This window comes from Copadichromis virginalis, linkage group LG22 (genome assembly GCF_057382275.1).
Source record: "Copadichromis virginalis isolate Kocher_CV1m ecotype Utaka linkage group LG22, C_Virginalis_male_GT1.1, whole genome shotgun sequence".
Classification (NCBI taxonomy): domain Eukaryota; kingdom Metazoa; phylum Chordata; class Actinopteri; order Cichliformes; family Cichlidae; genus Copadichromis; species Copadichromis virginalis.
The window spans coordinates 16212916-16326740 of NC_140638.1; the positions used below are offsets into that span (position 1 = coordinate 16212916).

Consider the following 113825-nt stretch of genomic DNA (forward strand, 5'->3'; position numbering starts at 1 on the left):
TCTGAGGCATCAGTGAAATCAAAAACAACAAACACCGCACTTATGCTCCTGTTTAGTTACTCAAATGTTGTTTCTTCTGCTAAACTGGAGTTGTGCTACAGCAGGAGAGAGAACAAACCATCAAGAAAGTTTCAAAGTTCAAACACACGTATGCTCACTGTATCAGTTTTTGTCTTTCTTATCTCAGCATGTTCACCGCAGACACGAGCAGACTGTGTTTTTCTTTTCTTTTTTCCCTTTTTTTTGTGACAAAGGGTTGGCAAATTGTGACAAATTGCTTTTACCTCTTCTTTGGTGGTTGGCACCATCGTGACTGAGTTTGAATTACGATCTGAGCTATTTGCATAGTTTAGTTAAAGTGAGATTAAAGGGAGTTATTATTATAACTGCATTTAAAAGGACAGAATTTTAAGGTAATATTACAAAAAAGCTCATTTCCACAAACTAGACAGACTCCTGCTGAATGAGCTTTTGTAAAATGTTGTTTTCTCACACGCGTTGTTACAAATGCGAATGTTGGTTGTCGACGGGAGAGGTTTTTTTGTGCGTTTCCGAAGATGCCTACACGTGAGCGAGAGAGGCAAACTGAAAGAGATGCGTGGAGCTCTTGCCCTATATACATGGTCCCCAAGGGAAGGGTGGAAAATCTTTGATAGTCTTTGAGTAGGCATTTTGTCATGTTTTATATCATTCAACTAATAAAACACAAGTCCTTGACTAAAGACTCGGGCTCCCTCTGGACGTCTGCTCTACATGGGGAGCAATTGTTTGCCTTGACTCACTCCTCCATCTCTTCCCACATCTGCAATTACCTAATGCATTGTTTACTGCTTAAACATGTTCGTTTACCATACATTAGAGATTCTTGCCTGGATGATTTTTCTTTTTTTAATCCTACCATAAGAGAACTGTAGCGATACTTATTTAAAGCTCCACTTGGCACAGTATCAGGGTCCATTACTTCCTCTTTTTTTCTGAATATTTATAACAAGGAGGCAACTGTAAGCTCAGACAAAACATGCTAGATGGTGCTAAATAAAGAGTTAATGCTGTTTGGAAAATGAAATGTCTGCTTTTGAACCCATGACCATCATCACCTTGGTTTGTTGGAGGTAGAGTATTAGTAGTTTTCACAAAGTAAAGGGGATGCACAAATTCCTCGAACAGGTTGTCAATGCAATCTTGAGTTACTTTGTTGCATTACGCTCCAAAAGGCACCAGCACCTCATAAAACGGTCCAGTTAGGTCAGTCAAATTAACCAAAGGGAGGCATAGAAGACAGCTAGCAGCTAAACCTCTATTAATGCAGAATGTTAAGCTTTAATAAAATTTAAAGAGTGAATATTAGCATTGTCAAAAAACTAAAATTGATGACAAGAGTCTAAAATCTGATGAGAGACCTACTTGCAATAATAAAACAGTGTGCTATTTTGCCTCCTCTTGGCACAAAACTTCAGTGTCACTGCAGACATTCGACCCCTCCCCTCACTAGCAGCTGAACGCATAAATGGTAGCACAACAGACCTAGAAGAGCATCTTAACGACTGTCACCGTGGTCTGTAGGGCTCTGTCGTATCATATTGTCCACAATATAAATTTTTTATGTGATATAAAAGTGCAATATCACATTGCTATAGCAACGCCATGTGTTTATGTTTTTTTTGTTTGTTTGTTTGTTTTTCCTTCCCCCCTGTGAACAACAACAAGACAAGCCTGGGCATGTTTCAGAGCCACGTGTCAGATTTAGTATTTAAAAAGGGAGCTATCGCCAACAAAGCACAGTGCTGTGCAAAAATGTGGACTTCTGGAGTCAGTCTCAAGTAACCAAATGAAGAAATCAAGAAATTTAAATTAGGTGTCAGAGAGTCAGTAAAGGCATTAAGATATATAGTTTTCAGTCTAATGTTCAGTCTGGATTAAAGTGGATGAGCAACCAACCATTTCACGACCTGACATTGTCAATCCACTGTTGTGCTGCCTATTTGCCTTTCAGTTCTGAGTACTATGGTCAGCGTCTTAACTGTTTGATTGACACATCAGCTCTATTCCTTGATCTGTATCATGCAGATTAATTTAAAAATAAAAATAAAAAGGAGGTTTTTCTGCATCTAATCCAACAGTTCTGCCCCCCAGATGTTTCTCTGCCTTTGAGGAATTTTAAAAGGAGAAGGGGAATTTCATTGTTAAGTGGGCTTGGACACAGTAAAGAGCCGAGAGCTGGTGTTTAACAGGACTATTAACAGCAAGATGGGAGATCGATACAGCAAGGTAGTGAGGAGGCGCATCTCTGTCATCGTGATGTGTTATTAGTGCCCGACAGTGGAGGGGTCTGGCTTCTTTCCAGTTCCTGGGCCTTGTCATGTACTCCGCTCCACAGCAATTAAACCAAAACCCCTCTTTTCACTCTGCTCTACAGATTCAAAGCCTGTAAATAACCATTTCATAAATTACAAAGCATTAACAAGTGTCGCCGCACGGCGAGCTCTTTGACATAACAAATAATACCTTTAGCTCAGAGATTTATTTTGGCACCGTGGAGATAATATCCTCTCGGTCTTTTTAACAACTGCAGTATATGGCTGTGATATCTTCAAGGTCTTGCATAATGCAGCTCTCATATTCATAACACAGTCAGGTTACTCTTTATTTGGCGACAGATGCTATTGCTCCTCCTACTGTTCCTTTAAGGGGCCAAATGATGCACAGCCAATGCAGCACTGTTCCAGGATTTCTTGAGGTGACAGAGATGGCAGAGCAGCTTTACTAGGCATTTTCAAAAAAAACCCTCAGATGTAGTAAATAGTATCCATAAAAGAGAAAAACCAAAGAAAGCCTGACAATATCTTCACATCCAAGTTGTATGAGAAATCCATAGTCTGCTGTTCTGAAACATTAAAGGATGTGACCAGTGAAAGTTTGTGTGCGCGCTCTGAATCATGACCTTTTTAATTTTCTGGTATTTCTGCTAATGCTGTGCAATACTGCAAAGCATTTTGGGTCTGCTTCTGTTGTTTAAATGTGCTGTATGCTATAAATAAAGTGGATGTGACAGTCAACACACAAAAAAAAAATCCAGACATTTTTTATGTGTACTATGTTGTGCATGTTCGGGTGGATGCTATCGAGTGGGGATTGAATCGATACCAATACCAGCATTGTTATTGATACTGTCGATAATTTGGATCGATATGCCCACCACTAAGTCCTGCTATTAAACCTAGCTCTTTATGCAAAATATGAAAAGAAGCTTACAGACATTTTCCCCTAAAATAACAACATATTGTCACAAACCTAAAGTCCTATTTATTTATTTGTATCTCTGGTATGTGTGGGCAAAGATGTGAAATCTTCCTTTCTTTCAGTATCTCACATAACACTCAACTCTGCCTTAATTTTCTTTTGGCCCTGACTTTAAAGTGCATCTTACCCTCATACTTTTGCACTTACTGCTGAAGAAAGCACATTCATAAATGTACTGCGAGATGCTGGATTACATGGCACTGCGGTTCAAGAACACGATGGAATTAATTTCCAAAGCAGTTTCACGGCACACGAATGCACCACTTACATTTACGACATGGTTGTGGACAGGGTGAAGAGAAAAATGCATATTTGTTTCCTTTTCTCAGATTCTTTTTCGTTCCCGTCTTTAGAATAAATACATTGCCGGGTTTCATCTTTAGCCGCGCTTTCTCTGCAGCTAAATGCGTGCAGACGAATGACTGTAGCTCTGATGGGTAAAACCCAAAAGCGCTGCCACAGGTTAGCTAATGTTTCTCTTTATTTTTCCCGTGTTGACACAGAGAAATAAAAATGAAAAGAGAAGCTGGAGGGCAAAAACCAGAAACTCAGGGATGTTTTTCGTTTAAGAGAATCGTTTAAAGATCTGCAAAACAACAGATGACGTACCTGCTTACAAATGATTCCCCATCACACAACACGAAAATGTGTATTAATGTATATGTACAGAGAGTTAAACACTAAACTCCCTGACAAAGGCTTGTACACCGGACCACATAAGAATTAGGTTTATTTTTTCAAAGTAAAACAGGACCATGTAAGGAGGTACTGCTCTGTGTTGGGGGTCTGGAACTGACAGCCTTATGCCAGTGGTCTACTTTCTCCAGTGGCAAATATGCGAGGGTCCGAGACATTTGTGTACACTCTGAGGCGTTGTGCGTGCATGCATAGGGGGTGCCCTTATAGTGGGCACCTCCTATGCATGCGTGTACCCTCCAAACAGTTCTAGAATAGCTATTTATATTTTGTGTCTGTAGATGTTTGGGTCTTTCTTTATTTTCTTTTTTTTTTTTTTATGAAATTAGGTGACAATGTGAAAAAGTGTTTTTCCAGTAATCGTAAGTTAAAGGTGCTGGGATGCTCTTTACCCTCTGAGATGGTAACTGCAGTGCTCACTTTGTATTCCAGATGCAAATCGAACCTGATTAGTGGAAACAAGCAGAAACAATTTTAAGCAATTAATGAGGTTAGTGAAACAGTGGTCTTAAAGATGTGACGTCCTTGTGTCAGAGTGACTGAAAGGATTAAGCTGATTCATTTTATGCATCTTTGTTACCAAATTGCATCATATTGACTTTTGCCAGCACACCCCCATTTGCCAGGAGTGATGGATGTAGGAGGTCCGAGATGATTGTGTTGGTTTGATTTCAGTATTTTTAATGGATGGTTCAGACTGCAGCTTGTGGGTGTATGTGTGGGGATGAGGCGGGGATCTGTTTGATGAAATGTAAGGTGGTGACTCTGTTTTAACCTTGCGGTAGCATTTTGCAACAAATCATTGGATTTTTCCCTGTTTGTTGTTAGTGTTTTACTACATTAAAGGCACATACATTCATTTTTTTTCACCCCCTACCCTTTGGAAGTGTGTCATAACTAAGTGTGCAGTTACTGCTCGAGTTTGTCCTCCAGATGTCTCTGTGAACTCCAGATGCTCTCAAACGCCATCTCCTGCAATCATCCTTCTTCATTCCCACTAACAATTAGATAATGAAATATTGATTTTTAGTTAGATTCATATTGATGCTATTAGCTTTGCATTGATAAATCACTGATGCTGGGAGCCAGACCAGGAAGACATTACTGTGTGTTAATCTGATGGATATGCCTTCTTCTGTCCTGTGTGTCTCTACCTGGCCTGTCACACGCTGTCTTTACTACATATAGAATAGCTTCATATCATGGCCCAAATAACTTGTATTTCACTGTATTTGAGGTCTTGTGTTTGCAGACAGTTGAGGATTTCCTTGTTGATTAAGAACACTGTAAACTTAAAGTTCATACTCCTGTAAAAACCTCCTGATGTAAACAAACCACTTAAAATCACCAGGATTCCTGCATGAAACAGTCATAACATATGACCTAATCTTTGTCAGTGTCATGAAGAAAGAAACACAACAGAATTAAGCTAATAACAAGCCAAAAATTATAGTAATATGTATTTATTTAAAAGCTTATGTGGCAAAAAAAAACCAACCCTCCGATTTAGACCCTCCTTTACCAAACTGCTCGAGCTTAGCCATAATTTTAGGACTTCCAGGGGAAACGGCTACATCTTGAGGTCACTGCACAGCATCATTATTGGGTTAAAGTGCTTAGCTCTGACTGGGCCACACTGAAAGGCAGATTTTCTTTGTTTGAAGTCATTCTGTAGTGGATTTACCTCCAATACCAGGGTCATTACTGAGTCTCCTCTGTATTATCCTGTAAGATACCAACTTGGGAGGCACAAAGAAAGCAGCCAGCCTCAACACAGCTTTCTTCTTGGTGTGTCCTGCCATCCTTTGCATTGATGCATCACAACTTTCTTATGCTAGGCTGAGATATTAACTGCTTCATTGATTTCTTTTGGTTTAGCTATTACGCTTCACTTTAAAAAAAATAAAAAAATAATATTTTTTATATATATATATAGAGGAGGTGGCTGATATCCAGAAATCCTACCAGTGGCTGGACAAAGCTGGACTGAAAGACAGCACAGAGGCACTAATCATGGCAGCACAAGAACAAGCTCTGAGCACAAGATCCATAGAGGCTGGGGTCTATCACACCAGGCAAGACCCCAGGTGCAGGCTGTGTAAAGATGCCCCAGAGACAATCCAGCACATAACAGCAGGGTGCAAGATGCTAGCAGGCTGGAACGCCATAACCAAGTGGCCGGCATAGTGTACAGGAACATCTGTGCCGAGTATAACCTGGAAGTCCCGAGGTCAAAATGGGAGATGCCCCCAAGGGTGGTGGAGAATGACCGAGCTAAGATCCTGTGGGACTTCCAGATACAGACGGACAAAATGGTGGTGGCTAACCAACCGGACATAGTGGTGGTAGACAAACAGAAGAAGACGGCCGTAGTGATCGATGTAGCGGTTCCGAATGACAGCAATATCAGGAAGAAGGAACACGAGAAGCTGGAGAAATACCAAGGGCTCAGAGAAGAGCTCGAGAGGATGTGGAGGGTGAAGGTAACGGTGGTCCCCGTGGTAATCGGAGCACTAGGTGCGGTGACTCCCAAGCTAGGCGAGTGGCTCCAGCAGATCCCGGGAACAACATCGGAGATCTCTGTCCAGAAGAGCGCAGTCCTGGGAACAGCTAAGATACTGCGCAGGACCCTCAAGCTCCCAGGCCTCTGGTAGAGGACCCGAGCTTGAAGGATAAACCGCCCGCAGGGGCGTGCTGGGTGTTTTTATATATATATATATATATATATATATATATATATATATATATATATATATATATATATATATAAACTGAGCAGCTTCTACACTCCTCACTTCAAGCTTACATCTTATAAGCAGTTTTTCTCATATGCATATCTGCAAATCTAAACTCATAAAGGTGTAGATTACCTTAAAACACTTTCCAGCTTAATGGAAATTGATGCACCTTTTTTTTCCCTATTTACATTTTTTTTTTTCATTGACTGACTGGATTCTCTCTGAATATTTGGGACATGTTTAATATGTGAAAGAAGTTTACAAAGAACTGTGTTATTAATTTCTTTTTTTCTTATTACAATTTAGTGGATGCTTCTCGTCAACCGAGTCGGACTGCACGCATTCAGGTAGGAATCACATATCTGACCCGGGTCACATGATCTAACAATCAGGGTGTACAGAACATTTACAACCACCTGCTGAGGCTGCTGGGAAATCTCCTTATCGGTAGTGTCCACCTGTCTGAGGCAGCGCTCAGTATTTTAGCCCGCTGCCTAGTCATTACTGTCACAGTGGGGTCTCAGTATGTAAAACTGAGGCACAGCAATGCACTGTAAGGCCAAATTAAAACCTGCTTTTATATGGAAATATGGCAACATCCACAACCAGAAAGCCAACGCAGAGCTTCATGAAGCGCATGCAAAGGTTTCAAAATCAAATAGATGGCAGATGTGACAAAAACGGTGTAAAATGCGTTGAAATATTAATGCAACATGTCTGTCGTTTGCGACATAAGGCCGAGATCAGCGGTTGTAAATATTATTTATTTCTTTGCTCATTCATTTATTTATTTTCCGTGGCATGAATAGAAAACTGTGGCTGTTTAATTTTAGTGATTTAAGAGGCTTGAACAGGTAAAACTGTGGTTTGGTTTTGTTAAATACAAAATAAAGTGGAAATAACAGTTTTAAAAATGCTTGCTAAATTTCTGTGTAACACTTTATACTTACTACTGTTAAAGGAAAAGGTGGATCTTCTCTGTGATCTTCCTCCTGCCTCACAGCTCCATCTTCAACGTCCACTATCCCTCCTCTTGCGCATCACACCACACCATCTTAGCTTTACATCTCTAACTTTCTTTCCTAATTTTCTCTTTCAGGAGATTTTGGGACCAAGGATTAGTCCTAAAGTCCTACATTATCTTGTGACCCCCTTAGATTACGTTTGTAATTTCTGTTTAGCGACCTAAAGTCCAATCACTGAAAATAGCCGGTTATGGCTTTGTGTGTATAGGGTTGAGATTTTCTAACCAAAAAAAGCAGCATGTTTAAGAAACATCTTGCTTCTGTGCTTACACTGATTGCACTTAATTTAAACCCTAAAATCAAACTTTGATTGTTTAAATAATCACACCCAGCTGTCACCTTTCACACACTAATTAAATCTTACCTTTTATTATCCTTAAGCAGAGCATTTGCCAGCGGAGTTCACGACAGTATTTATTATCTGCTTACCAATTTTACAATTTTATAGAAGAGGAATCTTTTCTCTAATCTCCCAGTGGCTTATCATTGTTTTAATTATTTTCATGTATTATAATGTGTGAGACTTTTCTTCATGAAATCAGAGAACTCAAAGCCTCATAACTTTCGTATGATATCAAGATTGTGATGTTTTTCTACAGAGCTGACGTCAAGTCTGATTTCAAGCTTTAATTTCAAACTAACCAAATTCAAGTGAGCAAATTCTGACCTTTAATCCACCCAGAAGAGCATTTTTAGGCACTTCCTATAATGAAAACACTCAGTTAGAAGGACTAAAGCTCTTAGGTTCTCTAAGCAGTAGCTCTCACACACACAGAAAGCACTTCCTGACAGCTGTCACTCCCATTGGCCACCAAACCGTCTCCCCCTCTCTGCCCGACAACATCCAGGCGTTTCCCTGTCAGACAACATATGCCACTGCATTTCTCCTGCTCCGAGCTGCCTGACATTATCTACTCCCAGTCCCTGTGGCCGGCACCAGCTCTCAGCCCCCTTGCTGGTGGCTCTGCGAACATGATCTCTGATGTCTCTCAGGCAGCAAACTGATGCTGTCACTGCACCAAGATTCAACACGACCCGCTGACAAACACATTGTGACAAGGACACACAGGCACACACAGTGTACACGCAGACGCACAGTTGTGCTCATGTCTCGTCAATATGCTGCACAAGAGTCAGTGCAAGTAATGCCTTTATTCAGTTGTTATTTTCTCCTCTGTCAGACCAGGTCAGCGGCACACACGCCCCGACTTAAAAATTATGCTTTGATGTACGTTTGTGAATTTTTATATAATTGACACACAAAAAAGGAAGAGCTGCTGAAAGTTGCACGAGGAGTTTGAGTTTAAATCTAAAAGATCTGCTGTAACTGTGTTTTTATAAGACCACAAAGGTGGATGATGGGGAGAAAGGTTTAATTCATCAGCGGTCGTCGTGATTTCTTTGCTGTGAGTTGTACACACAGACAGCATATAAAGGAAGTCTCACTGCAAATAGGAGAAAGAGTTACTTGTTAAACAGTGTAGAAGAAATAAGGTATAAAGCCACTTATCCAAGAGCCATGAGTAAACAAAAGCGGCTTTCAACTCCTTCATTTGTTGACATTGTCTGCCACCTGCTGGTAGAAGTGATACACTGCAGCAAGAATGACCCCAATTTTTATTTAGTTTTGTCATTTTGTTTATTAGAGCAGAAGAAATGCTTTGTACTTTATTCGAATATATATTGTGCAAACTAGAAGAAGAGAGCTGAGTCTGTTAAACTGCTGAGAAGGAACGTGACACAGTGACGTGAGGCTTCTGAATGAAGATGATGTGTGATGGAGAAAAAAAATCCAACGCCATCGCAGATCGGCATCAACCAACTTTATTTGAATTTTACAGTCAGACAAAAATTGTTGATCTGTCGAAAATATAAATTCTGAACCAACATAATAACTATGAAACATGTTTACATAGTCACAAAAATGAACCCAGCGAGAGCTCAACTGTAAGCTGGAGGTTTGCATAAGAGTTCAGACTTGCGTAAATATCCCTCTCTCAGTGCTTCCTGCCTCTTTATGCCAAACAGGAGTTACAGTTACAGGGTCGTTGCAAAACACAGGCTCAGTGATACCTGCTGTGGGAGCATCACACCCCGCTGACCCTGACCTCAAAGGTGACGAAAATTCAACATGTTTTTAACATGTTCTGCTACTACAAATATCAAATACTTTTAATTGTTGAAATCCGACTCATAGCAAACAAACAAAGACCATTAAATAAAACTATCATTTACAATATTATCAAAAAGAAGAAAAATCTCTCCACACAGTCAGTGCTTTCATAATTATGGATTCTTAAGATCGCCCAAGAATCCATAAGTTGATGGCTTTTAGTTAAATGCATAGACTACGTCTCTATGGGATATGAATACACTGAGAAGGAGGAATTGAAATGTAAACATACTAAAATCTGCAAACAATGAAACACATGAAAACAACTGGAGACTGAGGTGAGTTTTGGATCAGTAGAAATGCTCATTGCTAAAAGTTCTACTTCTAAAAGAAATAAATCACAGCATTAAATGGCTACATCACTAGAATAATGCCAAAAGAAGTGCAGATGTCTGCGCTCTAATTGAAAACATAAGAGCAAATTGTTGCATTTAAATTTTAAACTTGGATTTAAAATAAAAATAAAAACATGGCAGCACTTTTCATTGTTCACTGGTTGTTCTGAGACCCTTTTTGAAGACTGGCTTCAATGACGAGCGCGAGTGCTCATTTTTCACATCAATCCTGGACCTAAAGTTTGGAAAATGGCCAACGACTTTTCATTAACAAAATACAAGATAAACACTAGGGCACCGTTTCTGGTTGTGCTGTTTCACTGGTCTGCTGAAGTTACTGTAAACTACAACGGAGCAGTTTGTTAACCTGAAGCAGAGCTAGAGGACTCGATGGCATTGCTGTGCCTGAAGCAACTGAATTACATATCTGACCTTAGGAGAAATACTGATTCCAAACTGACAGGAAAAAAAAGCACTATTTCTGTCTTAGGCCCTGGTCACACAGGGATAGCGACCGTTTGGCAACCACCTTTCAACCATCAGTTGCTAGGGAAAAATGGGTTGCTTGTTGTTCTGTGAAAACATCTGCTAAAACCTTAGAGCAGGGATGTCAAAGTCTTTTTACACTGTGGGCCACATACAGCCCACTTTGATGTTAAGTGGACTGGACTGGTGAAACTACATGAGGAATGTGTAAAACTGGAGAAAAGGTTTGGGTAGGGTTCAAAATATAAAGTTTTGAACACTGAAAAAAAAAAAATCATATATATTAAAATAGCAGAGCCTTAAAGACCAGGCAGTGATTAACCCTGTCAGAGATTTTTAGTAGAGACACCTGTGTGTTATTAATTTGAAGCTCCTACGTCTCCTCATTCTCGAGGTATCGCATTTACTGGCGTCCACATCACCAGGCGGGTGGCTGCTTGTTGATATTGGTCATCAAAAAGGTGCCGCAACAAAAACCTTGTTATTGCTTTGGTCTCTCGATTGCTGTGATCCCCTGCAGTTTATACAGAAGATGTTGCAAACAGTCGCCAACTACTTGTGTCGAGTGTCAGTCAAACAATGAAAAGTGGGAGTAGTGAGGTGCCCATATGCCGCATGGCTGAGAGCAGCCAGCCTGGGTTTGAATCTGACCTGTGGCCTGTGCCTTCCCTGCTCTCGCTCCTCTGCTTTCCTGTCATTCTTCACTGTACCCTTTCAAAGAAAGCTGTAAAAAGGCCAAAAAATATTTAAAAAAGAGAAGTGGAAAAAGTGCAAACTGGACAATGTAGAACATTTACCTTTAAAGTAAGAGTTGTGCCTTCTGAAATGTCTTGGTTAAAGTGACAAGTTGACAAGTGCTAGCATACAAATCAACATTTCCAGTGTAAACAATGAGTGATAGCATTAATATGCTAATGACCAAAGCAATGACAAGAAGATTTTTGGTGCAGCACCCTCCTCGCGACACATCTCACTCAGCAACCTCCAGGAACGACTCACCAGCTGTTAGGGTACCAAAAGTCTGCCAGGGGTTTGCAAAGGGGTCTCTAGGCCTGTGTGACTAAGGCCTTGGGTCAACACTTGCATTTTAAAGGAGAGTCCTTTGAATTTGCCCAGACTACTCTTGAGATGGTGCATAGTGACAAATAACTTTTGACCAAATGAAAACTGGCAAACTCAAAACGTTGACTCAAAAGCTGTTTGCGGTTTTTAAATTATTATTATTATTATTATTATTATTATTATTTAAATTGTGGGCTGAAAACACAAGTGACACCATGTTATCTGCAACAAAAATCACATACTCAACCAAGAAAATTAAAAACTTAAAAAAGAAGACATTTGTACATGAAACAAAACAACAAACTTAAACTCGACACTGATATACAGCAGTTAAAAACATGTATTTGCATCACAGCTGTTTTAGTGGAATTATGAGTTGTAAGATTTGGTATGTTGTATTGCTCTGCAAGGATCTACTTTTTGTAACCAAAAACAAGCAGATATCTGGGCCTAAAGCCAAGAGAACATCTGTTTAGCCACATAGTTGTGGCTCTACATTTAATTTCCACCTGGCTGTGGTACTTCTACAATGCTTTCCTGTTGTTTTGTACAATAATCCTGAACATTTGCCTCATTTTCACCAAATAAAATAATCAAAAACACATCATATGTGTTTATTTAACTATCATATCTACACTCGTAACATGCTTAACACTTCAAATCAAACAGTCATAATACAAAATCAAACAAGTCCACCGCATTGCTTTGCATATATTGTGCAGATTCCAGAGCCTCTGTGCTCTCCAGGAGTTATGGCTAGTTCCTTTGAAGAACAGCAGGCCTCTCTTTTTTCAGCAGTTAGAACTTTGCAGCCAAGAGAAGCACAATGTTTCGTTACGTTCCTTTATGCAGAGACCCTGAGGATGAAGTGGAGTGGCTGTTCATCTGCAGAAGACAAGTGTGAGTAACACTAGTTAGCACTGGCACAGGTTTTCAACTGGTTTGTTTTTGAGGGTGGCTGTAGCTCAGGAGGTAGAGCAGGTCAACTACTGATCAGAAGGTTGGTGGTGCGACTGGTCCAAGTTACTCTGATGCCTCCAATGGAGTATGAATGTGTGTGAATGTTAGTAAAAAAGCACTTAAGCATGGAAAAAAGTGCCTGAATGAATGAAGCAAGTTGTATAAAGCACTTTAAATGCTCAGGTAGAGTAGAAAAGCTTTATATAGGAACCAGTCCATAGTCCCTGCAATAAATCATTCATTATCTCAACTTCATTTTCATTAAATTCTGCCCACACCCCTCACCCCTGCAGTAGCTTTACCCACAGTTTGAGAACCGGTGGGTCGGCTTTAGCCCTTTAGTTAAGACAAAGGTCTATGAGTGTCCTCACAAAGATGGAAATGAGCGATGCACAAACGCTGTATAAGATATGGAGAAATAGAAATTTTTAAAAATCTTTCACAAAGTCATGTTTCTCCAGTATTGTTTTACACCTCACATACAACTGTTGTCTGGCTTAGAAATCCTCAACCCTGAAGACAGACAGTGCCCATCACTCGTGTTCAAAAAGTTGCCCACACATTACTCTAGGGGGAATAGGAGAAAGCAAGAACAGTTGTAGGTAGCATCAGGGTAGGCCTGACTGACAGGCTGATGACACACCATATGGAGATGCTGTGCGAATTTTACCCTGAGGGGGACAACAATGTTTTTTTATTATTTGTTTGCCTCATCCCTGTCAGCTTCTGTTACGGAAACGAGAAGGAAGAGACAGCCAGGTTGTGGGAGCTGACAGCCACGCACGTAGATACAAGACAATACGCAGACGCACGTGTGCGCAGAAATGACAGACTGTGCTCAGACACAGACGAAGTACAGACACAGAGCAGGAACACGCAGTTGGTAAAGACATACTGTACACGGGGTGAGCAGGGACTTTATGCTGTACTTCACTCTGGAAAGTGAGATAACTGATCTACGGTTAACTGGCTTGAGTTACCTTTAAGATGAAACTGTAGTTAAGCTTTGAACTGTGATACAAATATAAAGAGAAACACTGCCCTGCAGCAGATAACTGACAGGATTTTAAAAACATAAACACAAAGTTAATCAATAATGATGTAAAGGTAGGCTTATGTTTTCAGATATAATTGGTTTGGAGCACAAAATGCTATTTTTTCCATTTTTAAACCATATTTATATACTTTATAAGTATATATCCACCAACCTAGTTGTATAACCGATTATGATCATCAATGATTCGAAAAGTCTTAAAGATTTTAAAATGAAAGATGCAAAGATTATTTTAATTCACAATTCTTTTTGCCTGAAATACAAATCTAGAAATTATCAGTAAAATCAAAAACATACCTGTTTGGAAGCTTCAGACGAGGAATGGACTTCATTTCCAAAGTTTCCATTTAACTGCATCGTTGCTGTGAAAGTAGAAAGTAGTGAAAGAGCATTGAAACATCTGTTTCTCATTCTGAAAGCAGTAGATTTTTATAATAGAAATCCTATTTCCTAAAACGTTAGGCCTCCATCTAAACCAGGGGTGGGGGAACTCCAGGCCTCAAGGGCCAGTGTCCTGCAGGTTTTAGATATCATTAGTTCATTACCAGGCCTCTGGAGAACATGAAGACATACTGAGGAGGTAATTTAACCATTTAAATTATCTCTGTTGCATCAAGGACACATCTAAAACCTGCAGGACACCGGCCCTTGAGGCCTGGAGCTCCCCACCCCTGATCTAAACAGTACTCAGTTCTTTGATCATTTACAGCAAATAAAGCAGAAAGCAAAGCTTCCTCCTTACCCTGTGAAACAAGCCTGGGATCAACAAAGCCCCAGTGCTGATAGAGAGCTGCCAGATCATGTGGACTGTAGTTTTTCAGGATACTTAAAATATCGATGTCCGTTGGCGTTTCTCCTGTTGATTCACTCTTTCCCTGAGATATTCGGAGTGTATCTAAATATGCTTTGCTTCCGTGTAGCCCCCACATATTCATGGCAGCCCAGAGATCAGAACCTTTGGGACCTGAAGAAAAGTCACTTGAATGCCTGCGAGAGTGGAGCTTATCTGTGTTAGAGGAAGAAGAAGAATTCCCACTGCGATTTCTTGCCAGCATAAAACCCAAACCCTCCTGTGGGAAGTTCCCCTCCACAGTGGCTCTGTTGCCTCTTTGTTTTGGGCTGCTGGTAGGCTGCAAGCTCTGGAGACTCTTGCTGTTCACAATGCTGTTCACAATGCTGTTTGACGAAGTAGCTTGGGTGCTGGAGCCTTTAGATCCACCCCCCACTGTTCGGTTATGCTCCTTCTTTTGATTTTGGAGTCCAACCTTGCCACTAGACTGTGTCGCATCTGAAGGTCGTGAGTCCTTTGACTGATGCTTGGACTTCAGGGTGCTTGATTGATTCTTGTGGGACGACTGCTTATTGCTGCTGCTGCTGCTGCCATGGTTTGTGACCCCGGGAGGCTGTGTGCGCTGCGTTCTTGGAGTAGGCAAAGCTGGACAGTCCTTGCCTTCGAGGAAGGGTGGCGGCCCTGTGCGTCTCCACTGAGAAGCACCTGCCTTTAAACTCTTGAGACTATTAATGCTAGGTGCCCACTTGGGTGCCATGGTACTGCTGCCATCCACCCTGTGGGCAACACGCTGATGGATCCACAGTACTTCTGGGTAGTTGGTGGTGTGGGAGCAGTATGGGCACTGATGTCTCACCAGGCCCTGTGTTTTTACTGAAAAACTAACATCAGTTATGGGTAAAGAAGAAAGATTGAGGAGGCTGCTAGCATCGCCAGTAGCATGTCCCTGCTCTTTCACCTCTGAGCCATTTGTCTTTTCCATTTTAATGTTTGACTCTACTAACTCCTGGCTTGGAGAACATGAATATGGATTCCAATATGGCTGACTGAGCAGGATGCTCCTGCTTCTGAGGTAGTCCATGTATCTTGAGGCTTTGGAACCACTTCTGCTTATGTCCAAATTGGTGCTCTGTTTGCTGTAGGAACTCAGGAAGTCCTGGTGCTGCGTGTGCAGGTGAGACCTGAGTAGCGCGGTGTCAACAGTGTGGAAATCACAGTGCTCGCAGAAATATTTCTTTTTATCTGCAGGTAAAAACAGAAGGGGACATTCATAACAGATGAGGTCAGTTTTTTTTACATATACAAAAAGACTGTATAATAAAGACAGAAGGATCACACATCTAGCTAAGGAAGGAAAAAACACCCCTAATTAGACAAAAAGATAGAATTATGTATTGTGCTATTATTAAATGTAAATTGTGTTTATTTATTGGTCATTATAAATGCAGATGCCAAAATATTAGCAAACAGCTAATATTGGCCCTATTAGCTTTATTTCATGATTACTGGTGCTGCCATGATGAGTATTGACAGTCATTGTGGTAAGTCAGACTGGTAGAACATAGCATCAGCACGTTTTAATAGTAATAAAGAAATTTGTCATTAGTCTAAAGATATTGTACACAAATAGAAGCTGTTACATAAAATTTTCCATATTGATATTTTGTCCCACCCCTGACACACAATTAATAAATCTAAATCTGAATCTACAAATCCAACCAAAACAGTTTTTTAAAGATTTGTTAAGACAATAAAACAATTATTAATGCTGAGATTTATATATTAAGAGTCCCTTAAAAATATTAGGTAAGGTAACCTTACTGCGTTTGTATGTTTACAGACATTCTTGTGTAAAAAAGGGCAATTACTGCTGCTGTAATCCATTTAGAAATTCGCTAGTGATCTCTCCTTTACACAATATATTGCCAATTTAACTCATTTTTGTACTAGAGTTGTAGTTTCATTTACCTTTCAGAAATCAATTTGTATAAAATACAGCCCTTAATTGATGCTTTGATGCTTATAAATGGTAAAAGTACAAAACTGTTCTAAGTCTGATCAACGAATATAAACTCTTGTCTAAGCTCTGTCGTGGATAATGTATTATGGTGTGTTGTGGTGTATTCGGCTCACCTTCCTGGTCTAGGCTCTTGATGTTCTTCGTCTGTTTAGATGAGGAGTGAACATCTTTAACGTTTTTAGTCTGTAGTGCTTCATAAAATGCTTGACCAAGTCCATTCAGCAGAATAGAGTCCTTCTGGCTAATCTTTTTGTCACCACCTTTGTGATCAAGGCCTGCATCACCCTTCCTCTTCTTAAGATTGGAGCCGGCTGTGTCATTTGGCTTTCTCTTCTTCTCTTGCTTCAAGGGGACGTACTCGCCTTTTTCTATGTCATATGCCACTTCCGCATCAGCTAATCTCTCCTCCCATCCCAGACATTTTTCTGTAGCCTCCACTAGCCGTCCTCTTGTAGCTAACTGCCATGACTGGTAACTACAAATTGGATCCAGCTCAGGAATTCGACTGCCCGGCTTCACTTCTGCAGGGCTTTCCCTGGGTCCAGCAGAAATGAGGTTCAGGCTTTCCAAAAACTGCCTCTTAGCATCTTGCACCTCGGAGGACTCCACATTTCCTTGTGTTGGATTCTGCATCTGAGTGCGGGTGTGGTTCAGTTTATGCAACTTTTCATGTATCTGCAGTGTCCTGCGGTCATTGAAGAAGTTACCGCAGCCTGCACAGAGCTCATAGAGGCACTCTTCATTCGTCAGTAATGCTGGGTCCTGAGGAACCCCGTTGATGGTGGCAGGCGGTTCGTTGCTTTTGCTGCCCCTTAGCTGGGCTTTCACTCGATGAATGCGCATGTGACTTTGGAGGAACCACGCTTGGCGAAAGCGTCGTCCACATATCCGGCAACCGTGATCCTGAGAGCCACAGTGCCTTTTCATGTGGGACTTGAGGAGTAATACCTGAGGGAAAACCTGGCCACAAATGGTGCAGGAAAAAGGTCCGTCATCACCTCCATCGCTAACCTCGACACTATCTTTAACCTTTTTCTTGGTTGTTTTCTTCTTGACCTTTCCATTAATGTTATGAGCTTTATCAGGTGGGCTGCTGAGCTCAGGAGGGTCAGTTATATCAGCATCCTCTTTTTGCCCTTCATCTCCATCCCCCTCCCTGTCACTGAGGTTTTGGCTCAAAAGGCCCAATTTATGGCTTCTAATATGGGCCTTTAGGCTGCCCTTCTGAGCTGTCCTGTGCTCACAGTAGGGACACTTGTAAGGCTTCTCCCGAGTGTGTCTTCTCATGTGCTGAGATAGAGAGCTTAGAAGTGGAAAACTGCGACCACACACCCCGCAGGTGTGGCATGGGGTTACCTCATCCTCTGCCTCCACTTTAGCTGTGTGTTTTTGTGAAACATCCTCCCTTTCTTCTGTCTCCATCACTTTTCCAAGACCACCGGTCACCAAGAATCACCACAGCTGTTTAATAAATCCTCTTTGAAACTCTAGAAAAGTTATTCTTCCAAAACTTATTGAGTTCTCAGCACAGGTAACAAAAACTTGCCAAACATCACAGCTTTAGTATCCAATCCCGATCTCTGAAGAGAAGTTCCTTCATCAAATGGCATGCTGTTTTTATGATACCTGGAAAAAAAGAAACTGAAATGAGTCCCATGATAATTAAATTAACTACCAAAATTCAGAAAAAAGCCAGTTAAAAAAAGTCTGTCCAAATGGCTTTAAAATATGAAAACATAAATGAAAATACAGTATTTAAGGAAAAAACAGAGATTGCACAAAGACAACGAGCTTGAAAGTTAATCCTTGGTATGACCACCTTAATTCTTTAGTATTCTTCTGCTGTAGATAGTTTTCGAGGTCTGCACTGCACAGCATGCTGAGACATGCCAGGTTTTCGGGTAATAGCCGTTCCAAAATCACCAAAATGGTGCAAAAATAGCGTTTTATGTATTTTTTTCATAAATTCAACTAAAGAAGTAGGAACACTTCATATGATTCCATGACAGGCTGCTGGTAACAAAGTGTCTAAAGATACAATTTAATGCAATAGTTGCTTTTTTGTCCAAGTTGACACAACATTGGTTTTTATGTGAGCTCAGTGTTAAGTGGCCTAACAGATGAATAAACATGGTCAGGTACAAGGACTGAAAATGAGTGAAAAAGCAGCTGATGTCCAAAAAGAAAAAAAGGAAAACTTTAATTCTTCAGAACTGAGAAGCCACACAGAAAAACTATTAAAGCTTAAAAGTGAATGTGTTTTGAGTTTTAGTTCATTTTGATGTTTTAGTTTATGTAAGCCCTTCAGGTTCCTAAGTTCATTTGTTATCATGCTTAAGTGTTTCTAGTTCTTATTATTTCCCCCTCGTGTTTCCAACTATGGTAAATCTCCCCTGCTTTTCATGTGTTTCATGTCTGTGTCTTACATTGTGAAGTTTGGGTTGTCATGTCTACGTCTCATTATGTTTCCTGTTTTATTGTGAAGAGGTCTGGTGTTTCTGTGTTCATCGTGTTCAGTTTTACTCTTCCCCTGTGGCGTTGTTATGTTCATGTTGATCTACTGTGCCTTTCTGTTCCATGTTTCAGATCCCTATGTTCTGTCTCCCCCAGTCTGTTAAGTCCACATGTCTTGAGTTCCATCAGTGTGTTTCCTGTTTTACTTTCACAGTCTGTTCTATGTTAATGTTTCTAGTTTTGCTTCCCTTGCCTCGTCCTGCTTAATTACTCTCAGCTGTGCTCTCCTCCTGTGGCTCATTCCCCCTCGTTATCCCTCAGTGTATTTAAGCCCCATGTTTCTCTTTGTCAGTGTTGCGTCCTCCATCATAGCTGTGTGATTTTTCCCTGTGGCTCCTTGTGCTTTAGTTTTTCCCAGTTTAGGTTTGTGTTAATTTTGCTTCAGTTTGCCTTGCCCTTTGTTTGTACCTTTTTTTCCAGCCATATTAAACGGCTCGCTTTTTGTTAACATTCAAGTTTTGTTCCCTGTTCCTTGGAGTCTGCATTTTGGGTCCTTTTTCAATTCATACAGTCTGCCCTCGCCAGACTGTGACACCAGATTGTATAACAATCTATACCAACAAGAGATTTGCAACATATAAAAAAGCACTGCAGTGAGAGTAAAATGGTAATGGTAAATGGCCTGTATTTGTATAGCGCTTTTCTAGTCCCTAAGGACCCCAAAGCGCTTTACACAACCTGTCATCCACCCATTCACACACACATTCACACACTGGTGATGGCAAGCTACAATGTAGCCACAGCCACCCTGGGGCGCACTGACAGAGGCGAGGCTGCCGGACACTGGCGCCACCGGGCCCTCTGACCACCACCAGTAGGCAACGGGTGAAGTGTCTTGCCCAAGGACACAACGACCGAGACTGTCCAAGCCGGGGCTCGAACCGGCAACCTTCCGATTACAAGGCGAACTCCCAACTCTTGAGCCACGAGTAGACACCCCTGGTTTAATTTCATATCTTTAAATAGAATAAACTGATGACTGAATAACTGAATAATATTTTGGTTTAAAAACAGTTTAAGATCAAGCAGTTGTTGATTCACATTAAGGTTGTTTTACTCTGTGCTAAGAGAGGGTGAGAGCTCACTGAGGCAATTTGCATCACGGAGATTTTGGAATAACCTTTGTCCTTTACTGGATGAACGACGGCTGTCTGTACCTATTAGACCACGGGTCAGTGTCTCAACATGCGTGTGTCTGTCAGACCTTTGGTTGCTTATGCCGAAATTGAGTGTGTGAGGTGAAGCATGAAGAGATGTATTCATTCCTGGCCGGCCAGGATGAGCCCCCAGGGGCCATCCACTCTAATTCACGATCAATAATCCATTATCAACAAACTTCATTTTAGAAACTCACTTACTCGCACATACAGAGCACGGATTCTGGGCTGAGTGCTGATGCAAGATTGTAAGTAAAAAGGTAAGAATGTATATTTGTAACTTTTAGTATCAAAATAATCTAAATCTTTAAGGTTTTACACACAAATCATTGTTGAGACTGCAGGTATAGTGATGTAGCATTTGTCCAGATCCCTGACCTGGTTTATACCTATATTTTTGGCTTTTTTTTTTTTTTTTTTCAAGGATGATGATTTATTTATTTTTTATCTTAAAATAGCTTGCCTCGGACAGTAATGTTTTATCAAAACTCCAAAAAACTTTGGCAACACAAACACAAGGCTAATCAGCACATACTGGGTCATTTTTGCATGGCCTGCGATGCTGATTCATAATCATATATTTAGTGGTGAATCAAACAAGATTCAGTAGCAGATAGAAATGTTGGTGACCGTGAAGTTATAGGAAATGGTATTTAAAAGGGTTAATTTAACACATTAGCTAAATATTATCATATAATACATAAAATAACCATAAAATTGAACTTTTTATGTTTGCAGCACATTTTTTTGGAACAGCCTAGGGCTGGGCGATATGACCCAAATTTCATATCTCGATATTTTTTAGCTGGATGGCGATATAAGATATATATCTCGATTTTTTTTTTTTTAAAGCCATAAAGTAAGAACAAAAAGAGAGTTCTTAGTCAAAGCTGTGTCCCAGATGTCACACAGGCACTTTTATTAACATAGAGCAGATGTACATAAAATTTACTCAAAAATAAATTATGAGCATTTATTAAATAATAATGCTCCATAAATAAAAGAAAACAATGTTGTTTTTGTGCATAACAAAAAGCTCACAATTGTGCAGTCAGAATGTAAACTAAAAGACGCTGAGCATAATAACATAGACAGATTTCACAGCTGCTCTGTTCCCAACTTCTCCTGTGTGACTGACAGCCTGGAGTTTGAAATCCGCTTCGTAACCACGTCTCTTAACAGGTGCCATTTATGGTCCTTATACACACACAATACGGTAATATTACGCTGAAGCACAGTACGTATCACTCCGCGAGGCTCAGCCGTAATGCTCCGACAATCCATCAAGCGGTGCAGCTCCGTAGCTTACCAAAGTCGTACTAAAACATTTTGACAGATTGATGAGCGCCGTGTACCACATAAAATCGGTTCGCGGCCATCAAGCACAACCAGAATTCATACAAAAGGCGCGCTGTCAACTTTTGAGAGAATGAAAGGATTTTAGTCCGTGCAGCCCCTCTGGGCTGCATGGCGTTAGCGCGGTTAGCTCGTTAGCGTGGTTAGCTAGCTAACACGTTGACGCGGTCCAGCCCCACACACGGGGCGATGCGCAGTAACTCGTTAACGCAGATTTGCCGTGTCCATCTTGTCGCTTCCTGCAGGTGAAGCGATGGGGGAGGAGGGGGAGTTGTGTTGAGTGAAGGAGAGGCGAGGCCGAGTAACGTTGCGTAAAGACAAAAGTGGACGAAAGAGAGGCAAACTTGCGGCTCCACAAGTATAATTATAACGTAACATAGACTATATCGATATAAAGGATATTGTCACATCTTATATCTCGTATAAAAATATATCGATATTTTTTAAAAACTCGATATATCGCCCAGCTCTAGAACAGCCTGTCCAATATATGCTTTGAGACTCATCTTGAACAGGTCAGCTGCTCATGTTCGCAACATGTTTCTTTTTCTACTCATATAGGGAACTGTTTTTTTCTTTTTTATCTGAACGACCAACTCGTGAGATACAAGATTCTCCCCTTTTTTTAAAAAAAAACAAAACAAAACATGATCACTTCCAGGGAAACACTGGGGGGAAAAATAAGTTTGTTGTTCTATGAATTGACCTCATAAACTTTAGAACAACTTCAGTGTTTTTTTCCATAATGCACATGTAGGCGAATATATTTCATCATAGTCATCAAGTTCACCAAAGCAAGAATCAAAGTAGTTACCAGGAAAATTATGGAGATGGGTAAAAAAACAGGACATCTGCCCTTTTGTGTCATCTGGTGAAGTTATAAAGACACTGGGAAATGATGTACCTGATATTTGTTTTGTTGTATATACATCTGCTGCACCTGCTTTGGCTGGTGGGGTAAAACATGTCAGGTAAAGGTGCCTGTAAAGTCACTCATTCTCATTTAATTATTTGTATCTCTTTCTGTTGTTTATTGGAGAGGTTTGGGGATGCCCAAGTTCAAACCATCTCAACCTTTCCTCTCTAACTTTGCCTATAAAAGCAATTTGTGCATCTTTAACTCTGCTAGCTCCCTCTCAGCCTTATTCAGTCTTATTTTACTACAAAATATGATATTCTGCATTGAAGAAAACCAGGTTTTTGCTTGTATATGCTGACAGTTCTTAGAAAGAAACACCAAATTGACAAAAGTCTCTATCAGCAGGTCAAGCTTAGAGAAAAATCAGAATTGCTTAAAGAAAATTGGAATCTAGCGATAAATCTTTCATCATTTTAGAGATAAATGATCTTGTCTGCCAGGAAAATGAGTTTGATGTGAGAAGCTCCTTTAGAGACTTCTTATCAAGACCTCAAAAAATGACAAACATACAAGCAGCTGTGGTGCTCTACATAACGAACAGTGCATGGCAGAGGCAGCCTGATGTAGCTAAACATGTTCCTCAGGCAACGACGACCATTTGTTTGGCTGTTTTTAGTGAAAGAAGGTACTCTAGCTCAGCCAGGCAGTCAAAAGAAAAACCTGCTATTGTGTCAGCCGCACCAGAACTGTCACATCGCCTCATGTCTGGCCCTCCACCCCTCATTAGGGGGTCGAGAGAGTTATTGTTAAACCGAGGAGGCCTGGGCCTACCCATCACTGTCTTCAAATGGGCGAAGAGGCGAGACAAAAGACAACGTTTGTTTGTCTCGTCTTTCTTTGAATGCAAGGGGGAAAAATAGGTACACATACTCATAAAGGCTAAAGCAAAAACACTGACTCCAGCATGATTTCCAGGAGGTGAGGTTGTTCGTCTAATTATCTGCTGTATGTGCATCTGCATCTGTCTAAATGCGTGCCTGCCTGCTTGCTATCATGTGTGCTGATCCGCTCACGCTACAATGGGTGCTGAACCCAGAATCTGGAGGAGTTTAGGAGGGTTTTTTCTGGACATGGCAGGTGTTTGGTAGGCAGACGCTATCAGATTAACGCACGGGCAATGTGGCACACTGTCTCCAAGAGGGGGGAGGATATGGGAGAGAAACTGGAAGGTGGCAATTAAGGGGTTATGGTTAAGGCGAATGTAATGAGTTAACACAATGGGGATAAAGTCAGAGAGCTGAGGGCAACAGATGGGAATAAACGGGCCATCAGAAAGGAGGTAGCCGCCTCTACAGTATGAGCTTATGCCTTTGTCAAAGCAGCCTATCTGCTTAGTGAGTGCTAATATTTGCATCTGCAGTGTCCTACTACTGCATGTGTACACAACAAAAATAATCGTGAAAACTCCCCTTGTCTTACCCCCTCCTCTCCTTCCTGTACTCGGCTATCTTTTCCACCTCTTCAGCCTTTATCCCATACAACAGTCAAAGCCCATTGGAGGATCTGTAAAGTAATGCAGATAGCCAAACATGTTGCTCTGGGGCTTAACTCATTTCTTTTAGAATCCCTCGCTCCATTTTTCACTCTCTTTTCTCTGGCTGATGAATAGGCACGTCCAGTCAGCTGTCCGCACACTGATTCATCCTGACGTCCCAACCAGCTCAGCACAAACTCCCTATGGTCAGGGCACTGATGCTGAGAGCCTGCGTTCTGCGATGTGCGTGTGTACTCGCATGAAAATATCCACAGCGTTGCATGTTTGCACACTGACTGTGTGCCCGGTTGCTGCTGTGGACTGGAAGTCTCCCATCTAATCTTTAAAAACACCTAAAAAAGCCTCAAATACCAATTTTTCCTTTTGCAATAAAGAAGTGTCCACAACAGCTGACGTCTGCGCATTTCTGTATTTGCAAACTAGTGAGAGATGTGAAAAATCATTGCTGTGTGTATACCCCATGACTGTGTGCATGCATATGTGCACACAGTGCAAGTGTGTGTGTGCATGTGCTGAAGTCATCCAAATATTCACATCCACAAACCTGTGCCAACATACCCCTGACTGGAGATGGCATGTGACTGTCCTTATGCTAGTGTTCAAAGCCACAGTGACTCGCTAAGCCTCACCTTGCATCTACCGTTTTGTGTCCAGTAATCCTGTCCACCAACTGCAAACACAAATGAAAATATTACACGTTATCTTTGCTGCAAATATAGTCTGAGTCTATATTCAGGATATTTTCTATCATATTGTTCCCATCTTTAACTTATCCAGATGGACAGTACAATAAATTTAAGAAAAACCTTTCTGCCCATCAGTCATTCCTGACAGTATGATTAATCTTGTGTCAGTTGTTAGCGGATTACAGGAAATACAGTGTTGCACAAGGGATATTTCACAACAAATTAAAAGCAAAGTCGAGCTTGCCACATCAAGTCCTAGTGGACCAGAGATATCCTCAGAACTGATAATTATCACATCTTTCATTACGAAAATTCTGAAAGTGTGGGGCGGTTTAAACCTACAAAATGTTCTATTCTTACATGCTGAAGAAGAAGGAGGACGCCCACAAGCATAGCAAACACTACATGTGGAAGATGGTGACTCGTGCAGCTGCTGCAATAGCTGCACCCCAACCCGATGATAAGAAAGGCAAAGAAAGGCAGCAAGAGTCAGATATGGAAATACTTTGCATTTGCAAGGAGGATGATCGGGGAGTGATTATTGATTCACAAAAGCCAATGTTCAATGATGCTACTGTGATTTTTAGAACAAGCAAGAAAATAGTTAAGAGAAGAACCTAAAAGCCCGACATCTAGACCAGTTCACAGAATGAAAGGCGACCGAGTTTCAGTTCAGCATTTAAATATGCAAAGTATCATGTTCTCCTGAAATACATATTACCATTTTGTTTTTAAAAGCAAGAACTGCTGTTGTGAAGTTAACTATAATGGCTAATGATTTAACTAATTTTACCTTTTAAAGTTAAGCTACTCACATTTCAGTCCATTTCCTGTTATCAAAGTAAAATCTTAACATTTCTTGTTCTGTACTGCTTTTATTTACAGATAATGTAATTTTGTAATGTTCAAGTGTTTTTTTTAATAAAGGAGTTGGGTATCGGGAATCATGTAATTCTACTGGTATTGCTACTGACTTCTACATCGCCAGTGTGTGAATGTGTGTGTGAATGGGTGGATGACTGAATGTAGTGTAAAGCGCTTTGGGGTCCTATGGACTAGAAAAGCGCTATACAAATGCAGGCCATTTACCATTTACCATTTACATTTCTGGCATAGATATATCTATAGTAGGCACAACTGAAACTCAATGATCTGTAAAGATTAATTACTTTACTCACTTTACTTTTAATTAATGGCCTTCAATCCCATAGAAATCTACGTGAAAGGGGATTTCTTACTTGACCTCTGTAGACAATTTCCTGCCCTTTTTATGCACTCAAGTCATTCACTGTCGGATATACTGAATAATCAAATTCACAAAATTTGTAGATCTTGATCATACGATGGTTCAAAATGGAAGTATGAAACCACACACTCGCACACTCGCAGCTGTCAATCACAAGTCATTGAGCGTGTGGTCTCACAGTCAGACCCGCCCCTTCTCGAGCCATCTTAGTTTCTGCAACCAAGAAAGCGACAGCAGAAACGCTCAAGGCTTTAGATCAGGTGATGTCACAGCAGCTACGCCCATCTTTTATCGATCTTTTATGATTACCTACTCTTCAAAGCAAAAAGGGCCAGCTTCTGGTTAATTGATATAATAATTTTTTACTTTGAATGTCAATGTTAAAAAACAATAAATAGTTGAGTAGACATTTAAATATTGCTGCCCTTCCAAGTTAATGCCAGAAATACTAGTGGATTAAATGTATTATTTATTTTATTAATGTTCAACAGCAGGTCCCAGTTCACTACCCGTTTCTCTCTCTCTCTCGCTCTCTGAGAAGGGGAACAAGTAAACAGATGATAGCCATGCTAACCGGCGCTGTTGTGCAGTACTCTGATGTATGAAACAAGCAGGTGTATGTCAGTTTTGTGTCAGGGTGTCTTCTGTCTTTTAGACTCGTCAATTCACCATTTTTTTCTCTGGTTAGTTTAAGATAATTTCTTACAGGTTTTGTGGGCTCAACACAAACTCCAGGTGCAAGCATGACTTCATGTGTAGCAACTATACAATACAAGTCAGCAACTGGACATCAGATATATTGCCTTGAATACAAACTCGTCCAGTTAACAAAAGAAATATCAGTGTGTTTTAAAAAAAAGCCTTCCTTCTATCCTTCAGTCAAATACCTTCTATAAAAATATAAAGAAATATGTGTCATCATAAAAATTTTAAATGTCAAGCTATTTTTCCACTTGCGTGGTGTGACTGCAGAGCTAACAATGACTTTCTCAGAGTAATACAGGCATGCTTCTTCCCATCCTGCCAGCGTGGCCTGAATGCAGCAGTAGAGGTCTTAGAATAACCTAGTGACCACAGAACAACCTCATTAGAGTGAAGTCTTGAAAAAACTGGCAAAACAAGATCAACACACATTGATAAAAGTACACAGCTCAGTCCTTCCAGACAACTCTCCATCCCACCACAGCTGGATTATCCTTTTACAGCTCACAAGCAACTCCTGTTATTATTCAGGGCCTATGGCGTTCCTAGAATGACTTAATTGCACAAAAACAGTGAGGCCGCAAGGCGCTGTGGGCGACCAGCCTAATGTACCTAAAAGATTAGACAGCCATGAGCTCAACAGTCACAAGCACGGACAAACTTGCGCACATTCGTGCCCATCCCCCTCCTTGGGCAACTCTCCACTTGGTTACACAACATATACAGGGATTACTCTTCATTGCATGAGATGAGCTGCTCAATGAGTGGCTTTTATCATGGATGCCCCTTTGTGCACAAAAGGGGGCATCCGTGGCATGACAGAGAAAAGACGGCAGCGGTTTTACCTGCTGCAGAAATACACAGTGGTCTCATGCAGACATCAGAAACTACCTGAGCAGCTCCACTAAAGAGCAGAAAAGCAAAGATGAAGAGTTGTCATTTTTAGGGCTATTTTCAATTACTATAGGTTATTATTACTGTTGATTTATCCTCCATGGTAGGCCTGAGGATCCACTGTGTACCCACTCTCTTTTCGGTTCGGATTGGCTAGTGTGGGAGACACTGGAGTATAATCTGCTGGCATTAACTTGCTCTCTAAAAAAAGCACTCTCGACAGGGATTAGATTATCATGGCAAGGTCAACTCAAACTCACTCCGACTGTCTCCCTTTATGTCTCTATCACTCTGGTTTTACTTTATCGGCCTTCCTCTCATCGTTCGGCCTCCTGTCCATAGGTGTAAATTCGAAGACACTGATTTCATTGTCACCTAAATGCGAGTCAAGCCACTAAGTAAAAGAAATGACAGCAGATTAAAGGAGATTAAGCCTACAGAATAAGGCCAAGAGAAGCAGTAAATCAGAACACTTATTAGAAAATGTTTTGTTGATTTAAATTATGTAAAAGTATTATTGTTTTGTTAAGCCTATTTATGATTATCATCATTTTCTAGTTATTTTTCTGGTGACTGACTAATAGGTTCATCAAAAAGGAGGCTGTCACTGTAATCTTATGCATCTTAAATTGGAGATAAACTTTAGCTTGAGTTGATCCTCAGACTAATGAAGATTGAGCCCAAATAATGGACACAGCCACTTTAACTGTACAGTAAATATTATTTTTATGACAGGTTTGCAGTCAGAATTAATGTCTGCATGCAAAAAGTGCATCAGAGGCTGAGGAGGCTGAATCACTCCCCTGCAAATCAGAAAGAAATTTGACATAATTTTAACTAAAATAAATACAAAATGCTAAAGCTGATATTTCTAATCAAACGTACTTTAAGTTGCTTTGGTTTTGCTTTTTCCTGACATCTAATGTTGATCTCTATCTGCGTAAAAGATCATAATTCTCAAGTTACGTAGTAGATAATGATTTGTAACGACATGTGTGTGTAATTTCCCGTTTCCTGATGATTAAGGTAAGGATTGAAAAAGCGTAAGGGGATACCTGCTTAGCGATTTTACCCTGGAGCAAAAGAATGACAGCTGGCAGGAGGGTCTGGATTAGGTTTCCCATAGGGGTATTGCATCTTTTACACCACCACTTCTTTGGAATAGAATGAGCCGATAGTAACCTGATTCCTCCAGACCCATCCAATCTCGTCTCATTGGTCTCAATGGGACCAAACAGAAGGGATCTTTGAACGCCTTACTCATCCCTCCCATCTTCCATCTGCCAGTGTCTGCACTCCAGTTCCTCCACCGGAGACTTAAAGGCCATGTTCTTTTTTCTTTTCTTTATTGAGGAACCTATATGAATCATCAAAAACTATAAATGTTCTCCGCCCATTCAATTCTTAATTGTGCTAAAATAAAGAAACGCTGCTTTGTGGTTTTGTAAAAAATGACGCAGTAGCTAAATTAGTGTTGCCTAAAGAACTGATCACAATAAGCTCCTAAAGAAAATTCAATTTGTTTTACATTTACATTTTCAGAATTTTTTTAACATAAATATGAATATTTTTCATTTGTAATTAGAAGACAAATTTCCTGATTAATTAATTTGGTGTCGAAAAATTAGCAAACACGTTATAAAAGTTAAAACTTTGAACTTTAGAAAAGAAAAGAAAAAGCATGTTTAAATATTTTACATTTATAATTCTCTTTTTTTGTTTAGGAAAAAATAGCAATTTGAGTAGATTTACTTGCTTAAATTTTAAATGCTTAAGCTTGTCCCTAAAGATTTTCTGTAGGATGATGTTTCTCATCTGTTTACATAAGGCCCAGGTAATGTGACCACCACCACATGCTCTGAATGCAGCATGTGATCCATCTGTATGATGTGCTGTTAGGTAATCACGTCAAAAGAGAGGATGCACACTCAGCAAGAACGCGTACGCCTTTTAGCCACAGATTCACCCGCTGCAGACATTTGGCCCACTGAACAGTGCAGATGTTTTTACGTCTAAGTGTAAAGCTCAGTTTCCTGTGTTTAACCCACTCAGAACTTGTTTTCTTTTTTAGGGGTTTTTAGTTGTTTCATTCTGAAAAAACTAACTCCACTGTGATTTGCATGTATGTTAAACATAACTGAAAGATTGTTACACCTACTATAGATGTTACACTGAGAAATAAATTGACTAAAGCCACTTTTCCCTCAGGGACGAGGAAATCTTTCAAAGATGGTTTAAAGTTACATGACTGCATGATCTGGATTGCTTAAAACATTTGGGGCGGAGAGTGTCTGTATGAAAACAGTAAGTGATAACAGAGGTTGTGATCAACAGCAGCACTGCAGCTCATGTTTGGCCATTTGTGTTAATATGACTTTTTTTTAACAACGCTACAGGAAACTGGTTGAAGTGTTTGCCGCACGACCAAAAGTACTGAGACCAGGTGCAGTGAACTTGGAATTTTACTGCCTTTGAAATGGCTGTTTCAAAGACTGGGTTAGGTAGGCAGTTTGTGATCAATCTGAAAAATTACAATTATAACCTGAATACAACTAGTTGCGTCGGGTGCCCTATTGCAAAGACACGTGTTGAATGGGAGTTTCCCTCATCAGTGTTGGCAATTAGACGGCAAATTATTGGAGACGGGTTGCCTGTCTCCAGGAATAGCCTTATGATCGAAAGTGGCCACCCAGAGGTTGAGGATGTTGCACACTCAGCCTGTGGGCGACCAACTGGTAACGCAGCCACTTCAATCAGTCGCTGAATGCAAAAAAAAAACAATCAAACAAAAACTACAACTGAAGTTTGTTGTTTGTTTTTTTGTAGATTCGAGGAGGTTGTCATCTTATTTCTCTTTTGGTGTCACTGAGACACAAAGCAGAAACATGAAAACATGCTGAGTATTTACTGCTTCATGCTGGATTCACAGGGAACAACGGTTTAATGGTTTCAGGTAGGGCTGGGCCATATTATACCGTTCACGGTAATACCGGTATAATGTTAGGCAACGATAGGAAAATGACATATCGCGATAGAATGGGAGTAAAACGCGCATGCGCAGTGCCTTTGTTTTCATACGCACATGGCCGATTGTTGAGTGAAACAGATGAACCAGAATTGGTTTGTAAAAATGGTGCAACTTCCGTGATGTGGAACTGGTTTGGTGTTTGTCCGTCAGATACACAACAAAGCACATTTTTTTGCAGAACATGCAAGCGGCCGTTGTTATTGTCATATTTGTCGGACTAAGATGCTCTTAAATCTGGGAGTAATCTGGGTCCTAAACTCCGTATACATTCAGGTCAAACAACACTGCAGCATCACTTAGAGTTAAAAACTGTCTAAATTCTTTCATCTTTAATAAAACGATCAGCATTTCTGCTTTACCAGGTGTAACTATAAAGTTTAACTTCCAGGCATCCATGAAAACAAAAGTTATTACATTTAACGGAGTTAGAAGTTAGCAGGAAGCTAGCGGAAGTTAGCTCGCTAGTTTCGCTAGTTACCTAAGCATGATATTGCATGTTCTGACTGAGAGATTTCTGAAAAAAATCAAACGTACAGCTCTGCTATCACTTCCAACATAAATGAAGACAGGAAACTAAACAGCAGTGACGTTTGTAGGGTTGCGGAAGTTGGGCTAGCTGGTATATAATGATGTGCTACGTGATCGCTAGCGACACAGCTATGTTAGCATAACATAAACAGTGAAGCTGGAGGACGAACACTAACACTTTTCCACTTATAAAAGTTAACGTGAAGGTTCTTCATGGTTAGAGACAAATGCAATCGCATGGCAGGATGCTGTAAACGGACCAAACTTCAGTCAGGAGAACAACTGAGATAATCCATCCACAATACGAGGTTAGTCATTAATATACTGCAGCAACATGGGAATAGAGCAGCTGCCAGAGAATTCAACATTAAGGAATCAATGGTACAGAAATGGAGGAAGCAAGAAGAATGAGTTTAATAAAGTTTGATTTATCTGACTGCTTTGTTTCGCTTAATGTGCCTTATAATCCTGTGCACCTTATGGTCCGAAAAATGCGTACTGCACACTGCAGTTTAATGTTGCAAAGCACCTCTTTTTAACTTCAGTGGATATTATACATGGTTATGCTCAGGATATGTCAGCCCATTTCTACTGGAAATGCCTTTTGGTTAAACTTTCAGCAAGGAATTTGCATTTGCACTGTTACATTTTTATAAAGCTTTAATGTACATAAAAACCAGCTTCTTGTTTAAGTGAAAATAAATGGAAGGTTGTCTTTTTGCGCTAGTAATGTTGTGGAGTTGTATTTTGTCTCGCATCAATTATATCGTCGGTTATATCGTTATCGCAAATTTTCAAATATATATCGTGATAAATATTTTTGGCCATATCGCCCTGCTCTAGTTTCAGGGATTTTTTTTTATTGTAAACTGAGGTTTGTAAAAATAATTTAAAGACTAAGAAGCTTCATTTTCATTTGATGAGGTCATTGACATTCACCCCAGATTAAAGTGCTGCCCACTAAAAAGAAAGGAAATTGAAATGATTATTACCACCCATTTTAAAACTTGTGTTTGTGCTTATTTTCACTTACAATAACAATTGCCTTTGTTTTGCAACCACAAAACAGGTTATTACATAAAAACATTAGCATGGGCAGTGTCTTATTTTCAACACAATTTCCACACAGAATTTCCCAATCACTGCATCCCTACTTTCAGCCCACTATCACAATGGGTGCTGCCCAAAGTGGAGATGGCCTGACCCCTCACATCCTCCTGCCTGCGCTGTCTGCACCCCTCCCCCTTCCAGCAACAAGCCTCTGTCCAGACCCCCGGCCTCCTGACCTAATCTAGATGATTAAATCATTTTTTCTTTAGCACAAATTTTGTCCCCCCCACTAGTCTTGTCTGGTAGTTGTCGCACACCCTCCCCTATTGATCGCCATGCTGAGGAGATTACCCTAATAGCTGGGATTACCTCCCCACATGTTGGCTGGTTACTCTAGGGGAGGAGGGGAGGGCTGGAGATGGTGCATGATGTGCAAGTGCAAAGAGGGAGGGGGGGAGTAAAACATATTAAAAAATTAAAATTAAAATCTAGACCTGGATTTGTTTGTTGCCTGTGAGTACTATAAAAGACAAACCAATATTACTCTCTGTGGGATGTAAATAAGACTTTTAAGCACCCACATAACAATCTTTATCATTCAGTGCTATGCTGTGCATGATCAGTCATAAGACAAGAGCTTTTTGAGGCAGGGGTAGACAAACAACACCCTCCTAGCCCTTTCTGACAAAAATTGGGACCGCTCCTCCTGCTTAGCCCAGCTGAAATCCAGTTTGAGTGCTAAATCAGCCTCAATCTTTATAAAAGGTTAAAAGTTTCAATTATATTTTGTTATAGATTATTATGCGCTATTTTTTGTTTCTTTTGCTTTGTTTGGTACTAATGGTCAGACAAAAGAAGCAAAACACACACCATTTTTTTGACTTTTGGACCCTACTCATCAGTCCTCTCCTGATAACAATACAGTTTAAGTGGCCCATCCACATGTTTCACTGAGGCCTCTGTGGTGTGGAGGCTCGGTGGGTGTTTTAGCTCACTGTTTCTAACAAGTGCAAGGGGTGAGAGTGGTTAGAAATCAAGATGTTAGACCCACTGTGACACGAAGGCAGGCGGGCAGGCTGAGAGAGAGGCTGGAGGCCATTCAGACAGTGCAGAGCAGAGAAAAGGAATTCCGTTAATCCGCCGCTGATCCGGTACAATGGCAGCCTTGTTGTCTGTCCCGTTTGCGTTCACTTACTCACCACAAGTTTGCGTGCGTCGACCGCCTTCACAGCTGTGCCCGAACAGCACCGGAGATGATGGTAATGGTTAAAGAAGCGATAATGTGTGGAGCTGGCAGGGAGGGGGTGTCAAGTCGCTACATGTAGGAAACAGCCTCGCTTCACGGGACACACGACTTCTCCCGAGTGCGTTACAAATAACTGACATCCATATTTAGTTGCCAACTAACCGACGGGGATGTTGTAGTCAACTTTCGCCAGCACAAACTCAAAACGGAGCACTTCTCGTATAAGCTGCTCCCGTCCGACACCCCACCGGGTCTCTTTTGTTAGTTAACCGTCGTTTGGCTTCACTCCTTACCTCCAGAGGGGTTAACGATAGGCGGCAGGTCGCTCCTGAAGGAATCCCATCACGGACCGAGCTCTCGCCTCGCAGCGGATAAACACTTGTCCACAAACCGAAGGGAGGGGAGCGGAGGAGGAGGGAGGCGGAGGGGGGCTATCCTTTGAGCGGTGTGCTCATCTCCTTTCTGCTCGGTGGCGTCAAAACTTCCGCGTATTTCAATCACAGCGGTGCACCTGAACCGCGGTTCCCGTTCCGCTCCTCGGCTGCTGCGGCGGCCGTCGTCGTCGCCGGGGACATGAGTGACGCGAGAGATAACGTTATTAACGTTAATAACAAGCAAGGGCGAGTGATCTCTGCGTGCGCGCGCCTCGCTTCCATTCACTGCAGCTGAGCCTGACTGCTGAGAGGTGACCGGTGCGCGCGCGTGCGGAACATTGAGTGAGGTCGAGCTCGTGTTTGCGGCCCAAATGGAGGTAAAAGTGTGCCCACACCGCCACTTCACTAATGCCACCTTGAGTAGAAACGAGGAGTTTACGGTTTGGATTATTGTTTTGCGATGTTTTGCAACAATAGTTGCAATAATAATAATAATAATAAAATAAATAATATATAGACTTTTCATATAAGCAAAAAACTTTAAATCCTATTTTAATGGCTTATTAGTTCACACGTTATATGATTTAAAGCAGAGGCGATTCTAGGATTAGAGCTTTGGGGGGTGCTGAGCACCCAGAGAGCTGCCCAGCCAGGCAAGATAAATCATATAATTCTTAAATTCATCAAGTCTCCCTGTCCCTGGGTCCTCGTCTCAAAACATGACATCACTGTTTTGTACATTTTAACACAATTTAATCCCCACATTTGTGAAAGAAAAGCAAAACACTTTTTTTGAAAAGTCTGTAACAAAACCATCAAATCTGATAAAGGTTATTTAAATGCTGCAAAAGAAGAATGGATTGGAATAAAAAAAAATACATATCCTAACCTTAATTACTGGGGGAGAATAATGAATTATGCACATAGTGAGTAAAAAGCAAACAGAGTGCATTTTTTGGACAGAGATTCACTTTTAATGTGTATGTATAATATAATACAGATACATAAAAAAAACACTCCCAAAACAGAATAAATTATTACAAATAAAAATCTTTACTGCAGACACTAATTTTACTAATTTAATAATACTAATTTTGTGTCGTGAGATTTATGGGTTTCATTCTTTCATAGTGGTACTAGGGAGAGCTTGACATTTTTATCAGGTGGTACACGCTGTAAAAAGTTTAAGAAACACTGATAAGTGTATGTGTGCTTTTGGAAAACATTTAAAGTTGCGGTACAGAATCTTTGAAACAAGCTGGCTTGAAACATTTTTAGAATATAAACAGAGCACTCTGCTTCTCTTTACAGCTCCTCACACCACCAGGGCACCGTTTGGCACTTTCTGATAGTGTGCAAATGTGGCGCACGTACTGCGGCAGTCATACAGACAACTGGACGGTCCAAAAGTTGGTCTACCCATTACTGGCTGAGGTTTTAGTAGAGTTGTGTCTGAACCACATAAAAATATATTATTAATTTTAATCTCCCCGATCAATTATAATGTTATGTTGGAATGTTGTTAAAGAGGGTCAAAAATGTTTCAAACCAGTTTGTTTTGCAGATTCTGTATAGCAGCTTTAATATAGGGAGAACACAACTTCCAGACTGTATGAGTAAAATAAGGTTTTTTCTCTTTGTCAGTTTGCAATGGCAGATCGTGGCTCAAGAGTTGGGAGTTCGCCTTGTAATCGGAAGGTTGCCGGTTCGAGCCCCAGCTTGGACAGTCTCGGTCGCTGTGTCCTTGGGCAAGACACTTCACCAGTTGCCTACTGGTGGTGGCCAGTGTCCGGCAACCTCGCCTCTGTCAGTGCGCCCCAGGGTGGCTGTGGCTACAATGTAGCTTACCATCACCAGTGTGTGAATGGGTGGATGACTGAATATGTAAAGCGCTTTGGGGTCCTTAGGGACTACTAAAGCGCTATATAAATACAGGCCATTTTAATAGTTTCTGTTTTGCCTGTCACTGTTCCCTGTCTGTTTTCTTACCTGGTTCTTCCTGACCTTGTACTTTCTCCTCACATTCATCTCTTTCCTCTCTCCCTCTTTGGACTGAAAATCATACACAAATAGATTGTATTCAATTAGATGAAAAATTACATTAATATGAAAAAATACTATTAAGATCACTAACAAAAAGTCCTCTCTCAGTTTACTTTCAAGCAAAAGGAAAATAACCAAACCACGTGAACATCTAATAAAAGATATAAATACACATCCAGTCATCCACCCATTCACACACACATTCACACACAACAGGAGTTCTAAGGTTAATGGGCATTCGGTCAGTTAGCTAGTTAGTATCCATTTAAAACAGGACAGTGGTAAAAACAGTAGGCTACGGACAATTTTAAGTTTTAGGTTTTAAATAGCCTGCATACATTTCAATGGGAGCAACAGGACGGTCAAATGTCGCTGATTTTACTACAGTGTAGGACTTGTTGTAGGGTAGCAAACATCGCCTGAAAACAAGTTTTTTTACACCCAGGTTACCTGGGTGTAATGTTTTTCAGCTAAAAAGAAACATGTTCTGACTCCTACCTAACTATATAAAGAGTAACTGAAGGTTAAATGCAGCTAATATGTCCTGTTTTAAGCCAGGCACTAACACCTCCGCTCCGCAGGGTCTCAACCACCATCGCTCTGGCAGCAACGGTGCTAGAGCCAGAGTAGGGGAGAGGCGAGTTGGAACAAACCATTTTGGGAGGGGGGTTCTATACTTTTGTTGTTAAAATGTTATGTCTCAACCAAGTACTGTATGCTTTTTATATTTTTAGCAGTGTGTCACACAAACAACAAATATTGTCAAAAAAAGTAAGAAATCTTTGGGGTGCTTTGATTCATTTTGGGGATGCTGAAGCACCCCCAAAAATGGGCTAAAATCGCCCCTGATTTAAAGTATATTAGAAGCATATAAATTAAAAACTTCCTCAAATAAATGGTATAGATTTTAAATGCTAATATTTGCATATACAGTCGTTCTATTACATTTTATTTACATAGCACCAATTTAGAACACGAGCCACCTTAATGTACTTTATATTGTAAGGTAAAGACCCTACAACACCAGAAAGAAACCCCAACAATTACACGAACCCCTATGAGCAAGCACTTGGCAACTGTGGGAAGGAAAAACTCACTTTTAACAGGAACCAGGCTCAGAGAGGAGGAGCCATCTGTGAACAACTGGAGATTTTAGCAGCTAGCAGTCTTTTTGAGTTTGATTAAATACAGCAATGGTGTATAGACTCACAGAGTGAAAAGACGTGAAAGAAACATCAATCGGAAATCATCAATCTGTTTCTAATGATAGAGTTAATGCAAATGTCAGTGGGGAAGCAGAGAGAAGCACAACATAAAAGTAATTTGAACCTCTACTTTAGTGAAGGACTTGAGTAAACATACCACGTTACTTTCCTACTACTTATCCAGGTGTTTTGATCACTGTAAAATTAAGAGTACTAATTAATAGAGGCAGACAGTTGATGCAGGTGCTACTTTGGGGGCAAAAACTTTATTATTGCATGTTTTTCTTCTTTATTCTGCTAGAAGAATGTGACAAATCCATAAGCTGAACAGTAATGTGTTTATTTAGACATACTGTTTAGTGAAAGTCTGCTAAATTTTTACCATGCCTTGACTGTACAGCACAGCAGCTTGTTTAGAACATGTGGGCCAAATGTCAGAGATTTTCACAAATGAGTTACCTTTTGAAATCCTTTAAATAGATGATGTAAGAAACAAACTCTCTGTCATGCCAGTTCCAGCAGTATTGGGATCTATGGCAGTGAAGCATATTTTCAGAGGCCATATTCTGCAGCATATCTGTCATACTGAAAGTGAGGACATATTTCAGTAACTCCTTGATGTTTTCATCCCAACCTTATTTCATTTGGCCACTTGGGGGTGCAAAAAGACTGCTTTTATTTCCAGTCATCAAGTTGCTTAAAGTACTACTACTGCTACTTATTTCATATTGTGTAAATCTACTATGCAGTATATGTACATCTATATATGTTAACATAGGCATTGATTATTAATGGATGGCTCATATGAGTGACTGACAGACATGAAAAATGAAAACTTAAGCTATGGGAAGGTGTAAAATATTCAGTTTGTTTTTTATGCTATAATGTGTCTTTCCACGACTTTGTTCACACTATCAGAGGCATTTCTCATAGTCTAGGCTCCCCAGTGATAGGCTAGACTATCTGAGTTATAGTCACCACAACATACAACTGCAAACATTACTATAAAGGTGAATCGATTTCTCTTTTTCAAACAGTTTTAACAGAAACATAACTTTACAAGCAGTAGCGGTGCTTGATACGGGCGACACGGGCGGTTGCCCGGGGCGGCATCGTGGTGGGGGGCGGAATCACGTGCATCGGCAAAAAATAAAAATAAAAAAATTGCTCGGACCCATGCTGCCCCGATGTCCTGCCAGCGCATATTGGGAATGGTATAGGCACCAATCGGTTTTCTGCCGCCCATTTGCTGGGAGTAAGGGCGCCCTCCGTTTGCGAGGTGCGCCTGCTGCTTGCGGCACAGGGAGGAGAGGGCGGAGCGGCGGTGGATTCTCAGACCGGCTGGAGCAGCATCTTATAACCAACCAAAATAAAACTAAATAAAAACAAACTAACAAACACGAAAACACCAGACATTGTGATACAGACTTATAATTTGCACCGATGTTTTTTCGAAATTCTATACACGAAAAGTGAGCGCGAGAGCCCTCGGTGCGCCTGCTTGCTGCTGAAGTCAAAGTAAACTTTATTGTCATCTCCGCTACATACAGTCCAGTATATAGAGACAAGACGACGAGGCTCCAGTTACAGCAGTGCAAGTAAACAAACAATATATATAAGAAGTTTGATGATTTAAAGTCTCACACACAACCCGTGGAAAGGGGAGTGTTCGCCCAGGACGCCAAATAGGACCACCACTGTTTACAAGCAGTTATTTTGGGGCTGTTTTGTAGGTTTTAGCCACATGCACTGGTCCCAGTAGAACAGCAACAATTTAGTGAATACCGTGTGCATTTCATTTTAATTATGTAAGAATCTCCAAGCTGCCCATTGCTTTCATTTTCAAACGTATTGATTTAGTATCACTGAATTTGAATGTTAATAAACTGCACATGGTGCTTTTTATTCCTTTTTTTTATCCTACTATCTGATCACTAAAGCAACTTTTTATGGTCACTACAATACCTCAAGTTTCGTTTTTAATTTGATTTTTTTTTCTTGGTATACTTTGCATTTATTGCCATCAATAGGATTACTATATCTCATTAAATACTAAAGAAATAGAAAAACAACCTCAAGTAAAAGTAATAATCTGCAAAATCTGCAGGCTATTGAAGCCTCAAAGTAAATGTGGTCAGGCTGCATGTTGCTGGCTCAGGCATTTGACACTAGGGGACTCACTCAATCACGCTCTCATTTACATTTAGACTCAAGTTATCTGCTGTTTTCTCATTTTTACACAGGGTGGCGACAAAGCCATGTCTCATTCTGCCCACAGACCTTTGTGCTCCCTGAGGCAACTCAGCTGGCACGCTCAGAGATGGACACACCATTGTGGTGTAGGTGGGATCCATACACTTAAATAGTCCTAGATTTATGGCACCACTGTGGCAACTGTGGGAATTAATAAGTAAATCCCATTGAACTACATTTAAGTGTATTTATCACATCTGGGTATCTGTTTTGTTTGTTTGACACTGGGAAGAGTGATTTATTACCATGTTTAGTTACTGCTTTGGAGGCCCGCCTGAAACACTCAGTTAGATAAATATTTTCAGATTTGGAAATACTCACATTCTTCCGATGATACAAGATCTGCAGGAAATTATCCGGAAATTTCAGGGGATTGCTTAAGCTTAGCTTGGTGCAATGTCTGCAAACAGGATGAAACTTTTAGCCTGGCTCTGGTAAATGTTAACAAAGACCATCTAACAGCTAAAGCTCAAATGATAGCACAGCATATAATCTTTCACAAAACCATAACCCAATGTTTTCAACATTTGTGTTTAATGCAGTTTAATAAGAACACAGAACATAATAACTGCACAGCTTTGGAGATTATTATAGACAAGCCCTGGACAGTAACTAATCTGCTATTTCAGTTTTTTCAAAATATTGTTTGCAAAGTTCTCACACAGCTCAGAATCCTCTTCTTTTGTCGCACTATTAAGATAAAGACCGGTCACTGAGGAAAGTACACAGGCTGGAACTAGCATGCAGTTCCTGAAAACCTGTTGCTGGCAGTAAAAACAGGAACACTGAGAGCTGCTTGTTTTGTTCAGCCAGTTTATGGCGATGCCTCAGCTTAGACAGAGCAGCATAAATCAATTTCCCCACTCTTCCGCTTTTTCCCACCTAATCTCATTTCGTAGGTCACTGCTGATGTCCCTTCCACTATCAACAATTTGTAACAAAGAGTCATCTCGGCTGCTCAATCTAATCTCCAAGCAATGACTCGGATATAAATAGAAGAAAAAACAAGAATACAAATTAATGCTGTTGTACTTTTGTGTTCATAATCTTGTGCTCATAATCAATATGTCAAACACATTGTTACCTGTAGCCGCCTGGCAAAGATCCTTAGAGGAAGATTAATCATTCAAAGTTATAGGATTCTGTGGAAGAAATTTACAGGAAAACTGTAGCCTTTTGGAGCTAAATCAAGAACTACCGTATGGTCTATATACTGTTGCTTTAGAAAAGAATAGCAAGTAAGAAATGTCTAAATGCTAAAATGTAGTAAAGCAAGAACTGAATAATTGAAATGTTATTACTTTTTTTCTCAAGAAATCTAAATGTGGATTTTATGTTTTATAAAATCTGTTATTCAGAAGTTTTTGTAGTAAATTAATAAATCAATTTACAAATTAAAAGACAGTGTAAGAAAAAAATAATTCAAGTTTATAAGCATGTCTCAGTTCTTGCTTCTTTACTTTACAATCAATGTCTTTTGAAACCAGTCAAAGAACAATTACTCAATAAGTAAGTACTATAAATACTAAAGTGTAAGTGTATCTACTATGATACACTTGCATATATATGCAAGTTGGTGAAGACTCAGTGGTTTATCCTATCATCTTAAAGAATATTCCTTGCTCCACCTAGAATCAGGGTCATTTATGTCCATTTAGGTATATGTGGAGCTTCTGCAGTGTGACTTCGCGTGGAAGGGGCGTTTCTTAGTGTTTCGAACTTTTTAGCTGATTCTGAATATGCAAACTGAAAGACAGAATGGGGTGGAGCTGCATGCACTCAGAGTGGGTTGCATGGACATTCTTGCTGTTGTCTGACACGATGCAACAGAGGCTACAAAAACCTGCTGAAGACCTGCCACCTTTTGATAGTCGGGTAAGATATAATTATGTAAATTTTATTTCTATTTATGAAGTCGTGGGTAAAAAACTTTATAACAAGCTGAACTGGATAATTACCGTAATCAAAGACACAGTCTTTGTGTTTTATTATACCCTTTTCAGTTGCAAGGTGGGATATAAATGTAAGCTTGGCACTGTGCCAGTGTTTCTAACTTTTCTTTAAAAGTAAAGTCCTCACAAGAACAGGGAAACGCGTTACATCTGTCTGCTTCTCTCCTGCTTACTCACATCAGCCAGCTGATTACAAATCCCCGTTCACACACGTTAAAGGACGGCTGTGCTGTGGCTTCGGCTATGTTCACATGTAAAACCAACGCTCATGGAGAAAGACCGAAGCTACAGTCACACTGTTAAACGTTAGTTATCGGTAAGGTAACTAACTTTTCCTCGTTTTCGACTTGACAACCTTCCAGTGTTGTGCCAAAAAGTATTTCCCGGCATTTCCCCCCCAAAACTTAATGAATTTAAACGCTTGATTGAACGAAAATCTTTCAAACAAATCTCTTATGAATGATGTCGTGTCATTTTGAGCAAGAAGGACCATTCCTATCAAAAAGTGAAAGCTTTTTCTGGGCAAACTGGCTGTTAGATATTATTTATGTATCCATCAAAAGTCTCACTGACATTAAAAGTTTATTTTTAAAGACAGATTTAGCCAAGAGGGCGACAGAAACTGTAGCAACTAAAACTCACAGTTCAATGATCATATTTTAATCGACAAAAAGCAAATCCAAGTTGATTATAATGTAGGTAAAATAATTTTTTGTATATATATATATATATATATATATATATATATATATATATATATATATATATATATATATATATAGCGAACACTTTCATTAATTCTTCACACTATTTACCAATATGATTATCTACCCTGATATAACATATTAGATCGAATGAAACACATAGAAAGATTGGAAATCAGGTGTTGGCAGACAAAAAATGGAAAGAGGAGAATGAAGAGATGTCGTGTAGCAATACACACATTACAAAAAAAGGATAATGTTTTAAAAAGCATAGAAACACGTTGTGTTCGCCCCGCAGCTTGTAAATGGGACCGTTTAAAAGATGGTAGATGTTTTTGTTTTTAAAGTCCCCTGTGGTGAAAAATGTTCTGGTTATCAAGAAAACTTAAAAAAAAAAATAAACTTACGTTTTTAAAATGTTTAGATGCAAATGTGAAAATATTTATTTTACCCCGTATAACACTGATAGCGATGCTCTGTAATGTTTGCCAACACAGATCACATGCTACAGCCTGTAGATTAGTGTGAAATCAAGCTACACAGAACATACGTTTCTGAACTTGGAAAAAACCCCTGTGCATGCGAGACAGTTTACCTCTGCAGGTTGATGCCATGATTTTTCAAGTGAAAATGTTTTTAGATGATAATGTACTCGTATATATGTCTATGTAATTAAAGTACTCGAACAATTAATTCCTCTAAAGCGATAAGAAATTCACTCTAAAACTAAACAACAACAAAAAATTAAATCCAGGAGTGTATTTTAATGTAAAAAAACATTTCGATTCTTATGTTTTCCTTTTCGCTCACAAATAACAGGTCTCCAGGAGATCTGTTGATCTGTTACATAATGAAATGAAAAAAAATTACTGCGCTTGAAAAAAATAAGAACTTATTTTTGTTTAAAAAGAAATCCTTGTTCATCCGAGGGGCTTTTCCGGCTTTGACCGTCTCAGGGTCCCAGTATATTCGCATATTGAGGTCATCTCATGCTGCAGCTTAAAACTTGTAAAATTCAAAAGGAATATTTCTTCATCAAGCAACACTTGCAACACATCTGTTATCTCCAAGATAACTGATAAGTGATTTACTAATAAATCGAGCACTTATCGGGAATATAAGCAATGTGAATCTATTTGGCTGTTGTCAAAAAGAACTTTTATTTCATACAAGAATAACTGCGCCATTACAAACTAATTCTGGGGCTTTTCTGAACTCTGTGGCTAACACTTTAGTGTAATTTGTTTATCTGACAGAGCTAATCTACTTATTTGCTCATAAACTCCAGCGCCTATTATGCAGTAATAACTTCCTCTTTCCTTGCAGGGACCGATGATTGTCATCTAATAAACAGACTGCCAAGACTTACATTTTTAATTTATTGTAGTTAAAAAGAGGACAAGCGGACACATCTCGCCATCTTCAGGACAAACTTCACCTTCACTTTGACAAAATGTCAAACATTGACTTGCACAGACTTGAGCTCTACAAAAGCATCATGAGCAGTTGCGGTTCAGGCACATTCTGTAACAACTCTGAGCTGATTTTTCAAAATATGAGTATTTACAACTGGCTGGAGTTTCCTAATCCTCCCCACTGGCTAAGGATTGTCATCTCTGTGGTCTACTTTATTGTGGCTACAGCTGGAATACTGGGGAACTTGTTAGTAATGTTCCTCCTCTACTCTACTCACACCATCACCACAGGCAATATCAATTTCTTTGTTTTTAACTTAGCTGTGGCTCAGCTAATGTTTTCGCTGGCGTTACCATTTTGGGCTGTTGATACTGCGCTGGACTATAGCTGGCCCTTTGGCTTGGGCACATGTAAGGCCGTGTCCTTATTCACTGGGCTGAATGTGTTTGCTAGTTGCTTTTTCCTCACAGCTATGAGTTTGACTCGTTACTGCTATGTGGCAACTGCTCTCAAACCAGGCGCTTCCTTCTGCAGCAGATCCTGGACTTTCCCGCTGGCCACAGCTTTTATTTGGGCCGGAGCGCTCATTTTGGCCGTACCCCGAGCTGTGTTTGCAGAACTGAAAAATGTGGGCCTTGGCAACGACACAATATGCCTGCTCCGTTTCCCTGTTACAACATGGCTCGAAGTAAACCACCTCCTGCGAGTTGTGCTGGGATTTCTGCTGCCCTACACCATTATCATCCTCTCCTACCTGCTTCTGATGCGCTTCCTCTGTCGGCATAAACTGAAAGGCGGCAACTCTCGGCGAAAGACTGATATTTCAAAGTCGGTGGCAGTGGTGGTGTTCTCCTTCTGGGCCTGCTGGTTCCCATACAACATCCTCACGGTTTGGAGAGCCCTGATTCATTTTGACGTGGTTGATATCAGCCCCTCGTTCTACTCGGCTCAAGCGTACTTTTTCCCTCTGGCCAACTGTCTGGCTTTCACCAGCAGCTGCTTCAACCCCATCATCTACTGCCTGGTTAGAAAAGAGTACCGTGCGGCTCTCCTTAATGTGCTTTTCAAATTAAGTTTAGCCATTACGTCCAAGGTGCCCTATGGTATAAATTCTGAGGCGGGGTCAGGGCAAGCAGGCCAGCTGGGTATTCCAGTCAACAGCATTTTCAGCCACACGTCCCAAACTGACACGAGGAGATACGTCCCTCTGTCAACACTGCCAACTGTAACCTCCACGCTGTGAGGTCACAGAAACACTTACACCTTTATGAAACACGATGGAACAAGGATGGATGCTTTCCGAGGTTTCAGTGTGCAATACGAAGGTTTCCCATCTAAGATTGTGCAAGATACATATTTGAGATATGCTGTGATACTAAAGCTGCACCGAAGCTTTTGTGTCTGCATGAAGCTTTGTGCTTTAGTCTGTAACACTTTGTAAAAATGTATTCACTAATTCAGTATAAATCTAATTAAAAGAGGTCCTGGTAGAGTGCACGCCCCATGTGTGGGGGCTGGGTCCTTCCCGGCTTCCGCCACCAGACCATTTGCAGCCTGTAACCTGTGTACTGTCTCCCCACTTTCCTGTCATGTAACTATCACTATGTAATTAAGGCAAAAAGGGAGGAGATCCTTCCACTGCCTACATTGCTTTGCCAGGTTGATTGCTTAATCTACTAAAATGAAAACTGCTCAGCTGTATATGCAACTACACTCTCATATAGGATTGAGACGTGATTCCACGCTTAAAATGTCAAGCAACTCTTGCCCTTTTTTAGCATGTAAAACCGCCACCTGCAACAGCTTTCAGCAATCACACGGTAATTGCTCTAAGAATGGCTCTTTCTAGTGTCTTGTCCAATTTCTTTTCACTTGCATCTTCCAGTTGCTTGTACTATTTCTTAAAACACTATACAATAGTTTAAATCTTATGTGTAGATGTATTTGGAACAGTTAGTCAAAATTGTGATTGTGTTGGTTTTACACTGTGCGAGTCATTTGTTTGAATACAAATAAAAAATAAAATCCATCTTAATCTTAAACTCGTGAGTTTGTATTGTGTGTTTGCTCTTCACTCAAGTGGTCCAAATGATGAGGTGGGGAAACAAAATATTGAGCACATCACCAGTTTTCTAGGTTTTCTAATATATTTCTAAATATGAGATTTACATCAAATTCACACCAGATGTCAGTAACAACCCATCCATTCCACACATGCAAAGAAATCACACATGGCAGATCTTGTAAGGTGATGGGAGCAGGCTTGTTTTTCCAGCACATCCTATACTCAAAAACTGACACACTACTGACTGTAGTGTGGGGGAATTTGTAGGCCAATCATCTTGGCCATTTTTGCACATTCTGTGCTTTGTTTCTGGGTGAAATGTGTATATCCCAGGAGAAATTTGCTCTTTTGTTTTTCAGTTCACCTGTCAAATATGGCTGATTTCTGTGTCTCACTTCCTCACTCTCTCGAAAGAAGGATAAAAATGAATATATGTGATTAGTGGTCATAAAGCAGTCTGACACTGGAGTACGCCACTAGATGGCACTATTGTTTTATCTTTAAAACCAGATGAGGCCCAAACTCACAGCATACTAACATTCACATTTCAGAGGAGGCTGTTATCCAGTGAAAATATAAATTTAGTATTTTTTAAAAAATACTTTTTTCAAAGATAGGAAAATATGCTAATTTACTGTCTTGTCTCTTTAACATGTAACAGGTTAGCTTAATAAAAGTAACGGCCTGTTTTACTAATGAAGAAAAGTGTTGATTAAACAAGTAAGGAATAATGCAGTAATAGTGTTACGGTCACTCTGTGGAAGACAGCAGTTGAACAATGCAGCATGACAACAATGTTTGCAACCATGTGCAGTGTACTTGCTTTCAAAGATGGGGACTAGGTGCATGACCAGTTGCAGACAGTTGGCTCTTTAAAGCAACTTTGGTGTTCAACATGTTGATAAAGGGGGTAGTAAGACCGATTCATGTCTGATATCACTTTGCAATTAAATGGGCCAAATGGGGTCAAGTTGGCATCTACGTGCAATCTGTTTGTGATAATGCGGTGATTAAGTGAGATAAATCTGCAAAAATCAGAAATCTGTTGCCATCTGTCGATGTCTACATAGCGAAATCTACCTTTAACAGAAATTCACATTAACTGCTGCCACTCAGAGCCAGACCTTCAAGCTCAAAGGGGGAGCTTGGATTGAAAGTGACTGGACTTGTTTAAGTTAAAGAAGTCTTCGCAAGCTCCTTAGAGTACTATGACCTGGATGACAGAGAACCTGCACAGACATGTCCTCCACAAATAGTGACTTAGTTGTTACAGGATGGCAAGTTAAGAGCAAAATGGCATAGGCTCTGGGAAACCTTGCTGTTATATAGGAGTATAACCAGAAAACCACCAGTCTGCAACTAGCTGAGTTGAGCACCCTGTTTAGATGCCTTGGGGCAACTGTTGTTGGGATTTGGTGCTATATAAATAAAACTGAACTGAATTGAAGTTATTGGAAAACCTTTGTCAATCTGTCTGACAGTGATTTTGGTCAGTCTGAGTTGGACCATGGCCTCACTTCACGATTCCTTGGAAACAAGTTGCCTGACACCAGGTGAAATGTGCAATCGCTAGGCAACCAACACTTTATTTTTTCTCTCAGTTGCGAGGAAGTTACCATCCTTTTTTTGTTTTTACTTTAATGTGACTGAGGCATTAGAGGTGTGGATTTTATTTCTTTCAGACTGAGCCTGGCTAGCTGCATTTCTCCTCCTCCTAATTGTCCACTTTCTCCTGATTTACGTTTAACACACAGACACGAGAGTGATTTTAATGTAAGGACAAGAAAGCAGGAGAATACTGAAATATCGAGCTATTCCCTTAAGATGCTACATTGAGTCCATTACCTTCTGCATTTAATCCTCAAGAATGGCCTCAGAAATCCTCATGGTTTTAATTGTATTTTATAAAGCAACTTACCCCGATAAGTAGCTTATGCACGAATTATTTCTGTCAGTTTTTAACGATGCATAGAGAAGTCATCATAAAAAAAGGAGATCTCTCTGTGTTTTCACATTTAAATGAGCTTTATTGACATTGAAAAACATGACTCAATTCACCATGAAGGTGTGGGCTTCTGCAGACATATAAGTGTGGCAATAATTAGCATAAATATATTACAAGCCAACGGGACTTGTGAAGGAGTTGCTGAGAGGAAACCGAAAGAGCAGCAGAAGCTGTGAAACTGATTCACCTTCATTTTCTTGCAGGGTACCAGACATTTGGTTATCTGCAGTCCTTTGGCATCATGCAGATCTCTGATGGAGAGCAGCTGACATCCCATTACCCACTCAGCCATTGAAATGACAAGGGAAAATGCTAAGCCAGGTTGTTACTTGAGGGGATGGATTATGATTAGCCTAGTTGTGACACAAGGAATCTGCGAGTTTGCAGAGGACAAGTTCTGTTGTAGTGCATTTTGACTGAAAATAGTTTGGTCTTTATTCCTTTGTAATGACAAAGAAGCTGGCGAAGCTTCTGGCAGTATATCTGAAAGTTTAAAGCATTAAGAGGTATACATTTGGGAGGTATTATAGCAGCTTGAGTAGCATCAGTAAATATAGATTGACTTTGAGGCCAAGCTTGTCAACATTGGAAGATTTTATGACTTTGCTGAATGCGAAACTAAAATGTTGTTATTGTGGTATTGCACCAAATAAAACACTGAACTCTCATTGTAATTATCTTATACTGTGTCATACCACAGCTGCAGGCAGTTGGCTTAGCACAAAGACTGAAAATAAAAAGCAGCAGCTGGGTCTGCCTAGTACCTCCTTCAGCTGAAAAGCTAATTGATATGTTATATTCGTTTAATTCATACAAAAATTCATTTGTACAATACTATTTTTCATTTTTTTAGAACTTCATTGATTGCCTGGCACCACCAGTCTTTGTGTTGTATAAGAGAACCCAGTTTTCCCAATAACGGAATAAGTGTGCTTCCTAATTTGTAACACTTTTTCTTTAAGAGAAGCATTTGTTTATTCATTTAGCTCCTTACTTGACTACTTTAGGGCATCAAAACAAGATGAAACCATCTGGAATTTTATCGCCCTCTAAAGATGCCACAAAAAACATGTTTAGCACACACATTCAGCAGCATCCAAAATTATCAGGGGTTTGATATCGTTTTTCTTATGTTTATATTAATTCTCCATGTAACTCTGTGTTTGGACTCTCCTGGTGAAATATTTGGCTCTTTTTAGAAGCAACACGGCTGCTGAGAGTGAACCAAAACAGTAAAGCTGTTCAATAGAGAGTAGAGCTATTGGTTGATATTCTCTGTGGGTTTGTCCTTCTGGATGACCTCTTTCACATTTCACTTAGACATTTCGACTGTTTTTACTATGAAATATTGATTGGTACAGCTGTCAAGTTCATTTACTGAATCTTAATTTTGCTTATTTAAGACAAGAAATGGATTCAGACAGAGGACTGGCACCTCCTCCACAATGAGTGGGAGACTAAGAATGATCTGGGGCTGTGCGTGTGGATTTTTAATCAACTGCTTTACTGAAAAGCTCAGAAAATGTACCCCAGGCTGTCCCCATAAAAGTCTCACAGTGACTTTTCTGTCTTTTCAAATGTGCTTTTATGGTTCTTAGATATTGAATCTTACAATTCTCCAAACTGAGCGCACAGTCAATTTCAGTATACATATCAGATGTGAATTCGGGGTTTTTTATGTAGCACCAAACAACAACAACAGTTGCTTCAATAAATTTTCTAAAGTAAAAACTGCAGTTTTGGAGAGAAAACCCCAAAAATCAGACAATCTCCTAGGAGAAACACTTGGTGACGGTGGGAAAGAAAAACTCATCAACAGAAAGAAACTTCTGGTAGAACCAGTTTCAGGGAAAAGAGAAGAGAAAAAAAAAGCACGGGGAGACTGAATAAAACATCCACAGAGAAGATACCGCTTAATGACATGCAGCAGTGGTATATAAACCACCATGTTTATGAAGTTTTTAGGGTCAAATACCGTAACCTCGTTTTTGTCTAAATTTAGAAGTAGGAAATTAGTGGCCATCCAGGCCTTTACATTTTCAAGACACCATAATTTAATTAACCAATTTGCATTATCTGCCTTAACAGATAAATAAAATTGGGTATCATCTGGCTAGCAAAGAAAATATATGCAACATTTCAGATAATACTGCCTAAGGAATGTATGCATAATGTAAAAAGGAGTGGTCCCAGCATAGAACCATGTGGAACTCCATGGGCAACTTTCATGTGTTAAGAAGATTCCCCATTAAGATGGTTGGGATCAAACGTGTTACAGTTCAGTTTAAAAGTAACTTACTCAAGTACTTTAAATAACAGATTCTTGATTAGGGATTTAATAATTTATTTAAATCACTCAGAAAAATCACCTGAAAAATGAATACATTCCCTTTGTTCAAACAAAACAAATCATATCAATCAAGTATACTTACACTAATAATAATAATAATTACAAGCGCAATCATACCTACAATAACTACCATTATAAATAAAACTACCAACATTAAACATCCACCACACAACATCAGGGGACTGGAGGGTATGGCTTATCAATGGGGCATGGCTTATTTCAAAAGAAATGTCAAGTAAATTAAGGTATTACATCCACTAGGCCTAATTCAAGTCAGAAATCCCACTGACTCTATATTTGTGACACATTAGGTCAATTGTGCAGAATAATAGCTGCCAAGAAAAATATTTTGCTTCATTCTAAAATGCTATACATCCATTTTAGAAACATAAATATGTTGATGTTAAGTACCCTTATTTAAAATATACAACATATATAATCTCATTTATTGTCATTTATTATCTTGTGTAGCTGCAGCAAAGCGGCAGTTATTCTCCCTTGGGTCAACAAAGGTTCATACGACGTCTAAAATATGTCATGATTATGTAAAGATAAAGCACTTCTTCAGTAGCATCTTATATAATATTCCTCATCAAGTCTTGTTACAGTGGGGCATTTGTCACATTTTTTTTATTTGGACCAAGAAAATAAACTCCTCTTCCTCTTATGTAACAAACGCTAAAAGGGAAGGTGTAAATTAAACTATTTGTAAGAATGAGATGAGAGCAGAGAGCCAGCCCAGATAAAAGCAGAGCGGTTGCTTTAGCGTTAGCACAAACCCCTCATTTAATGCGCTCTTTGAACTTTGTGTTGCTTCGGCGTTGAAATTTGTAGTTCGCTATTCTGTGCGTCAAATCTCTGTGTTCCTCATAACACCTGAGAGTCAAATACCTGGAACACGCTCAATCTCATCCCACGATTCAAAAAACATTAGTATGACTGCAATGCTAATGGCACTTAAATACAATAGCAAACAGGACAGACTTTAGAAACGGTCCTGCGATGGCAACGGTTTCATACAGGAAATCCAAAAATAGAATTAAGCAATTAAACAAGCAAAATTATAACTAGTTTGTTAGCAGTAGCTTTAAAATAAAAGGAGGATTTTTAGCTTAATGGAATAAAGTACCCTCTCAGGTAACGTTACGAAACAGAAAAACAACCTTAAATTTCAAAGGGAGATGAGGGGAGGATTTCAGAGGTAGCACACTGTACCACTGCAGCTAATACAGAGAAAGTTTTCAATAATACATGGGTATACCATTTATATATATATATATATATATATATATATATATATATATATATATATATATATATATATATATATATATATATATATATATATATATATTCTTTAAAAACATTTTTCGCAGATTATGGATTGCAGCTTCTTGTAAAGTGAAAACAGAAGTGCAGTATAACATTTCAAAATACTGTATTGCAATGCAGGCCAGATAAATAAACGTATATTTCCAAAAGAAGACTGCTTAAAACTGCAATCCAGCATTTGTTGAAAGCACCACTGCTAGTTTGGTTACACAAAGTAGGCGAGCTATTAAGACGAATCTCTTGTCGTATTTCATCTGGAGCAAAAATGAACTTAATCAGCTGTCGTCCCACGAACGCAGCCGCAGCGCTGCAGTTTCTGGATTGCAGCATTAAGAGTTAGAATAATATAAGAATCAAATTCTTTTTTTAAACCACAACTTCAACATGCCTGAAGGCCTACCCTTGATTCGAATACATTTTACATATAAGAATAGATATACATGAAGCTATTTTATACAGTTCTGGTAACATAAACATTTAACTTTGTATCATTGATATTTATCTTGAAATAAAATGTCTTTTTAAAGGCAAAGAGGTTAGGATAAATGATATCAACCATGAAATTTGCAATGTAAATGTTTCTAACATACAGAGTTAACCAACACACTGCTTATTAATTCATCACCTGACTACAAAAAGAAAAAGACATTTAATATACAAAGTTTACAGCTTTTTTGTATTGGCATTGTTATTTTGGGCCCTGTGGCACAGACTGTAAGGCAGTCAAATCCTATGCACATATACTACATATCCCTGCTTGTAAACGTCTTATTGTTCAGTTGGTTTCACTGTGTCCTCTCTCGTTTCTCGGATTTCTGACCATTTCTCACTATACTCCCATGTTGTATAATGCAAAAGGCTGAATGCCACACTCTTCTGGAAAAAAGCAGAAGAGTCAGCAGGTTGGATTAAAAAAGATGCCTTCCAATTAGAAAGCCGTGTCAAAGTAGTTTTCTTTTTTTTGTAAATTTTGTTTTTTGTACATCAGTATATCTGACAGCAAACCGACTTGCTCGTCCTTGCATTTAAAAAGCACATGCAGAACTGTTGCACACCTATGCTTCAGAGACATTAAACACAACAGATGAGTAACTCACTACTTGTTATATAAGATTTGCGTCCGGGTGCACGTCTCGTTTTAAGACCATGTTTGTTAAATTTTCTTTATTTATATTTCACTTTTCAAACCAGGGTTACAAAGTGTCAAGCAGCAAAATCAACACAAAAAAACCACATTAAAAAAAAGATACACATAAAAAAAAAAATACCAGGCATGATAGGCTGGTTTAGGCCAAGTTAGAACCACTATGCTCAATGAAATATTCCTAAAGCCTAAGGTGATGCTTTCAAATGGACATTTTGCATCGCTAAGAGCAAAAAGAAAAACCCAAAATAAATCCAGTTTACTTTGTAAGAGAAGCATCAGCCTAACACTGTTTGATAATCTCATCATGAAAACGGTTGCTGGTTAATTTTGTTAGTTCACTGAATTGCTCATTATTGCAGTTCTACTTGAAAAGAGCACACAGGCAATTAAGGTAAGCAATTAAGTTCCTATGAGGTCAGGAAAACTGTGACGAGCTGTGTTAGTGTTATCTTTTCAAGACATTTCTGAAAACATATCATAAACAACAAGAAATTAAGTAGTAACATGACTTAGGATCTGCTGGAAGTTAGCACAACAAACGTCCCAGACCTTTAGGCTGTTTCCGTCTTTATTAAACGTGGGGAGAGGTTAACCTTTGGACCATTAAGTTATAGATCACTTTCTTTAAAATGTTAAACTAAGGCATCGGCCTTGGCCAGGGGAGTTAGGTAGTTATTAGGAAGGAAAAACTGTCATGTCCCCAGTCCCAGTTTGTAGCACAAACCCTGGGAGTCTTCAAAGACCTGTGTTTCAAAGCAGGATTTAGCCTCATCCAGGTAACTTGAGGCTTTGCCCTGGATTTCATTATTACAAAAGGCGCTAGACTTTTAACCCGTGTACATCACCTTGGCAACTTCTGCTGCTGACCTGCAGTCCAGAGCAGGTTATCTTTGAGATCAGAGATCAACAAATACAAAATCAGTAAAGTATCAACCAATTCACTATTCCTGGAAGATCCCTCAGAGCACCTATTTGTACTTGTGGACTTTATACCAAATTATATTTTAATATTTGTTGCTCTTAGACCCTTGAACACCAGCTGCAGGAATAAAAGCTAAAACCATCCTGTAAGCAACAATATTGATTTAATGGCGTATCTATCAGATTTCCCTGTGACTCAGTGACAGAGCACTGATACTGCTTCAGATAGGTTCAACTTTCTAAATACAGCAGGTCTTTCCAGCCTCACTAAAAAAAGCAGTTAAAGCGTACACACATTCATGCACTGCTTTTAACACTACTCTACAGCGCCTTTCTACTGTTTTGTCTGCAGCTCTGTTGCTTTACATCTGTATTGTGTTTAGCTCTTCATATTTTTCTAATATTATAGTTTTGCTTACTTTTGTAAAATCAGTCGCTCTGCTGCTAGTGGTCTCATGGCTGCTAATGCCACCCCTTTAACGTAAACGTAGCTAGACGGATAAACTCTGGGTGAACTTATTAAGTTGATAACCACCTTGATGTGACCGCTGAGCCTGACTGCAAATGTTAGGGTAAGTGAAGCCAGATATCCTGGGTATGCTTAACTTGCTCCGTAGCACAGGACTTGGTTCAAGCACAGATGGCATCACTGACAGGATCACTTTCTCTGATCAGCCACACCAAGAAGGCTAACTAGTTCTCTCACACTGTATAAAACTGGTGAAGTGCATCTTTAAACCAAATGTTTACATTCTCCCATAATTTTTCTTTAATGCTGCGTTGAAACACTTTGTAGCACTGTTTTGAAATGTTAGATTTACTGTAGTTTATCACAATTATCACTATTAATAATACTATAAAGTTAATTTAAGCTTATTTTTGTAAAGTATTCGCCGTTATTGCAAAGATTTTAGTAGCTTTACGAAATAATTTTTCTGTACACTGAAAGTCAAGGCTTTACACTGCGTGCCAGGACAAAGTAAACCAACGAGAAGATTCAGATTGTACTTAAACACTTAAGGTGACTGTAGGACTTGTTTGGCATCTTTTTAGATGGAATGCATGGACTAAAAAGGATGCAAAAAATCATGATAACCACCTTTTCTTTTTCTTTTTTTAGTGAAAATACTTTTGCAATGACAATATTTTACTATATGATTTCACCAGAGCCAAATAGTAAAATATGTCTTTGCTTGGGCCCTGCATCAGAGGATAACAGCTGGCAAATGATTCGACGCCTGTCGCTCGTCACAGGCGTCACCATGAAGGGATATTGTGCTTATAAAAAGCCTATTTTACATTTTGTCTGCAGCCACCTTAGCGAGAAGAAACCGTGCTGCGTGTAGGAGGGAACACCGTGAGCACATCTTTATCCCCCAGAGTTTTGCACACCTCTTCTTACTTTTTTCCCGATTAAATAAAGAAACTCAGTAGGTATAGTATTGCCATTGTTGTGGCACTGGCTCATAAGAAGATTCACTTCCCACATTGGTCCTCGTGCTAAGCTGATTGTCAAGTTCTGGTACAGGCTAAGTTTGAATATGTGCAATATTTTTTTTTTTTGTCATTATTTATTTAAGAATGTGAGTTGACGCCTCCAGTAGTCCTGCTGGATCCACTGCAGAGCTTTGTCTTGATGGGGGTTGTTAGAGAAGGGTCTGAGTCAGTCTTCTTACACTGAAGTGACCATCATGAACTCTGGTCACTTTGGAACTGGCAGTCAGGATCCATATCCCTGGCTGATAGACTAAAGGGAGAGAAAAAGGGTCAAATTACTACTTTTCTTCATTTAAATCTTCATGAGGGTGGGAAATAGGATTTCCAGCTGAGAGTTAGATGACAAAACTGATACCACACATGTTTGTATAGCATATAAAAAGCTGGTTAGCTTTGTTTAGCACAAAGACTGGTAACAGCTACTGTGGTTCTGTCAAAATCTGTTAGCTGGTAGGCAGTAGGTGCTTTCACAGTGCAGAGACTTTTTCAGAGTCACTGTCAGTCTTTATAACTCAATGTACTCGATTATTATTAGGTCGTTAACACAAAGTAAGTACTTATATTTAATGCACAAGAGTTGCCAAAGCAAAATATAAAATGTTGGTTAGCAATTACCCCTAACTTGCTACTGGCCATCTGCTATAACAAGAGGTTATGTTATGGTATCAGCTGCTCTCAGGTCAATACAGCACTTCAGACCTCCTATTAGTGATGAGAATGCAAATACAGGGAAAAAGACTTCCAGGCTATTTAGTTCACAGGTTGCACTCCACAGTTGGCAGTCACAGTCAGGTGCAGTACTGTGCAAACACATCTTGAGCCACCATTCATTTCTTTATATTTTGCTAGAAAAATTGAGAAAAGGTGCAAACTTATTAAACTTATTAAATGGACATAAACCAAAAACAGAATGTACAGTTCTAATGATCTTTAAAGTCAACACTTGGTAATGACCACCTTCATTTTTCAGCACAGCCTGAACTCTTGTAGTCAGCTATCTTGTAGTTTCTTAAGTAGTCTTCAGGAATTGTTCTCCAGCCTGCGTGAAGGACATTCAAAGATCTTTTTGGGATGTTGGCTGACTTTTGTTCTGTTCATCTTCAAGATGATCTCACATTGCTTCAGTGATGTTGAGGTTCAAGCTCTGTGGAGGCCAATCAGTGACTGAGGGTGTTTTATTGTTGTTCTATCCAGGTATGAATTTACTGCATTGGCAGTGCTGAAAAATAAAGCCGCTGCCAATCAGATGACTTCCAGATGATATTGCACGGTAGATCAAAATTAATATTTTTCTGCACTAATGATTCCATCAAATTTGAAAAGATCCCCAACACAACTAGCTGTAGACACAGACTGTTGTACCTCTCTTCTGACCGCCTCTGTAAACATTGATGATCACTTTCAATCCAGTTCTTGTGTAATTTGTCATACCTCAGTCTTTTCTACCCATTTCCCTTCCTTAAGAATGGCCTCTTGGGTGGCCATCCTTCCATAGACATCATTTCTAATAAGGCTTCAAATGCCTGATGAATCAGCTGAAGGGCCAGATGCATCTCTCAGGTCTTGTCAAGTCTTTGCTGGATTTTTCCTGTTTCTACAAGACATGACTTACTGTTCATCTGCTGTAGGTAGGTTTTTTTTTTAGGCCTGACACTTGTTTTTTCCCCCTCCACACTACACATCATGCCAAGATTTCAGCTAATAGCTCTTTTGCAATCACCTTGTTGGTATAAAAATACTGTTTTATGCCCATCAAACTGTGTTTTCATTGCCATTTTTTGTAGATTTAACTGAAGAAATTGGCACAAATTGTGTATGTCAAAAAAAACCTCATAAAGAACTGAGGGGTGACTCAAGATTTTGCACAAGACTGTAGCCACCAGAGAGGTTTGGACTGAAAGCAACTATTGCAAAACAACCAGCAGAGGTTCCAGACCAACACATAACCTACTATTCACTTTTAATCTAGAGTAAACCAAAACAATGCAGGCTCAGTTTCATAGATTTTTTTTTAGTTTGATATTAGCTTTAATCCAAATCTGCTGTTAATACATCAATAATGAGGCTTCTGAGGTGCATGAAAGACACCTTGGAAAAGGCCAGAGTAGCTTTTTTCCCCCCAGTTTCCAGTCTTGGTGTTAAGCTAAGCTAACGTTTGCTAGCAGCAGTTTCAAATCTTCTATAAAGATTTTTTTTCCATCTAATTCCTTTGAAGAAGGCAGACAAACATGTCTTAAACCATTTGTTTAAATTTCAGTTTCGGTCATGAGGAGGCTCATCGTAATTAGCACAACTCCCCCGATCTGAAGGAATAACATTTCTCAACACATTTATTCTTCTTCAGCGAGTATTTACCCCATGACAGCACTTTGAGCTAAAAGACTAATCCTACTTAGCACTTAGCCCAAATGAAACTGTTTTACTAGGGTCTAAATTTGGTTGCAAGGTTTGATTGTTTTTCCTCATCACTCACTCACATTTGTTTGAGAAGTCTGGTGTAAAAACATTTACAATCTCACAGCAGGCCCATTGAAGATTTCTATGTGTGGTCTGTATTTTCGAGAGGCTATTTTTACTGTTTGCTCCTGACACCGAGAGCTTCAAAAGAAGGTGACAGTATATTTTTAAGTACAGCACATTTCGGCACTAACTCAGCAGCCGCGCGCAGCCTCTTCACCTGCGTCACCATTCAGCCCACATGGTGCATTCATGAAACCAAGCCCTGAAGGATTACTGTGATGCTGCTGGTGAGTCACAGTCAAGGTTTTCTAATGATGAATGCGTGTTTTTGTGGTAAATAACATTCGGTTTCTGTGTTGAAGACGTGCTATTCCTTCACATAGACACACTCAGTACATAAACCCCAGGTGTTGATTTTGAGAATCAGCGCCATTCCCCCTTCAGGCGTGTGCAGTAAATGGTAAGATGTGATTTCAGATGTGACATATGTACTTTTGAAAGATGGGGATAAGCGGCGTGTATGACAGCTGCAAACTTTTCCCCTGCACTGGCTTTGCGGCAAATGCTCTGGATGTGATGCAAGAATGAAGCAAAAGTGTTTTAGGACATGACTGGATTAGCGAATAGGGATGATAAAAGAGGTAGACACAGGCACAAACCTGGTCTGTGAGGATTCGAGGCTTAATATCAGGAATGGCACCCCCTCTCAGCTCATCTTCCACAGCCATGAGTCTGACAACAGGGAAATAGAAACAAACATACCGGTTGACAAAAATAGAATAATGAAGCCGGTGTTCTTCATTTTTACTGTAGGATTATGCGGCCATATGATGATATTAAGGTCTTGACATGTTTGTGGGCACATTCAGCCATCCTCAGAGCTGCCTGAAGCTGAATCAGAGCCTCCGGAGGCTCTGATTCAGCTACTGAGGAAGTTCACATTCAACTGCGGAGATAGAGAATTTGTGAAATGAGTGTGTTTAAGACGGTTAAGTGTACACCCATCTTTTCATATGGTTTCAACCCAATGAGATGACATGTTAGCTTTGTGCATTTTGTAAAAATGTAGCTTTCAGAAAGGAATTTATTGTGGTACACCAGCATCTCATTAGTTATAAACTCAACTTCATTCCAAGTAGTATTTGCCCCAAAGCTATCATCTTTGTTATTCTGGCCTGGTTTCCTCCTCCTTTTAATACTTACTACAGTAAAATCAATGAGTGTTAAATAACTTGACACATAACCACACCAGAAGTGTTTACATTGATATTCTAGTTTAATGGGTGTGAAGTTTCTGGCATTAGTTATATTTAAATGTACCACATTTGGGAATTATGCCTAATTTGCTTTGTGTTTGAAGGTTTGAGATTATCTCGACTCTACTCAGCAAGTAAACGGTACCCTGTGGAAACAAAAGTCTGATGCCATTTAACCAATGTGGAGAAAGGAGAAAAACAAAAATAAAACAAGAACAATAATGATGCTGTGTATGCGAGTCACATCTCAAATGGTGGAAAACTGCAAAAACAAAATTAAAGAAAATACTGGCAGCTCTCAGTGCTTCTCCTCAGCCCCCTGGTAGATGCAATTATGATATCAATTTCAAAATCCTACCTTTTTCTTCATCAAACTCACAAGATTATTAGAAAACTTGACCTCTGTCCTTAAATTTGAGAACACTGAGAATCAAACTCAGAATAATAATGAGTTTTAGTAGATGCACCTATGGTTTCAGTTTTAAACTCTAATGTCACCTCGTTCTGTAGTTATGGCATTCACCAATACCCCATCAGTCTTTTACTGCTGATATATAGCAGCCGGATAGATGTAGTCATACTAAGTGTTAGCAACATCAGGAAGAAGGAACATGAGAAGCCTGAGAAATACCAAGGGCTGAGAGAGGAGCTTGAGAAGATGTGGAGGGTGAAAGTAACAGTGGTCCTAGTAGTAATCGGAGCACTCGGTGTAGTGACTCCCAAACTGGGCGAGTGGCTCCAGCAGATCCCAGGAACAACATCCGAGATCTCTGTCCAGAAGAGCGCAGTCCTAGGAACAGCTAAGATACTGCGCAGGCCTCTGGTAGAGGATAAAAGCTTGAAAGATACTAGGCCACCCACAGGACAAGTGTGTAATTTTTACATATATATTTTTTTCTTTTTTAAGTACTACACTACACTACACTCTTCATACCCTTTCTTGGACTTATTAAACAGAGCCAGCTGCTGATTGGTGAATAAACCTCCGATTACAGGTTATGCACAGCCAATATGAACGGTCTCCCTCGCTGTAAGTTTTTTTAATTTTCCTGCAGTTTTTGTGACGAATGACACATTAGGTGGGAACGGACCATTAAAGTCTAACCACTCGCACAGATGGGATGTTTTAGTCTAATGCACTAGTGGCACATCTATAATAAATCTGTTTCCTTCGTTCTTTAATGCATTTTGTTTCATGCAGTGCTCCCAAAATTTCAGCCTTGCATACTTGTGAATATACAGCATGTATGTATAAGAGTGGCGTGTACATAGGTGGACTACATCTTATGCAGAAGGTGCAATGTGAAACAGATACAACTCTGCAAGGTGGTGTCAGGGGATCGGATGGCAGTGTGTAGGTTGACACACAATCGAGAAGAGGAAGTGAGTAAAGACAAAGATTAAGTGATGGAAGTTGAAGAAGGAAGAATCCTGCACAGTGTTGGATGAAGAGTACAAAGGTGGTTGACATATTTGATGTGGAGATATCTAGGAGAGAGGGCAGAGCATTTATTGACCAGAGTGGTTAACTCGATTTTAGCACATGAGATGTCTAAGGAATGTAGAAGACATGCACTAGAACCAGTTTTAAAGAACAAGGGCGATGAGAAGAGATGTAATAACTACAGGGGGTGGAATAAAGCTCATGAGCCATACCATGAAGATATGGGAAAGAGTTGTTGAAGCTAGGCTGAGAGGAGGCTTGGAGTTGGTGGCACTAACTATAAGACAAATGGTGGAGGTGGAACAGCTGAAGATAAGATTTTCATTGGAAAGGACCAGAATGGACAAGATTGGAAATGACTACTTCAGAAGGATAGCTCGGGTTGAGCTTTCCAAAGAGGCAAGACTGACATGGTTGGACATGTGCAGAGGGAGGATTGTAGATCCATCGGATAAGAGACGCTGACTATGGAGATGCCAGGCAGGAGGAAAAGAGGAAGACCACAGAGGAAGTTCATGGATGTAGCTGAGGAGGACATGCAGAGTGCTGGGATGACATGGAGGCAGATGATCCACTGTGGCTAATCCTAATGGGAGCAGCTAAAAGAAGAATACTTGTGATTATACCATACTGTGCATAAGGCTTGAGTGAACCCTCATTTCTTTATCTTTCGCTTTGAAGGAGGCAGACTTTCTTGATTTTTTAAAAAGTGATCTTTATTCAAGCATAACTGAAACATAGAAACTCAAGGGATGAATGAGTGTTGTGTCTACACATCATAGACAACTTATCAAAGAACCAATTTGAAATGGTTTCTTCAGGAACGTTGTTACTAGCAGTGTGTTCTCATTTTTTTCTGTTGAATTTATGAAAAATGCCAAAGATTGCACCGTTTGAGAGGCATAGAATATTATCGTTGAACCACAATGGTGATTCCTAAAAGAGCTTTGAGGAAAATCTCTCCTTGATATCTCCTTGACAAAAAAAAAAGAGACGTCAGGCCTAAAAAACATCTACAGCAGATGAACAGTATCTGAAAGTCTCATCCTTAAGACATACGGAAAAAAAAATCCAGCAAAAAACTGACACAGGAAGTGAGAGATGCATCTGGACCTTTGGTCAGTCTATTGTTTGATCACTCAAGCCTCATCATAAATAATCTGAATAGAAGAGTGGCTGTCAAGAAGCCATTCTTAAGGAAGGTAAGCAGGAAGAAAAGGCTGAGGTATGGCAACAGGTCTTAAGGAGTGATGAATGTAAATTTCAAATTTGAGATAAATGTTTACAGTCATCTATAAATATTCAGAATTTAAGATAGCGTTATTAGAGATCGCATGAAAACTGAGATAGGTAATATTAGTTTTGAGGTGCCATGCAATACTATCTGGACATCATAACAGCAACAGCTTCATTTATTAGCATGACAATGATCCCAAACACACTGCCAAGGCAGTAAAAGCCTACCTGGATAGAAAAATACACAGTGGAATGCTATCAGTCATGGATGGGCCTCCCCAGAGCCTGGACCTTAACATTATAAAGCAGTGTGGGATCATGTTGACAGAAAACAGAACAAAAAAAGCAGCCAACATCCAAAGAAGAGCTCTGAATGTCCTTCAAGAAGACTGTAGAACTATTCATGAAGACTACTTAAAGAAATGACATGAAAGCTGCATCAAGGGGTTCAGGCTGTGTTGAAGAATAAAGGGGCGGGGGGGTTAAAATTATATTAACTCTGTTAATTGCTACATCTATTTACCATTTTTCCAGGCAAAATATAAAGAAATGAGCAGCGCCTCAAAACATTTGCACAGTGCAGTATCCACTGTATGTGCTGTGTAACATGCGTAAAAATAGGTGGATGAATACACAAAAGGTGACGATCAGTTGATTTTACACAAAAATTCCACAGAGTCAAAGCAGGGGGCGTTTAGCTTGGCGTAAAGAGTTTTCAAAAGTAAGTGAGTAAGTAAGAAATACATAGTGAAATCCTCTGAATCCTATAAAAAAAAACCCAACAGAAATCTAAAAACTAATGCTAACGCTACGGTTAAGCTAATGCTAACTGTCTCCAATCTTCTCTCTAAACTCTCTGCAAGAAAGAAAGAGAACGTTTCCCAAAATGCTGAACAATGATACATGTGGCATGACGCAAGCTGCATTTCAGTACTTAATATTTAGTCATAGTTTGTGAAGGTCTTTGAGTTTAGTTTCGAATGGCATTTAATGCTGCTTCCTCCACTCAGCCGAGCGGTGTTATTCTGAGCTTCAGAACAGCTAGAGGCAATTTCTGGAAACCTAGAGAAGCTGGTGACCATCTTTTAACCACCTTTTAGAGCTTCAGTCTACAGCTCGCAGTGCTTTTAAACAAAATGGACTGCTAATGACAGAAGTCTTTATCTGACCAGGTCCCATGAGTGTTGAGTGTAACCCATGCTAAAAGCACCATTTCTGTTTCATCGCACTCCACTTTACAGTTAGATATTTTATTGTGATGTTGGGCATTATTTTGAAACTTAGTGTTGACTTAAAGTTTTGGTGTGCGAGCCAACTAAAAAAAATGTATATCAGTGTGATAAATCTCATTAGCACGATGAAGCCCGGCAGTAACTGGCACAGCCTCACGTCTACCAGCCTGAGCTTGAACGCCACACTAATCACCTGTTGATGATGCCTTTGATTTGAGAGTCCTTCTCCATTTGCTGCTGCTTCAGGCGGCGCTCGCTGTCTTCCAGGCGGTTCTGATACTGCTGCAGGATCTTGTTGGTCTGTTGTTCCTGCGACAGAAGTCGCTGCTCGTATTCTTCAAGTTTGCGATGAGACATCTTCAGTCGCTCCTTTAACGAGTGAATTTCTTCTTCGTATTCTCTAACCTGAAAGAATGAATGAAATAATTGCACTTCACTCATGTCATTATTGGTATTCTGAAAAAAAAAAAATCCTGAATGATGAGTGATTTTATCCATGGAGACGACACTTTGTTGTTCAGTTCTCTTTTATGCTGAGCAACAAGTGGGATAAATGTGAAGTGGAGTAGTGTTGGGCTTTAATGTGCACCAGTTTCAATCTCTTAAGCACTGCATTGTTTCTAAAATAGGCGCAAGTGTGGGAGTTATTCATTATACAAAATGCTTTCTGCCAATACCCCTGCATAATTGTGTTAAAGCTCCAATCTGGAGGCAAGAGAAGCATGCATATGTATAAAAATCAACTGCACTCTTTTTATATTTAGCCAATCTTCCATTTGAGGTCATCTCCTTGTGCACCTCTGGGCTGCTTCCAGCGTGGCTGCTATTTTTACAAGTCCTGTTCTGACCATTTGTGCATATGTGTGATTTCACAAGGGAACTCAAACTTGTGCACAGAGCAAATATCAAATTCTGCATCAGTCTGATTCAACTGATCCACACAGAAATGAAAGATCCTCACACACCAGTTTGTCTTTTTGTTGATTTTTACTGTGTTGCGGATGCTGTCCAAGATAAAGACAATGTTGGATAACACCTCCCACCCACTCCATGACATGTTGGTCAGTCACAGGAGCTCGTTCAGTGAGAGACTGAGATTACCGAAAAGCACCACTGAACGACACAGGAAATCATTCCTGCCTGTGGCCATCTCCCTGTACAACGCATCCACTTAACACACTGTTTGCTGCTACAACTACACGTTTCTTTTCCAAATATTTATTTATAAGTGACTTATGTATGTATGTATGTATATATATGTATATATTGTACTATTCTTAGTTAGCGTATTGTCTGTCTTGTCTTAATGTTGGTTTAAAATGGAGCACTGTAACAAAAAATAATTTCCCCCAGGGATCAATAAAGTATTCTGATTCTGATTGTACAATTTGTACCCTCAGGGCCAATCTGTCAACGCAGTATCCTAAACATTATGAGGCATCTGAGGGAGAACATTTGGTTGACGACCTCAGCTGTGACAGATGCCAGCATACGACAGTCCTCCCGCATTCATTGACTTTAAAAAAAAAAGAATTTGCATTTTTTGTGTTTGTTTTATTTTTTAAACACAGCAACACAATATTCAGTCATCACCATGCTTTATAATAATAATAATAATAATAATAATGGATTGGATTTATATAGCGCTTTTCAAGGCACCCAAAGCGCTTTACAATGCCACTATTCATTCACTCTCGCATTCACACACTGGTGGAGGCAAGCTACGGTTGTAGCCACAGCTGCCCTGGGGCAGACTAACAGAAGCGAGGCTGCCATATCGCGCCATCGGCCCCTCTGGCCAACACCAGTAGGCAGTAGGGTAAAGCGTCTTGCCCAAGGACACAACGACCAGGACAGAGAGCCCGGTGACCAGCACCACGTTTTGCAGGAACCAAACACCAGCACAAAACACCTCATACCAGCTGTCAAGTGGTGGAAGGGTGATAATTTGTGCTGGTTTGCAGCCACAGAGCCTAAACACATTGCATTAACTGAGGCTACGTCCACACGTACACGGGTATTTTTGAAAACGGAGATTTTCCGTTTTCTTTTTAAAAAAATAATCCCGTCCACACGTAAACGCAGAAATGAAGGAAAACGCTGCTAGGAACATGCCAAAGCAACAGGTGGCGATATATTCCTAACCGTGTAGAAATGTTGGCCAATCAGAAGTCTAGAAGCCTCGGTGGGAAATAGTAAACAAGGATGGAGCATAGAAGCAGAACCGAGTGGTATGTGTGGAGGGACAGTAACTGTGTGTATATGTAAGCATTTAAAAACTGCAGAGAGTACAATTAACAGTAACAGTATTGTAGAAATTCATTTCACCAAAACAATAACGTGGCGCACAGTGTGACGTCAAAAAAGGCGCACACCTTTGATGCTGCGTTTTCTGTTTTTCTCATCCACACGTAAATGCAAAAACTGAGTTTTCAAAAATATCCACCCTGGCCGGAGTTTTTAAAAATCTCCGTTTTCAGTGACCGAAAACGCCGTTTACGTGTGGACGAAAGGTGCAAACGTTATGTGTATTATTTGAAGAGGTGTAGGGGGGGAAAAAATTGCTAACCCTTTCCAGCCGTGACTCATCCATACTCTTTGAGTACTCTTTGAGTTGGCCCTCACGGTCCGGCCGCAGGCTCTCGATGTCAGCAGAGAGATGTGGCATGTTGGACACCCAGGCAACCGTCCGCTCATTCAGGGACGGGGTGTTCAAAGTGGACTGAGAACCCTGAAACAAGCACGTATTGGTCTAAGTAGTTAGATTCTGTCCCATGACATTTAACAGTGATTCTTGTGTATATTTTTGTTGTTTTGAAACTCACCTGCTTATTGACGACTGGCTTGAGCAGATGCTGCTGTGGCGGCTGCAGCTGTGACTGCTGAGGCTTCTTGGTGCTTTTTGTGGGCGTGTCCGTTGCCTCCTCTGCGCCTGCCGGCGGGACTTGGTTCTCTTTGGCGGAGCTCGTCTGGTACGGGAGCCCAGGAGCCGGACTGTCTGTCACCGACAGCTGCCCGTCCTGCTGCGTCTGCACCGTCGGCTGCTGCGTCTGCTGCTGCTGCTGCTGCTGTTGTGGCTGCTGCTGAGCCTGCCGGGATTTTGGCTGACTGCCGCTCGAGTTTGTTTCAGAAGAGTTAAGGAGGAGGTTTCTGCTCTGAGGACGGACCTTTGGAGGCGTGGAAGTGGCCGGGGTGTTAATGGACCGCTGGGACTTGAGGTGCTGGGCGGCGATGGATGTCTGGCGGACAGGATGGACTGTGGTGGGAGGCGTGGCCAAAGATGCAGGCGTGCCTGTGCCTGTGGGTGTCTGAGATGTGACGCCCATCAGGTGCTGCTGCTGAAGAGACTCCTAAGAGAAGAGGAGAATTAAAGGCAAATAATTAATAATACTCACTCAACCTTTCTGACTTATTGAACAGAGGTGCATGTGAAAACACAAAAGCAGCTGATTGGACATCAGCCTGTCTTTAACCTTTACTTTGCTCTGTATTTAATGGCTACTACCTCAGTGCCACACATATTAATTGAAACCCAGGGTTTCTGGGTTCGGCCTTCAGGTGAGTATATAACCACCAAAAGCTGATGTTTCGTTCTGACACTGGAGACATAAACACACCCGCCCCAGTTAACCCGAGAGGTGTGGATGGTCATGAATAGCCATTTAGTGCTAAAACATCAGACGTATGCATATGAATAAACAGATAGATGGAAAGGTAATGAATTCATAAAGCACTCTCCTGATTACACCATCTGCATTAATACGCAGGAGGCTTGTGATGTTTGTTCCATTAAAGCCCACGCATCAGGACAGAAATAGCTCAACTACATGACACCGTCATTAAACGCTATCATTTTACACAGATGTCATAGTAAACTTGTCACTGTGATGGATCAACAGCCCCAAAAAGCCAAAAAGTTCACTACAAGCCGTTTCATTTACATTTTTTGTAAAATGCGAGAATCTCTAAACTCTATTAAACAAATGGCAGTTTAACTTAATTGCTTTAACTCAAGTTTTCAATCTTACGACACAGACTGATTAATAACTACCCGCGTAGTATCTGCATTTCAACACTTTTTCCTGCCCTATTGACCGACCGCGAGTATCCAGCTCCGTCGAAATGAGGACACAGTGTGTGATGGATGTCAAGCGCTCTATAAAGTTCAGCAGAGCAGGCGAGTGAATGATACTTCAGTGCGTTGTCTGTAGCCTGTCAAGTACCCTTAGGTTTCTGTCGCATTTGCATATCATGCAGCTCAGGAAAGGGCCATTTAAAAAAACAAAACAAAAAAACATTTGAGCTTTATATGCAATCTGACAACCAGTCTCAACACAGCGAAAACAAAAGTGCAAGGAGGACCTAATGGACTCCAACTGCTAATCTGAATTCAGTGACTCAGTCGAGGTGTTAAACTCACACTAAGAATAAATGGCAAGTATGTTAGGCAATTTGGCTGGGAATTATAAAAAAACAACCAAAACAATACAGATCTTTTTTAACAGAGCTTGGCTGTGGCCGTCCTCATCACAACATGCAAAAGACGCAGTAGTGATATTTTAAATCATATATTTAGGGAATTTAAAAAAAAACAAAAAAACTTGTGCAACTGTTCTGAATCACCTCCTGTTGCTCTATATTTGCTAGGAAAGTGGGAAATTGGCGAAGCATTTATTCAAACATGGAAATACATGGAAATGCAATATATGAGGTAAAAACTGCTATATAATTCTAATGAGCTTAAAAGTCAGTGTTCGGTATGACCATGGTTATTCTTCAATGCAGCCTTAACTAACTGACAAAGCTTTATTATAATTTCTTTAAGTAATCGGCATGAATAGTTCTCCAGGTTTCTTGATGGACATTCACGGCTCTTTTTGGATATCTGCTGCCTTTTATTCTGTTTTATGCCAAGATCCATGACTGACAGTGTGCCATTGTGAGTTTTTCTATCCAGGTATGCTTTTACTGCATTGGCAGTGCATTTGGGATCATGCTGAAAAATAAGGCTGGTTCCCAGATAACATTGCATGTCTATCAATTTTAACCAAATCTGCAACACCAGTGGCAGAAATGTAGCCTCAAACCATGACAGAGCCTCCACCATGTTTTACAGATGACTGTAGACCCTCATGGTTGTCACTCCCCTGAGCTCGTCCATATATAATGACGATAACTTGAACCAAAAAATTACAAATTTTTTACTCAATCGGACCTGTTGTCATTGATTTTCAGTCCAGTTGTGTAATCTGGCATACCGAAGTCTTTTTTCCATGTTTCCTTTCTTTAATAATGGCTTCTTCACAGTCACCCTTCCACTGAAACTATTTCTGATGAACAGTAGTTAAACTGAAGGCCCAGATACTTCCTTCAGGTCCTGTGTTAGCTCTCTGCTGGATATTTTCCCCGTTTCTTCAGATACTGTTCATTTTTTGCAAATAATTTTTTAGGCCTACCGCTTCTTTTTCTGTTGTCCTCTTGTTCAGTTTCCTCAGATTTTTTTTAAGGACGCACTGCACACCAAGCTAAGATATGCCAAGGTCACAGCTAATCAGTCTTTGGGAATCACCTTGTTGTTGCAAAAATATTTTGCTTTTGGGCCTGACAAATTGCGTTATCTTTGGCATTTTTCACTGATTTAAATACAGGGAACAAATGATGTGTCTATAAAAACAAAGTAACAAAATGGCAAAATATAACATTTAAATTATTTTTTTGCTAAGTTATATGTTGTGTGTAGAAAACACTGGTTTATCCCTTGAGTAAGGTGCCTTTTTATGCCTTAATGATTCATAGTTTAGAGTTAAGTGAATCACAAAAACCAAACAAAACACTCCTCCGGTTTCTTTTTCACTCATTTTCAGTTCAGTCCTTGTACCTGACCATTTTCAAAGTCCAAAGAAAGCCTGATGAAGTACCGTTCAAGACCATTTTTGAGAAAAAGTGAAAAAAAAATGAAAGTCTGGCTCCTTGGAAGCAAAAATATAAAGAAACAAAGTGTTACTCCAGACATTTGCACATTGCTGTATTACAACACAAAATGATACCCGTTTTAACAAAAATAGCCAGCATAAATGCATTGTTTATATAACTTTTATAATATAATTTTTTAAATTAATATATTCTTTTAAGAAACAAAGGGGTGCAGTACTATTTAATGCTTTAAATCTACTCTGACATCTCCAAGGAGAGCAGACGCAAAACATGCATGTAAAACAATGAAAACACTGATGACAACAGATAAAGATGGCATGAAAGGAGGAGGTTGCAAAGTGGCTTGCAGATACAACTGTTGTCAGGCTAAAGCAGCTTAAATAGTAAGTCCTCTAAGAGATTTGCTTCATATGAGATCAGAAAAATCAAAAAGCATCAGATGAGCCACCATATAATTTTTGAAAACTCAAAAAAATCCTCATATTTAAAAATTTTCCAGTCTAATTTTTTTGATGTATAGAAATGGCTGCAAATTCCTAAACAGTTAATGACATACATTTGTTAAATCCCTTGAATTAAAGCCCAAACTCTGGACTTAAATCACGTATTATGGATTGTTTAATTTAAAATCCACTGTAGCTGTCTTCAGAAGCAAACTGCAAAAATGTAGTCACTGTCCCTATACATATGAGCCTAACTGTATATGTTTTGCTGTTATTTATGAAACCCAAAGAAACATCAAACTTTCTTATTCTATGTGTCAGGAAAAATTAGACTCCTACCTGAACCTGCAGCGACAGCTGGTGCCAGGCATAGTCATTGCTCTGATTCTGCCGGGTGAAATCATCACTGTAGCTGTGTGAGTGGACGATGCTCGGCTGTACCAGACTGCTCTGTGACCGCAGGGCGGACAAGTCCTCGCTGCGAGAGAAAGCACTGTTGCCAAAGGCCGGTGGGTAGTCGTGATGGCCATTCTCAGGCTCAGGGGCGAGGAGAAGAGGAGGGGGAGGCTGGGCCGACTGAGCCGGGGAGTTCTGGGCGGCCAGATGGAATAGTGGGTTCTGGAAAGACAGGGGGAAGTGCATAGCTGCTGCTGCCTGCTGCTGTTGCTGAGAGATGGATTCGGTCGGGCCCCCTACATGACCCATCTGGCTTATTCTCAGACCAGAGCCCGCTGAACCACTCGGCAAATGCCCGCCCATACGAAGAGGACCGCCGAGGTTCCCAAAGCTGTGGCCGAGACCTGCGATGGAGGCCTGAGAGGAGGTGAGCATGTCTCCCACAGAGTTCAGGTTGGAAATGCTGTTCATACGAGAGTCCTGAAGGTCCATCATAGACACACTTTTGTTTACACTGTGGACCTGAGAGACAGAAGAAAACAATACAGCACCAAAGAGAAGCATAGATACTAATAAATAGCTTTTTTTGGCTCATGGCAAAGAAAATATATGCCTATATGTTGTTTTTAGGATGACCATCTGTCAAGATGGGAAAAACAGCTCTGGGACCAATCTGAAGCTCATAGATATGGTTACTAATGTGGACTGTCCCTTTTAAATAACGAACAACCAACCAATTTGTTGTCCGACATGGGACGCCACTGACTGTTAACAGGGTCTGAATTTCTCAGACTCTAATAGAGTCATTAGTGGTTTGTTGTTTATCCTGGGTGGTATTAACAAGTGTGGCAGTCTGGCATCCATGAAAAAAAAGATTTTTGAAATTTATCACACATGCAAGGTGACTGACCCACAGTACCTTCGGATCAGGTTCTGTGATGTCCGAGCTGCTCGTGCAGTACGCAGGGCTTGATCGAGCCAGGGGTGGGCGGGTCACATAGAACACTTCCCTCGACGAACGAAGGTCGCGTTCAGCGTGCCGCCTCATGTTCAGGTTAGACGTGAGGGATTCTACAGCTGACACTCCAGTAGTGGGGGACGGCAGGCGAGAGATGTCTATTGAACTAAAGAAAAAATAAACAGACACCTTACCAAAGAGCTCCATCAAGATATTTCTGCTCATTATCTTCGATTATCCCATTTGATTGTCATGTGGCTTTGGCTCAGGTGGTAGAGCAGTTCAGCAGTCCAGCAACTGCAGAGCTGGCAATTTTTTTTCCTTGATACAAAGGAGGTATTTTAATATTGTAACCCCTGTTTATTGCTTGTATTGATTTAAACTGATATATATATATATATATATATATATATATATATATATATATATATATATATATATATATATATATATATATATAAATCTGAATAATCAGATAAATAGCTTAAATTTTTTCCAAAGTGTAGCAGTCGAATTTGAAATCGCACATTTGAAACTAAATAAAAGTGCGTTTTTCAGTAGTGAGTGATCCAGCAGGGTAGAATGGGTGACACACAAAATGAACTCTATAACCATAATTTCCACACCCCATCTGAAGTACAAAAAAAATAAATAAATAAAAACTGTATACGTAGGGAGTATTTATGGGAAAAGTCTTAGTTTTCGATTTTGGCGGACTGATTTTATTTTCCTACTAGACACTAGAGGCCTTGTAGCAAGTCATGCATTACAACTATGAGAGTACAGTATACACTATAGAAAAAAAACAATTATCTAATCCGACGAATGATTTCTGTCAGTGGGATACCTCTTGGAGTTAACGCCGGCAGGTGTGTCATTCCTGATGTTGACTTTCCAGGTGTTTCATCACTGTCCTCTTAAATTTGCAATGAGCAGATTTTAAATGAATTTTTACAGTTTTAGTTCTGGTCTCGTCCCTAACAAATAAAATGTTTGGTAAGGTGAATTTAATTGCAGTCATTGTGGAGGAATTTGGGCCCACTCTTTTGAAGTTTGCAGGCATTTCTTCATGCACGGCTCTTTTAAGGTCTCATCACAGCATTTCAGTCTGATTAAGGTCTGGACTCTCTTAGAGATTCACTGCTCTGCTTAGTGTTCATTGTTATGTTGCATGACCCAATTTCGTTTTCAAATCTAGAATATTTTGGTATACAGACGAGTTCATGGTTGATTCACTGACTGCAAGGTGCCCAGGACATGTGTCCACAGGACAAACCCAAATCATCACCACTCCACTGTCGTGCTTAACAGTTGGTATGAGGTTCTTTTTGCAGAGATGCTGTGTTTGGTTTTCTCCAAATGTGGGGCTGTGCATTACATTTAAACATCTCATTCTGGTCTCATCAGTCAAAAGGACATTTTCTTGTTCTTGCTCAATCTTTTTCTAATTGTACTGTCATGAATTTTAACATTTGACATTCTAACTGAGGCCTGTAGACACTAAGATGTAACTTTTTGTTTTGTTCTTTGTGCAGAGAAACTAAAAATAAGTTTCCAGCATTGCGTTTAACACACACCTGAATGCTCCAGACCAACAAACTTTCATAAAGCTGATCACACTTGCTGATAATCAGTCAATCAGGTACCTTTGATTAGCAGCAGCTGACTGCTACTTACCCTCCTGTGTAAGCAGTAAGGGTGTACTTATTGCACAGTCATGTGCAAATGTTCTTTTCACATGACTGCACTTTGCGTTTAACAAACACAAAATATGCGCCACAAAATGTAATCACTGTTATTCACGTTAAAGGGCCATTTAGACAGGCAGTCATGGCACAACAGTCTCTTGACAATCTGACAGCGCTAGCATGAATGAAAGCACACAGGGAAAAAAGCTTAGGCAGGAGAGTCTGGGAACAGATGGTGCCCACATTTACTGATTGATAAAATACTTTAAAAGCCTGAAGAGGTGCATTAGCATTAGCATTAGAGGCTCTTAGAAATACACCCGTGTAGTCCTGAGCTAATAAAAACTCTCTTATTATGTATTCTTGGCCTTTTTATGTGTTGTCGCTAATTACACCCTTGTGAAACTGTCTTTATGTGGGTTGAGTGAGCATAATATATATTGTCTTGATAGAGTCACAGCGGGGACTGATCCTGCTGTGGCTTTGTTCCCTTTGGGTGTATGCAAATATATTTTCATGTCCAGAATCGCTGGCAAGAAAAAACACAAACACAAGAAGGTACCTGTTTAAGTCACGCATCATAAGACTTTGGAAATCAGAGGACATAAGACGATTGAAGGACGGGCGGGAGAAGAGTCTGTCCTTCGGTCGGTCCGGCTGGTGATTTGTCGGCATGTGAAGCTGCGGGTTCCTCAGAGCGACGCTGATGTCGTTCAGCAGTCGAGGCAGGGGTCCAAGTTTGAGTATAGCATCCTGCAGAACGGACAGGTTTTCAAAATCAAGAATAGACAAAAAGCTCAAATGGTTGCAAACAGCAGTTCCCACACTCTTTTTTATTTTCCCGCTGCAGGCTATTTTATTGACCATGTTTTAGCAGCACTGCCAACTGGGAGAAAGATCCAACCGGAAAAAAGACGAGATAAAAAGGTAAAAGGAATTATCTTGTGTATTGATGAGCTAGGTTTTAATTCATTATACTGCTGGTGAAGGCTTGACAGGGAGTGATTTTAAAAAAGGGCGCAGAGACAGGAAATTGCCATACAAATATTTTAAAGCTATAATAAATATTTATTAGAGATTCAATGAAACTGACTCATATTCTACTTTATTAAACATGCAGCCAGTCCACACATCACATCAGTCTTTTGGGGGTTTTTAATCGTGTTTATTTGATGTTTATATTATTATGTTTATTTGAACTCATCGAGTTATTCCACCTACCTTGCTAAGCTGGCCCATGACTTCCCACAGTAAGCTGTGGAGCATGGATAACTCTCTTCCGAGGTCAATGTAGCCCTCGAACCCTCCTGCGTTTCCTCCAGTGTCCAAATTGGAAATCTCATAGAGAAACTGCTGCATGGAGCCCCACTCCATTTCCAGGAACTCATTCATGAAATACATGTATTCCTCCTTGGGTCCAAATCTGCACACACATCACAGGCAACATTTGTAGGACACGTGAAGACAAGAGATGAATTTGGAAACACGCTGCGCGCTCTGTTAGCGGATCTAAAGCGTAGGGTTTGAGCTGTTACAGTTTTATATGAAATACACTCAAAAGGCTCGTTGACTTTCTTGTTGTTCTGTAATTCTGATATTATGAGTGTGTTACAGCACGCTGCACCAAATAATGCGCAAATCACTTAACTCTAATGTTTAAATAAATGCAAATGTTGTATTTTATGTTTGCAACATGTGTCAAAAGAGCCAGGACAGGGGTATGTTTACCACTACATTGCATCACTTTTTTCTTATAACGGCACACTGTGAGCATTTGCTAACCATTTTCCTATTCTTGCTTGATGTAGGAATTCAGCTGCTCAGCAAGTCAGAGCACCTTTGTAGCATTTTTCATTTTGAAATGCATCAAATGTTCTCAGCGGGTGACGAGTCTGGACTGCAATCACCGGTTTTGCAACTGGATTCTTGTACTACAGAGCCATGCTGCTCTAATGCTCTAATACATGCTTAATGTGTTTTGTCATTGTCTTATTGTAAAAAAAATAAATTAATAATATTCAAACAAACAAAAACTAGACCTTCCCTAAAAAGATTATATCTGAATGGTAGCATGGGTTTGCTCCCAAAAGCTGCATGTAGCATTCAGGAAGCTTTTACAGAAGTGTACTATTTCACCCCCATACCATCACGGATGCTGGCTTTTTAACTTTATACCAAAACCAAGACTCTCTCTTTTGGCTTCTTTCATAGTTTCCAAAAAAAAGTTTTTAATCAGACCACATGACAGTTTTCTTCTTTGTCTCATTTATGTTTTCCCTTTAATTGGTGCAGTTAATGACGGATTAAGACACCTCAACATGTGTATCAATAAAGATGTGGTTTAACGACCATTGCAATTGGTTCCGAGTTTTTCCGAGCGTAGCTTCAGTAAGTAAACTGGAAGTTCTGGAAGTGGGCCGGAAACCCCTCCCTTCAGGAAAGAAAAAAAAGGGTTACCCTTAATAGGCAACCAAGCGGGAAAGAGCTAACATGTGTTTGTGGATGCATAGATGTTTAGAGCAGGGGTATCAAACATAAGGCCCGAGGGCCAGAATTGGCCCAGCACAGGCTGAAATCCAGCCCACTGGGCACTGATGGAAAATGTCAAGGAAAGCATAAATTTTGGACTTTTACATGTATTTTAATAGGTTTTACAGCTTTATCCACTGATAGAGACCATCCCAGGGTCTCAGAGTGATTTAGTAGAGGTAAAAAATTAAATGAGAGAAAAGTCCAAAAATTTAAATAAAAAATTTCCCGGAGGTCTTTTGTTTTATTTTGTATTTTACAGTGTGTCCACTTTTTTTTCTTTTAAGTGATTTTTAAATTTTCTGTTTCATAATTATAGGGCAGTCTGGGGAATTAACTACTAAAGCTTTTTCTGTAATTTTTCATATTTATTTCTTACATTTTAAGCCCAAACAAGCATACTGATTTATTTTAATTTACTACAGCAGCATCTCGTTATCGTGTAGAAAAACTGAGATGTGCTGTTGAAATTGCAGTGCTTGTTCTTATATCAAGATATATCAGGGATTAAATCTGTAGTTAAACTTCATTACACTGACAGAAAGGGGAGTTTTACTGGTCTTGAATGAAAGTGTGCTGTATGTGGCGCACGATATAAAATGAATTTGACATCCCTGGTTGTTGAGTGTAGTGACAGAATCACAGTTTTTAATGTTGCATTAGTTGGTGACCTTAAACCTCACAGAAGGAGATTTCCCTTGTTTCTCTGAACCTTTTAAAACATTTTATACAGTAGACATATTAAATACCTAAATTCTTATTTTAACTCAACAAACACTACTGTTAAATGATTTTACTTTGTATCTTATTACAAAAGTGTTCTGATCCAGCTTTGTTTAAACCATGTTGCTGGCATCAAATTTTAATAAGTACAAGAACTGAAGATATTCTGCTTGATCGCCTGATTTTCAGTACGCTCGGTCCAGACTGGTCAGCCTTACGTATGTCGTATTACGAGCCTGCCTGTTTCATGGATGCACAACAAAGCACAGCAGGCAAATAGTCGCTCACACACCCACAGCCACACGCTATAAGCAGCCAGGTGTTGTTACAGTTTGGCTGTAGCCATTAGCACGTTCTTCACTCTGAGCGAGAAGTTCAGTAAGCAAGTAAACAGCGAGGGATCATCATAAAAATGTTCAAAACAACAAACATAATTACACACCTAATCAAACCCCCGGTGAACTTAGACATCTTAAAGACACTAATGAAGGCAAAGCAGCTAAAGCTAATGCTATCCAGAGCATTAGCTTTAGCTAAGGCAGCCACAAGCTAGCACTCTCGGTATGAGCGAAGGATCAAAGCAGTTTTGAAGAAAATTATGGAGGCAAGTGAGGAGGAGAAAAGGGTGGATTTTTATTGTTATATGAATATGTTGCACACACACTTTAAAAACTTATAACAGGAATCCTAGTGTGCACTTTAAGACACTCCAAATTAATGGCCTGCAATTTTCTGATCAAGTTCACCTGAAAATATTTGTACTGGATTAGTTCATAACTAAGGTCTCTTCAAAGATACTCTTTTATATAAAATGTGATTGGCTACTTTTGATGTTTTATTATATGTACGTGTGGAATTAAAAACTCAGAGTATGACTGGAAGAAATTACTTTCATTATCTCAGTGTCACCAAAGTGAGTCTCTTTTATCAGAGTGTTGTTTTGATTTTTTTTCTGTAACTTGTTTGACAAAAAAGTGCCCATCCAGAAGGTTAAGTTTAATCAGTTAATTGTTTCAGGTCTGTAACTGTTAGAAGGGATAATTAAGAATAAGCCTGAGTTTCATCTTAAAAGTTATTTTTGGTATAACAGGTGTGACCTTGAGAGCACATCCTAAACAGTTCTTTAAAGCCGTCAAATAAATTACCACTGTGTGCGATTTTGATGTCCTAATCACAGGGGCCTAGTTACACCAGGGGAATTCGTTATGATGTTCAAGACAATTCTTTGAGTGCAGAGCGGTGGCTCAGAGTTCAACGTCGGTGAGTAACAGCTTATAACCTGGCAGTCAAAACTGCAAATCTCTATTTGCGTGATGTCAGTCTGTGACACCCATCCCACCTAGCACAAGTGTCAGACGCCTGCAGATTTAAAACTGAACTGAATCAAATGAGTGTAACGTCACAGCTGGCGTAAGAGGGCAGGTGAATACAGACACTCACTTGCTGAAGCTGGCCAGGTTCTGCATCACCTTGGCTATGAGCGTGAGTGTGCGGGACGTGCGTTCAGCGGGATACTCCTGCATTAAGTTGAACAGGGAGGGTGACATGATGGCTGGGCACATGAAGCGAAGAAACAGAGAGGAGCTGATGAGGCTGTCAGCGAGATCCTCTCTTCCGCGCTCAGCACATCTGGCTCTCCATGAGGCAAAAACTTCTTTCAGCTCCCGGGGAAATATGCTGAAACAAGAACATGATTTTATTTCCCACTGTCAGGGAGAACAGCAAGACAAAATGCTATAGCTTATGCGAAACCCTTGGGAATTCAAGGTCAGGAGACTTAAAACATACAGAAAAGAGCAGTTTTCCTTGCTCAAAACAATGTATTTGTTCAGGGTTTATTTTAATAATTCAGTTTCTTTTCCTCAGTTTAAAAAATGTTTAATATCCTTTTTAACTGACTTCTACTTAATTCTGCAGCTTTCAAGGAAATTGAGAACATGACTCGTCTGGGCAAAATGTACGGCAGACTGAAAGTTTCAGTCCTCTGTTACTTTCAGGCACCAATTAATATGCAATGAGAACAGTTCTGCACATACAGAGCTTTCTGAGGGCACAAGACTGACCAGAGAGAGTTGATAATCTTGCAGAGTAGGAGCTCGCAGCACATTCGAAGGTTGGCTTGATGGTCAGCGAGGACTGATGGTGGGACACGCATGGGGTCCACCTCGCAGTTCTCCTCAGACTCATATAAGGCTCGAATAAAGTCACCTACAAAATGTAGATTACGTAGTCTTTACTTTTATAGGAAAAAAAAACTATATACAAAAAGAAGCTGCAATGACAACTGAACCTGCACACAACTGCACATACTGTACATTTGTTTCCTTTTCCCTAGAAAATGGCGCAACTAAAGTAAATAAATGTAAAACTGTGAATATAACACTGCTTTAATAATGGCTGAATCTTAAAAACATAAATATAAAATATGCATAGTTTTTACTTTACAGATTGTTTTATTTCAAGGATTAATAAAAGTGGTGCTGCACGCACACACAGAGATGCACAGCTTAAATTCTCACCATTCTTCATTTAAATAATGAAAAATAGGATGAAAGTGGAGATGTCTAAATGTGTTTGATTTTAGCTAGTTTTTATAAAAAGAAAATCAGCTAGTCTAACTAGACTTGCATTAGTTACACTTGTCTTACACCGGACACCCCATTCATTTGTATTTTGAGATGTAAGCTAACAAAAAAGACATTTGCATTTAATGTTGTGCCACAGAAATCCTATTAAAATATAATTTGTCTCTGCTGATGCGACAGACTATTTTTCATAGAGACTGCATTTCTGAAATTGAGCCACGACAAACGGGAGTAATTGTGCATGTCACAAAAACAAGCACAACATCAAACAATGGCACAATCGGTTACACTAAATGCCAGATGCTACTTATGCATGAACTTGGCCTATTTTAGTAAGAAGTAAAAAGGTATTTACTTAGAGCTTCAAGCACACACACCTTCATTCAGTCAGCAGGGCACTGATAAAGCAGCCTTACCTATAGCCTCCTTGAGGTATCTGTGACCTATCAGTTTGAGGTACTCTTCCACGGCCTTTGTAGCGAGTGTGTTTTCCCGAAAGATCAAGTGCTCTCGCTCCATGAATCGATCCACCTCACACATCGCCATGTCTGACAGGAACTCCTGAGAAGAGATTACACTTACAGTGCAGCTGAGTACACATACAGTTAAGTCTATAAGACACTTTTGTTTCGTAGTTTTGCCTCTGTACACCACCACAGCAGATCTGAAATCAAACAATCATACTGTGCATGCATTGAAAATTAAGCTTTAATTCAAGGAGTTTAACAAAAGTATTGCTTGTCAATTAATGATCTAATTACTTTTTAGGCTCTGAAAATGCCTCATATGCCAAGCAGGCATAACATTATGACCACCTGCCTAATATTGTGTTGGTCCCCATTTTACTGTCAAAACTGCCTTAACCCATTGAAGCATAGATTTCGCTAGACCCCTAAAGGTGTGCTGTGAAATCTGGCACCAAGATATTAGCAACAGATCCTTTCAGTCCTTTAGGTAGCGAGATGGGGCCTCCATGGATTGTCCTTATTTCTCCAGCACACACCCACAGATCTTGGATCTTTTGAGGCTAGGTGAACACCTCAAACCATTCCTGAACCATTGTTGCTTTGTGGCAGGGTGCACATCCTACTGAAAGAGCCATCAAGAAATACCATTTCCTTGAAAGAGTGTACATGGTCTGCAACAATGCTTAGGTAGGCGGTACATCCACGTGGATGGGACGACCCAAGGTTTTCCACCAGAACATTGCCTAAAGCAGGGGTCGGCAACCTGCGGCTCTTTAGTCCTTATACTGCGGCTCCGCGTGGTTTGGGAAAATAAATGACAAGTATTTAGCTGAAGTGTATTTTTTGTATTAGTTCTTTTTAAACTTGTAGTTCTAAATTGGAAGATTATTGTGATACTGAAATATAAAAATAAAATTATATTTTATTATTTTTCGTCGCTCAAAATAAGCGTCACACTCGCGGAAGCCGGTGTACCCGCCGAAACGCTGTGCATTTACTGAGACTTTCAACCCCAGGTAGGCCAATTATGGATCTTTGGATCCACATTATGTCAGCAGCTCCACCGCGAACTATGTTAAAAACAAACACCGCTCACGCCTCACAGATGACAGCTTACAGTCCTGCGTAAAGATGAAAGTGACTTCACTGTGCGCAGAGGTTCAGGAGCAGAAGTCCCATTGTAAACATATCACGGCAGACCCGACGATGTTTCCATGAACATGCTTTTCAGCATCTCTTTATTGACCACTTTTCACACACGGTTGCTGTACGCATAAAGCCGGCTGTAGCTTTTCAGCTCACAGCCCAACAACACAACAGCAAAGAGAGCACAGACTTTAAGGTGGCGAGGCGTGATTGCGGGTGCCGCTCAGGTGCGTCCGACTCCCATGCAGCGGCACTGCAAACTAAGCCTCGCCACACACATTTACCATGTAAAATAAATATAAGTAAATAAATAAATATTTATGCAGAATTTTGCAAATATTTATTTTTCAATTTTTTAGTAGCAGAGTGCTTTACACCAATTATTTTTTTAATTGAGGTCAAGGCTCTGCTACGCTCCAAAAGCTCAAAGGCGATATAAGGGTGGCAGTACACAAGTTTTTCTTTGCTACATGGATCATTTTAGTTCAGCTGGGTGTCTTTCCTTTTTATTATATTTCTTTAAGAGTTCAAAATGTGTTCATTGCATAAATAAAATGTAATTTTCTCTTTAGCACTTCATAGATTTCATAAGCAACACTCTTTATTTGTTCACACAAAGCATAAAGGTAAAAAACAATATATACAGGATCTTCATTTTAGATGTCAAAAAGTATTTGCGGCTCCCAGTGTTTTGTTTTGCGTGGAAACCGGGCCCAAATGGCTCTTTGGTTGCTGACCCCTGGCCTAAAGCATCACATTGCTTCAGCTGGCCAGGTAAAAGACCACACGCACCTGGTCATACACATGAGGTGAAAGAACACATGACTCATCAGACCAGGGCACGCTCTTCCATTGCTCCGTGGTCGAGTTCTGATGCTAACATGCCCATTGTTGGCGTTTCAACAGTGGACAGGGGTCAGCATGTACCCTGACTGGTCTGTGGTTATACAGTGTATCCTAGAAATGTATTATCAGAACCAACATCAACATTAACATTACAAATAACTGACCCTTGGCTGCCCATGAACCTGCCGCTGGTTCATCACTGTTCTTTCTTGGCCCACTTCTGTAGATATTGACCACTGCAGAATAGGAACACCTCACAAGTGCTGCAGCTCTGGAAATGCTCTGACCCACTCATCTAGCCAAAACAGTTTGGCCACAGTTTGTCAAACTTGCTCAAATCCTTATGCTTGCTCATTTTTGGAGCTTCTAACACACGTAACAACTAAAGTAAATAAGCACAGTGTGCTTTGAGGTAGGAGCCAAAAAGGGTGTAGTTTGTGTGTGTGAGCACCCGTGTGTACACCTGTGAGCATGAGCGCGCTTGTATTTAAAAGGTTCCTTCATGTAATGATCTGCTAGAGGGTGTGGGGGGCCACAGCCCCGTCCTCCTGGGCATGAAGCACGCATGGAGGAGATCAAGACTCCAGACATCCAGAGGCCCCAAGAGCAAAGGAGACCAAGGGAGGGGCAACCGTGCCACTATCCTGGAAAGAGCTGAGGAGAGCCCCAGATGAGGGGTCGCTCAGCAACCGCGGAGCAGAAGCCAGGGGGGGTTGCAGTGACGTGCCCGTGAGCTCCGCCGGCAGCCAGCTGTGCCAGAGTGACCGAGCCCCAGGCCGAGAGGCCGAGGGCACCCCACCCCCGAAGGAGCCAGAGCGAGCCCCAGGCTCCAGGCCCCGACAAGCAGCCACCAGGAGTGAGCCGGTGGGTACCTGGACGCCCACCCCCGGACACAAAGAACCACCAATGCACCGATGTCTGAGGGCATCTGCAACTGGCAGGGGAAGTGGTGGGGGGAGATAGGCCTCCATACCTTGGAGGGCCTGAGATGTCCCCAGAGAGGTGGCGTCTGATACCCAACCTAACACATAGACACAAACCAACAGGCACACACAGATACAAACATCCATTCCCACCCTCATGCTCTCATATGCAATTACTCAGCACTCACCCAACGTGGAGACAGACATAAATAGACACTGTACACACAAACACACTGTAATATCTGTAATTCCTAAATTGTTCATTTAAATCTTTTTTTTTATAAAATCCCTTGAATTAAAGCTCAAAGTCTGCAGTCTTGATTGTTGCTTGATTTAAAATCCACTGAGCTGTTGTAAAGAGGAAAAAACACAATAAAATGTGCCACTGTCCAGAAACCTTTGGACCTAACCGTACTTCTGTAAAATTCTTGCAAATTAAAAAACACAAATCAAACAGAAAAGAGGGAGACAAGAAAATAAATTATTTAAGATACACCAACAAGCCATAATTTGACCTCTCTTTACCTTTGTCTTCCCCGTGCTTTGAAGGATGTGCACCAGTGCAAATGCCACCTCCTCTTTGCTCTTCACACTCAACAGAGGCTCCAGAACCCCACACAGTGTTCGGTAGTTGTTGGTAATGTACTCCGCAAACTCCTTGTACAGCTCCATCGGGAGGATGTTCATTGTCTGGTAGCGAGACTTGATGCGTAGTGAGGCGTTGATAACTTTGGTACTTCCAACACCGCCACTTTTGGCCAGAACACTGGACTGAATCACCGGGTACCACTGCTCAACGAACTGCCTGCCGGTGATGCTGGATATGGGGATGCTAACAAGGCCAATGTATGTGCTTTTTTCCTAGATTTTTAAGAAAAAACATGTTTATTTCACGTATTTATTGCAAATGTTTAGGCGAAAAGCATTAAAAATGACTTCACGAGACACTTCCGTTACCTTGCGTCTTTTTTTGTCCGTTTCCTTGTAGAGGTGCAAACGAAGGCTACGAATGGTAGGCAAATTGTTAAATTCAAAATGCTCGCCCCAGAAGACGGTGTCGGTGCGGGGCTTGCTGGTGGTGCGTGCATACAGCATGTCATCCAGACACAGCTCACAATAATAGCGTTTCTTAGCTGGAAGGTCTCGCGCTTCGATGATCCACAACTTGAGGACATTATCCACCCGTCTGCTGTTATCCTGGAAGTGAAACGAGGAGTTCTGTTACTGCATTATAACAGTCCTTACTTAAAACTGTCTCATAATGTTGCAATGTAGTCGATCCTTTTCAGTGAGAGTGTAATACTAGGATGAAATATAATCTGTTCTACTGAATCTACCTTGTTGGGCTTGATAGCTCGTTGCAGGTTTTCGATCCATTTGTCTCTTTCTGAAGCTGAACGGCAGGCAAAACATTTTGTCCCTGAACTAGTCGTTACCTGTGGATAAAACATATCACTTTTTTGCGTTCATGATCAAGAAAGATTCCTTAGAAAACTATAGTTAACAATGATTTTTATTTTTGATCATCTTTAGTGTTTTTCAATTAACTTAGTTCAGCTCATAGGACTTTTTGTTGGAATCTGTAACAGTACTTGTCATCGAGAAAGGGGCAAAAAACATTGTCAAGGCCACCAGTTGGGCACCCTCTTTCACTGGTGTTCCACTGACAGCGCCATGACACCACCAGAAAGCTCAACTGCAATACCTGGCACCCCAGGTATATGCCCGTTCTGCTTTTACCCCCCATGGCAGACATTTCTTAGCCCAGTTAGTCCTTCCTCTTCTTCCAAAGCCTTTTGCTGCTTTGCTCAGTCGCCTCTGAGTGACTTGATAACTTGTTGGAAGGCCTGTCCTTGATCCCCCTCATGCTCTTCAGAAAAGTGGCTCACCTCATGGCCAGAGTTCCTCTGCATCCCACCTCTACAGGGGACACCTGAGTACGCCAGCTGTGTTGTTCTGCCTAGTTACCTCTCAGTGTTTCAGGTTTTTAGCCACATTTCTACACTAAGATTAGCCCAAAGTACATAAAAGTCTCTGCATGCGCACACACTGAGCTCTGCAACATCACAAATGGACTTTTGTGTCATTTTCTTATATATATATATTTTTTTACTTCTCTCTAGTAACAGTTTTATTACATAACAAACTGAAATAAAGACAACTATGTCAATCAGGTTTCACTAATTCTAATTTGGGATTTTGCAAAAACTGCCTATATTTGGCTTTTTAATACATAGCTGCACCCCCACATGGTCTTACTTGCACATTATTAGCAGCTTTATAAACATCTAGAGTGGCCAAGACCATAAGGTAAATAATATGTGTTCGGGTTCTACACGAAGGTCAGCTGCTATATGCTGATTTCAGGTTTATACGTCTATAATGAAGCAGTCTTTTCTCTGAGTACGTTCTGCTATCTAAGCTGAGGTCTAACATCTAGGCTGTCTGATTTATCCATAAACAGATGCTACATCTTACACAGTCTCCATCACTTTCTAATAGTAAAGTTAGCCCTCGTATCAAAACATATCGATTCTCCTGCAGCTGAACTGGCATGCTGTTGATGGAGAGAAAAACTTGCGCAGATCTGATCATTTCTGACTCACTAATTTGTGCTGCTCTTACATCATATATCGCATCGGGTCACTTGTGAAAAGTATTTGCTGCCCATGCTTATAGATCACTTGCAGAACCTTACACTCCATTGGCACATTTTTGCAGCCTCGAGGTACTTAGTCCAGTTAGTAAATCTGGTCCTGTGTCTTCAAATTACTTCTTTTTTTTGTGCTTTTTGGTAACTCCGAACAGACCAAACTCTATCAATTCTCAGTTTCCAATTTTATATAATTAACTCAATTATTAAAGCACTAATTCCATAAACCACTGGGTCCCCTCATTTATTTTTCAAGTGAGGTGTGAAGTGGCTTTGTAGTGGCACCTGAATTGCAACATAAATACAGTGAGATAAAACAAATCCAGCAGCAGGGAGGTGAAACCACGGAGAGGGAAAAGGTTAAACAACCGCAACGCACCTCAAAGCAGTACTCTTGTCCTAAAATGCTAGAATGGACGGGTTTGATTATGGCGTCTTCATCCAAAACTAGGTCCAAAGCCTCTGCGGCACTGCTAGGAGAAAGGAGGGACTCATGGGAGTGGGATTCTTTGAAGCTCTGCATCAAGCGAGTCCTAGAGAAGAAGAGGAAGATATTGACTTACTTTCAGAATTCAGATGTGATTATGGTGGTGTTTTCACACAATATGAGTCACTGTAGCTCAAACATCCTCATGTGTCACTCCTGCAATTTCAACACAATTATTTTAGATGTGATCCTTTTATAATGAGTTTATGGAAAAAGTAAACCACACCAGATTTTCAGTTCTTGCGTTTTCAGTTTGGTGTATTGACTTTGCTCATGTGACTCATAATGTGTATTAGGAAACGGCCTATACCAGCCCAGCTCGTGGTGTCGTCTGAAAATGCACATATACCTTTAACTAAACTACAGTAACAAAAACTGAATTTAAAAGGTCGATATTACCGTCTAGTAATGTAAATTCAAGTGCTGAGAAGCAGCTCAGCAGTGTGCACTCTAGTGCAGGTATAAAAACGCAGGGAGGATTATGGCTTGATCATGGAATAACCTTTGAAGAGGGCAGCTCTGTCAAAGAACAGAAAAAGTGGTGGAACTGAACGCAGAAATGTGAAAGAAGCTGTCTTTAACAGGCAACAGAACTGGGAAAAAAATGGAGCAAGGAAAGGGATTTTGTTGCTCACAGTAATGGGAAAAGGAGGAAACCTAAATATAAACTATTGTTTAACTTGCTGTGTGTGTTACCATCTCAACTAGTGAGTGGGCGCCTGTCCTTTTGGTTTAACTGTAGCTTTTCAGGCTGCAGCAAACAGAGACTGAATGAGAACCATTAAATTGATTTGCTGGCAGACAGACATTAGAGATGTAGAGGGCTATGGGCTGCTCTATAGTCACGACTGGAGGCTCAGTTTAGACTGAATGGTTAAAAATTTTATTTTTAAATTCTGTAATTAAAAATAACACTCCTCGCTTTCTAGTTAGACGAGAACTGGAATTAACGGCTGATTCCAAAGATATGGAAATAGATTACCCAAAATGTCAGTCTATTCCTATAATGTTTTCCAAAACTGGCTTTAATGAAAGAAAAAAAAGGAACATACAGTGTTTATAAAATCTTATTAAGCAAACACCTAGCTGTTCTCCTAACAAACAAAATCCTCGAAGGCTCGGTCATTAACCCTTTATATACTCCATGCAAGAAATAAGAAAAATACAGTGATTTTGAATGTTTTTGAGCTTTAGATGTTCCTGCAAGCCAAAGCAACGTTAACCAGCTAGTGAAAACTGAGATTTAGTCTTGCGATTTTTAAAGGTGTGTTCCTTTATCACCTTTTTTTCCTCTTAGATATCGTAGTATTGTGTCACTGTTTGTAGGCTTTTGACTGATAAACATTTCTGTACGGTTAAGGTTATATCGCCACATCAAGTATGTTGTTGTGGCATTTGCATTTTGATGTAGACAGGGATCTTTTAAAAAAGAATGGGGGAAAATAATGTATTTGTGAACAAACCTTGGTCAGAAAGTGATCAAGCAAATTTCTCACAATGGAAGCTTTTCAAAATTAACTTTAAAGTACGATTAGCAAAAGAATATGGGGTCTAATTGCACCAAAAGTATGACTCAGCATGTAGTGGTGCTTTGAATGCACATACTTAGCGCAGCATCAGTTACGCAGGTCACACACATTTCATTTGATAGCTGTTATTGCAGTTACTACACATCTGCAAGCCACTTTACAACCCACCTACATCCCAGCTTTTCTTTCATGTTGTATCTGGCCTAATCAATGTCATATCTGTAGTAACTGATGCCTGGAGTAGCAGTAACTGGTCCATGCACATTATATACCCTTATGATGATCCCAGAGCAGAATCACGCTGCTATAAATATAAATTACTGCAACAGGAAGTAACAATCTTCTGACTATCCTGGTCCTGACTGAATGGATAATGATGCAGTAAAAGGAGAAGAGAAATTTAAGGCTGCATTTTAATACTGATCAGAAGACGAGTGAATCATCATGTTAAGGGAGCTGACGGTGCCATCGCAGAACGCAGGACATGGTAAACCGACTTGGCAGCAAAGGCCGAGCAGCTGCGTTGGAAAGCTAGAGTGTGAAGTTGAATGCTGTGGGTTTATTGCAAAGTCAACTTAACACTACTGAGTGAATTAAGCGTGTGTGGGCAGAACGCGGAGCAGGCTGTGAAGGCAGCTGTCTGAGGCAGCGGTGAACGGCTGTGGTTAGAGGGGAAAGGCAGATCGACCAAGGCAGACTTTAACCCCATCGCCGTTTAGCTCCCGCCACCACCTCCTCCTCCTTCACTGCTGCCCCCACAGAAACCCTCGGGTTAATGCAAAACTTGCTTTAACATCTGAACCGGCAATCTGAATTTTACAACAGAGGATTTCTACGCGCTTTGCAAAAATGACACACTGATTACTTCCAGGATCGGTCAGCCACACCTGCCCTAAATGCGTCTGTTACAGCATCTCCTGTAGTGAGGGCAAAGTGTAGTGTCAGCATTAGATTTTTACCTTCTCCCTCTCTACATCTTTGTACTTCCCATATGTGCATCGTGACTGGATTGTGTGAGGACTGCATAAAATTTTGATCACAATGCAAGCGAGAATCCATCGGGATGTGACCTCAGTTCAGAATGCAAAACAAGAAAAAGCTGCGGTGAAAGCCTCTAGAGCTGCAAGCTATTGCATCCCGACAAGAAAAATCACACTAGTGTCTCCACTGCAATGCCCAACGGATTTCAACACTACACTCATTTCAGCTCTATTTTCCTGACTTTGTGCTGATGAAAACCAGTGATTCTAATTGTATATATGAGCAGGCTTCTCATACAGACATCTCAATAAAAAATACATGAGTATGAGTACATATTTAAATAAATGTGCATCTAATTAAGCTGCTATTGTTTAATCTTTTTGTGCAGACATAAAACAAACTGAAGTAACAAACCTTTTCCGTGTTGTGATAATACAAGCCTTCACCCCCTATTTATTTTCTGTTCATCTGTAATAAATCGCAGCTCAGAGAGCATCGTTGCAATGATTGGATAGACTGCTCTTCTATTAATATCACTCAAATGAAGATCTTTCGTCACTGGCTGAAACCATCTGTGAAGGTATCGCTAAAGGCAGCGTCCTTCTTTCAACGGGGCTCTGCTTTTGTGGCTGATAAGGAGCTACAGTGGGAGCGAAGGCTGTCATGAGCTCCTCGGAGATTCATACACATTCTGCTTGAGCCACTTGAGGACAAACGTGTCCCTTTAAAAGCACAAAATAGATTTGTGATGAAAGGATTAATGCATATCTCTAATCACGGTAACACAAATCTTAATGATTGCATGTGAGCATGACATGCGAGTAATAATCCGAAGCGCAGGTACGGTTGATTTAAAGACACCGTTTAAAGAAACGCCCTAAGAGAAGAAAAGAGCATTTCAATCAGTGATAATGGATTTAATATTATCATGCATAGAGACCTATCATAGAATAGCCAAATAATGATGTCAGCATTGATGTAGCCAGTTCAGTGTTTATACACTTTTTGTCACCATTAAAGTTAAAACAGTCCCTTTTTTACCCATGTTGCCTAAGCTATATTTGGAAGCTTTAAAGCCAGCGTGCAGACCCGTTACTTTTTTCTTTTATTGATCTGTTGTCCTCCATAGGCCTTTTTCACAGCAGACATCACAGCTGGAAAAGTGCAAATACAAAAAAATGAAAATTAATAAGTGGCACACTTGAATAGAAAAGAGTCAAAGTTAATCTTACTGGAAATAACACCGACTTCTCCAGCTGTGATAAGTCAGATGTTTGCTGCAAAAAAGGTCCGTATAGATTAATCATTTACAGACGAATGGTTCTGGATGAGTGTTCGGACCAGGCGCCTGACAATAAAATGTATTTTCTGTTGGTTAGAGCTTGCTAACATTTTGGCAACTGGTCATTCATACCAGAGTAAGTAGGGCTGTAACAACAAAATCCCTGAGTTTACTGAAATGAATCAGCTTGTCAGTCGGCTTGTAACAGGCAATCTTAACTGATTGCCTCTCTACTCTACTGACATTAGCAACTCAACGAAAAGAAGGGGGAAAAAAACCTCACGGCTTTCAGGAAAAAAGTTAAGAGGTTTTGCCATTGTGATGTGAAGTAGCCACTGAAATAACACACAGTGCACAAAAACAGGATTGTCAGACACCCAAGAAAGAACAGATTCTGATTGCTGATGGTTTAGCTCCCAAGCTCGGTGCATAAATGGACTGTATCCACTATCTTAGTGATGGCTATGATACAATTGAGCTCGTTATAACCAGGACGTTACTAATTCCACACCTGCTGGCGATATCTGCAGTCTAATTTTTCCAGCTTACATCAGCTAGCAGAAAACAATGTTAATGTTTACAGCCTCTGGTTCTTTATATTCAGTTGCGGTTTGTCTGTGTATCTTCTGCATACTTTAACTTCCTTCAGCATTCAAATTCATGCTCTAATCTTTTTTTTTATCTTTTGTTTTTGTCATAAAATCAGTGAAATGGCAAAGCAGTAACTTTCCAGGTTGCCTTTTCTCTCTGGATTACAGACCATTACCATATCAAAAATTCTCTTTCAAACTGCAGCCATGGCCTCCTCTGACTTTTCATTATGAATATTGGATGAACTGTGAGCACATCGTCGCTCTGAGGTAATAATATTTAAAATCTGGAATGGAGAGCAATGGACAGATCACAAACTGGAAATATATATTATGATTACTTACCTTTCTTGGTCAGCACTACGAAACCGGGGCAAAATCATCTGTCTGAAGCTGCTGGTCCGGTCAAGTTTGGGCTGACTTTTTGCCCTCTTGATGGAACCCTTCAACCTTCGATTGAGAAAGCTCTAAAAATTAAAAAAAAAAAAAAAAAAAAAAAAAACAGGAGGAAAATAAGTTATGGTTTTACAGTGGGAAGTTTACAGAGGAGCTAGCTACCCTATGGGGTTTTCTACACAAGCATAAATAAAGCTTACATCACATACTTGAGCGTGCATTGTATGGTTTTATTGTACTTACCGGCTGTCTGAAAGGCTGTGGGGTCGTATTGGGAGGAGTTTCCATGCTTGACTGTCTTACAGAGGCAAAACTTGCCCTGCGAGATTGGTCTATGAAGAAAAAGTGCCAAACAAAAGCAGCAAGAATAACAGAGTTAAACAAATAAGAAATGGAAAAGACTGAAACCTTCAAAAATGCAGGAGCATAACTCGAACACAATAATTATTAAACGCTGAGACTTTGTGGGGATATCAGGGATTGAAACCAGTAAGAATTTTGTAATTTTAAACTTACATCTACTTAGTTCAAGCCATTTAAATTTATCACTTATTGTGTCTTTAAATTGGGTTGTATTTACATACACATTCAGTTCAATATTTATGTCAACCAATGTTAAGGCAACTCCAGCTAGTACAATCTGGCAGCCAGCTCTTTATTGTTACATTTTGTTTCATTCTCTCTGAGGTCACAATACAGTTAGTTTTCCATTAGTTAGAAATGTTTTACTGCTTTCACAACAAACTTCCTACTCATAGCTTGCGTCATTACCTTGCAGCTGCCACTTCAGTCCCATCAAGAAAGGAAAACATCATCAGAAAACACTGACAGAACACACATTATTAGCAGGCCAGATACCAGCACAGAGAAGTTCAAGCTGAAGAACACCAGCAACAAGAACATACATCTACAGCCCCCCGAGAAAAACACAAAAAACAACACAGTGTCTGAAAAAAAACTGCATGCCCAAACAGATATTCGTCATCAGAAGGGAAAACTTTTTATATCTAATGCCAGTGGAAAATGACGCAAAAAAAGAAAAAGAAACCCTGATGTGAGAACTATATTCGGAGGAAGACCCACACTCTGATGAGTCATCTTGAAACCCATGGTCTTGGTTTGACTTTAGGCTAGTAGCAACTGAGTAAACATGGTGATGGATCTATCTTTGAGACTTTCTCTGCACGAGTGTGTGTGTGTGTCTATGTGGTGACCTGGAAGGCAATTCCAGCGCAGAGGAGCGTGAGGGTCACAGAGTACGAATATATCCATCCCACATTATCCCCATCTTTAAATATGAACGACAGAAATCTAAGAGAGGTATTCATTAACTGTTCAAGTTCCTCAAACACCAAGTTAAAATAGTAACTGTGGGAAAAACTGGAACACTGATCTCACGATAACACTCACATAACACAGAATCAATAACCAGTTTGTTGGATTTCATCAGACCGCAAGGCCAAAATGTTTCTGTGTTTGCTGACACGGTCAGATTAAACTGGTTAAATTAAGATGCGTCAACTTTTTCCTTTACTTATGTCCAACTAATACCAGTTTACCATTAGGACTATATGGAGCTATATGATATTGGTTTTAGCACCACAAATAAATGCACTCTCTCCAGAGATTATAATTAATGATATAACACCTTACCACCCACCATAAAATGTGATGCAGCATTAAAAAAAAAAAAAAAAGCCAGTCAAGGACACAGATCGAGAATCCCAGCTGTGCACAAAAACAGCCAAGCAATGAGGCAATGAAGAACAACCAGACTTTCCAATATTTCCTCTATTTGCTCTTTCTTTTACTGACTGCAGAATCTCAATCAAATTACATCTAGCTAACCTAGCTAGTACCTAGCTGTTCCTGTAACACATTTTCTATAGTTAACATGATAATGTCACCATCTTTAATTCCATTGGCCACTGTAATCATACATAGAAAATCTAATGTCTTGACTGCCCTATCTGTAAGTAAATATCAGGCAATGGCCTATAACTGTTTAGCTTTAGCTAAAAGAAATAAAACAAGGTCGCTCTAGTCTAAGGTTACAGGCCATAGCTAGCAAATACTCTGGAACATAAACATCAATAGAAACCACAACATTCAGTTTTTAAAATGTAAACAAATTACTTAATCTATATTTTGTTAATCTGATCCCAAATGTACCTTCGCCAACTTCGCTAACATCTTCAAAGCTATTTTAAGGCAGAATAAAGCTAGCATGTTTCCCTCTCTCTGAGTCAAGCAGATGCTAATCACCTCCTGGCTATTGCAACAATCACACCATACATATGATATCACTTTATATATATATATAGTCTTCAGATAATAGGCTGCTTGTGTACCTTTATGTGCAAACCTATGGGAGCACAATCTATATTTAGCCTTTCCTCATGTCCCCAAGAATGAAGGTTTTTCTTAAAAAAAGTTTTATTTTTTAAAAAGCAATCACATTTTCAGCTACACACTGTTCAGCCTTTCACAAGTGGGAATGTGCCATGTCAAAAGCTACAATACGGCCCGCAAGTGAGCCCAGGTTGTGCAATACGGTCATATTCCCTTTTATATGCATGCATTCTTTTAAGCTAGCTTCAGAGCGTCCATATGTTTCACAGCACATAAGGAAACGTGATCGTGTTTCATGTTCACAGTCGCTCTGCTGTTCTATTTTTGTCTCTGATTGATCTGCTGGAGCATTTTATTTATTTTTCCTTTAGAAGTTACCCATTACCCACGGGAGCCCTTTTTTCTTCCCTTTGCAATGCAGAATCAAGACACTCTGTCATCCTATGATTTCCTCACTCCCAAAGCCTCTAAATAGGCGACTCTCCAGGTTCTATTCTGAATCCCAGCTAATTGTTTGGTATCCATGGAAACAACTCCAAGGGCTCCTACTTGAACTGCAGAAGATACGGGCACACAACTGCACAGTAAAGATGATGAAACACACCAACACGCAGCACAACGCATCTGTTTCTCCCGACAGACGCGTGAGAAAAATGCTCAGACCTGTCGGCCCGACCACGAGGGATGGGCGGGAGCGGAAATCTTCCTCGATCGTTGTGGGGCTGAATCCCAACTCTGCCTCGTGTCTCAGCGCGAGAGCAAATGGATCAAATGACCAAGCAGACAAATATTTAGGTTGTATTTTCACCTGCCACTGAGAAAGTCACTTGCAGCATGCAGTGATCTAAGGAAACGTGACATATCAGAACACATGGATACGTTCGCATCGGCTATTCTGAATGTAAATTGCTGTCAGGACTGAGTGCGTGGGTAGCAACAGCCTCTAGCTAACTGTGATACAGAGAGAGAAAACAGAAAGAGGAAGACTGTGAGTGGGTGTTGGAGAAACATACTCAACCTTTAGCATGTATATCTCTATTAATACATATCTGGAAACTTTGCTTTTATAGAATCATTTGAATAAAATCATTTTCAGGTAATAATCCCCCCCCATCCTCAATCAGGTGCGAAAGCTGATGTATATAATAATGAGTTATCCTTGAAACTGACTGATCACGACAGCAATTTAACAATTATGATTTTTCTGCAGATGTCTACAAAAAAAAAAAAAAAAAAGATCAAAACTCTGTTGATTCCAGAAAACACACTTGTGAAATCTACAAAAAACACTAATAACCCACCAGTTCACCAAATCTACCAAATAAGCATTAGCTGAACCAATGATGCCGTCACAACAGGCAACCTCACTAATCCTGCGTCTCATGCCACCTTACATAATAGGACACTTCAAAAAACACTGGACCGTAGCATTACTGGTGCTCAACAAGACTGAGGGGCTGCAGCCATGCCAGAGCCTCTAATTCTCCACAGAAGGTGATTTGAGGTAAACACTAACATTAGCACACTTTCACTCATAATGACAATGCTATCTTGTCAGATGTTTGCATCCTAGGATGATAATATTAGCTATAATGAGAACTCTAATTAGACACTAGACAACTGTTTTCCCCTCACTTAATCTGTTTTCTTGCTTTTAGCCTAAATAGAGGATGGGATACACACAGACACACACACAACTTACTCGCTGCTAATTAGAGCTAACTCCAATATACAGTGAAGCTCATTAGTTTTAAAGGTATTTGATCATAAACCTTTCTATTTCTGATGATGATACCTGCATGAAAAGTTAGGGGACTGTCAGAGTTTAGTAGTCACTTCCCTTAGATGAAGAAAAAAGAAAATTCAGAGGATCACCAAAGGCAGCTGCAGTAATTACAGTCTGTGGAGCTCAAATCTTCACAGCAATCAGTGTAATGAGAGGCATAGTGCTAGCATGTTAGCTGAAGGCTGGTATCAGATCTGCAGGTACCCTGAGATGAGGTATTCAATCAGTATCAAGCAAAAAACTGAGTCTTTACCTAAAATAATACCATAATTAGTTCTTGGATTTTGGCTGTAATCAAACAAAAAAAGAAAAAAAAGACAGTCCTAAGACTCAACGTGAGCAGGTTTTCACACATATTATAAAAGCTGTTAATAGCCCCTCGCAGTTTTATTCGCTCATAATGTTATTTTACTCAAAAAGAAATAAATAAACAAGTAAAAGTATGGCTCAAATTCCCACAGACCATAGCAGAGGAAAATGTAGGTTTCAGGGTTATTTAGTCGAATGTAAACACAATGCAGAAAACATATTGTGCTCGATTTATGTAGGTTAAATAAAGTCAATAGGTTTATAAAACGGCGTCCTCTTTGTTATAAAAGTTTTTAAAAATCAGTTTAAGACAATTAAAGTGCTTTTACTTTTAACACCTTTCCATAGTTTCTCCCTCTGACATAGTACAGTACATAATCGCTTCTGTTTGTTTGTTTGTTAGCAGTCCCCGCAATTTTTTAACTTCACAACAATATACCAGGTCTTAGGGGACACGAGTACCTAGGTTGGCTAAGCTTGACCTTCATTGTTAGCACCCAATGAAGGTCACCTTGAAAAAAAGCATTTCTTGAAACCATATCAAGTAATATGTCATATGGAAGGGCTTGGAGAGAGCTGTGCAACACACTTTTTATTTTTTCAATATGACGCCCTACAACGTCACAATATCAGCATAACAGGCCACGGTGAGCATGCTGTAATAAAAACATAAAATAGTATAGCTCTTGGCCTTCAGGGAGAGTTGCTCTCTCTCTCTTGTTACTGCATCTCTATTTTCAAGCAGGATAAAAATCCACATTCATGCTGCTATGTTAGACGGCCTTTGAGGCCTACGTCTTTCCACGATGTCGGCGTCCGGTTTGTCCCGGAGTGACAGTGTTTCCAGTTCACACGCACCAAATCTCGTTATGTGTGGTCTGAAGCATATGACAACAAGGAGGCTCCGGTGACTCACAGACCAGGCCTGCTGGGGCAGATGTTGTTTTCATGTCATATGGAAGTCTCCGTAATTGCCATATTCCAACGAGTAAATACTGCCATGTCAACAACCAACCCGTGATTATGCCATGGGAAGTTGCTCTTTTTATGACAGCTCCGAGTACCCATAAAGTAAGCCAAACTGTCAAGGTAGCGGCAGTTAATCCTACCCTAATGGTAATGTAACAATAGGCTCAGCAAACTATGGATTAAGATTTCATCACTGTCTATTCGGGCTGCACGATTAATCGTTAGAAAATCGCGATCTCGATTCATACTTATGTGCGATCTCATTTCCAAATGACAACGATTTAAAAAAAAGACGACGACAACGATTGCACCGCATTTTGATCCGGGACGTAATCTGCATGAAAACAAGCGCTCACTCTTCCTGCTTGACAAATGACAAGGGCGGAGCCTTATACCACCTGATACAGAAGCTGTGCCGCGTGATGCTAAAATTAGCAGGGAAAAAACAACGGAGAGCACGTCAGGGATGACGAGAAAGTGACAGGAGAAAATCCGTCCCGGTCAACCACCCAAACATCAATAACGGGAACCTTATACAGCGCTTCCCTATACACGTCGAACTCCCGCAGGCACAAAGAAATTACGGAGGCTATCACTTATCACCTGACCAAAGATATGGCTCCCATCAACACTGTGCAAAAAGAGGGATTTAGGAAAATGATCAACACCCTAGACAAACGCTACACAGTGCCGTCCCACAACTATTTTTCTATTGTTGCACTACCTGCTCTATACACGCAGTGTCGAGCAACGGTGGAGACAGAATTTCAAGCAGTACAACATTTTGCGGCAACCACAAAACGTGAGACATTTGTTTTTATGTTTATTTATTGTTTTTATGTTCAGTCTCAACTGTTACGAAGTTGATGTGCAGTTAATAAGTGCAATAAATATTTATACTGGAAAAGAAAATCGTGAGAGAATCGTGATCTCAATTCTTAGCCAAAAAAAATCGTGATTCTCATTTTATGCAAAATCGTGCAGCCCTACTGGATATTAAGTTCAAGTGAATAGAAGTTTTGTACATTTAATAACTTATAATAACCAAATATATGTTTTACAATGTCTGACAGTTAACCCTTTAGACAGGTCATGACTTTCACTATCATAAGCTCTGAAATGGTTTAGATTGTCTATAATATGATACACAACTTCATAATTCAGTGAAACAGCTGGCTGGTATTTTATTACAGGGTGAGCATGCTGATTGGCTGAGGTCTTTCTGTGTGGCATTTCTATGTTCTCCCTGCGCCTGTGTGGGTGCCTCCTCCCTAAGACGTGCATGACAGGTGAACTTGTGAATCTGTACTGGCCGTAGGTGGGGATGTGAGAACGTGCGCTTGCCTGTCATTCTGAGTTAGCCCTTCATGAAGTATCCTGGCTCTATGACAGCTGGGACAGGCTCCAAGGAAGAAACAGTCTGGATGTCGTTGCATGTCCCGTACATTTATATGCATATTGGATTTTCCAGCTACATCAGTGATAACCTTTAATCCAGGTTACAGTGAGATTTGCACATACACAAGCATATTCAGTACAGTGCATAAGTCTTGAGCCATCCCTCATTTCTTTACATTTTAACTTTGTCGTAGTTTTTTTAAAGTTTCTCTTTTGACACCTGACCATTTTCAGATTAATTATTTTTTTGTTGGCGTTTAGAAGGCATCTGACTCAAGAAATGAACCAGTGTTGTGTTGAAACAAACTTAAAAGAACCTATTTTAAATTGTATCTTTACGCACTTTGTTACAATTAGCCTTTTTTTTTTCTTTTTAAACACGTCTTAGGCGAATATAAGAAAAATGTCAAGTTTGACAAGCATCAATTTTCACCAACAAGGTGATTCTCAGAGAGCCATTATCTGAAAACTTGGTGTGTGTCAGAATGGTGTGCAGTGTGTCCATAAATCAATTCAGATAACTGGACAAAGAGGACAAAAGAAGAACTGTCAGGCCTAAAAAAAAAAAAAAAAAAAAACCCTAATCTTTAGCAGATCTGAGACATAGATCTGGACCTTCCAATTGAGCCATGTACTGTTCACCGAAGCCTCATCAGACATGGTCTCAGTGAAACGATGGCTGTGAAGAATCCATTCTTAAAGAAGGGAAACCAGGAAAAAAGGCTGAGGTGTGCCAAATTTGACAACAACTGGACTGAAAATCCACGAGAACAGGTCTGATGGAGTGGTTCAAATCTACATCAATACAAACAGAAGAGCTCAGAAAAGGCGCAACAATGAGTGTCTACAGTCCTGTGTAAAAAGGTGGAGGCTCTGTCATGGTTTGGGACTGCATTTAAGCCAGCGGTGTTGGGGATCTTATTAAAATTGATGGCACCCAAAAAAGTGCTGTCAGATTTTGATCCAACATGCAGATCAAAATCTCCCCAGAGCCTGAACCTCAGGATTATTGAAGCAGTGTGGGACCATCTTGATTAAGAACAGAACAAAAGTTCTTTATACCACAACGCTTAGAAATTTGTTACGAAAGATTTTAGAGATGTTTTTAAAAATAAACTTTTTAAAAAGTGTATTCAAATGTTCAACTGGTGAAATGCATCTCCCTCTACATCACAGTTTAGGGCAAGGGTTTGTGATTCTAGTGAGAAAACAACATTCTAATACAATTATGTCGATTTTTTTTGTTTAAACTAGTAAACTGGTCAAATATAAACTAAAAAGGATTAAAATCACATTTGAAACATGCAGCCTCATTAAAGTGTGTAATTTAAGAACGAGTCAAAGTGTTGATGTATCTGAGATTCTCTCTGCGCCCGTATGATGAAAGTAAACGCAACTTTGTTCATGATGGCAGAAAAACTTCACTTTGTTTTTTTTAATCACTTCATTACACTCTTGTTTCAAGTGTCAGACTATAGTGTTTAATCCAGTAGTATTTATGGCTTTTTCCAGAAAAAATAGGCAACTGAATAGGCCATGGGCATAAAGGCATTCACTATAATCTATAAGAAGAAATAGAGAAATATAAGAAAACTGCTTGCACGGCTCATTAACACAAGAAGCAAGTGAGAAATGTATTTTAATGTATTTTAATTTATTTTGTGTTCATTTGTATGAACTGACTCTTCAGAGCCAGAGTTTAACATCTAAACGCCAAGTACGACCCATGGTTCATCCACCATTGTGAATTCGAGCAGCGTCACAGGTGCTGAAAAGCAAACGCAGACGGTGTAATGAGTGTAGAAAGTTAAGGCCATTCATTTACAGCAAGCTGTCCAAACAATCATCCTGCATGACTGACAGAAGCAAAACCTCGCAGCATCAACTCCGTGGCTCTTTGACAGCCCGGCAGCCTTGCCCCAGGAGGTTTGACACGGTTTAAGTGTGAGCAGTGATTTACCAAACACAGAATGACACGGGAGATGGCGAGCGCAGAGAGGTACAAACTGCTGGCATTTAGAGAATCAGATAAAGTATAAAGTCCTGAAGTGCCCGCTGCATTTAAATTTGAAGTGAGAAAACATTAGGGCTGTTTAGGAGACTTAAAAACCCTTTCGAGCGAGGACCCAAAGATGACGGTCTTACTAGCTCGGTTTCATGAGCCCAGCACATACACCCAAAAGACCGAGATGCTTTAAATTCAACACGCCTCACAAAAATGTGGACAGCTGGCTTTATTCTAAGTAGAAAAGCGACACCTCTGACTCTTCGGAGCCACTCTGCTTCTAAGTTTAGAAGCAGCACTGTAATCAAGGAGAAGTAAAACGCACAGAAGAGCTGCAGGATGAGAGAGGAGAGGTGGGTGGAGGGGTTGAGGAAGCAGGGGCAGTATGGGAGCGAGGGAGCCACGGGGAAGAACCTGCGATCGGCTTGAAAACTGGCAGATATTTCTGGAGAAACACTGAGTATTCTGTAGTGTAACCGCTACTTCTGAAGGCCAAGACAGTACTGTATAAAAATGGCCTCTGAGCGGAGGAAGACACAAGAACAGTAACCCGAATAAACAATCTAAAGTTGCTCTCCATCACGTGTGTGTTTTCTGTCTCTCTCCTGCCTTGTTCCTCCCTCTGTGTGTGTGTGTGTGTGTGTGTGTGTGTGTGTGTGTGTGTGTGTGTGTGTGTGTACACGTACTAGCCAGGGGAAGTGTGGCCTAGTTACCATAGGAACATGTTCGCAGCTTGTGCACTGCTCTCTATCCAACTACCTCCGTTTTTGCTAATGTATTTAGAAGCTCTAATGCTATGCTTGTAGATGAGCAGATCCAAATTAAAGAGCTGAGAACGAAGATCAAGAAGCAATGTGGATACCGCTCTTGATATCGACCCCGCTAAGATATTATATTATTTCGTGAAAGCACACATCAAAAATGAGGCGATTCTCAAAAACCATCCCCCCTACAGTCGCCTCTGACCGCCCCTTGTTTGTTTTGTTTCTAACATGTTTTTTTGTAGGCCTTAATGTCGAAAGCAAAGACAACAGCTTTACACACTGCGCCGACTAATAAAATGATTTCTCTCCCCGTCCCTGAAGGGAAAAGAAATGACTGCTTTCATCTGGGGAGGTAAAGGGAGCACAGTGAGGAGGAAGGAGGAATGAATCAAAGCCGAGTAAAAAGGCAAATGGCGCTATCAAACCTAGAGGATGTCAAAATAAAACTCGGAGCGCGGCTCTGACGGTGAGTGACGCTCCAGTGGAGGATCGAGTGGTTTAAAAAAATAAAAAATGAAATCATCAATGTGCTGAAGTACTTTTGTAAATCTTTATAATGCTGAAAAGGATTGGGAAACCATGGCAGAGGAGGGAAAAGGAAAAAAAAAAAAAAGCAGGGCGGCATATCTGAGGCTAGTGCATGTTAAACCCTTCATTAACCACTAGCAACAGCAGTGTTGATGCATTTCAGAAAGAACAGAAGACTAAGGGGGAGGAGGGGGGACATAGAAAAACATATATAACAGATAAAAACCTTACTGGACCATGACAGACTGGAGAAGAGGCTAAGAAATGACAATACGCAAAGCTGACGACGGAGAATAAAAGGAGACTTTGACTGGGTCTCGGCTAAACTGACTCACTTGGGGTTAAAACTCCAGGTCCACCACCACAGCAAGCCTCCGCTTGACCAACCAACCCAAACTGACTCTGATGGGGCAGCCACGTCTTTGAAGATGTGTCCATGCAGCTATATGGCACAGACACAAGTAGAGTTTTCCCTTTAGTTTTTGACATCAGTGAACTAACAATCCCCCAACCCCCAAAAACACAACAATGACAAAAAGTTTTAAAAACAACCAGAGGAAAAAACGTGAACCTGTTATTGTGCCTGAAAATAACGGTAAAGCAACATTAATAGAGAGAATGTGTCAAACTGTACAAATCAAATGAAAGAGAAATGTAATTTTATAGATAGTAGTAAACAGCGCTGAACGTGGAGTTGAAATGACTTTTTACTGTGCAGTAGGTGGAATCGTTCTTCATCTGCATGGTATGAATGTCTTTGAGGTTTCTGTTGATAAAATGTTGCTGTAGACAAACAGCAGCGGGAAATTATCTTTCAGGAAAAAAAGAAAAGAAACAGATGTTTAGCTGTATGACTCAAATGCAGTAATATGAGAGGTACCATCTGGGGCTGCTGTGGAGCATGCGAACACACAAACTTGTCCATGTCATTAAAAAGATATCAGTTTTTGGGCTGCAAAGCACGGCATGAGCTTCTTCTTCATCCACCCCATCAGATCTGCCCTTTTTTTTTTAGATCTGCTAGCTAAATGTCACAATGCTGCAGAGCCACAAGCAGCTTCCATCATTAATTGATAAGCGTTCCTACAGACATGGATCCCCTCCAGGTGTGGTGGAAGAAGTATAAAAAATATCCTGCTTTGAATGATGATTTGTTTGTGATATGATTTCTCCAACAAAAAGTTCAATTTCCTGCTTTTAAATTCCCTAAAAGGACATTTACGGTAGCTGCCTCTTAAAAAAAAAAATCAAGTATCAATGAATATGCTAATGTGCTTTTTTGTTTTGTTTAAAAGGTTAAAAAATACTTGATATTACACATCATATTTTCAGTATTTAACAAATGAAGGCTTCAGATTTTCGCATTATACTCAATTTAAGATGCTTACCGGAGCAGGGTTGACCTCCAAATTACACAGAGAAAGAAGCTTAAACACACAATTTTAGCCGAACCCACCTTAAGCAGATGGATGTGAAAGAAAAAAAGCCCTGAAGCTACACTTTTCTGTACAGTGACAGTTTGTCATCCAAGAGATTAAAAAAAAAAAAAGTGAGTGGATGGGGTTAGCACACTTTTTTTTAATTTTTTTTTTAAATTCCTGGTTCTTAAAATAAAACTCACATTACAGGTGAGATTTTTGCAGTCATTTTGAAAGCTTTAAATAAATATTCTATGACATCAGGAGAGTCCTAATCAGGGCATCTGACTGATTCGTAAAATACAGCTGTATGAGATGCTAACAAGGGAGACTACCCACAGAAATCTGAGGTGGGTTATGGCTTTAGTCACACTAGAGCAAAAACAGAATGGCAACCAAAAATAAATCTCTGGTTCTTTAGTGATTGCGTTGCATTTTTTCTACATTCGGCACCCAGTTGCATGCAGTTGCAGTTACTAACGGACCACCGTGCAACAACCTCGATCCCTGGGTGACCACGTTGGATTGCAAGGTGAGGCAACCTGTTTCTGAATAATTTTGATCTGACTGCAATCACTCTCAGATTGTCAAACGTTTGCAGATAATCACCGTTTAATCTATAAGCACAGACCTTTCTCACTCACTGTGTTTATACACCTCTCTGCATTTAATTATCAGTTATTATTGATCTCTGGCTCTCTTCCACAGCACGTCCTCACCGCCAACCGGTCGCAGCAGATGGCCGCCGCTCCCTGAACCTGGTTCTGCTGGAGCTTTCTTCTTGTTAAAAAGGAGTTTTTCCTTCCCACTGTCGCCAAAGCGCTTGTTTATAGGGGATCATATGATTGTTGGGGTTCTCTATGTTTTCTCTGTACTATTTATAGGGTCTACCACACAATATAAAACACTTTAAGGCAACTGCTGTTGTGATTTGGCGCTATATAAATAAAAATGACTTGAATAGATTGGCAATGTGTTGCAATCAATGTGAGTCAGTGAGCCGATGAGCATCTGTGCAATAGGGGACAAAACTGGTTGCCAGCTGATTGTTTTTATATAGGAATATATCCAGAACACAATGTTGCTGAGCACCTGTGTCAGTTCACAGCTACTTTATGTGTTTCTACATGAATTTCTACATGTCTGTTTCAAATCTTCACCAAGTTAATTACCCCATTATCACAAACAGATTGCATTTAATTGCCAACTTGACCTCATTCAACTGCAAATTGAAAGCAGACTGAGTCCATCTCATTGCTATTTCCTTCCCACCCTTGATGTAACAAAGTCACTTTGAAGACTGGTCGCAGACTGGTCAACGTCTTCAGAGCAACCATTGCAAAGGCAACAATATTGCAGGCGATTGCACACGGTTGCAATAAGTTGTCGTGTCGCAGTTTCCAACTACTGTTTCCCCTAGTGTGACTATAGCATGCCTCCAGTGGCTGTAAGAGAAGAGATTAAGAGGAGAAAAATGTGGGGACAGAGTTGAGGGGCAGCTCTGCGAGAGCAAACTGATGAGTATTATAAGGTATTACGTTGTCAGACTGTGTTAAGTTGGAGGAGAGGCTCAGGATAGGAAAGAATTACCAGAACTACAAAAATATCTCCACTTTTTTCTGTTAGCTGGCTGAAAAAAAGAAGAGGATGAGAAATAAATCCATGGCCTGAGGCAAAAGAAAACAATTTGAGAAAATTGCAGGACAGGATCTCATTGACAAGACTCCCAACTTTTTTTTTTTTTTCAGAGAACATTCAGCTAGACTGTCAAAGCCTTGCTGTCCTTGGCAGCAAGAAGAAGCCCCCTCTGTGCATTGCATTGAAGATGGCTGAAGAACAGCAGAATTACGACAGAAACTTGGTACTGGAGCAGAATCAGCTCTTTGCCGGCTGCTGGGCTCCCAGCTGACAACTGTGACAGAGTGGCAAGGAGTCCAGATTCTCAACAGTTCATGAGAAATTGAGAAAGATTAATAGACGTCCGTGATTCACGCCTTTCTATTTCAGCTAAACTAACAAAATAATTTCTGGAGGAGATGTAGGAGATAGGCGTTTCTTATGAAGATACCCATTTCATATGGAGGAGGATGAGGAAATCCTGCGAGGGACAATGAGTCAGACTGAGCCAAACTTATCTTGTTCCATCAAGTGTGCAGCCTTAGACATTTCATTAACTGAAGCACTGCTGTCTCCACTACAGTATGCTTTTTGGTTAGGATGGGGAACGGTTTAAAAATAGCCTACTGAGTGCAGAGACGGTGTGACATAATGGACCATGAAGATGGTGGTCATTCACTGTCCCAACATCAATCCGTTGCCAGTAGAGATGGAGGAATACCAGCAATAAATGAAATCACTCATGCGTAGTTTGGCAAATCATCTATTGCTCCCAACTACACATACTGAACCCAGTACAAAGTCCAGTGAAACTGGGACACTTGCTGGCAAAAGCCATTTTGGCCTAATAATAGATATTCACTAACACCAGTGCTGTTATGTAACGAAACGAAACCTTGCCAAAGTTCTTGTTGTCATAGTAAACTGACTACCTGACAGGGCTAAAATAACCCAGTTAAATGATTTTGTTTTTTTCTATCTTTTAAAAAAAATAAAGACTGAGCTCTTTAAACTATCATTATGGATAACCTGCATCCTCTCCACAGTCCATGCAGGTGTTCAATGTGCAACACCCACAGATAGCTCATTAAGAAACTACAGGTGTCAGTGAAATTAGTGCAAGCAAAGTCTCGCTGACTCTGAAGTAGCTGACTGCCAAGAGAGAGCAGCAGGTTTGTGCATTGATTAAGATGGAAGTTCCCCTTAAAATAAAGTAAATTAATGAATCTTGTTTTTCTTAGCGTGGGGCACAAAGTGTTGAATGCAGCTGAGATGCATTAGTACTGCAAAAAGAAAAAAAAAAGTGCCTCTGGGGAAAATCTCTAAAAACATGAGCTATGACATTTAAACACTTATGAATAGTTTTTTTTTCTACATTACATGTTATGAATGATTTTCTTTCTACCAATCAGGAGGCTTCCTGGGCAAAACTACTGTCATATTTAGTCTTGTTCCCTACAAACAACATAGCAGACACTGAGAAGTTTGTACGTGCAAACCATAGACTGTATACAAAAGATGGACACAGTCTCTGGGTCTGTGAAGTGAAGCCAGCAGGGGGAGACTCAGCAAGAACATCTGGTTATATAGAAGTCAATGGGAATAGAACCTTTTGTCTCTCTTGATCTTTGACTACAGTAAATATTTTTCCAATGAGCACACTGGCTCAGTTAAGACTTTTACCTATTAATGAATAAACATGATGTTCTTCTGCTCCAAACAATGCCTCTATTAGAATGGAGGATAAAGCAGCGCATGCCTTAGGGCTTGTGAATGACAAGTTGCTACCAAATTAGCATGGAGCGTTTCTCCAATTTCTCAGCCAGATCCACCGCTCACTCCTCGTGTTCATACCACCAGGGTAGTGATGGCAAAAATGCTCAGGCATCGCGACAGATCACTAACAACCAGGAGGCAACACTGAGCTTTTATATACAGTCTGTGGTGGCACAATAAGTGGGTACTAGGGATACTGACAGCATGTTGCTAATTTAGAAGGTGGTGTACTACATGTAGCGCTTTAGCCTTAGCTTATACTTTGAGTAGTCCCTAACCGCTGTGAATACCAGCGGTTAGGGACCACAACTGCCACTGAATACCTGAAATACGCAAATACTTGAGACCCCCCTCAAAAACACTTAAAAACACCAAACATACCTTAAGCTATCGTCTTAATGAAAATAATTGGCGAATATTTTAGATATGCTCTATGAAAAAAAATCCACAAATAGGAAAATTTTCTGCAAATTTTCTCTAATCCAAACCAGAGGGTGAGGGTGGCACTTTTTTTTTTGTTTTTTTTTTGGGGGGGGGGGGGGGGGGGGGGGGGGGAGTTTACAGTCATTTACTTAAAATCACCTGAACAGCTTTAATATTTTGAGAAGAATTTCTAACAATAAACTGAAAAAGCAAAAATACACACATATACAGCACCAGGTTTTGTGTAAAACTGTTTTACATCAGGCGTGATGTCACACCTTGGCTGAACCCTTCACAGGTCACGCATCCTGTAAAGCATGACCTTAAAAACGAGTTCAGTGAGACAGGCTGAACCAGGACACCTGCCTGCTGTGTGCAGGTCTGCTGAGTTTCACTTCTGTATGAACAGCTGGTGCAGACCCTCCTGTCTTTGCTGAAGATATGCAGGCTGTGAGGTGGGCTAGCATCACCATACCAGCTGTCACTAACACTAGGTGAATACTTCACAGGGAGATCAATGAAATACTGTGCATTCACACAGATCCCTAAGTTCCACAACATGACATTTTCCATCTGTCCACACTTGAGAATAACACTTACCCAAAATTATAGGACTTCCTTAAGAAGAAATCTTAGTTACATCTGTGGATGCAGACTGTATCCGGTGGGCTTTGCAGGGCACTTGGGAGTGGGGGAGCGGGAGGCTGAGGTTGCAGGTTTACTTTCTTTTTGGGATGAAGGTAGAATCAGTTTGTGCAGACCTGAGAGACGGTTTCCAAATGAAAGCCCGATGCTGTCCTCTTTGAGAGAGAGTTGTGTTTTAATCATGAGGCCAACTGGCAGAGCTCCTCTTGTCCCTCACCTGTGCTGCAATGTGTCCATACGTGCTTCTGTCCAGAGCGAAGGCTTCGGGGGGAAACGTGAAGCCGACTGTCATAGGGATCCCTTCAACTTCAGCTCAGTCCACCACTGAAGCCAAATCCTGCCCCTCAGCAGCGGCTCCGGTGTGCGGCTCGGCAGCTCTCATCTGCTTCTCCTCCCTCTCTTCTCCCTCTGCTGCTCCCTGTCCTCCAACTCTATTACGATCCAGAAACTGTGATGTGATAAGAATGCGGCTTCCTCGGCAATAAAGACAATCTCTACTGGGGAGCGTTTTTGTCATCTTAATTGTTTGTCCCGGGCGCATGTGACTCCAAACAGCCCCTGCGTCGCGGTTTTTTCTTTTATTTAATTTTTTATTTTTTTTATTTTTCAAATCTGTGGATAACGTGAACTCCTGTTAACGCATTTGTGTCTACCGATCAACACAGCCAATTATTTCATCATTTGTCGCTTGTATTTACGTTAAAAACGGCGGATTGGTTACGGTTAAAGCCACGGAGGTCTGCGCATCACTTACATTTAAAAGAATGATTATTAAGGTTGATGTCTGTGGGGCTATGCCAACTCTAAGCAGCAGCAACAACCACGGTAATGCACATTGCGCGCACTAAAAGAAAAAGAAACGCACAGAAGCATTAAAATAAATATCCTGGCGTATTTACAGGCGAGATCACTGAAATGTGTAGCAGCACTGGAACAAAGTCTGATTCATGCACATTGTTTCTGGCGTGCTCCATGTTTCTAGCTAATCTTGGAAAGCGTCTGTAGATAACCCTGCGTGGCTCAGCGACGTCCCCATAATCCAGAAATTGATTACGAGGAGGAGGAGGAAAAAATGAGGGGGAATCCGGTACCAAATTGACGCGGTGTCCTTTGCGCTCCTGCAGTCCGTCAGCCCCTAATTGTAATTTAACGCCAGTGCGCGTAAAAAGGTGCTCGGTAAACGGAGGAGTCTCTCCCCAGAGGGCGGAGATAGAGCGTAAGATAGGCATACAGCGAAACCACCGCCTCCAGAGGCAGCAGAGTCCGCCCTGCGCTGCACCATCTCTGGAGTTTGCAATCGCCACAAAACGCAACGAAACGATGACGGTCGGCAGCCCACTGTTCCGCCTGTTATCGACGAAAACGGTACGAGTTGGAAAGTTCAGCGGAGTTACTTCTTGAATATGCAGAGTTAGTGTTTGCAGTGGGGCTCACACGAGAGTAGGGATGCTGCACTTCAAGTTTTTGCATCTGAAAATATTTCAATGAACTTATTTTATTTATTTATTTTTTGCTTTAATAGCTGCTGTGACGAGTCCTGTAAAAAAACATTTTACTGAATCGGTGCAGCTCAGAAGGCAAAAAGACTGAGAGAGCCCTCAGGGACTGTGGAAATTGGTTTGTGGTAACTTAATTTCACCTGTGGCATCTGGCGTAAGCACTACAACAACTGACTAGATGATTTGGTGCATTAGTGTCCAATCTTTACAGAAACCCCCCAAAAAGATGTAATTGAACAGCAATTAAACACAACACATTCCCAAATTAACCTGTAACCCAGTGTTAATCTGGCTACTGATGATTCACATAGCACGGAGGTGTCTGCTCAAAGAAGCAACATATTAAAAGGAGAGGTTTGAATTTTAAGAAGCCTTTAACAATGCTCACATGCCAGCTCAGGGACAAAGTTAGAGAGGCAAGGCTGAGATGGTTTGATCATATACAGAGGAGGGATGGTGGATATATTAGTCAAAGGATGTTCACTCTGGAGCTGCCAGGCACAAGGAAAAGAGGAAGACCTCAAAGGATGTTCATGTAGTGAAGGAGGACATGCAGAGTTAAGATGTTAAGACATCAGGCTAAAATCTAAAATGTAGAGAATCCTGATTACAGCATTATTTTCCCAAAATTGGAAAGCTTCACAAATAGTCTCAACAAATTATGCAATAGCCTCCACAGGCTGAGTAGCACTCCACAGGACAGATAAGCTGAGCAGCTCAGTGCCTGTTTATGCCAAATTTTAGGATTCAGTTAGCCAAATAAAGGTGGTATTTTCCAGTGTTTGATTTTTTTTTAGTAGCTCAGTGTCCAGACAATGGTTCATCACTGAAATGGAGAGGAGTTTTAGCAACTCAATTCAGTCTTTTTTTTTTCTTCTTCGTGTACAGAGAGTGTAAATTTGGGCTGTTTAACTGCTAACCACTGGACAGCAGAAAGATGGGGACTGGGTGAGGTTTGTTGATTTTGTCCCCAGCTTCTTAAATTTGTATTGACTTGTTTCACATCCAGAAACTTACAATATAGACTCATTAGTTACATCTACTCAACTGCTTGTCAAAGCAAACATCTAATAAGCCAATGACATGGCAGCAATTCAAATCAATTAGGCACACAGACATAGTCAGGATGACCTGTTGAAGTTCAAACTGAGCATCAGAATGAAGAAGAAAGGTGATTTATATGACTGTGAATGTGGCATAGTTGTTGGTGCAAGACAGGGAGGCCATCTCACAGAGAAAATCAGAAACCCGGTGAGCGGCAGTTTTCATGGTGAAAATACCTTGTCGAACCCATAGGTCACGTGAGAATGGCCAGACAGCTTCAAAATGATAGTAAGGCAACAGTTACTATCAAGTTAAGCAGAAGAGTGTCTCTAAAGAGAGCTACAGCAGCAGAAGACCCCGGCTCGCACCAGGAGCCACTTGTGCCAGTTAGGTAAATGAAACTGAGGCTACAGTTCACACAAACTCTTCAAAACGGGACAATCAAAGATTAGAAAACCACTTCATTGTTTGATGAGTCTTGATTTGTGTTGCTACATTAAGATGGTAGAATCCGAATTTATGAGCACAATGGGTACGTTCTGCAGGATAACGCATCGTGTCTCAAAACTCAGATTATCCCAAACTGGTTTCTTGAACATGACAATGAGTTCACTGTACTCAGATGGCCTCCATATTCAGTAGTGCAGCCTTCAGACTCGATGGAACAGAAAATTCACATCATGAACAACTCCGCAGCAACTTTGTGATGCTGTCACATCGATATGGAGAACAATCTCTGGGGAATGTTTCCAGGACCTTGTTGGATCTGTGTCATGGAAAGTACTAGCAAGATGTAACAAATAAAGTAACCAGTATACAGGGAGTGCAGAATTATTAGGCAAGTTGTATTTTTGAGGAATAATGTTATTATTGAACAACAACCATGTTCTCAATGAACCCAAAAAACTCATTAATATCAAAGCTGAATGTTTTTGGAAGTAGTTTTTAGTTTGTTTTTAGTTTTAGCTATTTTAGGGGGATATCTGTGTGTGCAGGTGACTATTACTGTGCACAATTATTAGGCAACTTAACAAAAAACAAATATATACCCATTTCAATTATTTATTTTTACCAGTGACACCAATATAAGATCTCCACATTCACAAATATACATTTCTGACATTCAAAAACAAAACAAAAACAAATCAGCGACCAATATAGCCACCTTTCTTTGCAAGGACACTCAAAAGCCTGCCATCCATGGATTCTGTCAGTGTTTTGATCTGTTCACCATCAACATTGCGTGCAGCAGCAACCACAGCCTCCCAGACACTGTTCAGAGAGGTGTACTGTTTTCCCTCCTTGTAAATCTCACATTTGATGATGGACCACAGGTTCTCAATGGGGTTCAGATCAGGTGAACAAGGAGGCCATGTCATTAGTTTTTCACCCTTTCTTGCCAGCCACGCTGTGGAGTACTTGGACGCGTGTGATGGAGCATTGTCCTGCATGAAATCATGTTTTTCTTGAAGGATGCAGACTTCTTCCTGTACCACTGCTTGAAGGTGTCTTCCAGAAACTGGCAGTAGGACTGGGAGTTGAGCTTGACTCCATCCTCAACCCGAAAAGGCCCCACAAGCTCATCTTTGATGATACCAGCCCAAACCAGTACTCCACCTCCACCTTGCTGGCGTCTGAGTCGGACTGGAGCTCTCTGCCCTTTACCAATCCAGCCACGGGCCCATCCATCTGGCACATCAAGACTCACTCTCATTTCATCAGTCCATAAAACCTTAGAAAAACCAGTCTTGAGATATTTCTTGGCCCAGTCTTGACGTTTCAGCTTGTGTGTCTTGTTCAGTGGTGGTCGTCTTTCAGCCTTTCTTACCTTGGCCATGTCTCTGAGTATTGCACACCTTGTGCTTTTGGGCACTCCAGTGATGTTGCAGCTCTGAAATATGGCCAAACTGGTGGCAAGTGGCATCTTGGCAGCTGCACGCTTGACTTTTCTCAGTTCATGGGCAGTTATTTTGCGCCTTGGTTTTTCCACACGCTTCTTGCGACCCTGTTGACTATTTTGAATGAAACGCTTGATTGTTCAATGATCACGCTTCAGAAGCTTTGCAATTTTGAGACTGCTGCATCCCTCTGCAAGATATCTCACTATTTTTGACTTTTCTGAGCCTGTCAAGTCCTTCTTTTGACCCATTTTGCCAAAGGAAAGGACGTTGCCTAATAATTATGCACACCTGATATAGGGTGTTGATGTCATTAGACCACACCCCTTCTCATTACAGAGATGCACATCACCTAATATGCTTAATTGGTAGTAGGCTTTCGAGCCTATACAGCTTGGAGTAAGACAACATGCATGAAGAGGATGATGTGGACAAAATACTCATTTGCCTAATAATTCTGCACTCCCTGTATGTTTAAGACAGACATTTATTTTAGAAAAAAGTGAAACTGCCCTGTAAAGACCACCGTGATGTTTTGTTTGCCTTCACAGTAACCAGTAGTCCAAACAACAGTAAAATCAATGTCTGCATGTGACTCATTTGGATTTTAATAGCCTGTAATGTGTTATTCTGATCACTGGGAAAGGGGAAAAAAAGCCAATCCATCAAACCTCTCCATATAGGTCCAGACATGTGGAGGCAACAATTGTTAGGATTTTTTTCCTTTTGAATCTGCGATGTAAACATGTTACATAAATATGTATTGCTAATTGTTAAATCCTGAATGTGTCATAGATCATTTCGTGGGCATATATAAATACTGTGTTACATAAATCCTGAAAAAGAATTTTAACCCAGTTAGGTTTTTTTCCCCCCTCTCTACACCACAAGAACGAGGCTGGTGGTAAACTGGGAATACAAAACAATTATTTTTCCTAATCATAATTAACGTTTGAATGAATCAGCAAAAGTTTGATCGGCTCCAAATACGACAACAAAGATGATGAAACCTTTGCGTTAACATAGACTCGCACAGCAGCACTATGTGAAATATCTCTACATTTTTATTGGGATTTAAAGTGTAATGCATCTGTAGCAAACACAAGACAAGTACAAGAAGCAGGAAACAAAAATCATTGACGCTGCTGAACGTCTATCTCGGGACACCGGACGGGACACACCGTCTTCCAAATTACACTAAAACAACAACCGGGGGGAAAAAAGCCCTTCGAAGTGGAAGTGACACATCCTTACTCTTTCACTCTCAACCCTTCCTCAATCACTCACATGCACAAACACATCTCCATGGAAACTGTTAAAAGAATAGGTGGTGTGCAAAAAGACTGACAAAGCATAACATATACTAGAACTGGGGCGGTCAGCGTGAAAAACATTTATAGGTAGGGGGGGGGAAGGGAAACTTTTATAGGATCTAAGCAGAGAGGGTTCATTAAATGGGAAGGAAACACAAAATTAGGCCAGCTGTAATGTATAATAATTACATAATTTAAGTAGCTTGTCCATTTCAGACTGTGTGTTTGATTTAGATGGTGGGGGGGGGGAGGCATAAAGCATCGATACACGACAAACAGCAGAAGCCTTCTGAGTAAACACGAACAAATGAAAGTTACTCGGATGTTGCGGATAGCAGAACAGAGGCGGTGGGCATTAGAAGAGGGGAGAGGACAAGAGAAGCAGTACAGCAGAGTACAGCACAGTACACCACCTACACTCGTCTCCATGGCAACTACCACACTAGAACGAGTGATAATGCAGTTCCCTCTCTTCCTATTCTGAAAACTGTTCAATTGGTACCATATGCCCTGTGCAGTATGTGGGAGACAAAGCTTTCGCTCGTGCGCTGTTGCAGATAATACGAGGAACGGTTAGAAGTGTTAAACTGCGACGCTGTAAAATAAAATATGAAACAACAACACTAAAGGCTAAAAATCTTAACTGCATAGATTACATCGGTCTATCCACCAGAGACGCTGGCTTAGCCCGACACTGAATTCATCATCATGGTCGCTTTAAGGGATAACTTGTTATTCTTGAATAAATGTGTTAGGTTGTTGTTTTTTTTCTTTTCTTCACCAATGTAAGTGGCAGTGTGTGGGCAGACGCCGCTTTCAAAGAGCAAGCATTGAGGTTGATAGAATTGGAAAAAGCACAATAAAATGACTTTATTTTTTTTTCCTGTCTCCCCGACTGTGTTGGTTCCTGCTGTTGGTGTTAATGTGAAGTGACATTTTTCGTGCAACGTCATCGTTGAAATTTGCATCCTCAGAAAGTGCTGAATGCAGTTCGGCTCGGGGTGTTACTGCAAAACTTTGTGGCAACAATGCGAATATGACAATGCACAAAGCGTGCACACACATGGTGTGCTTGGTTATGATTTGGGTTTAAGCAGAAAATAACTAGGGACATTACTTCATACACCGAATCCTCGCTCTGCCTTGCTGAATATCCCTCTTGTGGACTCATTTTGTTTTCTCAAAACTGGCTGGTTACCTCCCAAAGCAGTACAGCTGAAAAACATGAATCAATTTGTTGTTTCCTCACATCAGTTTAGAGGGATCTTTTTTTTTTGGTTTACTCTCATGATTAATGCAAGGTACAGTAAGTCTGTCAGCTCAGCATATGACAAACACAGGGCGAGTAAGCCTGGCTGTCGGATGGCCTGCTGGGAGAACTTACAGATGGCTGATCTGCTTCTGCTTCCTCACTTTGCATGCGACATTGTTTGCATCTCGACTGAGAGCATCTGAACAATGGAGGAGCTTTTATCTTTTTTGACTCGTTTCTACGGTGACTTGACTCTCTTCGCTCCTCTCTTTGTAAATGTGACATTTTGGTCTTAATGGCAACTTTAAATCAGCATTCATGTGTATGTAAATGACATTTAAGTAATGAATTATTCACTTCAGTAGATCACTGCCTTAATAAATGCACCATCTTTCATCAGGTGACGGTAATTTTAAAAAGGTCTCAGTTTACACAAGTGTTTCCGATCAGTTAACACATCCAAGGGGGGGGAGGGGATATTTGGAAAGGTGACATCCTTGTTCTCATTTCCAATACATACTTATGAGTATGCACAATGTACTTTTATAGGCACTCTTTTTCTTCTTGTTCACTTTATAAACCAATTATTTATTTATTGTTCCCTCAATGTGTTTCATTTTTCCAGCTCTAAGCAGCTTCTTTTGGAGGCTGAGCTTCATTATGTAGATCTATTCAACTGCTCGTTTACAAGTATAAGCCAACCAGTGCATTTAGACATGTAGACAGACATGTCTAGGATTTCTAGAGAGTGGTCCAAAAAGGACAAAATATCCACGTGTTGACGCCAGAGGTCAAAGCAGAATGGTCACACTGTTTTTGAATCAATAGGAAGGCAGCAGTAACTCACAACCACTCGTGACATCCAAGGAATGCAGAAGAGCATCTCTGAATGCACGCTGAGGCAGCAGAGGACCACACTAGCTGCCATTTCTTTCAGCTAAAGAACAGGAAACTAAGGCTAGAATTCACACAGCTTAGCAAATTCTAACAAGTCACCCGATCTCGGTCCAACAGAGAACATTTGGGATTTAGTGGAACAGGAGATTCACATCATAGATGTGCAGCCAACAAATCTGCAGTAACTGTGTGATTTTGTCATGTCAACATGGACCAAAATCTCTGAGGAATGTTTCCAGCATCTTGTTGAATCTATGCCAAAAAGAATTAAAGCAAAGGGGGGGCAGGATGGTGGTGGGGGTCAAACCAGCACTGGCAATGTGTACCAAATAAAGTGTTGTTAGAGTGTGTAATATTAGAACACAGCATTTAATACTTACAGTGGTAGAATTTGGCTCTGTCACGTTATCTAGATAACTAAGGTTCTGCTTTTAGATTATTAAAATTTTGAAACATTTTTATAATGAATGTCATCAGGCGATTAAAGATTTACACATTCTGAACTATCAGTACCTCATAGGTTCACAGGTTACTCTAATGCGTCAGTACAGAAGCAAATGAATGAGTTTTGTTGTCAGTGGTTTTCAAACTTACACACAAATGACCCACAGCTTGAGACTGGGAGTAGACAAACCAAGTCTAAGGGGTAGGACGCTAGTGTATTCCTAGTGCCAGCTTCAAGCCCAGATAAATGGATGTGTAGCTTTGTGAAGGGCATTTGGTGTAAAATCTACGCCAAATCAAATATGCAGTAATATCTGCTGTGCAGAGTTGAGATGAGCTGAAAACAAAGAAGCCTGGTTACTTATGCACCAGAACACAGACTGTTCAGAGATGCTGTGCTCAACATCATCAGGGCATTTACTGGAAACACAGGTAAGAATCTGCTTGAAACAAACAAGTTTTCCTGCAAAGGCAAAGCATCTGCCTGAACCTGAAACTCCAAACGAGATCAGAGACGGCTTCACCAGTCATCGATTCTGCTCCCAGGTGAAGGCTGAATGTAAATCTCCTGTGATACAGC

General features: G+C 40.4%; 3 protein-coding genes across 9 annotated transcripts; 1 reads left to right on the forward strand and 2 right to left on the reverse strand.

The window, feature by feature from the left end:
* Positions 1–9567: 9567 nt before the first annotated feature.
* On the reverse strand, positions 9568–34134 carry LOC146683069 (zinc finger protein 516-like). 4 transcript variants are annotated; one of them, XM_085446024.1, is made up of 6 exons: positions 33754–34134; positions 24710–24750; positions 16753–18265; positions 14572–15861; positions 14127–14191; positions 9568–12700 (listed from the first exon to the last, which is right to left on the reverse strand). In XM_085446024.1, exons 3-6 carry the CDS (start codon positions 18059–18061, stop codon positions 12650–12652), a joined length of 2715 nt encoding a protein of 904 aa, XP_085302150.1. In that variant the 5' UTR covers positions 18062–18265; positions 24710–24750; positions 33754–34134; the 3' UTR covers positions 9568–12649. The 4 variants fall into 4 exon arrangements, with proteins under 4 accessions (XP_085302150.1, XP_085302151.1, XP_085302152.1 ...); XM_085446025.1 differs by lacking the exon at positions 33754–34134 and adding an exon at positions 33414–33747; XM_085446026.1 differs by lacking the exon at positions 24710–24750.
* Positions 34135–41023: 6889 nt separating this feature from the next.
* On the forward strand, positions 41024–45467 carry LOC146683070 (relaxin-3 receptor 1-like). The gene is made up of 2 exons (XM_085446615.1): positions 41024–41210; positions 43318–45467. Exon 2 carries the CDS (start codon positions 43445–43447, stop codon positions 44648–44650), a length of 1206 nt encoding a protein of 401 aa, XP_085302741.1. The 5' UTR covers positions 41024–41210; positions 43318–43444; the 3' UTR covers positions 44651–45467.
* A 6322-nt stretch (positions 45468–51789) lies between these two features.
* Positions 51790–106180, reverse strand: LOC146683071 (ras/Rap GTPase-activating protein SynGAP-like). 4 transcript variants are annotated; one of them, XM_085445152.1, is made up of 20 exons: positions 104854–106180; positions 99355–99461; positions 89152–89240; positions 88858–88979; positions 84023–84176; positions 82328–82426; positions 81948–82187; positions 81516–81851; positions 78025–78169; positions 77087–77231; positions 76464–76700; positions 72993–73194; positions 72334–72524; positions 70045–70249; positions 69069–69647; positions 65178–65702; positions 64922–65083; positions 62546–62757; positions 57844–57916; positions 51790–54974 (listed from the first exon to the last, which is right to left on the reverse strand). In XM_085445152.1, the coding sequence occupies exons 2-20, from the start codon at positions 99455–99457 to the stop codon at positions 54948–54950; spliced, it is 3846 nt and encodes a 1281-aa protein (XP_085301278.1). In that variant the 5' UTR covers positions 99458–99461; positions 104854–106180; the 3' UTR covers positions 51790–54947. The 4 variants fall into 4 exon arrangements, with proteins under 4 accessions (XP_085301278.1, XP_085301276.1, XP_085301280.1 ...); XM_085445150.1 differs by having other exon boundaries at positions 81948–82208; XM_085445154.1 differs by lacking the exon at positions 99355–99461 and having other exon boundaries at positions 81948–82208.
* Positions 106181–113825: the final 7645 nt, after the last annotated feature.

Coding starts and splice junctions, on each gene's coding strand:
- LOC146683069 (XM_085446026.1), bottom strand. CDS start 18,061: ATGGAGACAGAAGAAAGGGAGGATGTTTCACAAAAACACACAGCTAAA. Junction 15,862..16,752: donor CAAGAGCCTAGACCAGGAAG/GTGAGCCGAATA, acceptor TTTTACCTGCAG/ATAAAAAGAAATATTTCTGC. Junction 14,192..14,571: donor TCCCAGGCTTGTTTCACAGG/GTAAGGAGGAAG, acceptor CTACTTTCACAG/CAACGATGCAGTTAAATGGA.
- LOC146683070 (XM_085446615.1), top strand. CDS start 43,445: ATGTCAAACATTGACTTGCACAGACTTGAGCTCTACAAAAGCATCATG.
- LOC146683071 (XM_085445150.1), bottom strand. CDS start 99,457: ATGGACACATCTTCAAAGACGTGGCTGCCCCATCAGAGTCAGTTTGGG. Junction 72,525..72,992: donor TCATGGGCCAGCTTAGCAAG/GTAGGTGGAATA, acceptor TCCGTTCTGCAG/GATGCTATACTCAAACTTGG. Junction 65,703..69,068: donor AGCTGTCGCTGCAGGTTCAG/GTAGGAGTCTAA, acceptor CTCTTCTCTTAG/GAGTCTCTTCAGCAGCAGCA.